We start from the raw sequence: 144179 nt of genomic DNA, 5'->3' as shown, positions 1-144179 counted from the left end.
GATATAAAGCTTAGCAAGCAAAATTTACCCGTGTAAACGACTGTGGGAAATATGTAGCTGACAGAATTCTGCTTCTGTTCCATTAATTGTTATTACAATCTAGTTGGCTCATGTAACTATTCGTTAACGATTGTATGCTATTTGCATATTAGTTCATTTTAGTATCGTGGTCAGTTCCACTTTGTTACAGTCGTCAGTTAACTTAAGGGAGAAATGTCATGTGACCCACGTGTCCGTTAAACTTTGTCCTGTGTGTATTCGTAATTTAGTTACTTGTACAGTATGTGCGAATCGGAATGGGAAATGATCCTCATTTTCTCTGGGTGAGAGTACAGACAAGTAATAACGGTACAAAAGCTACCTGGTGCGCTGCGTAAACGAACGCTTATGTGGCGTGTAGGTTGAATTATATCTAATATCATCCTAAGTGCAGTTTCTGTGCAGTGAGAACCATGTCTTTGTACTCAGTTGCCACAGGAAAGTGTTACGTCCATCAGTAGTGGATAATGTGCAAAGTAAACTATTTCATAACGCTTTCACCACAAAACCAGCAATTACGCCTATAGAAAATGCCGTTGATCTCAAGTCTTTGAGAAATTGTATATTGTGTAATTTCCAATACAAGTTCTGATCAATAAGCACGCCCAGGAAATTTCGCACAATCAGTTTTACGTACCTCTTTGCCCCCCTCCCCCCTGTGCTTTTTTCTTATTGTTGATATAACTCACCTGCTACAGGATGCTTGAACTGTGTTTTTTTTTTCGACTGACAGATCGCTTGCTAAGAACCTATCAATAATGCTAGTAAGTATTTAATTTACTGCTCTGTATTTGTTCCTGTTCTGTTGGTCTTGATTATGACACTGGATTCAGCAACAAAGAGCATTGCCATGCTTTACCAGTGAAAGGTGGAATGTCATTTACGTGTAGTAAGGATAAAAGTGGTTCCAGAACTGAAACCGGGCGAACACAGGGATTTCTCACGATACGAAAGAAGATTCATCATGAGATCTGTATAAGGTGTCAAAGACAACCTTTTTCTCCCTGGCTATATCTCCAAAACCATAAAATTTAATTTTCTCCAAGAGAATGAAACCTACGCAGTTAAAGGCCTAATAAACATCAGAAAAAAGTCTGTATACGAAATTCTGTCATTCAGATATTCTAACATATGGTCAATGAAGTGATAGATGGGGAATTCAGGTCTGCTGAACAATTTTTAAATACACTACATGTTCCAGAACTTATGAAAATGAAGGTGGTACAGCAAAGCATCAACAATTCATAATATCCATCGTACGATCTCTCTCAAAGAGGGGTTGGCAAATGGCATATTTCAGTCTGTCTAGTAAGAGGCATTACATTTATGGGTGGGTAGGATAACTGTAATAGAATACCATGCTTTAATAATTCGTTTTAAATGTTACCTGTGACTTGATAATTTTAGACTTACTTTTTCTGATTTGTCTGGAAGAATTTCAGTGTTCTCGAAACCGTTCAGCCAATGATACTGATTATGGAATATACTGCAATGTATTTTCTTTTGAGGCGGTAATATCAAATTTCTCAATGAGATTAAGAAAGGAGTTTTATGTTCGGTGACATGGACAAATTGGTAATTATCATTAATTACCTGATAAGGCTCTCTTATTTCCATTCCAACTACGGTCCACAATGTTTTGATTTTACTTTCAGAATTATTAACCTTTATTTTTAAATGTGCGAGCAGCTTCGCACAAAGGCCATAATCCTATGTTGGATTCTACCTTTACATGTGGTCAGGATTCTAGGAGGGCGTGCTGAAAAGTAAAGCCTGAAAAAACTTTTTTGTGAAGATTCTTGACTCTTTTCAAATGAAACCAACGTTATTAACACTCTACATCTTTATTTTTCATGTATACCTATTTTCAGGCCTCTGACCCTAGACGACTCCGAATTGTAGCGTCTGACTGGCCCGTGTGTAAGTTAACTATGCGGGTACATGAGAAACCAGGTGCTGTAATCGTTTCTAGCCGCAGAAAACATGCCTCCGTTAGAAATCCATGGAAGAATTAAAGCTGTGTATGGTGACGATTACATTGACTCCAGTAATGTCGGACGCTGCGTTGTTTGTGATCGTAATGAAGGAAACTATGATGGTAACCCTAACGTGACAGAGATCAAAGTGGGTGACTGCTTGGGACAACCGACGGGACACAACATAATCGGGTAAATGAAATCATCAGACAAAATCGAGGCACCCTCCGTACACACAGTTTTCTATACCGTAGTTCTGCAACGACCCGTACGTGGTCTCTTGATATGCCGCGCTTACCTCAAAGCTGTGTCTGTGTTATCCGACGAGACCCTCTGTTGAGTTCATCAACTAGATTCTGGCAGGTCTCGTCGGTTGCCGTAAGTGGTTGTTCACTCCGAGCCTTTTCACACACGTTTCCTTCATTAGGAGCACGAACAACCCACCGTCGCACATTACTGATGCCGATACCACCATCACCGCACACAGTTTTCTCCCTTATTTGGATCTCCATTAGAGGTACGTTTCCTGCGGTTATAAACTCGATTACAGCACGTTGCTTCTCACGCACCACCATGTTACACTCTACAACTCGGAGACCTCTAGCGGCAAAGGGTTGAAACCTGCTTTATCTAAAGTCGGCCAAGTAATACCCACGACATGCCATAACTAGACCGATGTTGAGAGCAGAAAAAAACTTTTCAGCACGCCGTCGTATATATAATTCTTGCTGTCAACAAAACTCTGAGCTGAACTATGGTCTTTCGCGGAAACAGACTGGAGGCTAAAAAAGAAATCAGACATAAGTTTGCGTTTTATATGATGTCACTTCTCCAATCGATAAAACATATTATTAATCTTTTTCATGGTATGCAGGTATTTAATTTTGTTATACCTCTGGTCAACAATGCCTTTTTTTTAAAATAAAAGTAGTTGTACATCGGTGTTTATTACATCTTTGCTTATCCTAACCATTATGTACTCGTACTTACTTGGGGCTTCTCCACTGTTCAGCAGATGTCATGTATTTCCATTCGCTAGTTTTCACGATCGTGGCAGACCACCTCTTTCCGATCTCTCTTCCTCGTCATATTATTTGCTCCCACACTCCATGTTACTCTCGACCGCCTACGCTTCCTCCTTCTCGGCGGCGACCATTCCAAGATTGCTTTTGACCATCTTCCTTGTTCCATTTGCTGTGCATGACCTTGCCGCTGAAAAGCTCTGTTCTCAGTTCTTTGCACGACTTGTTGTTTCATATCCATTTTCTCCTTAATTTCATCCCCACTTTGTCCTGGATATCCTGCTGCCCTCGTTCTTCCATTCAACTTTGCTGCCTGTACTCTGCTTCCCTCCCTATCCAAGATTTTACTAAGATCCCCAAACAAAATAAATAATTTAGATGGATCAAAAGACCGATTCTGATTAAGAAAAAAGACTCTTATCTGTGGAACATGGAATGTACAAGTACTTGTGTCGACTCGAATACTATTTTTCAGATGCATGACAATGTGCTGAATTACGGCAGTTGAAAAAAAAAGGAAAAGATGAAGGGGTTGAAGCCGGAGGAAGTTGGTGTCTTTTAACTGGGAGATACCTTCTGGTTGACTGCTGCCAGGGAGTCCAGGGCTTACTCCTGGACCTCACCAGCTCCCGAGTCGCCGCTTGTCTAGTGAGATCTCACTATACTGTTGTTCTATGCGGGCACACACTACGGCTGCAGACCATTGTCACTGCTACCCTTGCTGGTGCCGGCTACTTCAGCTCGTCACGTGTATTGCATTAAGGCACACCCCATTCCTACCATTATGACCATTTTCAGTGATAGCTACCGTAGCAGCAATTCAGTTATTGCAATGTCTAGCTGGAATCAACACAAACAAATACTATTCATCAAGACTTTCATGAGGTGCCTCTTATCAACGGAGAGCGTAGGTTTGTTTCCCGTTAGAAACAAAATGTTTTTTAAAGCAGAATTATACGAGCCCATTCAGTAGTGTAATCTCAGATTATCCTAGTGAGATATTTGTTCTATCGATGTGTATTAAAACGGACAGTAAAACACGAAGAATAACTGTTACTCTAGCACCAACAGCATCACCGAGCGGGGTGGCGCAATGGTTAGACACTGGACTCGCATTCGGGAGGACGACGGTTCAATCCCGCGTCCGGCCATCCTGATTTAGGTTTTCCGTGATTTCCCTAAATCACTCCAGGCAAATGCCGGGATGGTTCCTCTGAAAGGGCACGGCCGACTTCCTTCACCATCCTTCCCTAATCCGATGAGACCGATGACCACGCTGTCTGGCCTCCTTCCCCAAACCAACCAACCAACCAACCAACAGCATCTTCCTGGGCCACGCTGACGGCTATCGCCAAGCAGCGGTGCTGCTCAATCGCTGCTGGATTACTGGTTAATCTTCCTATTTTACAATCGCTGTCAATACTTATCGACAAAAGAAGTATTGCACTAGGCTAATTTGGGACTGCTCTGCTGAAAGAGTACGTCTAATTCCGTTTTAAATATACTCTTGTTTATAACAGGAAACAAATCCAATGGTCTCTGTCAACATTGGGCGTCTCGAGAAAGACCTGATGAGCAGTATTTCTTTGTGCTGACTCCAATTGTACACTGCAAAAATGAAATTGCAGATATCTGTTGAAACATCAGAGAAAATGCGCCTGAAGTCGCTTAGAAGAGATGCTGCTATATTCCATCACAATAAAGTTAAACTGTGTGAAGAATTCGTAATTAAATTCGTTTAGGATGTTCTGTTGTTCAGTGCGAAACACCTTGTTCTACATGTTCCTTTTTCATCATGTCAAGTAAATGCGTTTTCCTTTTTTTCTTTCGCGTGAAAATCAGAAAATATACACTGTTTAATGAGTGTAAATCGGGCAAATTCATGGCAAGAAAGAAGACGACAAATAGGATGAAATGTCCTTTTCATGCAAATTTTTCGTATTAAAGCAACAGTTCAAGCACATTTGTGATGGCCATAAAAAACCTCGCCGGCAGAATCTCTCCGAATTCATTCTTCCAACTCATCACGTATTTATGTTAAATTTGAGACCGGAGTTGTTCCTCCGGTTCTGTATCAAATAGTCCAATACGCATATCTTTGGTAACCGTTATTGTTCTTCTGACGACGTAAGTAAATCATACATAATGACCTTATCATGGACTTCAGCAGAATTAATCATAACCAAGTGAAGTGGCGCAGTGGCTAGGACACTGGACTCGCATTCGGGAAGACGACGGTTCAATCCCGCGTCGGGCCATCCTGATTTCCATAAATCTCTCCAGGCAAATGCCGGGATGGTTCTTTTGAAAGGGCACGGCCGACTTCCTTCCCCGTCCTGCCCAAATCCGATGAGACCGACGACCTCGCAATTTAGTCTCTTCCCCCAAAACAACCCAACTGAACCCAATTAGTCGAACTCAGCCGACTCTACGGAGATGCTCTGGGGTAAACTGCTTGCCAATGAATTTCTACCACCTACGGTTTCGTTGTTGTTTATGTACACAGAAGCTGACATTCAAGCAGCATCTGAATCCCAGGTGTCCCTACTTTTAACTATAAATGTTTAACTGTGGAAGCGATGACACTGATTACTTTATAATGGGCCTGTAAAATTTGTTGTGAGTCGTACTGATGTTGCACAAAATAAAGTTAAACCTATCCATTATTCCAGAGAAACTTATTCTCCGAGCTATCAATAAATTCTTAAAGTACGTCTGTAACATTTGACTGTTTCATCATGTTCATACTTATTCTGACTGACAATGAAACGTTTCGTAATCATAGGATTCTATCAGATACATGACGTCATCCTGTTTCAATACAAGATTTCTGCTCTCTAAAACTTACTTTGCGTCCTTCTCCACACATACATTCTTCTTGCAGAAAATAGCATGTAGGCGTTAAAAAGGGTTTTATTCTTGGTGGCTGTATGTACAGAGGTGAAAAAAGTCATGGTGTAGCGATATGTACATATATAGAGATGACAGTAGGAAAGCCTACACAATGTATAAAAGGGCAGTGCATTGGTGGAGCTCTCATTGGACTCAAGGTGATTCAGGTTTCCAGCGTGATTGTGCTCACACGACAGAAATTAGCAGACTGGTTGTTGGAGTTAGACGCATGGGGCACTCCACTTCTGAAATCTTTGGACAATCCAATATTCCGATATCCACAGACTCAAGAATGTGCCGAGAATACCAAGCTTCAGGCATTACCAAGTTTTAGGCTTTACCTCTCACCACGGACAACGCAGTGGTCGACGGCCTTCATTTACCGACAGAGAGCAAAGGAGTTTGTGTAGAGTTTCACGGCTAACAGAGATGGAACAGTATGTGAAATAACCACAGAAATCAATGTGGGACCTACGACGAACGTATCCATTAGGACAGTGCGGTAAATTTCGGCGTCAATGGGCTGTGGTAGCAGACGACCGAGACCTGTACCTTTACTAACGAACAGCATCGCCTGCAAGACTTTTCCTGGGCTCGTGTCCATAACCGTTGGACACTAAACGACTGGAAACCCATGGGCTGGTCAGATAAGTCCCGATTTCAGTTGGTGAGATCTAATGGTAGGGTTCGAATTTGGTGCAGACCCCTTGAAGCCACGGGCCCAAACTGTCAACAAGGCACCGTGCAAGCTGGTGGCGGCTCCACGATGGTCTGGGCTGTATTTACATGCAATGCACTTGGTCCTCTCGTGCAACTGAGCCGATCACTGGCTGTAAGTAGTTATGATCGCCTACTTGGAGACCATTTGCAGCCATTCGTCAATTTCATGTTCTCAAAGAATGATGCAATTTTTATGGATGGCAATGCGTAATGTCACCCGGCTTCAGTTGTCTGCGACTGGTTGTTCCAGACAACTGGAGGAAGTGATTTGCCCACCTAGAGAGATCGATATGAATCCCATTCGACATTTATGGAATATAATAGAGAGGTCAATTTGAGCCCAAAATCTCATAGTGGCAATACTTTTGCAACTATGGACGGCTACAGATTAAGTAATTCTGCAAGGGACTAACGACGACGTTACTGCACTAAGCTGGGCAAAATAAAACTCGACACGATATTAGAAATAATCCGAATAGTTTTGTCACCTTATTATATATATATATATATATATATATATATATATATATATATATATATCAATGATTCTATCTTACCAGCAAAGAGGGTAGTAAAATTCCTCGAAGGATGTGGAAGAACTCTAGGAGGGTTAATTGCTTTCTCATAACAGTGTACATTAGCTCATAATGAAGGTAGATACGCTCATCAAAGTGTGCACATGTCCAACCGTGTGAGCTGTGGATTATTCATATGTTGCTCAGAACAACGTCTGTTCTCGTTACTGCACTTCCATTTTAGTGTACCTTCATTAACTTTGTCACTTTCATTTCCTTTCAGTGTGACAGTAGGACGATAGTACAGTGATCCCAACAATTTTATAACTATTCGCAGATGGAAGTACTCTGTGTGCTTTGGACACTCTCATTGTTTTCTCCTTACGTAAGCATACCCAGTGCTAAGCGACAGTGTAAAGATTGTCTCTATGAACCACAATGGAACTTTCAGGTGGTTACAAACGAATAGTTTGTCCTCTTTTTGTTATTTCTCATTCCATTCAGCTTATTTGAAAGATATTGGGCAAGACCAACTCATCATATGAGTTTTAGTTATACTGAACTCAGGTTGATGTTGCCACTTGCTACCACAAACCTACCAGAAAACTGTTGCCTTCCTGATACGCAGAATCAGTGAAGTGTTTCATTCCAAAGACGGAAAAAGAAGCTATTAAGCATGTACTTATAATTATTGTTATGAGTGATATGAAGATTATCAATACTGATAGAGGTATTAATTAAATGAAATATAAAATGTATTGCAATTAGAGACCGATGTACATAGTTCAAGAAAAGCTTCACTTAAAGAATAAGTGAAAATTGGCGAAATACCAGTGTTAAACGCAGGTCACTTAACTGACATGATACCTCACATTTAGGAGGTGCAGATAAAGCAGATTCCGTCTTGCAAAGGCGTTGGACATTGTCCCATATTGTCACCTGACACCCAACAGAGCACATCATGAAGACAGAGGGTGTTGAATATAATGCAGGTACTGGGACACAAAGGAAACGTTACAGGACCCCCTATTTTGTCAGTATATATTAACGGTTTGTTACGTCAATTGAGCAGCACTATCAAATTGTTGGCTGTAGATAATATTTACACAAAAGTATTACCACCTCATGATCGTTAAGAAGTAGTAATCGTCTTTAAACATGGCGTAATGAAATGCATCTCACTTTAAATATGGACAAAAGAAAGACAATGTCTATAAAAAGGAGAATGTACTCAAAAAATATCAATTACAAGATCTGTGTTGAATGTATGAAAGCCACAATATTGTTGAAGTATTTTGGATACTGTTACGAAGGGAACATGTGATAATGCGAATGGGTGATAGATTAGTTCGGAAAAAGCTGAATGTTTGTAAAGGGAGCCGCTTAAGAGATGCTAATCAGCTAATAGGGCTGCTTCAAGGATCTGAGTTTCTTATAATGTTGGCAGGACTACATGCATCGAAAGCATTTCGAATAGTACAGGCTATCACGAGACATGAACGAACAACATGTGACGAAAAATCTTCGAAGTTTGTTTAGACAACTGTACATGCGAAAATTCTGATGCCCCTACTACATGTACACTAACGAAAAAAAAATCGTAGCACTAAGAAGGAATTATGCGACATAAACGAAAGTTGGTAGCCTAGCTCCTGAATCAGAAAGATTATGTCTATTCGAATTTGGCCCCAGTCACATACGAGTGGCGCTAACAGCGCACTATGAGTATGGAAATCAGGATTGCTTTGAACACACGCTGTAACGGTCGTGAACGTTAGTTACCTTTGAGAATGGACGTGGCGACTTGCTGTTATTCCAGAATGCCTTTAAGGTGACAAAGATGACATTATCAACATCTCACTGAGATTGTAGAAGGTCTTAAAATAGAGCTACGAGAATTCTGATGTTTCTTCTACGATACTGCAGAAAGGCTTAGCAGAAATGCCACTGTACATGACTGCTGGCAGTGATGGTAATGAGAATGTATGGTTTAAGAACAGCAACGTGGCACTACCAACTGTTATAAATCGGTTACTTCAACAACAAGTGCGAGCCAGACGCCCTGTAGCGTACATTCCACTGAACCCAACCACAGCCATTAGCGACTTCAGTGGTGTCAAGCGGGAGCTCGTTGGAAGGCAAAATGGAGGTCCGTTGCGTTTTCTGATAAAATCTGGGTATGCCACGGTGTCAGTGATTACTGTGTGTTGGTTAGGAGGAGGCGAGTTGAGGACCTACAAGAAACTTGTCAGCGTGCTACACACACTGGACTTACACTTGGAATTGTGGTTGAAATGGCTCTGAGCACTATGGGACTTAGCATCTGAGGTCATCAGTCCCCTAGAACTTAGAACTACTTAAACCTAACTAAACTAAGGACATCACAGACATCCATGCCCGAGGCAGGATTCGAACCCGCGTCCGTAGCGGTCGGGCGGTTCCAGACTGTAGCGCCTAGAGCCGCTCGACCACAACGGCCGGCTGGAATTGTGGTCTCGGGTGCAATTTCGTATGACAGTGAGAGCACTCTATTGCTCATTACATACACCCTGAATACAGATTTATAAGTAAATCAGGTTACTCGACCTGTTTTGCTGCCACTCATAAGCAGCATTCCAGGGGACGTTTTCCAACATGACCATGCTCGCCCACATACCGCTGCTGTAACCGAACAGGCTCTACAGAGTGACAACATGTTGCTCTGGCCTGCGCGATCGCCAGATCTGTCTTCAAATGAGCGCAAGTGGGACATCATCGGCCGACAAGTCAGCATCATTCACAACCAGCATTGACTGTCCCTGTATTGACCGACCACATGCAACAGGACATCCGGCACCTGTACAACACAATGCATGCGCGTTAGCTGCTTGCATCATCATTCTGGCACTGATACAGGTTATTAATGCACCGACATTCTACATTTCAGTTGCCTATCTCGCACTTACATTAACCTGTGGTCTTGCAATGTCAGTCACTGAAATATGTTATCTAGATTAGTGTATTCCCGAAATATCATTATTCTGGTTCAAATGGCTCTGAGCACTATGGGACTCAACTGCTGTGGTCATAAGTCCCCTAGAACTTAGAACTACTTAAACCTAACTAACCTAAGGACATCACACACATCCATGCCCGAGGCAGGATTCGAACCTGCGACCGTAGCGGTCGTGCGGTTCCAGACTGTAGCGCCTTTAACCGCTCGGCCACTCCGGCCGGCAATCATTATTCTGTTTTAATTACTTTTTGGTGTAACGAATTTTTTCCGTCAGTTTATATCACGCACGTTTCACTACAATTATGTCAGAGACAGTAGCCCTCGTACCACGGAAACATTTTCTTTCTCGAATTCACGAATAGAATAGGCCAAAAAGCCTGTAATATTTATAAGAACTGCAAAATTTTTGTTCAGTGAACATGTACAACCCTTGAATTGCACTTCTATGATACCTGAGGGGACTTAGAACGGAAAAAAAAATTTTTTCACGTTTTCGGTTCCTTATCTAACTACAAAAAATTGCAATTTTCCGAATAAAATGATACATATATCACTTATAAACCCACATGGGAAGTATTTTAATTAATTTCTTTAAATATAATCTACACCAGATGCAAATGTTAAAATATCTACGTGCTTTACTTCAGAATCTAATAAAATCGGTAATTTTTTACATAGAAGGCTGAGGATTGCTGTGTTATAAAGGTTAAATTACCTGTTTGTATTGGTAGCATTGTCAAAAATAGTATCGTATATTTTCATAGTATAAACAAGCTTCGTACGTCGAACGTTTTTTTCCAAGGAAAAGTGACGAATATATTGGCAAATCTCTCAAAAATTAGGTATGACGCCAAAACGAAGTGTTTTTAAGAAAAATGGGTATGAATGTAATATATTTCCAAATAAAGTGAAACACTGTGTTCAACATGTGGCGTGTGAAGTTACAGACAATGAAATACAGGCAAACTGGTCAGTATCTAGACAAACACCCATTAGTGCTTCGAAAATTAAAATAAAATGTTGCGCTACACAGTTTTCCCAAAACAGAAGGGACGTAAACGGTAGGTTAGGTTATATTATGATAGATTTACACATCCTAACAAGGGTGTTAGGTGAATGTGGATGTTGTAAAATATGCAGAGGGCCAGTTATTTTACATGAAGACAATGAGGAAGCAAATGGACCAGCCAGGAAACATATCATTAATTGTGCCAGTTGTAAATATAATCATTCATTTTTGAATTCTGATAAGTGTAAAGATAATTATTTTGAAGTAAATGTTAGGTGGTTTTATGGATTGAGAGCTAGTGGCAAAGACACACTGCAGCAGAAACAGTTTGTGCTGTGATAAATATGACATGCCCACTTTTAAAATCAACAAGTATGCAGGATTTATTGGAGCTGCTGTATAATCTGTTGTATATGAGTCAATGAAGGGTGCTTCAAACGGAGCTGTTGAAATAAATGATGGTTTGACTAACATACTAGTAGCTTTTGATGGCACTTGGCAGAAGCGCCGCTACAGTTCTAAGAATTCTGTTGTTACGGTGACCAGTGTGGATTCTGTAAAGGTAATACATTTCCAGATTTTAACCAAACATTGCTATACGTGTAAATCAGGAAATGAAGAAGGGCATATCTGTGACAGAAGTTATGAAAGGACAGGTAGTGGTATGAAGGCCTCTGCACTTATTGAAATTTTTGGTCGATCTGTGAACGAAAGGGGAGTGTGTTACACTTAGTTCTTAGGTGATGGAGACTCAAAAGCATATAACAGTGTCGTAGCCGCTCAGCCTTGTGGTGAAAAGGTTATCACAAAAGTGGAACGTACTGGTCATGTCCAGAAGACGATAGACACCAGGTTGAGGAAGTTGAAACAAAGTTTGAGAGACAAGTATTTTCTAATGGTTAAATCATAAGAGGTAGGCTGACAGACAAAATTATTGATGAACTACAGCAGTATTTTGGATGGCCATTAGAAATAATACTGAGAATTTGTTGAAAATGAAGCAGGCAGTATGGGCTACCTTCTTCCACAGGCTATCAACTGATGAAAAACCAGTACACCACCTCTACCCTGCTGGACCTGATTCATGGTGCAACTGCCGGAATGCCCAGTACTCAAACAGTTCATACACTCATAAGCATTTCACCCCAGCAGCAGTCATGGATATCATAAAATCTCCAGAATGAGAATTTCACTCTGCAGCGGAGTGTGCGCTGATATGAAACTTCCTGGCAGATTAAAACTGTGTGCACGACCGAGACTCGAACTCGGGACCTTTGCCTTTCGCGGGCAAGTGCTCTACCATCTGAGCTACCGAAGCACGACTCACGCCCGGTACTCACAGCTTTACTTCTGCCAGTACCTCGTCTCCTACCTTCCAAACTTTACAGAAGCTCTCCTGCAAACCTAGCAGAACTAGCACTCCTGAAGTTTCATATCAGCGCACACTCCGCTGCAGAGTGAAAATCTCATTCTGGAAACATCCCCCAGGCTGTGGCTAAGCCATGTCTCCGCAATATCCTTTCTTTCAGGAGTGCTAGTTCTGCAAGGTTCACAGGAGGGCTTGTGTAAAGTTTGGAAGGTAGGAGACAAGGTACTGGCAGAAGTACAGCTGTGTGTACCGGGCGTGAGTCGTGCTTCGGTAACTGAGATGGTAGAGCACTCGCCCGCGAAAGGCAAAGGTCCCGAGTTCGAGTCTCGGTCGGGCACACAGTTTTAATCTGCCAGGAAGTTTCATCATAAAATCTTTTTACAAACACCAACCAAATTCTAAATTACTGAAGAAGTGCCTGCATGGTCAGACTCAAAATCCCAATGAGTCGTTCAATTATCTTATATGGACTCTCTCACCAAAAAATGGTTTTGTTGGAATGAAGGCACTTCAGTGGGGGATCAGTGATGCTTTTACTGCTTTTAATGATGGCGACTTTGGTAGGTTGAAAGTGCTACTGCTTATGGGAATTAATTCTGGAGCAAACTGCATCAGAGAACTTGAACTGATAGACAAGATTAGCATTGATAAAGCTGAGTTTGCAGCACAATTCGCCACTAAGCACTCCATATAGAAGAAAAGAAAAAAAACTTGGAAAAAAGATCAAGAGGATAATATACAGTATGGTTCAGGGTGCTACTTAGTGAATAAAAATAAAAAATTAAGCATACATTAAGTGAGCTACAGTCTCCTGAAACTTTAGAAGCCGTTCCTGAAAATCTACATTTTTTGTTTCATTTATCACTAAATCTCAGAAAACACTTCGAGTAGTGTATTCAAACTTTTAGGGAGTAATAACATACATATCCTGAGTATACTAAACTAAACGAAGAACATAATGTTACGTACAATTACAATTATTTAGGATAATGACAATAAAGTACACAAAATTTTAACCGTGTAATTAAAGCATTGCATTTCCGAAAGCAGTAGCTAAAATGCAGCTATTGCAGTTCAGTGGACACAGAACGTAAAGTTTAATGTCCTGTAAAAGTTTCATGTCAATGGCGACAGTGGTTCCTGCAATACAGGGAAGCCAAGTCACTAACTTTAACTTTGTCGGGATAGGGCGTTCCAACTCCCCTTAAACCGAAAGGCCACGGAAGGCCAGAACGAGTTATTTTCGAAAAGGTGTAACGAAAAAAAAGGAAGAAAACCAGAATCATTGTATGTAGTAAAGTTGCAAAAGCAGAAAACTTATGTCTGGATTGAGAGATTTTGGAACAAGTCGTCAGCTTTAAGAATTTGGGTAGCAGATGGAAAGCGATGGTAGACCATGCCAGTAGATAGAGAAGCCAGTAGATAGAGAATTGCACAAGCAAAAACAACATTGAAGAAGAAGAAGAAGAAGAAACTATGGACATCGGGGAATATTTGTTTATAAACCATGAAATAATATGGAAAAGATTTGTTTCGAGACTTTCCCTGGGTGGCTTGGAGACATAGACTGTAGGAATGCCAAAACTAAAAATACTGCAGGCTCTTGAGTCATGGTGTTGGAAAAGAGAGCTGAATATTTGATAGGAAGAGAGAAAGATCGTTGGAGCAGCCTTCAACAACGCAGGAGAGAAACATATTTTCGGGGGACTAAGTGTTGCACCCCAGTCTGGCCTGGCGCAGCGTACGGCTCTTGCGATCGAACAGAAAATCGACGTCGTAAGGAGGGTCTAGCAAGATACCACAGTAACTAGGTGTCCTCAAGCAGTAACACGCATTCTGTATGCAAAAGCAACTATCCAGATAGATGACGTTCTAGAAGATTACAGCACTGATATGGTATCTGGAGAGGACACTGGGTTAAATGACGTCATGATTGCACAACTACTGTGGCCCGCACCTCAATTCTATAACGACTTAGTGCCAGTTTGAGAAACCCTAGCTGACCCGGCTTGTATATGTACTGACAAGTTTTAGACAAACGTTCTCAGTTACGCAGTTCGTGTGAGCCACCAATAAAGAGGGGACGTCTACGCCAGTATACTGTTCGAGATGAACCACAAGGCTGTAACCGTCAGTCTATTTTGTCAGTAACTGAAGGACGCTGCCTGTACTGTCCGAAAGCTGTCGAATTGATACCTACAGATTGTTGGGTCATGCACTGGGTGACAGCCGCTTTCCTGATAGGCTGCAGGCTATAGTCTACCCAGAAGTCACACCCTGAACCGGCAAACACTGTCGCTGTACATCGCCCTTGGAAGCATACAGTGTAACAGTCCACCGTCCCCAGTGTGAGCCTATGCCGTCGACATCATACACTCCTGGAAATTGAAATAAGAACACCGTGAATTCATTGTCCCAGGAAGGGGAAACTTTATTGACACATTCCTGGGGTCAGATACATCACATGATCACACTGACAGAACCACAGGCACATAGACACAGGCAACAGAGCATGCACAATGTCGGCACTAGTACAGTGTATATCCACCTGTCGCAGCAATGCAGGCTGCTATTCTCCCATGGAGACGATCGTAGAGATGCTGGATGTAGTCCTGTGGAACGGCTTGCCATGCCATTTCCACCTGGCGCCTCAGTTGGACCAGCGTTCGTGCTGGACGTGCAGACCGCGTGAGACGACGCTTCATCCAGTCCCAAACATGCTCAATGGGGGACAGATCCGGAGATCTTGCTGGCCAGGGTAGTTGACTTACACCTTCTAGAGCACGTTGGGTGGCACGGGATACATGCGGACGTGCATTGTCCTGTTGGAACAGCAAGTTCCCTTGCCGGTCTAGGAATGGTAGAACGATGGGTTCGATGACGGTTTGGATGTACCGTGCACTATTCAGTGTCCCCTCGACGATCACCAGTGGTGTACGGCCAGTGTAGGAGATCGCTCCCCACACCATGATGCCGGGTGTTGGCCCTGTGTGCCTCGGTCGTATGCAGTCCTGATTGTGGTGCTCACCTGCACGGCGCCAACCACGCATACGACCATCATTGGCACCAAGGCAGAAGCGACTCTCATCGCTGAAGACGACACGTCTCCATTCGTCCCTCCATTCACGCCTGTCGCGACACCACTGGAGGCGGGCTGCACGATGTTGGGGCGTGAGCGGAAGACGGCCTAACGGTGTGCGGGACCGTAGCCCAGCTTCATGGAGACGGTTGCGAATGGTCCTCGCCGATACCCCAGGAGCAACAGTGTCCCTAATTTGCTGGGAAGTGGCGGTGCGGTCCCCTACGGCACTGCGTAGGATCCTACGGTCTTGGCGTGCATCCGTGCGTCGCTGCGGTCCGGTCCCAGGTCGACGGCACGTGCACCTTCCGGCTACCACTGGCGACAACATCGATGTACTGTGGAGACCTCACGCCCCACGTGTTGAGCAATTCGACGGTACGTCCAGCCGGCCTCCCGCATGCCCACTATACGCCCTCGCTCAAAGTCCGTCAACTGCACATACGGTTCACGTCCACGCTGTCGCGGCATGCTACCAGTGTTAAAGACTGCGATGGAGCTCCGTATGCCACGGCAAACTGGCTGACACTGACGGCGGCGGTGCACAAATGCTGCGCAGCTAGCGCCATTCGACGGCCAACACCGCGGTTCCTGGTGTGTCCGCTGTGCCGTGCGTGTGATCATTGCTTGTACAGCCCTCTCGCAGTGTCCGGAGCAAGTATGGTGGGTCTGACACACGGTGTCAATGTGTTCTTTTTTCCATTTCCAGGAGTGTACATGCTCGGAGGTCGCGGTTTGACCCTGCCTTGCACAATACACGTCATGTTGAGTATTTGGGTAGGCCATTCCCCATGAAGCACATAGTGCTGCTCCTAAGCCAGCATCTATGCAACTGTCCTAATAGCAGCCTAAACGAACACGCAACACGCCCTCCTTCTGCCAAGCTACTGCAAACAGCTATACGCAACACCGGCATTGGGTGCGTATGTCACGAAGGCCGTGGATCACCTTACCTTCTAGGTATTACGGAAAAAGACTAATTCAAACAGCACTATTTCCATAATGGTCCGCTACCATTCCACTGCAGCCACGACCTAGTGAGAGGTGTACTGACATACATCCAGACCTATCAACAGCCAACGTCACCTACCACCCCGGCCTCCGTACAAGGAATCGAAGGACTAATGAGTTGCGCATCTATGCAGATATTGTCCCTTCGGTGTGGAATAAATAGGAGGAAACTTGTTCCGGAAGAATACAAGTGGAAAACTTCACTACACTAGGAAAATTAAGCAAGATCTGAAATTAACAACATTCTCGGAAGTGTGGAGACTTTTAGAAGATAGGATAAAGTAGAAGGAGAGAATAATTGCTGCAGACTGATAGCAATAAAAGAGTCACTTACCGGAATACTGTCCTGCAGATTCTATTTATAACATGCTCATTTTATAACTATTTAGTTTGTGCAATAAACGCCACATTAAATTGAAAGTCTTCCTTTTGAAACTTAACTTTCAATCTTTGCAGGAATTCCTCGAATTTGTTAAGAGTTTTGAGCTGCAATGTGCTTACGCATTAGCTTCTAAATTTGTTTTCCGTCTCAATGTAGTAATTTTTAATCTTTGTGTGTTACGTGATAAGTCATTTTGTGACTATCTTTGGTTGACATGATCTTTCTTACTCTGGCGTAAGGGCATACAGACACCGAATAGTCTCTGCACATTGCCTTGTGGAGTATATATGAAAATGAGAAAATGGGCCACACTGATGAGTGGAAGAGATTAGCGGAAATAGTTTGCAGCTGGGAACTTTGTGGAAGATATGCGTGGCATGCTCTATTTCTGCATGCTTAATTGGGCGCTGTGGAGATTGGTCAAGCGGACACGCCGCTATAAATAGGAGTAATGCTCTTAGGAGGGAGCAGCACCAACAGAAGAGGCTACTGTCAGAGCTCGGAGAGGGTCCCGCCTACGTAACTTCCTGCTTGGCCAAGTACTCGAGTACGGCACTTAAGTCTCTGCTTGCAGAGCCCTTGAGACACACATCCCGTCTGTTGTGTGTGTTCACCAGTAAACGTGCTAATTTGGTGTTAATACTGACCGTCGTGGTAACTGTAAACTACGTAAATGTGTAAAAGCACACTGGAAACAGAACAGAAGTCATCATTCAAACGATCTCAAGGCAGACAGACATTAGTGTAGTTACAGACACACATACGCTTAAGGGGTGACGTATGCGAAGCTGCAATGCTTTGAAGAAAACTTTGTAAAGTCCAAAATTTCCAAGGCAGTCCAAGACAGTGAAACTAAATATGGCACAGTTGTTACGAAATGCTATATACATACACACATAAGTTTTCGCGCTTAATGACATTACACCTTTTCAATTATAAATAACTGAAACTTTTTCAACAAGTCGAGTATAAATGTTCTTTTTTTTTTTTTGAAAAATCTGTCAGATCTAAATAATTCAGTTATGTGCGAAAAAATTTCTCATCTTTTTTTGAGGATTGTTAGATCTCTCCATACATCTGTGGAAAAAGTGCATCAAATTTTAGGGCTTTTCTCTTAAATAAATGCTGCTATCGTGTTAAATGAAAATGCCTAGGACAGAATGCTTCCCTATAGTACTGACTAGTTGCATACCAAACTTAAGTACTCTGACATAGTTCCAAACGTTGGATTAGTTCACGATTTGCATCTAGTCCTTTGAAGTTTATTCGCTTCCTAAGTTGATATTAACTTTTGAGAAAGCTTTTGGTTCAACTGCAATGAAAATCTGTAATAACAACCGGAGAGAACAAGTGATATTACTTGAACATGTGTAATTCAATACCACAGTTTTAATTGTTTTTTTAAAGGAAATTTCAAATGAAAGAGGAGTCGAGCAACGAGATATCACACAAACCAAAACAGATCTAGAATATGTTTCCAAAACTTTACACTAGGAAAATTACGAAGGAATATTTGTTAACGGATTATATCTTAACCGTCTCTTCGTTTATGTTAAGACACTGTGTCCTTTTCCCCTACAGCAGATAAGCTTGAAGAACGCACGGAAGAAGAACCTAACAGAATAAGATTGAAAAAAGGAATTGAAAATCAATTGTAAGGAAAATAAATGTGTAGTCTAATTGCCGTTACGAAAATTGTATAAAATAACAACGAAATCATAGCATGCTTTGAAATGGACCAAGGAAGGCAAAGCTAAAGACACTATTGTGCGGAAAATTCTAGGGTATATCTAACAGCTGCTGCTTCTGTTGCAACTAATTATTGTACCAAAGCACTGCAATCCTCTGGAGATAGATGGCTGTTCATTTGTCCACTTAAGCAGAAATACGAAAGCGATATAGACTGACAGAGCTTACAGTAAGTTCATATTGCTGAGTTATCCTCGATTATGCAGAACCCGCACGCCTCACGTTGGTGTAGCAAGGCGTCACGCGGTTGATCCATGACGGCTTACCTGAAACAAATGGAAACGAAAATCAGCTATAACCAAGGTTGGAATAAAACATTGCCTGTACCTACAATGTTTCATTTCCTTAGTGCTTAGAGCTACAATGGAGTTACCCACGTTTAACCCATTCTAATCATATGTCTCGGGTGGTACGCGTGAACTATCTTTGTCTTTCTTTAGTAAAAAGTGTTTATGCCCTCGTTCATCGATCATCCTTGCGATTACTGCTATGACACCACGAAGGCGATGAAAGACACTGCCCCTAGAACACAGGATTCATAAGTTATGGAGTGTAAATGCAGATGCTGGTGATACACCAATTTTGTAGGAAGGTTACATAAAACACACATACTGAGCAAGCGTAGTAGGAAGAACACATGATTAAATCTGGAAGTGATTTGGAGATGTATGATTTGGAGATGTACAGAATGCATGATTTAGTACAAAGAGGTGGCACCTAAGGTACCAACATGGCTCTAAACCGACTGGACGTCACCATATATTATTGCTTATGAAAATTCCCAACACCATTTTTGTGATATATAAGACGATAACAGTGGATGTCCAGTAGACAGCCACAGTTGCAATATTTAACAATGGTTTTATTGCTTTCGCTAAATGAGGTATGAATATAGTAATTATTCATGATGTACCATCCCGACAAGTAGATGACACAGCTTCTACTGATAATGGTTGCATACTGGTTCCAGCATTTTCGTATGTCAGCTAATATAACCCATTCTTTTAGTATGTGATGGAATAGCAGCTCATTAAACACAGGGCAGACGCTGTTAAAAATAAACATGTCAGATGTTGTATAACGTTGCCTTTTACAGATCTTGTGTCTGGTGATATAACATGGATATTGAAGCACATAGATACATTATAAATCCAAATATGAGAAATGAGATTTTTCGTGTGTTAAAGAATTACACTATAAGAAAATCATGGCAAAAGTGACAGCAAACTGTAATTGAGTAGCTATTGCATAGTTCAAAAATTGTCAATTCTAAAGCAAACGAACCAAACACGCACCTGGAAAGTTTGAAACTTGCATACCAAATCTAGTTTTGGGTCATTCAGAGTCAGCAAGTCGTAGTTTGGAAAATAGTGAACAAACATCTGAACTATAAACCAGGAATAGATCATGCCTTGAAATTATTACCGTTACTACTGGTGTTCTACATCTACATCCACGTGATTACTCTGCTATTCACAACAAAGTACCTGGCAGAGGGTTCAATGAACCACCTTCAAGCTGTCTCTACCGTTCAACTCTCGAACGGCACGCGGGAAAAACGATCACTTAAATTTTTCTGTGCGATCCCTGATTTATTTTATCGTGATGATCATTTCTCCCTATGTAGGTGGGTGCCAACAGAATGTTTTCACAGTCGGAGGAGAAAACTGGTGATTGATATTTCATGAGAAGATCCCGTCGCAACGAAAAATGCCTTTGTTTCAATTATTGCCACTCCAATTCAGATATCATGTCTGTGACACTATCTCCCCAGTTTCGTGATAATACAAAACGAGCTGCCCTTCTTTATACTTTTTCGATGTCATCCGTCAGTCCCACCTGATGCGGATCTCACACCGCACAGCAATACTCCAGAATAGGGCGGACACGTGTGGTGTAAGCAGTTTCTTTAGTAGAACTGTTGCACCTTCTAAGTGTTCTACCAATGAATCGCAGTCTTTTGTTTGCTCTACCCACAATATTATCTATGTGATCGTTCCAATTTAGGTTATTTGTAATTGTAATCCCTAAGTATTTAGTTGAATTTCGAACCAACAGATTTCTGTGACTTATTGCGTAACCTTAATTTAGCTCATTTCTTTTAGTACTCATATGAATAACTTCACACTTTTCCTTATTCAGGGTCAACTGCCACTTTCCGCACCATACAGATGTCTTATCTAAATCATTTTGTAAATCGTTTTGATCATATGATAAGTTTACAAGACGGTAAATGACAGCATCATCTGCAAACAATCTAAGACGGCTAATCAGATTGTCTCCTATGTCGTTAATAAAGGTCAGGAACAATAGAGGGCCTATAACATTTCCTTGGGGAACGCCGGATATTACTTCTGTTTTACTCGATGACTTTTCGTCTGTTACTACGAACTGTGACCTTTCTGACAGGAATCACGAAACCAGTTGCACAACTGAGGCGATATTCAATAGACACACAGTTTGGTTAGAAGAGGCATGTGAGGAACGGTGTCGAAGGCCTTCTGAAAATCTAAAAATATGGAATCAATTTGACATCCTCTGTCGATAGCACTTATTATTTCGTGAGTATAAAGAGGTAGTTGTGTTTCACAAGAACGATATTTTCTGAAACAGTGCTGACCATGTGTCAATAAATCGTTTTCTTCGAGGTACTTCTTAACGTTCGAATACAGTATACGTTCCAAAACCCTACTGCAAATCGACGTTAGTGATATAGACCTGTAATTCAGCGGATTACTCCTACTTGGGTATTAGTGTGACTTGAGCAATTTTCCAGTCTTTAGGTACGGATCTTTTTGAGAGCGCGTGGTTGTATGTAATTGCTAAATATGGAGCTATTTTATCAGCGTACTCTGAGGAGAACCTCACTGGTATACAATCTGGACCGGAGGCCTTGCCTTTATTAAATGATTTAAGCTGCTTCCTTACTCAGAGGATATCTACTTCTATGTTTCTCATCTTGGCAATTGTTCTTGATTGGAATTCAGGAATATTTACTTCGTCTTCGTTGGTGAAGGAGTTTCGGAAAACCGTGTTTAATAACTCTGCTTTAGTGGCACTGTCATCAGTGACTTCACCGTTGTTATCGCGCAATGAAGGTATTGACTGCGTCTTGCCACTGGTGTGCTGTATGTATGATCAGAACCTCCTTGGGTTTTCTGCCAGATTTCGAGACATACGATATTGCCCGTACATTTTATCCTCCAAAGTTTATTTGAAAACGAAATTTTAAGGTACTTACAATGAAATTTCGCTAGTCGCAGATGATAAATTGCAGTTTACAGCAAATTTTATATTTTTTAATTTATTGTTGTTAAATTAACAACTACCAAATTCAGTTGAAAATTATAATACCCTTTGTCTGTCGTAACAAATATACTCCTATGTGCAGCCCATGAACAGTGTGAAATTCCCTAGTTTACATGATATATCTGATTTCTGCCACTGATATATGCATATTAAACAAGCATTGAGGAATGGGAAATTTTGAATTCTGCACGCAGTAAAACTCAATTACCTTTTCAAAGAGGACCAAGCAAAAACAGAACGCAGTGTTCCGGGTCACGAGAGATTAATTGAAATACTGCATGTGTTGTCTGCAAACAAAGAAAGTGCTGGAAATATTGAGGAAGGTTCACTTTGGCAGTTAATTCGAAACGGGGAGAACTCATTTCTGAATTAAACCGGGAACATTGTACCAATATTATTGCTACCATTTCCCATTCCTTTCACATACTGGAAGAGATAAACCTCTCTGTCTGTGCCACTGTAGGTTCGAAACCGTATCTGCTTTCAATGGGTCTTAGAGATATATGACGACGACAGGTTTTGTAAATTTACCCAACAGGGTATCTCAAGAGCTATGCGCATATTTCTTTCAAGATTTCCCATTTCAGTTGCCTGAACATTTATGTTATATTTTCGTATGCACTATGCCACCCTGTTACGATCCTAGTAGTACGACTCAATCCGTTGTCTGTCCCTTATCAAGCGTGAAACTCCAAAAACTGGAACAATACTCCAGAACAATTTGTAGACCCCGCTATCGTCATCTATGTGATTTCCTTTACAGATGCCTTTTATATTTGCAGAATCCTTCACTCGAACTGCTTCACGGCCCCATTTCATATAGTTCCTTGGTTTAGTTATATGTTGTGACATGCTCTAGACGTGCACATACTAACTTTGTAAATTAGAGTTTACCGGGTTCTTTCATGATCATTCTACTGTACACACATTTCATCATGTGGAAATGTTGACTCTTTCTGCAACTCCTTACCATCGTCCAACGACGAATCCATCTTGCAGACAACGCCCTCAACGAACAGACTTACAGTGCTCTTGATCCTAGCTGAATTATAGCGTACCCTCACTACGACGCTACGTAAAATTATTAGGTTATTCTTTCAAGACAGAGCTATAAAATGTAATGCAGCAAATCGATTTTCCCTTATAGTTCTTCATCTCTTGACAATCTATTTGAATGGAGTAACACACCCTAAGTCAAAGAAATCTAAGCACCGTGAAGGAGTTATCCGAATGAGAAGCAATTCGGTACAAGTTACTTACAAGTACAGATAAACAAACGATTACAGTTTCGAAAAGACTGGAAGATTTATTAAAGAGAAAGAGGTTACAAACTGAGCAAATCAATAACACGATGGTCCACCTCTGGGCAGTAAGGAAGCATTTTTCGGCTCGGTGTTGATTATCGACTCAGTTCGAAGCTGAACTCATCACAAGACAATTCCACTCCAGTCAATGAGATTTTAGGCCGAATGTGCCCGACACTACACCAGACGGGCTTCTTAGTACACAGAAGTCGTTGGTAGTCGGTGTGAAGAGCTTTGTGAGCTCCGCCACCCTTCTGTGAACCGTCTGTTAATGGTCCTTATTGTGACTGAAGCAACAGTTGCACGTCATATCGATGATAATCATCAATATGAGGCTCCGTGCGCCTCCCAGACTATTGCTCGGTTTTCTCGTTCTGTCGTCTCTCTAGGTAAACCGTTTCCTTCCTGATGCTGCGAACATTGGCCAATAGTGGCATCACACCTATTCAGATGTGGAGTGATTCGCCGATTACTGCAATCGTCTTCTCACAGACCAACTACATGCCACTCTCAAATGCAGATTTATCCGGGTATTTATCACGCGACTGTTCAACTGAGTACTGGGAATGAATTTCGCATAAAGTCCTAATGCCTTGGTATCGACTTGAGCCTTATTTATTATCCTTGCCAGCTGCTGTGTGAAACTGCGCTGCAGCGTCGTACACCCATCCCCTGGCTGCCAAAGTTTGTGATCCTTCATTTAACGTCGATACCTGTATGAATATCAGTTTTTGATCAGTTTGCATAAATCCTTTGTGATGCGTCACTTTTTTTTGTCTTCGAGGATATGTATACACACATTTATTGAAATGATAATTTTGTTCAAATTTCTGTTAGCTTTTCTTCTGTTCCTAGACCACTCATGAAATGAGATAAATAATGGATAATTCCCATTTAGCGAATGGCTCTTACAAAACCGTACTCTGCTGAAGGATTGAATATTACCGGTTTACACCAGTGACTACCCTGTATTCAATAGCAGTTACTGAGACATACGTATTAACATTCGTTCTGAGTGGTATTTTCTGCTGAGCAACCGTTTGACAAGAAATATACAGATAAAATTCCAGAGAATGGGTCTCGTTAGTAAACAGACAACGTTACTTGTTGTGATCAGCACGTTCCCTCAGTGAAACACGTCTTCAGAGTTTCTTTGAGGAGATATCAGAAGTAAATTCGACCTACCAGTAATGGTGAGTCGGCAGCATAAAGTCACGCAATTTCGTCATTAAGAATACCCGAACATTACGTGACGCATTATCTTGGCAGGAATCGAAGTTTACATCCTGACAGGAAACACAAGGGCCTAACTGGCACTTAATTAGTCGCTTTGTGTCTTATACTTTCCATAGTGGACACTTGTAATTCGTTTCTCTTTGAGTTAAAATAATGCAGTAATGACATCTCTAAAATTGACTCGGCGTACTTTAGGAAACGCACAGCGATGTTAGTGTACGGAAGTCTGCGGCACAGAATTTCATACTTACGCTCCACGCTCCCCTCCAATGTACAATAAATGTAAAAGTAAAGTATTGCACAATATGTTTACGTGCTTTTCGTAACTCTTAGTAACGTAGAAAATAAGGGAATCTAACACTTTAACCGTTACCAAAATACAAAACAGAAAAAAAGTGTGAATCACCCAAAATTTGAGGAGCAGACGAAATAGAATTTCAAAGTATGTGCTATCATTTTAGCACTTATAAGCTCAAGTCAGAAGTATGAGCTTACTTATCAGTATGACGTAGCAAGCCCTCTGGCGTGGATGGTTGGGAAAGGGGTCATAAAACATCTATATCCTGCGACAAGCTGACCCACAGCAGTTGTAATTGCTTCTTGATACCCACGAAGTGATAATGACACTGAACAGACTTCCGAGTTTGCCCAATACGTCTTCTATCGGGACAAATCTGGGGATCTTGCTGTCCACCAGACTACCTCAATATTATACGTCCTTTTTGCGGACAAGCATCTTCCTCTTGACAGAGTACTGTCGCATGAGGCAGCACATGAGGACGCAGCATTATAATACCCCCAGCGTTCTCTCAGCAATTAACAGCATTGACCTGAAGTCACATACTACGGCTCTAAACAACATGAAGTCAGGAGTAACACCCCTGCGTTTCTCCAAAACATTGGAAGAATGGGACTTCTCTCGAGGTCACCTTCACACTCGCCGGCGATCGTCATCCTGGTTAGCCCAGAACCGCGTTTCATTGTTGACCACAACGTGTCACTGTTCATCACCAGTCTATACTTCCCGGTCAGGCACCACTACAGACGCTGTCTGTCGTGCTGTGGCGTCAAAGGCAGCCCACACAAAGGATGGTACTTCCCTAGTCAGGCTTCTGGTAGCCTCTGATCAATAATGCTAGATGACACAGTACGTATCAGAGAGTCCTTTACTTATTCTCCGACGATAGGGGCAGATTTGAAGGGGCTACAATGTGCTTGGTGCACAATACGGCGATCCTGCCTGGTGGTCATCAGACGTGGTCGATCGGAACCTCGACAACGAATATTACTGCACTCACGTTCCCGTGCAGTCCAACTTTGAGCCATCGTCACATCTGAATGCCCCACAAATCTTGATACTGCACAATTTCACCAATTGGCGAACTGGAGACGCACAATTGAGGCCCTTTCATTCTATGTCAGTTGCTGACAACGGTGTCTCACACGTATACGCAACATCTCCGTTTCCTCCACAGTGCTCAATATCTGACGATGTTCGTGTCCCTTATGTGCCCCACTAGCCAGGTAACAACAAAACTGGTAACAACAAACACGAAGAGCACTAAGGGCCGTTCGTGTCGCAGAAATTTACAACTTTAATTATTTACATACATATCGATGATGGGTGTTTCACTGTTTTTGTCAGGCAATGTATCTGCAGTTCAAAAATGGTTCAAATGGGTCTGAGCACTATGGGACTTAACATCTGAGGTCATCATTCCCCTAGAACTTAGAAATACTTAAACCTAACTAACCTACGGACATCACACAAACCCATGCCCGAGGCAGGATTCGAACCTGCGACCGTAGCAGTCGCGCGGTTCCGGACTGAAGCGTCTAGAACCGCTCGGCCACCGAGGCCGGCCTATCTGCAGTTGCTAACAGTTCTGATAGAGGATGAAAATTGCATTACATTCTATTATGGTAATTATAATAATAATTATCATCATCGTCTCCACTCTCCTTTTGTTTATAATCATCGCCATCATCATCATACTTCGTCACAGTCACCCATCATTTGATGTCCACCGTTGCCGAAGTCCTCCTTCATATTTGTCGACGATACGCCTCTACGCTGTTCCTCTATGTTCTTTTCAGTACCACCTACACAACATTCATCAGGTCTCTGCATATCTCGCATCTGTGCTGTTCCTGTATGTTTTTTCAGTGCCACCTTTATAACATTCATTAGCTCTCTGCATATGTATTGGCGTATTCCAAAGAAATTCCGTGTTGAATCTATGTTCAAGTCACTTAAGATTCATACATGGAACTTTTCATGCGAAGAAAAGACTAACGACTTGGTGCTGCGTGAATATTTCCATGGTAATTTGCCTACTGCGGGTTTGTTTTCAACTGCTGTAATGGATCATTTCCGTGCACTATTTTATACTTTTTAGTGTCTCACTTCATTTGTCTCTGCTGTTACATGAACTCTACAGATCATTGCAGCGTTATAAGCTCATCCTATTCAGAGAAGATGACGAAACAATCGTCATGAATATGTACCCGTTTATACATTTTTCAACAACTACATATGTCTTATTCCTGTGAGGGTGCTTCATTAGTTATTCCTTGTGAGATATAGATACAAATATTCAAGGAATACTCAATTAGACGCTTTTTGGAAAGCTTTCGTCATGCCTAGACTCTTTTCCCATTGTCGTCCACCTTCAATCTCATCAATAATACGTGTTTTTCGACTGCACTTTGGACGGTACAGCCGCCTTTTGTCATGTTTTCTGTTGCTGTTTTGTCGTATTTGTATGCATAGCATACATACTTTTAACTTCACTGATGCACCGATACAGCGCAGCATTCACAGTCTTGTCGACTCGAAGAAAATTGTGGAAAATCCGAAACACGTCTTGGCATAAATAGAGTTGTATTGGCAGTTTGCTGTAACAACTAACTAGTTTAATCTACAGTCTCCAAGCTCAATCACGATTATCAAGGATAAATTGCATTGTGATGGTATGTGGGGGTGGTGGTTGAGCCATGGCGGCGTTGTGCCCTCTTTGAATCCTCTGACTGACTGGTGTCCCGGTAGGGGACGTGAATGCCGCACTGATTCTCTCGGTTCATCGCTGTTGGCGATGGCGTGAAAAACGGGACCCGTGCCGCGGTTGGCGAGACGGTGTTGATACGAGGCGGCAGCAGGTACGGACTGAGAGTCCAGTCTGCTGTATTCGGAGTCGTGTGCACGACAGCATCCATTGTGGTTGATTTCTGGATTTTGGAGAGAGAGTGCATCAGCAGCGCGATTTGTGAAAAATTGTCGCCGTGTGCAGCTTGGCAGCTGTCGGCCGGAATAGTGTTTTGAATGATGGCATATGGAATACTAAGGAAGTTATGGTGCGTATTATTTGTATTGCCTTAGTGAACCTTGCCTGTGGAGTTCGAAAGATGAGGTTTTCTTGCAATTACCATAACCCATTTGAAGCCGCAAGTGTACCTTTGCTGATCTGCTTAATTATTTCCATTTATGTGCGTATAAGAAGCGTTGTACGGGCAGCTAGCCTGTTACAACCTCCGAGTTACTCTCGGGTTACATCACTGTTTACTTAGATGTGGACTAACTGAACTGGTAACTTCGTCTTTCAACAGTTCTGCCCAGTTCCTTCTGGCGGTACATATTATGCTCTCGTGTTTTGACTTTCTATTCCTTAGCTTTAAGTCATGTCTTATCTGTTGTAAGTTTTGAGCGATGTTGAATCAGCTTTTGATGTTTTAAGCTAATGTTAGTTTAAATTTGTTTTAGATGGGTTTAAATCTTGAGGGTCTGCAACGTCAATCTTAACTGTAAATGTTAAGCCTAAAGTACGTGCCAGGCGAGTAAGCTTGTATGTATTATTCTGTACTTTCGAAAGGGGTTTCGACATCTATTAGTAAAACTGCTATCTGCTATTGGCTGTCACAATTATCTTATCCTTTTACAATTACAGTTTTAAAACAGTAATTGAAATTTCTGCTTATAATTAAATTGTTTAAGGCTTATTGACTAACTTTAGAGTTAAGTTATTGTTCAGCTAACGTTACGTTACTTTAAGAGCTTTATTAAGGCTTGAAAGACCTAACCACCTTATTGCCGGAGCTCTCGGCTTTAGTGTCGCAATGTGTGTGCTTTTTGTTGACAGCCCTAGGTTCTGAGCCGAGACGTCATTGACGCAGTGCTTGCCAGCGTGTACGTACTCCTGCATTTCAGCCTGTGATTTTACCCGGAGGGCGTCTCCAGTGGCCGTTAGCTCTCGCTGTAGTTTTTATTCAAGTTGCAGCTAGTAAACAAGTTAGGTTTTCCGGATATTCTGCTTGATGGCTAGTCTTAAGTAACAGCCTTTTCGACTTTGCCCTGTCTTGTGATCTAACGTAACAAAGATAAGAATCTATTTTCTCTACTTGAGTTGACGAACATTTACTGTTCTTAAGTATTTGAACGTTCAGATTCCATTTGTAATTTACTGCTCTTGATAGTTAGCTTTGCCCAACTTGGTTGCACACTTCTTGTAATTCACTGAAAGATTATCAGATACAAATTTCTAAATTTGCCCTCTTTCCCGGGGGATTCATTCTTATTCATTGTAGCTGTGTAATTTAATTTACGAACTTTTACTTAATTCCACTGTTATACTTGTGTGGGTTTTATTTAAAGGCCTTGCGGCCGTTTAAAATCTTCGGTGACCTTAACTTGTTGTCTACAGAGTTTTTAAGAGTGGCCCCCGCCGTGGTAAGGGTGTTTTCGACATACTTATTGTGATAAACAGTAGTTATTTCGATTAGTGTTGTTTCGTTTTAAATTTGCTTTTGTTGTTTAAATTGATATTTCTTTTGTCTTAAAGATTTCTTACGTAAGAGAAATTTTCTGTTGGTTATTGTACAATAGGTCCAAGAGAAGATTGTGAATTATCGCTGTGATTGTCGCCATATTTCAAAATAAATTTGTAATTTCTTAAGGAAAACAATGTGCTCAGCCTGGGTTAGTCCTTCCCCGCCTCCTGTCCTTTGTCCGTCCTATGTTCGGATATTTCATGGGTGCCGGGTTGAGAGGCATGCACTTGGCATGACCAGAAGTAGAAGAGATAGTCTTCAGATCATAGGTTTATCACGTTCGTATCCAGACAACAATATCAAAAACTCTCCGAAATGGTTTCCATTTCAGGCTGGCAGTTGCATAAAATCGTAACTACCAGAGGGGTGAAGGAACACACTAGTTTGAGTGTGGGCCCCCCAATAACATAATAGTCAAAACAAGGGTCACACAAACACCAACTAATAACTACAGTAGTTATTCCAACAGCATACAGCTACGGCCACTCAAAGGCCACGTAAGAGTTAACACAGAATGTAATGAATAGGAAGCGTTTGTACCAATCACAGTAATCTTTTGACTTCGCAAAGCTTGCATAGCCCCCTGCAGCTTGGCACACAATAGGTTTCTGTTGATCCAAAGCTTCAGTACACTTGAAATTCGGGTAAATCAGACGACGCCTCTGAAACATATCCCGGCTGGAAAATCCGTTGATGGGTTCCAATTGTCGCTGGTTGAGATACTTACAAAACTGTGTACACACGACGCAAGTTGCCCGCCAGGCCTCTGTTCTTTGGTCACTCGACAGGAATTGAGACCGGCACCCGAAGCGGGTCACAGAGCGCCGCCACAGCAGTCGCGGCCGACGTCAACACTTCTCTGGCGGCCCGCGCAGGAACCAGTGGGCTGGTTTTCAAAGCGACCCACAGACGTGATGGAATTGAACCGTCACATGAGTGATATAATTAAAGAACTGCTGGTACAACACAGAATATACTACCCACTGAACATCTGCACAAGTACATACAGCTAGTAGCAAAATGTAAGACACATTGCTGAAAAATTTGGTTGCTTTTGTAAGAATTGACTAAACAATGTTTCACATACATAGGTTATGTAAATAATAACTGTCATGTCGATGTTCTGGCATTATCAAGGACCCTGTAAATATACAAGGACATTTTGTAAATTCACACTCATTTTGGGTTCAGAATACACAGAATATATGCTCACTGAAATCAATTAAATAGTCACATTTTCAAATCTGTAATGGTGATAATGAACAATTATGACGTAATCTCTTAGCTGAAATTACTTTGAAATCTTTCGTACTTGAATTTTGTTACTTTGTTTAATATTTTAACGTCGTATTTTACTTTCTGTGGATAATTTTCTATGTTCGTAATATCCAAGACGTAACGTTTAGAAAGTACATGAGCAGATAGGCCATTATCTTTCAATCTATGTCCTGCTTCTATGGTATTGTGTACCCCAGAAATAGTATTGGAATAGTATACACAAGTTATGGTGTACCTGGAACTGATTTTTGAATTTCCTTTTTGCGTATTTACAGTGGACCGCGACTGATATCGGTCTCGATTTCCTATTAGAGACGAAAACATTTCAACCTAGAAAAAACTTACAGATTAATTTAGTGGGTCGCTGATCGTTGTTAACATTAACTATATTTCCGAGTTTTGTACACATTTGATGCCTGATGATGGGCGCTAGTAGACTGAAACAAAAATAAATTAATGTAAACTATGACACAAGCACAGTGGCTCTTCGTAGTAAATGTGTACAGCTTTCACAAGTTTTTATTGTAATATTACCACAAAATGGCTAATTGCGAGGTACCGATTCATAAATATGCTGCGTTTAGTAATTATATGCTAGGAAAAATATTTTCACATCTTTGCCGCTTTGTAGCGATGCAATGTGACTTTGATGCAACGTCGCGAAATACCGTAAAAATAGATGATAAATTTGAACATGTGACGTCACCAGATGACGTACCATAGTAGAGTCGAAAATGTACCTTATTGTCCACATAGACGTTGCCGCTTCAGTGATCCAAAATACAGAGGGTACTTTCAAGCACGTGCGTGAAAGGATGACTGAGCGATGCAATACTTGTATTCAAGCAAACAGTGCAAATTTCGAACACCTTTTGTAAATACCATCTCTTGTAGAAGTTATAAAACTATTGTCCTCGCTGTAACCAAGCAAAATTTGTCCTAATTTTGTGTTTATTTCCTTTCGTCCCTTCCTTTTTTGTTTTCAGACTCCATCAAGTAAAGAAAAGTAACAACGCAGTGCGGAAGCTAATACTCTTTTATTTGTGACGCCATACTGTAAATTTTTGTGTACAGTGCAACAAAACTAGCAGGGACCGCGAGATCGGTAAATAAAATAGTAAATATTACCTCAAGGTAAAAACTTAACTGCCTACCGCATTGTAGAAAATACTGCATGCCAGACGCAAGACTCAAACCCTAAACCCCACGTGCTGAAGCCGAGCACATACCGAGATGAAGACTTGAGGGTGGATGATCATGTGGAGACAAACTGATAGGTTTAACCGCTGCACGTGCGGTGAGTTACTCATGTGGTGACGTCAAATGTTCTACATTTGACATCCACTATTGAGGTATTTCCCGACTTTTGCGGTCCCATGGGACTTTTATGAAATTCCTTGTCACAGCGTCGTCTACGATGCTTAGGAGGCTTTATACGTCAATGAGGATCGCCCAGCATATCGCTCCAAAGTGAGCGAAACGCGCCCTGCCGCTTGGTTTCCTTGGGGATGGAAGGACTGCGAAATCAGGTCTTGGTTACGATTCGCGACACAAATAAATTTTGAATACACTTTATTACAATCGCCAAGTTCGTTGACAATGTTAAAATTAACAGTGCAATAAAGGTGTGTCAGGTGATGTTCAAAAGAATGGGTTGAAGGTCCGACGACATCGATTAATCGGGGCGCTTCCCAGGCTAGATGGGTCAAGGAACTCAGACATCACCTCACTCTAAAATACAGACATAAAACAACCTTGAAATGCGTACAACAACAACACATCAAATTAACACTTTATACAGCATAATTGATCCCATGAATCTCTCTTGTAAAAACAAACTGAATTGTGTTTGATTGCAGTCAACCCCCAAAAAAATATTTTTACGACGCACAAACGTTCGAACGGCGTGAAATTTACACTTCTTGACGAGTTAGCAATAATTTGAGAAGGGAAATTAAATGCGCACGAAGGTCAGTAACTGTGTTAAAATTTGGGGAACGCGCATGCGTGAAAACAATAGTTCGAACACTCGCTTCAAAATATGTGCAAAAATACATAGTTAAAATTGATTGCAACTTCCAGCAGTTGTAATAAACTCAGGTGCGCTACCACTTGAAGTAGAGGCCTTGACGTGAATAACTTTAAATCAAAACTACAGACAAAATTAAAATAACAAACGCACATGCGCTCAAGAAACAATTAGAACAAATGCTTTGAATTAAATATAGGTCAATTTCTTGAACTAGGTGACCCAATACCAAACCAATTTAATCGCGATGTGCTACAAAGGAAACGCGATGCCACACGCGCTCCGTCGTATTAAGAATGCGTGGTGCCTTCGATACCTAAAGTTACAGAGCCAAGAAAGGCTGACACCTCCCGCCAGCACACACAGAAAGGGAGCGAAATTTATTCACTCTATTTCACAAGTTGCGCAGATTAAGTAATCCACATAGACTAAGTGAGGAATGCATTAGAGAAATCTTATATGAACCACAAAATTTAAAAGGGAACAGTTCCTATGAAACATAATAAATACCGAAACCAGAAATACACTTTAATAGAAGCTGAATTGCACCGCATACAAGTTTAACACTCTAAAACATACTTGACCGCTCTCAGAGAAACAAATTTATCCCAGTCAATAACACGAGGAGCAAGATACAAAACCGTCGGTTAAAATCACTCAAGAGAATGAAAGAACTGGCAACACAGTGAACTTTCTAACACCAAGACCACAGCGTGCGGACATATCAGAGTTAGTCAACGGGAAAGATCTAAAACGAGCTCACCCGTAATACGAATCCGGCAAGCTAATAGAAAACGCACGTTGACGTCGGCGTGAGAGCCACTTTCCCCATTATTATCCCATAAGACACCGGTGAATGAAAACAGGCAACATACGAGGGTGAATCAAGTGAAAACCTTAAATATTTTTTAAATATTGTTTATTGTGCAAAAGTGGTACATAGCTGTATCACTTTTCAAAATAATCTCACCTACGCTCAATGCAAGTCCTCCAGCGCTTACAAAGTGTATATATTTTTTTAGAAAAAATTCTTTTGGTAGTCTGCGCAACCACTCATGCACCGCGTGGCGTACCTCTTCATCAGAACGGAACTTCTTTCCTCCCATTGCGTCTTTGAGTGATTCAAACATATGGAACTTGGGGCAACGTCTGGTCAGTATGGTGGATGAGGAAGACACTCAAAATGCAGGTCTGTGATTGTTGCAACTGTTGTACGGGCAGTGTGGGGCGTTGCAATGTCATGTTGCAAAAGGACACCTGCTGACAGTAATCCTCGTCGTTTTGATTTGATCGTAGGCCGCAGATGATTTTGAAGAGATCTGTGTATGATGTACTGGTGACAGCGGTCTCTCTAGGCATGTAATGCACCAATGCCTTTCTCGTTCCAAAAGAGAGTCAGCATAACCTTCCCTGCTGACGGTTCTGTTCGAAACTTCTTTGGTTTTGGTGACGAGGAATGGCGCCTTTCCTTGCTCGCTCTCTTCGTTTCCGGTTGGTGGAAGTGAACCCAGGTTTCCTCCCCAATAACGATTCTTGCAAGGAAGCCGTCACCTTCTCGTCCAAAGCGCCGAAGAAGTTCTTCACAAGCATCAACACGTCGTTCTCTCATTTCAGGAGTCGGCTGCCGTGGCACTCACCTTGCAGACACTTTGTGAAACTGGAGCACATCATGCACAGTGTGGTGTGCTGACCCATGACTAATCTGTAAACATACTGCAATGTCATTCAGTGTCATTCGGCGGTTTTCCTTCACTATGGCTTCAACTGCTGCAATGTTGTGTGGAGTCACAAGTCGTTGTGCTTGACTTGGACGAGGAGCACCTTTCACTGAAGTCACACCGTTTGCGAACTTCCTATTCCATTGGTAGACTTGCTGCTGTGACAAACACGCATCACCGTACTGAACCTTCATTCGTCGATGAATTTCAATAGGTTTCACACCTTCACGACGCAAAAACCGAATAACAGAACGCTGTTCTTCCCAAATGCAAGTTGCAAGTGGGGCGGCCTTCTCCATACTGATACTGCGACGGTATGTGTGTATCTGCACTATGCTGCCACCTACAGGCCATTCTGCACGCTGCTTGGAGCACGATTACCAACGTACAGGATTACGGTGCGAAATTTCGATTTGTTATTACAAATTTAAGGTTTTCATTTGACTCACCGTCGTATGTTAATGTAGTGACTTTCAAATACCCAACGCTGGCGATTATTCTTGTGGCAAAAGTAGCGGAATTTGTAAATTTAAGCAGGTCTGCTACACAGTGACCCAGATTAGGTTTTCATGATTATGCAGAGCTAAGACCTTACAATTTTCTGTCCAGCAGTAACAGAACATTGGGTCGGCGAGGAGTACTCAGGGACTTCGAACTGGGACTACTCATTGTACTTGCGCTGAGTAACGAATCCATCCAGCACTTCTAAAGACGCTCAAGTATGATTGTGAAGTGGAAACTCAAAGGAACAGCCACAGCTAAACCCCAACCAGGAAGGCCTCGTGAACTCACGGACAAGGACAGTAGTGGATACCGGAGGGTGGTTGAAGAAAAAGTCGGCAGTGAGTATGGGTACAGCAAGTAGGGTACAATAAGTCACATGTTTCTTTAGTCAATGCAAATCGATAGCTGGTGTAAGGAACAAAAAAACTGGGCAGTGGGTGATTGTTGTGGCAATCTGATGGAAGAATGATTGGAGAACATTACCTGGTAACATACAATGCGGCATCAGCGTATGGGGTATGGAGTTGCCTTTCCTTCTTAGGCGCTGGTCCCCTTATCGTCGTTAACTAAACGCGAAACGAGGAAGGATATGAACACATTTTACAGCTCTGTGTACTGTGTACAGTCGAGGAACAGTTCAGAGACGAGGACTGTATTCGTATAAAAATGAACCTTGTTCCAGGGCAGCATCTGTCAAGGATTGGTTGGTGGATATTAACATTCCTGAAATGGAATGGTCTGCCCAGAGACCCATCCTGAACCCCGTATTAATGTCCACTAGTGGGTGTCCGGATTCTTTCGTATATACGAGGGGCAATCAATAAGTAATTCAATACACTTTTTTTTCTGAAAGCAGGTTGTTTTAGTTAGGATTCCAATACACCTCACTTTGGCTACACTTTTTGGCTACAAAACCCTATTTTTCAGCATAATCTCCATTAATGTAACGGCCGAGTTACTGGAACGGCCTTTATGCTCGCATGATATCAGTCTCCTGACCAACATCGGAGCCAACGTCTTGCTGTATGAACCAGCTCCCCGCCATCCACGTGTTGCTTCCCACGGAGTTGACCGTTCATTGGGCTAAAGAGAGGGAAGTCAAAAGGTACGAGCCCCGGCTGTAGATTGGTCGAGGAGAAAAGTCCACTGAAGTTTGGTGTGTGCAGACTTGTAGGAAGCCTTGCGTTGTGCTGCAGAACGAGAAGGTCGTATCCATTTTTTGTCGTGAGGAACACGCTGTAGTTTTTACTTCAATTCCCTGTGGTAAGCGCAACACACTTCGTAGTTGGTCTTTGCACAATGACAGAGCACATCAAATCCAATAACCTCTTTCTTCTGAGGAGATGTGGTGTGGGGCCCCTCCATCGATTGCTGTTTTATCACCGGTTCTAAGTGATAAACCCATGTCTCACCACCTCTTACGACGTTCGACAGAAAATTATCACGATCAGTCTCGTAACGCGCGAGAAATTCCGTGCAGATCATCCTTCGTTGCTCTTTAGGGCTTTATGTTAGTCGGAGAGGAACCAAGCAGACACACTCCTTTGAGTATCCTAACTGGTGCATAAGTGTGTCAGCACTACCAACTGGGATATCTAGTTGAGCAGCGAGGTGTTTATCTGTGACACGTCGATCACTTCGAATGAGAGAGTCCGTACGTTCCAAAAATGCAACATCACAGCTGCGTGCGGCCGGCCGGCTCGCAAGATTTATGATAGGTATGCGCAACTTTCTTGCGATGATGGAAGACGTCTCGTCCAACGAATCACTGTGCTTTTGTTCACTGTCAGGTCTCCGTAGATATTCAGCAAGAGCCTATGAATATCTGTGATGCTCTTGTTCAAAAATGGTTCAAATGGCTCTGAGCACTACGGGACTTAACATCTATGGTCATCAGTCCCCTAGAACTTAGAACTACTTAAACCTAACTAACCTAAGGACATCACAAACATCCATGCCCGAGGCAGGATTCGAACCTGCGACCGTAGCAGTCTCGCGGTTCCGAACTGAGCGCCTAGAACCGCTAGACCACCGCGGCCGGCGATGCTCTTGTTTACCGCCGAAAGAAACTCAGTGACAGTTCTCTGCTTGGAACGCACCTCAGAGATGCGATTTTGAAGACTATGTGTAGCGCCACCACCTGTCGTAACTTCATCAAATTTTCGGGGTAGAAGCGGGAATATTCCACAAAGTCCCACAACAAATCTCCCATTTTTTTCAACCGATACTGGCCTAGAAGAAAACGTGTTGCACTACTTACTAAATGTCACTCGTAAGGCTGGAAACTTTTGCACGTTGTTGTCGTTTGAAAGTCGAATAATCTGGGCTGCTTCAGCCGCAGACCTAGTCAAACATCAATAGTCGACGTTTCGTCTTCTCCGCTGGAATCTTCATGAGCAATTCTGGTTGTTTGAACACACAGGCTAAATAGGAATCTTTAATTGTCACTGAAAATGCCAGTTTCGGCCCTCAGATCGTGACTTGCGAACTAAGAATGTGTAATATACAAATGGTACGAGGGGCTGGGACCCGAACCCGAACCCTTGAATTTTTCAAGGTTATGCTCTTGTCGACTGTAATATACTCTCAATGTTTCAGTTTTCTCATTTGTGGTTATCTTCCTAGTACCCAAAATTAGGCTGATTCAGCTGCCCCTACATGTGGGTTTTATGCAACCCACGACACCTTCAAATACCACATGTATTATCTCGCTGACTATGTGGAAATTATTAGTCCTACAGAAAAAATGAACAGTACCTCTTGTAGTTTTTTGTTCTAGGATACTTTTACGTTAGATGCTGTAGTTTTCGAATTATCCAAAAAAAAGTTGCAACATGATCTTCAAATGCCTTTTTCTGAAATAATTCGAAAACTGTGGGCTCCAGCAAAAACCTATCCTAGTACAAAGTTTAACTACAGTAAATTTGCCACAAAAAGGACTAATGGCTTGCATGTAGCGAGAAAAAATCTGACATGTGCTTTTTGAAGACATAGCGGGTTGCATATATCCCATAGGCAAGGGCGTCTCAATCATGCGGTATGTTCTCGAATTTCGTTACAGACAGGGGAGGATGGTGTGGATAAGAAATTGGCGGAAGGAAATTTAAGGTTACGGAGGTGACAGAACTGAAGATTTTATAAGTTGTTGGATGTTGGGGCCGAAGCGTATCTCCTGTGGCAGGGGGTGCGAGCTGGCTGGAGGTCGGCCGTGGCCTGGGCCGCGGGTTATTGCCGCCGGCAGTAATTACTGAGCGCGCCTCGCGGGACCTCCGCACGTGCTCACACCACGCCCCCGCCCCGCCCCCAACCCTGTCCCCAGCCAGCAACGTCACACCCTTATTACGCCGTGGCGCCTCCACTCGTCCGCTAGTTCGGACAGGCGGGCGCCTGATCCCAACACAAGCGCAAGTCGATAACTTATTAACCTCGCCTGTCATGATGCCGCCCCCACGAAACACCGTATCGAAAATAGGCCAGTATGCACCCGCCTTTCTAGGTGGATCTACGCGGGAAGGCAAATTTTACATTGCTGCAAATATACCCGAGCAATGTTTTTGGCAGCCAGAAATACGATTATATATTGGAAGAAATTTATGGTTGCTTTTGTTGGCAAGTAACTGTGGAAACAAATCAGCCGAATGTAAGTGATTATATGGGGGACAGCAGCGTGTAGAGGTGCAAAACTCCAGTAGGTTATCGTTCACTATCATAAGTAATCTTAGCCTAAGGTATTTTTTTATAGCTTTGGTTAGTTAAGTTCGTGCTCGCATTACCTGTACATTAGATGTATTTCATACCTGTCGGTCGTTACCACATAACGATTGCTTTCTAGGTGGATCTAATCGGGGATGCGATCGGTGTCTTACCAGAGTCCCCTAAGAACCAGAAGTGGTAAACCGTCTAGAAACTGAGTGGGGATGTATAAAGATCCGCATAACCTGCGGAACGTTTTTGGTCTACCTAGTTATACTCTTGTCTGTTATTTTAAAAGTAAAAATTATTTGTAGTAAAACTGAGAATGTCAATGTTTGATTCTCGTTTTATTCGGAAATAATGGAATTATAAAATGGAAAAGAGACGTGCTGCAGTAAAAATAAACATTACAGATGTCATATAGCGCTATAAAACACAATTTCCGCAACAAAAAAGTAAAATAAAAGAAAGAAAACACAAAACAAAAATATAGCAAACATCACTAGACCACTTCATCGAATTTACATAAAACATGCTTTCGCAATTGTCAATAGTAACAGGAAACTCTTGACTTTGATCAAAATAACAACCAAATGCCTAATTATATTTTTATGCTTGTACATATGAACTGCACTTACATAAAATGTAGTTGCTTCGGTTAAATAAATGCGCTTATAAAATGCAGTTTACATTCTCTAATGACAAAAAAAACACCGGTCGCACACTGGATGACGTGCGGTCCCAATCACGCACAAAAGAAATAAACAAACAAACAAAGTAACACAGAGAAATCGTCGGCTCCCAGGTTTTCTCTGACACATTCATTTATGTTTCTTTCCTTGCAACGCTACCAATAGCACCGATAATCCAACCATACACTATGCCAGTTATGTAGTGTACCAAAACCACCGAGCTGCAGTTTTGATGGAGTGCAACTCAAGTAATGTAGTGTGATACAGCAATGATGCTACAATGTTAAGCGATGGTCCAGCCTTATGGAAGGAAGGACTGAGAAAAGAAATCATGAATCTCTGGCACAATATTAGGCCTATCCGTATGGCTTGTGAGCTTGAATGGCAGACTACAGAAATTTAAATTTCGCTTTTTAAAATTCGGGAGTGGTTGGCATATAACTGTGCCGACAGACCCTTCACATCATGGTTCAAATGGTTCAAATGGCTCTGAGCACTATGGGACTTAACATCTGTGGTGATCAGTCCCCTAGAACTTAAAACTATTTAAACCTAACTAACCTAATGACATCACACACATCCATGCCCGAGGCATCCTGCGACCGTAGCGGTCACGCGGTTCCAGACTGAAGCGCCTAGAACCGCATGGCCACACCTGCCAGCCTTCACACCATGCCACCAGTTTTACTAAAAGTGATGACCCACATAAACTGGTTGATAACGTATATTATTGGTTCTCAGAGAAGGTAAAGTTACGAGGTCTGTACGGAAAGAAAGGTCCGATCGATCGCGAAATGGAAATTACAGTGAAAATCCGATAAAGCCTTGAACAGGTTTATACAACATTTTGGACCTTAAACCGCGTCAGTTCAGGATAAAGCCTACAGATTTCGATGATTTCCAGCATCGTCTTCGCCTGGAGCAACTGACTGTCAAAACTACTGCAGCGGTTGCCTTATTAAGCACAAAGACGGGTTCTGATTGGTCGGTAGTTACGTCATGCTGCCGCAGATGGTGTCAACGTCTGCACTAGTGGTGCCACCGCTCCTGCCCTAGCGTAAACATTGCGACGAATATCTCTGGCTGTTCTCCGCATCGAGAGCTCGCTTTCATGCACCGCTAAGATTATATCCTCTGTCACGGTTTTTCTCTCACACATTCTTGTTTCTACAGCCTCCTTAATTATGGAGTCCTAGTAAGGGGAAGCCTGGGACAAAACTTTTGTTTCTTCGAATAGTATTTTGTTTGTTTGTGAGGCTCTGTTCAGCAACTGCAGATCTCTCCAGTTCTCAGTTTTTAATATGCCGTTGATGTTCTGCACACCGGTTGCAAACGGTGCAGATGGGCTGACCGATGTAAATACTTCCCCACTATTTTCGTGGATGTAGCACCGCAAAAGGGAAGGAATGCTGTCGGTGGCTCATTACGTGGAAGTTCATCATTTTTACGTTTCCTTTTCTTGTAGAACGCTGAGTTGATATCACGTGACCCACAGCCGTTCATTCGGAACACATACTCCAGATTTAATTTCGGAATGAAAGTGGTCATCAGAAATGGTTTTCTCACTGAGTTCAGCGTATTTGAAGCTGCTCTCTTATGTATTAGATGGTGAAAACTCTGGGCGCTGATATAAATCAGTGTGCGTCGGCTTGCAGTACACTGAGTGGCCAAGGCATCCATCCGAATTTTGTTGCACCCGAACATCTAAAAACGGCAGCCTTCTCTCTCGGATGCTGAACTAAATGTTTGGGTGCATGGTTTTCGTATGTTCCCGGAAGTGCTCAAAAGCTTCTATCCTGTGTGGACAGTCGAGGAACATAACGATAAAATGAGTGTGGACGAAGGCTAGCCGAATATTCACGATCCTCAAAATTTTAAATAAAGAAGTCGGCCATTGTTGGAGACAACGGAGATCCCATAGCCATTCCGTCAGTCATCTCATAAAACTTACCGCCTTACAAGAAGTAGGTTGTCAGAATAGTAGGAGGAAAATGCTCTGCCAACAGTTTTAATCTGTTCTCCACAGGAACCTTTGTAAATAGTGAGAGCAAATCCAGGCTGACTAAAGCATAGTTCTGGTGATATCCAGTTTCTTTAGTTTTCTCAGTGAACATCTGAGAGTTTATGATGTGATGTTCACAGTGGCTAACTATTGGAGTCATCAGATTAGTTAAATATTTTGCCAGTCTGTAGGTGGGAGTGCCAATGGCGTTCACATTTGGCCTCAATGGAATCCCTTCCTCCTGGACTTTAGCTAATCCGTTCAGCCTGGAAGGTCGAGGAGCTCGTGCTCTAAGATTTTTAATGACATTCTGTGGTAGACCAGAATTCTTCAAGAACTCTACTGTTTTTCTGTTCGCCCTCAGAATTCCTTGGTTTCACAGCATCCCATGTGAGTGCGGAAGCAATTACACCGATCAGTCTATCAGCACCGTTTCCGACCTCTGTGCAGAACATCAACGGCATATTAAAAATCTAGAACTGGAGAAATCTGCAGTTGCTCATCATAGCCTCACAAGCAAACTTAAAAAACTGTTCGAAGAAACAAAAGTTTTGGCGCAGGCTTTCACGTCGCAATGTTTACGCCGCGAAGGGAGCGGTGGTGCCACCAGCGCAGACCCATCTGCGACAGCATGATGTAACCACCGATCAATCAGAAGCCGTCTTTGGAATATAAGGCTACCATAACAGCGATTTTGACAGTCAGTTGCTGCTGACGAAGGCGCTTGTGGAAACTGTCGAAAGCTCGAGATTTTACCCTGAACTGACGCGTCAAGAAGTCCGAGAATGTTTTATACAACAGTGCCGTCGCGAAAGACATTGTTTGCAGAGATATGTTGGACATTGTCTGCCCATCGATCTTGTCACGTCACTCATTTTAGTTTTGAGCGCACAGTGAGGACGTAAGTACGCCTAGAGAACTGTGTCTCTGCTAAACATGACTGCCTGTTAGAGATTTCACCTGATTTCATATAGTCTACACAGCGTAACTGTCATGCACTTCCTTCTGTACGCTAATTCTCGGCCACACACTGCAGGGGCAATGGACGCGCCTACAGCGCTTTCGATGGGAAGTGTCTGATACCCATCTTACAGCCAAAACTTAGCTCCCTCCGATTTTTATCTCTGCACTTGAACCGCTAGCTACGAAGACGACATTTTTGCACAGTCTACAAGCTGTAGATCAGCTTAAAGAATTGTCAGAAATCAGAAGCGCCTGACTTCTATGACGAGGCTGTTGGGAAGTTGGAACGATACTACGACAAATGTCTCAGACGGAGCGGAGACTGTGTAAAGGAGGAGCTGGAAGAACTAGCTAACTGTTAAAAATATTTTTTTTTTAATTTTCAATGTGGCTTCCATTTCGCGAGTGATCAGATCTTACTTTCTGAAAAGCCCTCGCACTACCTTGTAGCGAGCAAACTGAAGTCAGTTATACTGGTACACGTGCGCACAACGAGCATAGAAGACAGCTTAGAGATGACGACTATATCAATTGTCAAGTGGAATTTTGAAATTCAGTAACTGCTCCAGGATTTCCATCCCATTTGAACGTTCCACCAGTTTTCACATGTCTAGCGGGCGAATGTATCATTATACCTTCTTCCCATCTCTCGGATGAAAGCCTGCTGCCACTATTAAGGCTAGCCAGTGCTTAAATTCTCAAGGTTGGAGTGTAGAAATTCCTTAATGGCCGGCCGGTGTTGCCGAGCGGTTGTGGGCGCTTCAGTCTGGAACCGCGCAACCGCTACGGTCGCAGGTTAGAATCCTGGCTCGGGCATGGATGTGTACGATGTCCTTAGGTTATTTAGGTTTAAGTAGTTTTAAGTTGTAGGGGACTGATGACCTCAGATGTTAAGTCCCATAGTGCTCAGAGCCATTTGAACCATTCCTTAACGCCCCAAGAATGAATGAAGTTTTAGTCCGGAATTCATGGCGTATTCTTTCCAGGAGATCTGTTATTTTCGAGTCAAATAATGTTCTTGTTGCCACACTTTTTTTTAGTGACGAGTAAATGAGCTTTTGTAATGTTCAGGTACTGGCTTAACCTCAAATTACTGTATTCATATCATGAAAGACAGGCAACGAAATAAGCTGGAATGAATCCATATGTACTTCCGCAATTCGTTCTTCTTAAATCTCATAACGTAAATCTATGACTATGGTTACCATGTCGTTACGATTCCTGCGCTATCAAATTCACAGTAAATTGGTGTATGATGAGCTGTTGACGTCACAGTACATTCACAGACACGCACTAACGCAATGAAAAGACTTTCAGCTGAAATAACGGATTGAGAATTAGTGGTGCCACGACCATAGGTTCAATATAATTGGTGAAATAATGAGGCAAAATCGCCACTTTCAACATTCGAACGGAGATTGTGACTATGGAAAATATCTGATCAAAATTTCTGACATTTCGCATAAAAGTTCTAAATTCACTGTTATGAGAAATATAACACCTTCCATGGTTGATGATGTATCAAATGCTTCCGATGGTTTTACAGAACATTAGCTAGGTAGGTGGTGCAGAGGTAAAGACACAATACTACAATGGGATTGGTCTGCTTTCTGCAGCTTTCAGTTTCTACTGTTTTCATTGAGACTGGGCTCTGTAGAAACGGCCGCCACTTTTGCGCAGCTGCGAGGCCAAGAGAAGATCGTTCAGAGTAAAAACGTTCTAATCTAGGGATCTAGTCTTTCGCTCCTAATGTTTAATCTATGCAAAGCATAAACAATAACGAAAATAAAAGGAAATCAATGGATTCAAAACTCATGGTGAGAGGATGTCAGTGATAAGATTCGCTAATGACGCTGCTATCCTCAGTGAATGTGAGGAAGACTGCAGGACCTATAGAACGGAAAACAGTGTACTGTGTACAATATGCGAATTAACATTATTCTGAAGAATGGTGAAAGTAATGAGTACCAATAAAAATGAGGTTAGTAATAAACTTCAAATAACAATTTTTGACCACGAAGGAGAAGTGAAGAAATTATGTTATCTTCTAAGCAAAATAATACATAGCGTAAGAAGGAAGGAGGACTCGACTAGCAGACTAGCACTGGAATTCCCGGTGAAAACATGTCTACTAGCATCAAATATCGGCCTTAATTTGAGGAAGACATTTCGAACGTACTGTCTGGAGTACAGCATCATATGCGAGTGAATTATGGACTGATTTGAGATGTTGTGTTACAGAAGGATGTGGTAAATCAGACGGAATGAAGAGAGAAAGAATGAGGAAGTTCTCTACAGAATCATTGGAGAAAGGAACGTGTGATAAAAACTTACAAAGAGGAACAACTAGAAAATAAGGCATCTGTTACGCCATCGGTAAATAACTTTCAGATTGCTAGAGGCTGTTGTAGAAGGCAGACACTGTAGACGAAGACAGAGACTGGAATATATTAAGCTTATAAAGCGAGAATGTATGCTGCTAATGCTTCACTGGGGTTGGCACAACAGAGGAATACATGGTAGTCGCTTCAAACCATTCAGAAGACATATCACTCGGAAAAAATATATGTTAACGACATACGAATGCATGCTGAAATACTATACTTCCGAACTTTTAATGTTAAAACTCTTCTTGTCAACATATTTGCAGCCCTCTGCTGCTAGAAGGCTCCGAACAGCAGCATGTAACTTGGCGGTGTGTAACGTAGCTATGTCGGTGTGTGCTAAACAGTGTGCTATAACTGAGTTTGGAGTTAGAAACGTTCGTGCACCCAAGGAGCACCTTCTCCTTCAGCTTGACAATGCCGACCACATATGAGCGCTGCGACATCTGCAACTATCCGAGGCTTCGGGTTGACTGTCATCGTCCATTCTCGTTCAATCCTGGTTTGACCCCATCCGATTTTTATCTGTTTCCAAAAAGTGAAGAACACTTTCGAGAACTTCACTTTGATAGTGATGAATGGGTGAAAGTTGAGGTGACGCTGCGGTTGCGTCAAGAAAGTCAAAAGAACTCTGCAGGGATGATACTAGCAAACTGATCTAAAGCTGGAAGGAATACGTATGTTCGTCACCATATGTTGCGAGATACATGAAGAAATAAGACGGCGGATGTGTTAATAAAGTTTGATTTATTAAAAAAGCTTGAAGAACTTTCACTTGAAGTAGTCGGAGGCATTACTTTTTGTACGGACACGTATTTGCTAGCCATATTATACAATGGATTAATAACGCGAAACCTAAGTCGCAAAAATGAACAAAGGAGCAAGTGGAGAAGTTCGCAATTCCTACGTGTAGTCATATTTCACCATGTACGCACAGTGCAGTGAACAAACAGCAAGGAATGCAACTACCTGTAAGTCTGAAGGAGTAGATATTGTAAAATCAGTATTACACTTCTAGATGAGGAATATGACGTTAATGACGTTGGACACGCAGTCTCATTCTACCTATTACGTGAATCCAAGTAATGATGCGAATATTGGGGGGTATAAAGGTTTTGATTGATCCGGGAAGCGTGGATGGAGAGCCAAAATGGTTAAGGCGACCGCTCGCGATAAGCGGGGTCTTCAGGTTCGAGTCTCATTTCGCCATAAATTTTCATGCATCACTATTATGTATAGGCTATATCTATACCTAACGCATCTGATACGAAAGGATTCTGAATCAACGAGTAATTTCGTAATAGAAATTACTTAGATTAGATTGGCGTTTGGTGCATACTTTCAGGGCTTGTTTATTTTTTGACCAGCCTATATTTACAAAACGACTCTCGTTAATGCTCCATCACTGTCCACGTGTCAAAATATGCTGGAAAAACATCACACTAAGGTCTTCATTGCCATGGAGATTTCTGACAGGGCTGGCTCTACCTACGACATCTGAGAGAAGCGGCAACATCTGGTCGCCATATTTAAAGCGTTGTTTGCGTCGCCGGCAAACAAGCGTTCTCACAAACCGAAGCGCCCGTTCGGACGTTGGCTGCAAATCCGCGTGGCGCCCGCGGCCACTGAACCGCCACGTCGCGCCTCGCCGTACCTCTGGATGGACGTGCTGGAAATTACACGGACTCTCGCCAAGTCTGGCGCTGTTATTATTCCGGAGGCAAATGTTTTCCTTTGTCGAATGGAAACGTTTCAGCGGCGTCGTGCCGGAAGGTGTGCGCGCGCCACCTCTATCTGTTCCTCGCCGTCTCTCTCTCTCTCTCTCTCTCTCTCTCTCCCTCTCTCCCCCTGCCTATCTGTTGCTTTTATAGCTCCCGCGCGCCACCGTTCGTCGCTCCAGTGCGTCCATCCTGCCGCGATTCTTGTTTTCGCAGGCGGAAGTGGCCACTCCTCTGCAGCACTGTGTCGGTGCTCGAAGCACTTCGAAGCACTCAGCGTCACGAGAAACTCGCCACCCCGTTCCCCCTCCGTGGCGAGATTTGTTGGATCTCTCTTGCAGATTAATTTTTTCGCTAATGTCGGAACAGAGGTTCAGTTCACCCACAGACTACGTAACGGAAGCGGTGCATACACTCTCATCTAGCCCATGGCGTCTCAATTCCTCGTCGGGGACTCCTTTTGTACAGATGAAATTCTTTCCGACCTCACTCACTGTTATAAACGCAGTTAGCAATAATAGCACTTACAGCCAACCGATATACTTACTATTCCAAGGCGTATTTATCTTCACGATCACAATCCTAGCGATTCGCTCTGCTGACTACTGATCCTTACGCTCCAATGAAGTTTAAGAAAAAATATTCGAACTCGGCAATTATTACGTTTGTATCTGCAACATTTGTTTGTAATTCTTCCAATCTTTTATTCATATAGTAACTATATCATTCTGTCAGTTTACGGGTACATGTTGTCGTCTGTACTTCAGCAGTAGTTGGCACCACAGTGCACCAACGAACTCTTACAAACCGTTTAATGCTAGGACAACTCCGAGCAAGACGCCATGTAACATGTATTCCACTGACCTCAAATCAACGCCATTGATGACTTCAGTCGTGTCTTGCGACAGCTGACTGGAAGACATACGAGAAGTCTACTGCTTTATCTGATTAAATTTCCTCGGTAACAGTGATGAGCGTGTGTTGGTTAGAAAGAAGCCAGTTGAGGGGCCGAAATGAATTTTTCTGCGTGCTAGATACGCTATAACTCCACCCTAGGGTCGATTTCGTATGAGAGCAGGAGCAACCTCGTGGTTATCTCACGTGCTCTGACTGCAAATCTGCACGTCAGTCTAGACGTGTTTTGCTACCATTCATGAGCAGCATTCAAGGGAATGATTTCCAACAGGATAACGCTCGCACACGTACCGCTGTTGTAACCTGACATGTTGCCTTGGCCTGTCTCCAACGCCGTACATATAGGACACCATCGTACCAAAAACTCCAGTGTGATTTGCAAATGGCATTAGCCATGCCTGCATATATGAATGATAAAACACTCGACAGTGGTGTAATATTCTGCGTTGTAGAATATTCATAATGTATGGAATTTCCTTCATAAAGTATAAATTAATGTAAAATATTCAACAATATTTATCCCAAAAGGCAGAGAATGCTGTCCAGTATCTATATATTTATACAAATTTTCCTACCTACAACTATAGTTTATTAAGTTTCCTACCACGTTTTCCTGTCTGTAAGCGAAGGCTAATCTCAGGTAAACTACTACTGCAGGGATTTTGATGCCAGTTTCACTAACAGATTCACCAAAAAGTTTATCTATATAATTAACTGTCGCTGCGCAAGACCAGCTGACAGACGGTAGATACGAGAAACAAGTGCCATAAGCCGAGTTCCCAGTAGAAGAAGAGTCAATATAAACGAACACGTGTCTGATCCCTATGTACTCCACCGTATCTAAAGAAAACAAGGTCGAAGTTCTCGAGATAATATACTGTAGATGTCTTCCAGTGGGAAATGGTCTAAGACGAAATGGTGACACAGTGGCTAGCGTTGCGGCCTTTCATGTTTGAACCCTGTGTTCGAAGCCGCTGTACTGTTTTAACTTTCTATTTTTCCATTTGTCTACTTATGCCCATAGAAAGTTACTATACGAACGTCGCTTATTAGGTTAGGCGATTCAAAGGCGTTGTAATAGTAGTAAAATTGCTACTGGATTTCACATTGTCATACATTCACTATATAACATAAGTGTGTATGTTATTTTCAGGGGTTACAGTCTTTTTTAAATTCTCATATTCTTATGTTTCATTCTTAATTCAATACTTATATTAAATCCTATATTTATTCTTCACGAAGATTTGATGCGTTCTCACGGATGATACCGATCGTAGAAACATTCGAAAAATTGGAATTCCGAACACCACGAATACCATGCGAAGGCAGCTTTGCAACAGCGGCATTTCTTCGAATGTATCTCGCTAGGGAAAGATAGGTCGTTAGCATTGCTGCGGATTTTTAATCATGTGAATCCATGGCAGAGGGGGCGTGGAAGTTCTTCTCTTGGTTTTAAGAGGCAGTAAAAGGCCAAACAGCGACTTGTTGTGAGGTGGCAGGTGACATATGAAAACAGTCAGAAGGCACTTGGATAGCTGCAACTGTAGACGCTGCAGCATGGAACCTGCACTAACGTAGAATGATCTCTCACTATGTGAATCCAGAAAGATCCATTGTCAACAATGTACGTTTGACAGAGTATATAAGAACTTACACCATATGCATTGGACAGAATCGTCATCGAATAGCCTTAGTTGTTTGCACGCGAGTTGAAACTTCATCTATTTCGTTTCTGACTACGTAATGTAGGAACGGGTCGTTTCTGGAATATGAATCCGTATCAGAACTTTGTCATAGAATATATACACTTATGAGCCCAAACACCATGACCAGCTGCTTAAAAGCGGGTAGTTCACCTTTGAAATGCAATGTAGCACCTATTCGGTGTGACTTCCACTCCAGAAGTCTGTAGCAGCTTTCATGAGGGATGTGGAACCATACAGGTCACTCGATTCTTGTACATTAGGAGTCGGCAGTTTTGGTGTGGGGTATACACCACATAGCTTCCTACATGTATTCCATTAGCCGAATTTGATGAGAAGACATAAAACCACTGCAGCACGATTCCGGTTCGTGAAACGGACAGTTATTTTGCTCTTGTATGCCATCGCCGTTGAAGAAGGGATACAAGTGAACCACATTAATGTTCAAGTAGTCCACAGCTCTCACGTTCACTTCGGTTACTAACACAAATACCATGGAATCCCATATGGTTGTTCCCCCATAGTATGATACTAACCTTCCCTCTCCTCCGCAACGACCCGCAGCCGTGGCACCTGCGTTTTCGAGCAGCTGTTCTACTGGATGATACCGTATATGGCCACAATCAGTGAGTTGGTGAAAAAGGAGCATGATTCATCCGAGCAATAGCCATATTTTAATTGATCTTCAGTTCAATGTAGCTGATACCGTATCCACTACAGGCGTAATTGACGATGTCGCTCGGTCAGCATGGGAATACATAAGGACTAGAATACGTAGAGATCGTCTAGTGCTTAGCCCTCATACAATGTGCGCCCAACACGATGCTCCAAAACATTTGCACCTGCGTTGTGCTTAGTCGAAACATCTGCTACCGACCGCCGCCTATCCTCATTTACAAAGTGGGCACGCCACCAAACTCCATATTTTGAGATCCTACGCCTCGTCACCCTCTCGTGGTTTCATCATTCTTCAACCACGTTTCAGTGTTGCTCACGACAGTAGCAAGCAAACAGCCAACCTCGTTCGCTAGTGCCGAGGACTTCTGAACCGTGAATTTACTTTCAAAACCTTTTTCTTAAGAATTTACTTTTTATTTACTAGCGATTCATCAAGAACATTAACACATTTCATCACACTATTTGAGCATGGAAGTAGTTGCCAAAGGGTAACTGATGAAACAAATTAAAGTTTTTTTTTTAATAAATGGAAATTTTATTCCTAAAAGCCCTCTCTCCTTTTTTTAAAAACAGATTTAAAATTATAATCAGAAAGCACCCTCTAAATATCAAGTTACAATTTATTCAGAGGCAGAAATAACTTTTTTTTAATACTATGAGCTTTCGGGCTGAGAACCTTGCCGCTCCCTTTTAACACGGCCGTAGGCACGACCGCTCACAACAACCTCTGAAAGACTACACTGGTGCAAATCTGCAACACACCAGATTACTTTAAACTAAAAATTTTAACGACTCACACAAACACATAAACTATGCACCCCGTAAGAGGAATGGAAATGGTACAAAACACCCACATTAAAAACTATTTGCCACCGAAAGTGCAACTTGTTTTTAAAAGAATTCTTACGGTGGAAGGGTGGCATCATTATGTACTAAAATGACCATTTAAATAAACTCCATGAAATGCAGTTTTACATAAAATGCACCAACATGCTCTACATTACACATATACCACCTCGCAAGATGATATGCCAGATGAAAACATATTTCAGGAATTCGGCCTTTACACCTTGAACAACAAATTCGTTAACACCGAATCTGACAAACATTACAGAGGCAGCTATTAACGTATGGCAGATTGACAGGAGGATTACTGAACAACCCGAACCACAGATTCCTCTAACCCGCCCCAACTCCACAAGGGAAAACGGACCAACCAATTCATAAATAAGCACCTTGCCGCGGGTGGGCAAACGTAGAAGAATGGTGGTGGGACGACCCCAAAACAAAGCGGCTGGTGACCTCACCTAGAAAACAAGTAGAATTTAACAATTAAACAACATATCTCCAATCACTTAACTTCTAATAAACTGCGATTTCTGGCGAAGACCTGGCGCATCACCCCCAACGCTCTCCCGAACCGTGCGCTGCCAGCCGCTTCAACGGACGCAGGAAGGGACGCCGATCTCCCGTCTCACGGCATCGCAGCTAGCCCCGGCCAGCCCGATGTTGTGGTTTGACTCCTGTTGCTCTCGTGTCGACCGCGAAGCCACTACCCCTTTCTACACGGCGCGGCCCACTGGACTCACGTGGGGACCTCACATGCGCCGACGCTCAATGCGGACAAGTCATCTTGTGTCTCAGTGCGCGACCGGCCATCCGACCGATCCAACCGCCAATGACCGATGCCCGAGCAACTCCAGCAGACTGGCGGCATAACGCGCAGACTCAGATGCAGGAACTCAGCCCCGACCGGGCGACCACTAGCTGAGTTCTGTTACTGGCGGAGTGGCAAGACTCTCATTTTCTGGCTTTAAAGTTTGATCCAAACGACAGACATACTAGCACTCCGACGACAGACAGACACTCACTGCCGCACAAATGCGAACGAGAGACAGACCAGCAACTGGTGACGCGAGACTGACCCAGCCTCACTCCGACTGTCCACTGCCGAGCTGATAGCGCCCCTTAAATGCACATGAACAGGCAACCTTTCCCCTTTCCCACCAGAAGGAGACACCAAAGCTGCGATTGCCACAGCAGCGGGACCGCCAGAAACGGAGGGCGACTGCTTCACAGAACGCGCTGCGTCGCGCTCTTCAAAACAACAATTTTTATCACGGCTCAACTTCGTTCCCAGATGCCGAGCATTAACAAACTTTGCTTTGTCAGAGTTTTTTATGTTAGTGGTCTTAATTTCGATTGTTATCTTCGCCGTTCGTTTCTGCTACGCTTACATACGCTGCGCAAAAAAATTAAAGCATATATTTCCTCGAGACTCCTTAACTGTCTCCAAGTCTGACATTAATTTTAAATATGACTGAAAGGTGCCTACAACGCCATCTGTAATATAGCAAAACGACGCTACCCTCCGATGTCCCTTCAAACAGAGAGGTGTCAACACATGTGGCCTTCTTTTCGCATGTGTCACACCTTGTTGTTTGAAGCGTCGCGGAACCACGCGGCTGCTATGGTCGCAGGTTCGAATCCTGCCTCGGTCATGGATATGTGTGGTGTCCTTAGGTTAGTTAGGTTCAAGTAGTTCGAAGTCTAGGCGACTGATGACCTCAGGTGGTAAGTCCCATAGTGCTCAGAGCCATTTTAACCATTTGAAGCGTCGCCGAGTAAGAGGGTGACGTCATAGGGCGGCGTGAAAATTTGGAAATTTGTAGTAAGTTCCTATGGGACCAAACTGCTGAGGTCATCGGTCCATAAGCTTACACACTACTTAATCTAACTTAAACTAACTTACGCTAACGACAGCACACACACCCATTGCCGAGGGGGGACTCGAACCTCCGACGCGGGGAGCCGCGTGAACCGTGGCAAGGCACCCAAGACCACGCGCCTACTTCACGAGCTGTGGTTTTGCAACATTACAGAGGAACGTCGTAGGCACCTTTCAGTTAAATTTAAAATTTATGCTACCAAATGTGAACAATGACATAGTGATTCTTTAATGCTGCTGCGTAGTCTAGTAACCTCACAGCGTCAGCTGCCCGTTTCGCCACTAGGCGGCGTTCAATCTCGCAATGGGCAGTGCTCGTAATATTTTGGTTCATTAGTGTCTAACGGTAATTATGAAATATCCTGCATGTATGCTACGAAATAAGAATGAAAGTATCTGAATGAGCTCTGCTGACTCTTACGAGACACGAATATCATGTTACCAACCCTGAAGATAAAGTGTTTTGATAGAAGAAACTGTATTTTAAACATATTATTGTAAGAGAATTAGTAGACATAAGACTGCATGAATATAAAGTCCTCCAGAAACCCACGTGTAGCAAGGTAACAGGGGAGTAGTAGTGTTGTACAAGTTTCTAAAAAGAAACTGCAACGACTCACATTTTTTGAAGGAAATATTAAGTTCACTGCAACTAATTTTCGATTGAGATCCATCGCCAGGCGGCAGCAGGGATTTTTCGCAGAAATTTCGCATTTTTTCCCTTGTTTACTGTGCAAGGGCACTGTTGTTCTTTATGTTCACTTGTTGTTGTTGTGATCTTCAGTCCTGAGACTGGTTTGATGCAGCTCTCCATGCTACTCTATCCTGTACAAGCTTCTTCATTTCCCAGTACCTACTGCAGCCTACATCCCTCTGAATCTGCTTAGTGGTTCAAATGGCTCTGAGCACGATGGGACTTAACATCTGTGGTCATCAGTCCCCTAGAACTTAGAACTACTTAAACCTAACTAACCTAAGGACCTCACACACATCCATGCCCGAGGCAGGATTCGAACCTGCGACCGTAGCTGTCGCGCTGTTCCGGACTGTGCGCCTAGAACCGCTAGACCACCGCGGCCGGCAATCTGCTTAGTGTCTTCACCTCTTGGTCTCCCTCTAAGATTTTTACCCTCCACGCTGCCCTCCATTACTAAATTGGTGATCCCTCGACGCCTCAGAACATGCCCTACCAACCGGTCCCTTCTTCTTGTCAAGTTGTGCCCCAAACTCCTCTTCTCCTCAATTCTATTCAATACCTCCTCATTAGTTATGTGATCTACCCATCTAATCTTCAGCATTCCTCTGTAGCACCACATTTCGAAAGCTTCTATTCTCTTCTTGTCCTACTTACTGTGAAATAAATAATTCACAAAGACGTATGACTGGTATTGGATTTTCTTCAATGATATTTATGCATATAGTTCCCGTATTATCATACCGCCACGAATAAAATAAAAGTGGTAGAGTGTGCAAAAAATTACTTGGCCCCTAGCTGTCCAATCGGTAGTGGTGCGGGTTCCCATACAGATGGGCATTGCGTAGAAGGAGGGGAGCGAAAGAAGCTGGTGTAGATGTACGGCTGAAGCTTTCGTACAAACGCCATTTTCCCAGAAACTGTAAGCTATAGCTAGCAAGTCTGTAAAAGCTCGTGTTAAAAGTTTATGTCAGAACTACCAACAATTCGATAAGTCAACTGTTTGTATTAAGAACACAATGGATTATAGGATTACCTGAGATTGCAACAGAAGGAACGATTTTTTTCTGACTTGTAACATTGTTTCCTTACTTTCTTGCCATGTTAAAATTAGTAACTTTTGCCAAAACACAGTCGGGATAACACATTCGCACTTCACTAACATGCTGATGCAGTTGTAATCGCTACAGATTTCTGAAACAGTCAGTTATTAAACATACAGATGAGGTCACGACAGGTCAATAGCTTCTGAAAAGCTCGTGCCTGGTACAAAAATAAACGTCTAATTTCTTCGCTTCTGCTGTTGTACACCCACACTAATTCTCATTTCAACAGCTATCGATCCCCCTAAACGACAACACGAGCGGGCTCATGGCGCACATTGTACACATGCTACCTAGGTATACATGTATAAACAAAATCACAGGTTTACCTTAGTTCAACAATGACAAAATAAACTTACACGATATGAACTAAATCGCTGATACACTACTAGCCACTAAAATTGCTAAACCACGAAGATGACGTGCTACAGACGCGAAATTTAACCGACAGGAAGAAGATGCTGTGATATACAAATGATAAGCTTTTCAGAGCATTCACACAAGTTCAAAATGGTTCAAATGGCTCTGAGCACTATGGGACTTAACATCTGTGGTTATCAGTCCCCTAGAACTTAGAACTACTTAAACCTAACTAACCTAAGGACATCACACACATCCATGCCCGAGGCAGGATTCGAACCTGCGACCATAGCAGTCGCGCGGCTCCGGACTGCGCGCCTAGAACTGCAAGACCACCGCGGCCGGCCGCATTCACACAAGGTTGGCGCCGGTGGCGACACCCACAACGTGCTCACATGAGAAAAGTTTCCAACCGATTTATCATATACAAACACCAGTTGACCGGCGTTGCCTGATGAAACATTGTTGTGATGCCTCGTGCAAGGAGGAGAAATGCGTACCATCACGTTTCCGACTTTGATAAAGGTCGGACTGTAGTCAATCGCGATTGCGGTTTATCGTATCGCGACATTGCTGCTCGCGTTGCTCGAGATCCAGTGACTGTTAGCAGAATATGGAATCGTTGGGTTCAGGAAGGTAATACGGAACGCCGTGCTGGATCCCAACGGCCACGTATCACTAGCAGTCGAGATGACAGACATCTTATCCGCATAGCTGTAACGGATCGTGCAGCTACGTCTCGATCCCCAGATGATCCCCAGATGGGGACGTTTGTAAGACAACAATCATCTACACGAATAGTTCGACGACGTTTGCAGCAGCATGGACTATCAGCTCGGAGACCATGGCTGCGGTTACCCTTGACGCTGCATAACAGACAGGAGCGCCTGCGATGGTGTACTCAACGACGAACCTGGGTGCACGAATGGCAAAACGTCATTTTTTCGGTTGAATCCAGGTTGTGTTTACAGCATCATGATGGTAGCATCAATGTTTGGCGACATCGCGGTGAACTCACATTGGAAGCGTGTATTCGTCATCGCCATACTTGCGTATCACCCGGTGTGATAGTATGGGGGGTCATTGGTTACACGTCTCGGTCATCTCTTGTCCGCATTGACGACACTTTGAACAGTGGACGTTACGTTTCAGATGTGTTACGATCCGTGGATCTACGCTTCATTCGATCCCTGCGAAACCCTACATTTGAGCAAGATAATGCACGAGCGCATGTTGCAGGTCCTGTACGGGCCTTTCTGGATACAGAAAATGTTCGACTGCTGCCCTGGCCAGCACATTCTCCAGATCTCTCACCAATTGAATACGTTTTGTCAATGGTGGCCGAGCAACTGGCTCGTCACAATGCGCCAGTCACTACTCTTGATGAACCATGGTATCGTGTTGAAGCTGCATGTGCAGCTGTACCTGTACACGCCATCCAAGCTCTGTTTGACGCAATGCTCAGGCGTATCACGGCCGTTATTACGGCCAGAGGTGGTTGTTCTGGGTACTGATTTCTCAGTATCTATGCACCCAAATTGCGTGAAATTGTAATCACATGTCAGTTCTTGTAAAATATATTTGTCCAATGAATACCCGTTTCTCTTCTGCATTTCTTCTTGGTGTAGCAACTTTAATGGCCAGTAGTGTAAATAAAACACCTGTAAAATTATCTTTTCCTTATACCACTCTGTTGTCGCATACAAGTTGTTCCCCACAGTAAAGTCGCACTCGAAGTATTAAGGAGTGCCGCGTTGGGCTGCCGTGCGGTCAAAGGCGCTACGTCATGGTCCGTGCAACTCCCCCGTCGGAGGCTCGAGTCCTCCCTCGGACATGAGTGTGTGTGTGTGTGTGTGTGTGTGTGTGTTGTCCATAGAGTAAGTTTAAGTTAGATTAAGTAGTGTATAGGCTCAGGGGCCGATGACTTCAGCAGTTTGGTCCAATAAGACCTTGCCACAAATTTCCAGTTTCCATTAAGCCTACCACATATCTGATTACTAATTATCGTGTAGATAAGAACCTTTTTGTTGGATTGGGCAGCTTGCTCGGAATCTGGCTCATTTTCTTACAAAGATCGTAGTTTGTCTCATCTAACTAACTTTTTTGTTTTATATTACTGTTGTTCGCTTGGACGTATGACAACACAACTTATTACGGTGTTAGCTGAAGCAATAATGAATGAATATGTATGGTCTCGCAATTGTAAAGCAACACTAGAACGGTACAATACAATGTTATTTGTGATAGGAGCAATTAACACATAAGCTCGGGCATTCGTGTGATAAATACTCACTTCATTGACAAATTCTACAATTCTGCGCATACAGCAAGAAAGTTGTCTGTTATTCATAAAGCAAAATACTCACCACTTTACCTGCTGTTATTGCCAAAAACTCGTTTCGATATCTCGAATTTTTTTTGACATACGAGACATGTAATAAGTATTTCATTTTGATTCTGTCACATGTACATGCAAGCGTAATGAGTGTAGTAAATACAATCCAGATACAGATAGATATAGATCTCAGGTTTGAAGAAAAATTCAATTTATTAGCTACATTTATAATGTAGAAATGTATAACATAATACATACCAAATGGAAACTCATAGCAACCTCTATTTCTCATTGGAAACAATAAGAATTTCGTACGATACTTTACTTAACGGCGAAATATCGAAGAAACTATCACCATTAACGATACGATAGCCAGTTCAACATGAACTAACAAACAAGGCTCTGAGATGGGAGAGAATAATTGTTTTTCCTAGCTAGTTTCTTTAAAATGGTTTGTGAAATTTTGCGGAACTGAAAATGTGTTCATACTTCCAGTTCCGCAGTGTGGCTCTTACAATGCCTAACTGCGCAGAGGCTCTTTTGTTCACCCACAGGCGAAACAAACATAATTTGACAATCTGTATAGTTCAAGTGTATGGACAAATAGAGATCGAATAACAAAGAATTATTTGCACATTTCAACCTGAACACCAGAATATTTTCAGACGTCTCCAACGTTTTTTACGTTTTACATTTATCGATCTTCATTGTGGTCAATGTCCTACGTAAATAACTTCTTTTTACACATTACATTTTGAGAGAAGTTTTACAAATGAACACATACATGATTGTTTCCATTTCTTAGAATATGTGTCTGCAGCTCGTGGTCTAGTGGCTAGCGTTGTTGCCTCTGGATCACGGGGTCCCGGGTTCGATTCCCGGGCGGGTTGGGGATTTTCTCCGCCCGCGGACTGGGTGTTTGTGTTTATCTCATCATTCTATCATCATCATCATCACCATCATTCGTGACAGTGGCTAGATTGGATTGTGAAAAACTTAGACTGTGTAGAAATTAGGACTTTATACGGGCGCTGACGACGGCGCAGTTGAGCGCCCCACATACCAAATACAATCACCACCTTAGATTACGTAATACATACTAAAGACCTCATTAACTACTGCTGGACGACCTTTCCAGCAATGTGTGTTCTTCTGCAAGCTACTAGCTGTAAATGGCCACGCGCTGCCATGGCACAGTCTGGTTGAATGGAAACCAAAGATGAGAAAGGGCACGTATCTGACATGTACGGGAACTGGACATATCTTCTTATCTGCTCCACCCCTCTCTTTGTCAGTCAGCTCCTTCTTTCCCTTCTCTTTGGTATCGCATCCTCCCCCTTTCTCAGCTCTGCTGCCCCCCCCCCCCCCCCTCACCACTCTGCCTATCACCTCTTTTCCGCATTTGTCCATTTGCTCTCAGACTTTCAAAGTAACACATCCAACACATCCACACAATCCCGAAAAATGCAAGAGCAGACACCTGCAAGAACTATCACACAGTCAGCTTAAGAGCTGATATAGCCAAGTTCCCGACGTGAATAGTATATATAACAGTAGAAAAGGAAATGGAGGATCTGTTAAACAACGATCAGATTGGCTTTAGGAAAGGCACCAGAGATGCAGTACTCGGCCTGCGGTTGATAATGGAAGCTAGCCTGAAGATAAATCAAGACATATTCATACTGGCATCTGTCGACCTGGAAAAAGCATCTGATAATGTCAACAGGTGCAAGATCTTCGAAGTTCTGAGAAAAATAAGGACACACTTCAGGAAAAGTCGAGTGTTAGACAATATGTACAAGAATCAAGAAGGAACAACAAGAGTTGTATACCACGAATGCAACATGTATAAAAATAAAGAGGGAACAATAAGAGTTGTATGCCAGGAATAAAGTGCTCTGATTAAAAAGTGTGTAAGACAGAAATGAATTTAGCTACCTTGGCCAATAAAATAACCCCTACGGACGGAGCAAAGAAGACATACAAAGCAAACAACAACACTGGCAAAAAATGCATTACTGACCAGGAGAAATCTGATAGCATCAAACATAGGTCTTAATATGTGGAAGAAATTTCTGAGAATGTACGTTTGGAGCACAGTATTCTATGGTAGTGAAAAATGGACTCCAGGAAAACCGGAACAGAAGGGAATCGAATTATTTGAGATGTGGTGCTACAGAAGAACGGTGAGGAGTTTCTAAGCAGAATCGGTGAGCAAAACACTGACAAGAAGAAAGGACAGAGTTATGGGACATTTGTTAAGATATCAGGGAATACACTCCTGGAAATTGAAATAAGAACACCGTGAATTCATTGTCCCAGGAAGGGGAAACTTTATTGACACATTCCTGGGGTCAGATACATCACATGATCACACTGACAGAACCACAGGCACATAGACACAGGCAACAGAGCATGCACAATGTCGGCACTAGTACAGTGTATATCCACCTTTCGCAGCAATGCAGGCTGCTATTCTCCCATGGAGACGATCGTAGAGATGCTGGATGTAGTCCTGTGGAACGGCTTGCCATGCCATTTCCACCTGGCGCCTCAGTTGGACCAGCGTTCGTGCTGGACGTGCAGACCGCGTGAGACGACGCTTCATCCAGTCCCAAACATGCTCAATGGGGGACAGATCCGGAGATCTTGCTGGCCAGGGTAGTTGACTTACATCTTCTAGAGCACGTTGGGTGGCACGGGATACATGCGGACGTGCATTGTCCTGTTGGAACAGCAAGTTCCCTTGCTGGTCTAGGAATGGTAGAACGATGGGTTCGATGACGGTTTGGATGTACCGTGCACTATTCAGTGTCCCCTCGACGATCACCAGTGGTGTACGGCCAGTGTAGGAGATCGCTCCCCACACCATGATGCCGGGTGTAGGCCCTGTGTGCCTCGGTCGTATGCAGTCCTGATTGTGGCGCTCACCTGCAAGGCGCCAAACACGCATACGACCATCATTGGCACCAAGGCAGAAGCGACTCTCATCGCTGAAGACGACACGTCTCCATTCGTCCCTCCATTCACGCCTGTCGCGACACCACTGGAGGCGGGCTGCACGATGTTGGGGCGTGAGCGGAAGACGGCCTAACGGTGTGCGGCACCGTAGCCCAGCTTCATGGAGACGGTTGCGAATGGTCCTCGCCGATACCCCAGGAGCAACAGTGTCCCTAATTTGCTGGGAAGTGGCGGTGCGGTCCCCTACGGCACTGCGTAGGATCCTACGGTCTTGGCGTGCATCCGTGCGTCGCTGCGGTCCGGTCCCAGGTCGACGGGCACGTGCACCTTCCGACGACCACTGGCGACAACATCTATGTACTGTGGAAACCTCACGCCCCACGTGTTGAACAATTCGGCGGTACGTCCACCCGGCCTCCCGCATGCCCACTATACGCCCTCGCTCAAAGTCCGTCAACTGCACATACGGTTCACGTCCACGCTGTCGCGGCATGCTACCAGTGTTAAAGACTGCGATGGAGCTCCGTATGCCACGGCAAACTGGCTGACACTGACGGCGGCGGTGCACAAATGCTGCGCAGCTAGCGCCATTCGACGGCCAACACCGCGGTTCCTGGTGTGTCCGCTGTGCCGTGCGTGTGATCATTGCTTGTACAGCCCTCTCGCAGTGTCCGGAGCAAGTATGGTGGGTCTGACACACCGGTGTCAATGTGTTCTTTTTTCCATTTCCAGGAGTGTAATTTCTGTGGTACTAGAGGGAACTGTAGACGTTAAAAGCTCTTGAGGAACACAGATATTGGAATACATACAGCAAATAATTGAGGACATAGGTTCCAATGTCTGCTCTGAGATGAAGAGATTAGTAAAAGTGATGAATTCGTGGATAGCCGCATTAAACCAGTCAGAAGACTGATGACTCAAAGAAAAAGATAAGCTAGAAATGCACCTATCCTGTTTCCTGTGGAAACCGTATGTGAAGAAGAAAACAAGACAGTACATAGTTGTATATACACATTAGGTTTAAAACATGTATAATGGGAAAGAATATTTATGGGAGAAACAATTTGTCTGTATGTTTAAATGCTACGCTATAGTAGTTTAAACTGCCTCCAACAAAGGAAACAAAACTGCGCATATTAACAGCAGAGAATTTTCTTTCTCGCAGTTGATTTAAGCAGGAAACCCGCACTTCGTTATTTAAAAAATATGTATGTACTACATGTCCATCCGCATGTTTAATAGAGTCTACAATTTGAAGTACATCGGTCAATAAATGGCTGACAAAGTTTTACATATTTCATAGTTATTCGTAGAATACAAAATTATATTATAATACCGGTATATAATTATATTATAATATATAATATACTGTTAGAAAGAATTTTTAAAAAGATTAGAAATTATTTACATTAAAAAAGACATAGCCTACTGTCTGTCTGGTTGTACGTTAGAGTATCGCGTAAAATTATAAGAAAGTCTGCCAGGAACGTTTGATAGACTTTCGGTAACAGTGTTTTCCCTATATTTTATATGTACATGTATAATATCAAACATTACAAGTATTTAGAAAGGCGTTTAAAACACACATATATTAACATGCAATGCTGTGTTAAACTTTCAAAGTAATCGAGCTATAACTTTACGACTTTTGCGAGTACAAACATAGACAGTCTGAATCTTTATACGAAGATTAGTAATTTATCCATTAGAACAACCCATTACAACTACTCGCTTCGCAATACTACAGAAAAAAACAATAATAATAACTAAAAAGATAGAGAGAAGTTAGATAAAACTTCTGATTTTTCACAATTAGCGATTAATCAGAGCTGATGATGATTATTAAGCGACAAAAACTAGTAATCACTTGACACAATTTGCAATTGAGACTGTTAAACTTTTTGTTTTCCTTTTGTAAGGTACAAATACTTATTTAATAGCAAATGATAATCAACCTAGGTTGTGTGAGACATTATAGAATTTACTAGCTTCTGGAATTATTCATGCCTAGTGCCTTTACATATGAAGTGAACGAGAGAACTACCGACAGCATGTTCGGATTCCTTAACAGCTCAAAGCTGGGAAAAGTCAATGTTTGCGATCTCGCTGATGTTGTCCGCGCCCTCTGCGCCAAACTCCGGAGAAACACCCGATCTGGCCTCCAGGGAAGCAACTCGTCTTTCCCACCTCAGCGCCGTAGTCTCCACGGGAACCCTCCAAGTTTTATCGCCCGCCATATCTCTAATGTGATTTCCAGCCGCAGCCGATGTTCTTCTGATTCTCTCGTTCCCAAAGCAAGTTATCTGCAGGGGAACATGGCACGGACGCTTCTCAGTCAACGTCACACATCTACACATCTTCTGGTGATCGATTTCCCTCAAAACACATACTTCACATCCCCTAAGAATGCCTCTCCTCTTCGAGTATTACTCATTTAGTAAACACCACCACTCTCGATGATCTAAATAATCGAATTCCCATGTACAAAAGCAAAAAACATCCTACTACAAATGATTTAATGCATTATATATTTGGCGCTTAGCATGTAAGCGAGAAAAAGTATAAAATAATGTTTTAACTTATGGCCAAAGTTTACTATAAGTCGCTAAGCGCTCTCATTATCAAGCACTGGATGAGCATATGCTGGGAAAATTGTACTGCGTTTTAGCCAAAAGCCAATTTTACAGATATCTCTGTGTTCGTGACGGAATTTCTCTTGAACTATGTGTCGTACTGTTATACAATTTCTGGCGGTACCTTCAGTGGCGCCTGTGGATACTGTCCTCAAAATGTGTTGCGAATAGAGTTAGCAGTAATTAACTAATTAAAACGTCGTGTATGGTAATGACGTTTTTTACTGTATGAACAACAAAAATGAAGAAAGCAGTAACCTTTTGTCCTTTTAATCAAATGAAACTATGGTTCCAGAGACCTTTTCAAGTCTCAAACATCTATGAAGTATATATGCAGATTAAAGCGCCGAATGAAAATTCGTAGCAAGGCCGGGTTCGAATCCCAGCCTTAGTACAAATTTTCATTCGTCGCTTTAGTCTGAATATATTCATTTTTTCTTTCGTCATTTTGTGGTGTGTCAGCGACATAAACTTCGAGATGTTTCGCAAGTACTCTGTGAACATTCGCTAATTTTTGAAAAATAAGAAAGACGAAGACTGGGAGATGTGATCACAGTGAAATATGGTACACTAATTAGGGACATGACACTGCGAAAACGATCAGCATTAAAGACTAGTAAATGCACTGTGACTGTGAAAATTCTGCAGGAATCAAAGAGCTTCTGAATATGTTGCTGGGGAATACTCTGCTACGCGGTTTGTAGGGGCGTCGACAAAGCATTAACTGAGGCAGCAAGAGGACCTGAACGAACAAGCTGTCGACCGACCATATACCCAGACATGATCGATGAGCGACATCTCAGGTGAACGAACAGGCCAGGGAAGCACTATAGCCGTCGTTCTTCAAAGAAGGCTTGCATGTTCGTCCCCACGTGCGATTGGGCATTGTGCATGCGGAACGGCCTGCAGGAGGAACAGTACTTCAGGCGGGAAAACCTCCCTCATGTAGCAGTAGCTGTTCAGGTTACACTCCAGACGTAGGAGGCGACATCGCGTATTATAGGCAGTAGTGCCCCAAACTATCGCACTTGGTGTTTGTCCGCTATGCCGCGCAACAATACAGTCTGCCCCAATGCGTTCACCGCGGTAGTGTCAAACGCGTATGCGGCCATCACTGTAGGACACGTTGAAGAAGGACTTAGCGAAAGCTCTGCAGTTTGTCACTCATCACGCCAGTGTTGACGCTGTCGTGCCCATTGCAGTCTGTAGCATTGGTGGGATCTGGTCAATGGTAGTTAACGCAAGCATGCGTGCCGCCAGTCCAGTTCGCAGAAGATGGCGTCAGACCATCACATAGACATGTCCACACCCGTTAAATGCTTCAAAGTCGCAGCAACACTGTGGACGAAACTGGTCTATCTGTTGCGGACAAGACGGTCGTCTCGAGCTGTGGTCACACTGTGTTGTCCAGTACCCTGTCGAAACTGTGTACGGTACTCTTTTCTCCGCTGTTCCACATATGCCTCACTGTTGAAGCAATATGCTTGTACGAGCCGCAATGCCACGGAACGACAGACCCGACTCCCGGAGACGAATCATTCATCCCCGCTGGAACGCATTCACGTACCGGTATTCGACCCTGTGATGTCGGCAGGGTATAGTGACACTTGTGGCTTTTCGAGCTTTCCCCGCGGATGTGTTCTAAATAGTCTGCACGGGTTTGCCGCTGAATGACGCTGTGTAAATTCCACAATATTTCCTCGGAGCAACTGTCCGATTTTTTCGGGTGGTTGAATCTTGCTGGTGGCTGGGTACGACAGACTGTATCCGCACGTCGTCACCCCTGTATAAATAACATGCGAAGAATGCGCAGGTGCGGAAATCACTCCTGCGTGATGATTTGCAAGATAGATAGATGGCGCCATACTCAAACGCCCTCTGCCGAAAATCTCAGAGCCCCCCCCCCTCCCCCTGCCCTTGTGCTGTACGCTATTTTTACTGTGCGGCCATACGTTACTCACTAAAAAACCATATTAGACCAATGTTAGGACGGGTCTGTTACCGAAAAATATTGATTTTCTGGTCGTGATTTAATAGCAGCCAATGCAGGGTTCCAGGATGAGCTCAGTTGAAATTCCGCATCGTTGTTGATGAGATTATCCACTGTATATGTATTGCTTCCTTGCTGATACAGTCCAAAAAAGATGATGCCGGGGATAAAGCTTCCGTCTTTTCATAAATCATGCGATGTCTTGTATTCAGACAGTGTTCTGCAATTGCCGACTTCTCCGGTTGGCGTTAGGCGTGTATGACACTGATGTTCATCGTATCGATCTTGTATTGTGCGTCATGTCTGCCCAGTATATGCCGCCCCACACTGACAAGGAATCTTATACACACTACGTTTCTTCGGGCCAAGGTAACCCTAAACCGAACTCGACAGGTTCATCAGTTTTGCAGATGGTCGAAAAACACGCTTAATGTCATACCTTCCGAGGACTCTTCCGATTCTTGACGAGATGGCACCAAAATACGGCAAGATGGTCGAAGTTGTGGATGTCATCGTATCTTCATTCTCCTCGATGGACTGAACTCACTCGGGCCTGAATGCGTTACGTATCCGTCTCTCGGCATAACTGTTTCGTCGTAAAACTGTCTTCAAATGTTTTACCTCACTTGACGGGCTTTCAGCATCGTATATCACACTCGCTCTATGATCTAACGTACGTTATGTACAGGGTATGGTGGCCTGCAAATATAGATCGTTATGCGTTGGCTTGAGGTAAATGCTTTTTCCCAAGGTTCCATCTACTTTTCTTCGCACCAAAACGTCAAGTAAAAGTAGAGTGTCATCTTTTTACACTTCCATTTTCAAGTTTGCATTCGGATGGAGCGAATTTATATGCTGAAGAAACTTAGGTAGAGTATGAAGTCCATGTGGCAACACCACAAAAGTATCATCCACATACCGCAGAATGCAAGAGGGTTTGAGAGTATCTGACTGTAGTGCTTTCTCTTCAGAGTCCTTCATAAAATAATTGGCCACCACAGCAGACAGAAGTCTTCCCATGGTGACATCGTCCACTTGTTCAAACTATTGGTCACGAAATAAGAAGCATGTTGAAGTAAGTACGTATTTCAATAATACCACTATGTCCTCTTCAAACATGTTGCTAATGAGCTATAAAGAGTCCTGGAAGGGCACCTTTGTAAATAAAGACATACGACCAATACTAAGGCATATGACGATTAAGTGTTTGCCGGCGACCTAAGAAATCCTCAGAATTTCGAATACGATGGTCGCACTTGCCTTCGAGAAGTCCCAATAGTAACGTCAGGTATATGACAATAAAATAAGTAGGTGCTCCTATGTCACTTAACAATGGGACGGAGAGGCATTCTTATGGATCTTGGGTAGGCCATAGAGTCTAGGAGGAACAGCAGCATGTTGACGCAAATCCTTGGTGCCATTTCACTGGAATAGAGCTCTCCCTGATGAGCTCCATAGTCGTTCTCTGGATCCTACCCGACGGATCACATAACCAAGTGCCACTATAGTGGCATTCGGCTACACGTTTCAACTTCGTATGGCAGCACCGCACTGGCGGAAAGTTGTGTAAACAGATCTTCCGGTCACACAATAAGGGGCTTTTTGTGCCTATGTGCACTCCACCTCTCCCCCATTTTAAACCTCTCATTATGGTTCTGAAGTTCTACACGTTCTCCTACCATGTCGTGTTGCAGATTATTGCTTCTGAGTGTTTTACTTTTAACGAACATTGGTATAATCCGGGTAATTAGAGCGCCGTGAGCGATGCTGCCTCAAGACATATTCAAAGTTTCCAACTATAATATTTCTCTTATTATGTTAAATGTCTAACGTAGGATTCTACCTCTTGTATTGAATTGTATTGTATTATATGGAACTGGGGAGCTAAAAACGAAGGAGAGGCTTCGTCCCAGCCGAAGCCCTTAGTGGTTCACAACCCCACAACAGGCTACAGTAGTCCACTCATCCCACCGCCGTCACACACTGAACCCAGGGTTATTCTGCGGTTCGGCCCTTAGTGAACGTCTCACACCACACGAGTGTAACCCCAATGTTTTCGTGGTAGAGTAATTACGGTGTACGCGTAAGTGGAGAAAGTGTTTGCGCTGCAATCGCCGACATAGTGCAGTAGAGGCGGAGTAAGGGGAACGTGCCCCTCATTCGCCGAGGTAGATGGAAAACCGCCTTAAAAACCATCCACAGGTTGGCCGGCACACCGGACCTCGACACTAATCGACCGCGCTGATTCGTGAGGGGGATCAGCACTCCATCCGCCCGGAATGCAGTGAGATAGAACGCACAGCTAACCCGGCGGGCATTCTACCTCTTAATTAGTACACTACTGGCGATAAAACTTGCTACACCAAGAAGTAATGCAGATGATAAACGGGTATTCATTGGATAAATATACTAGAACTGACATGTGATTACATTTTCTCGCAATTTGGGTGCGTGATCCTGAGACATCAGTACCCAAAACAACCACCTCTGGCCGTAATAACGGCCTTGATACGCCTGGGCAATGAGTCAAACAGAGCTTGGATGGCGGGTACAAGTACAGCTGCCCATGCAGCTTCAACACGATGCCACAGTTCATCAAAAGTAGTGACTGGCGTATTGTGACGAGCCAGTTGCTCGGCCACCACTGACCAGACGTTTTCAATTGGTGAGTGATATGGAGAATGTACTGACCAGGGCAGCAGTCTAACATTTCCTGTATCCAGAAAGGCCCGTACAGGACCTGCAACTTGCGGTCGTGCATTATCCCCCTGAAATGTAGGGATACGCGGGGATCGAATGAAGGGTGGAGCCACGGGTCGTAACACATCTGAAATGTAACGTCCACTGTTCAACGTGCGGTCGATGCGAACAAGAGGTGACCGAGACGTGTAACCAATGGCACCCCATACCGTCACGCCGGGTGATGGGTCTGTATGGCGATGACGAATACACGCTTACTATGTGCGTTCAGCGCGATGTCACCAAACACGGATGCGACCATCATGATACTGTAAACATAACCTAATTCATCCCAAAAAATGACGTTTTGCCATTCGTGCACCTAGGTTCGTCGTTGAGCACTCCATCGCAGGCGCTCTTGTCTGTGAAGCAACGTTAAGAGTAACCGCAGCCATGGTCTCCGAGCTGATAGTCCATGCTGCTGCAAACGCCGTCGAACTGTTCCTGCAGATGGTTGTTCTCTTTCAAACGTCCCCATCTGTTGACTCAGGGATCGAGACGTGGCTGCACGATCCGTTACAGCCATGCGGATAAGATGCCTGTCTTCTCGACTGTTAGTGATACGAGGCCGTTGGGATCCTGCACGGTGTTCCGTATTACCCTCTTGAACCCACCGATTCAATTTCTGGTAGCAGTCATTGGATCTCGACCAAGGCGAGCAGCAATGTCGTGATACGATAAACCTCAATCGCGATAGGCTACAATCCGACCTTTATCAAAGTCGGAATCGTGACGGTAGGCATTACCCGTCCTTACACGAGACATCACAACAACGTTTCACCAGGCTGTTTGTGTACGAGACATTTGTTGGAAACTTTCCTAATGTCAGCACGTTGTAGGTGGCACCACCGGTGCCAACCTTGTGTGAATGCTCCGAAAAGCTAATCATTTGCATGTCACAGCATCTTCTTCCTGTTGGTTAAATTTCGCGTCTGTAGCACGTCATCGTCGTGGTGTAGCTATTTTAATGGCCAGCAGTGTAGAATAGCACTGCAATTCAAATTTTTAAATTTGGTCCGTAATTACATGAAATATTGAAAATCAGATTTTTGATGCATCTGAAAGTCGTTATGTAGGCGACTTGGTGGAACTAAGTTACGTGCAACGTGAATCGCGTTAATAGTCTAGTAATATAGTTGTTCGTGACAAAATTACCTAGTAATATGGCACCGTGGCTCTCATTTAGGAGGACTGAGGTTTAAATCTCCGGCCGGCTATCCCCACTTAGTTCTCCCGTAGGTTCTCTAAGTCGCTTAAGGTGAATTGACAAGGTGGCTCCTTCGAAAGTACACGGTCCACATCTGTACCTGTCTTTCCCCAGTTCTTCTTCTTCCACATTACCATTTGCAACAGCACATGTACAATCAGAAACACTTTTTTCTGCAAAAATCTTCAAAATTTAGCGCCAAAACAACTTCATTACACTTTCGAGCATGAATACAAATCAACAGACATTTTGTTTCCATGTTGGAACACTCCATTATCCCTGAGACATTTAATTTATGTAAAAACGGTGCTGGATCGCTTGAGAGACTTGTAAAATACTGAAGCTGAATACTGGCCACTTTCACTTAAGTCCTAAAATCCGCAAAATCAGCACGCACTTAAAAGAAAATAAATTACACTTTTGAAAATACGTGTATCAACAGTTACTTTTCTTTAGCAACTCATCTCACGCGAAAGTTAATACGCGGAATTACTATAGAAGCTCTAAATATAAATAAACACTGGTCAGTCAGATAAAAACACAGATAATATTCACTATTTGGTAGAATCTTGTGAGAAACGCACTAAACTAAGGACGGTGTGCTAACACAGACTGCTCGTGCTGCTGCTGCTGCTGCTCACCACTCTCACCTAGGTGGCAGGACCTAGACTGAATTCACTGTTGCTATTACTATGCAGCGACGCAGCTGCTTTGAAGCTGTTCGAAGGAGAGTCAAAGAGAAGACTTTCACTTCACATTCGCAATACTCCAGAAAACTCCTGGCCAATAGAACAGTACGAGGTACGTTCCCTACGGACAATATGTCACGGAGCTCTTTGTTGATAAACGCTGCTACCTTCAAGTGGCATTACAGTGGTGCTCCATCCTGTTCAAAACTGTACAGAAAGTCAGATCTTCAATATATGCAGGTGCATGATTCCAGAAGCTGTCGTTTCCATAAAGAAGGGCCACAAATATATTCCCAAAAATGCCACAAAACACATTAAACACTCATGCTCATCTATGGAAAGAGGCTGCTGTTTCCTCCAAAGTGTTCACTTTTCCTCTTTAATAGTGATACGCTCTGATTCGTCGCAATACTGTCTGGAGGCACTAAAATATTGATGGCCGATGTGGTACGGAACATACAGAGAAACCAGATACATTTCGCTGGTACTAAATTGTAGACTAAGTGATTAAAACCATCCGGACACCTGGTTGAAAATCACAAGTTCGTGGATTCCTTCGTCGGTAATCCTGGAATTAAACGTGGTGTTGGTCCACCCTTAGCCATGATGACAACTTCCACTCTCGCAGGCATACGTTCAATCAGATGCTGGAAGGTTTCTTGTGGAACAGCAGCCCAATCTTCTCACGGAGTGCTGAACTGAGGAAAGGTATCGATGTCGGTCGGTGAGACCTGGCACGTAGTCGGCGTTCCAAAACATCCCAAAGTTGTTCTATAGGATTCAGATCAAGACTCTGTGTAGGCCAGTCTATTACAGGGATGTTGGTGTTGTCTACCCACTCCGCCATAGGCCATGCATTATGAATAGGTGCTCGAGCGTGTTGAAAGATGCAATCGCCATCCCAGAATTGCTCTTCAACAGTGGGAGGCAAGAAGCTGCTTAAAACATCAATGTACGCCTGTGCTGCGATAGTGCCACGCAAAACAACAAGGCGTGCAAGCCTCCTTCCATGAAAAACACGACCACACAATAACACCACCGCCTCCGAATATTACTGTTGTCACTACACACGCTGGCAGATGACGTTCACCGGGCATTCGCCATACCCACAGTCTGCCATCAGATCGCCACATTGTGTGCCGTGATTCGTCACTCCACAAAATTTTTTTCCACTGTTCAATCGTCCAATGTTTACGCTCCTTACACCAAGCCAGGTGTCGTTTGGCATTTTACCGGCGTGATGTGTGGCCGCTCGATCATCAAATCCAAGTTATCTCACCTCCCGCATAACTGTCATAGTACTTGCAGTGGATCCTGATGCTGTTTGGAATTCCTATGTGATGGTCTGGATAGATGTCTGCCTATTACGCATTATGACCTTCTTCCACTGTCAGCGGTCTCTGTCAGTCAACAAGCGGCCTGTACGCTTTTGTGCTGTACGTGCCCTTCACGTTTCCACTTCACTATCAGATCGGAAATAGTGGGTCTATGGATGTTCAGGAGTGTGGAAATCTCGCGTACAGACGTATGACACAAGTGACACCCATTCACCTTACCACGTTCGAAGTCCGTGATTTCCGTGGAGCGCCCCATTCTGCTCTCTCACGAAGTCTAATGACTACTGAGGTCGCTGATATGGAGTACCTGGCAGTAGGTGGCAGCACAATGCACAAAATATGAAAAACGTATGTTTTTGGTGGTGTCCGGATACTTTTCATCACATACTGTATGTGTGTCCATCTTAGACTAGAACGAAGGCAAATAATGATGACTGGTAATCACGGTAGAGGTATCGAAAAATCGGTATTAGTGCAACCAACACTAACATAGCTTTCGGTAGTAGCAGCATTTATTGAATAAACAAATCGTGGTAGCATTAGAACTTCTCATTTGTAATTTCAGCAGTTGCATTGTTTGTTACTGTCGGAGAATTATATTGTGTTGTAATAGTAGTAATAGCATTAGATAGAATGATAACTGTAAATTAATGAAGATGAAATAACGAAAGCTGTGGCTCTCTTCCTATTATGCTAAAGGATAACCCGACTATGGGTGGACAAAGATGCCATAGGAAAACAGTAAGTGGCCATGTAAATGTTTGAATGATAGTGATAAAAATAAAGACAAGGGAAAATAGTATCGTACACATCGTAAACTTAATTAAATAATAAGAACTGGAAAAAAGGATAGGAAAATAAACAGATTGTCATGAAAATTCACGTACATGCTAATACTGTATGTTACGGTCCTTTGTTGTAATCAAGAATGTGGACTATGACAGATAATTAATTAAATAAGGTAAAGAAGTCTTCTGTAGGTCGTAGCCGAACACTAAAGCTGGAAGAAAACGTTTAAACTTCATCTCCTCGCCCAACACTTATTCGTAAGACTCTACACCCTGCTCTTTTTCACTATCGTGAAAGGTTTTCAGCAGTTCAACCCTGTACGGTTTGTAACACAAAAACGCACCAGCAAAGGGTAAACGTGGCCAGGCACGATGAGTAGACTTCAACGGACTACGAGCAATTCCGTATTGAATGCGTTCTACTTCTTGAACGAGCACGTGGGAAAGAACTATAGATTTTACCTTACATCCACATCCAGAGTCTTGAAACAGCTGGTGCCACCGTAATATGGTTTGTCTTGTAGGAGGTGCAGTGTCGCTGAATAGCACGCCACGCAATTGTAACTGATGCTGTGTTATTGCGACCTCGAATTTACGCACATTGGGTAATGAACGGGCCAACGAATAATCCGCACAAAGTACATGTGTACTGGCAAAATAATGAAACACCAATTTACAACTGTTGTCAAGATAAGTTTTAACTTCCAGTTCAACTATTATAATGCATTCCAAGTTTCTTTCTCCATTTATGTATTAGATACAGTGTTTTTAGTTCGAAATAAATGTTTTGAAACACCCTGCACTTTTGTTTTTTCATTTATATTCTGTATGCGGCTGCTCCTTTGGACGAGAGACTATATGACTGAGTGACTTCCACTGAAAAAGTGGCTTGTTAACAACCACGTTAGGCTCTCAGATCTCGCGTTCTGTGCCGTGTTAAAGCAACCACTGTGTTTGCTAGGAGTCCGCAGTAACGAAGTGAAATGTGTCCGAGGCATAAGTCCCCGCAAGACGTTATCGCCCTGTAGAGTAATCCCGGATAAACCAATTCAAGTGGCTCTGAAGATATACCGCCAGTTTATTCACTTCCATGATGCTAAGGGTTTCTGTGGGCTCTTGGTTGATACGTGTGCATTGTACGCATAATGTTCCCTGTTGTAACTAAATTAAACATCTGAGCTCCGAGGCTGGATACGGTTCATACTGGTGTTAAAGTATCAATTCCAGAAATATATAAATACCTCCATGAACTTTGTGTCAGGCTTGGAAGTCAACACTGCATAATATCTTCCACGTAACAGCAATCAAACAAACAAAAAATTGATACAAGTTGGACAGAGAAATGTACGCTATCTGCTGAAAAGGATCTGGAAACCCCTGCGACTTGCGGAATTGTCCATCAGAGAGTAATAGAAGTGTACCCGCCGCAGTAAAAGTAGGCGGGGATTACTATGTTTACAGTAAAGAAGCAGTAAGAACACAGTGGCTCAATAAAGAAACCTCAGTTACTTCGAATGTGGACTTGTCGTTGGATGTCATCCACGGAAGAGATCCATCAGGGACATGTCAACCCTTCAACAGCTGCTCAAGGTGACTGTTGGTGATGTGATTGTGAACTGAATCGCGAAGGAACAATCATAGCTAATCCAAAAACACACATACTTTAGGTAATGACGAACAAGGGCAGTCGATCTTCGTTGAGAGTGGTTAAAAAATTGCAAGAAATCAGCGGAAGGAAGCCCACGTGAGTTCTAAAGCGCTACCAGCAGGACAGCTGGCACAATATGTGTAGAGCGTTAAATAATGGTGTTCAACGGACGAGCATCTCATCATAAGCCACACATATCTGCGGTCAGTGCTCTGTGACACTCAAGATGGTTCAAACAGCGACGCTACTGGGTAGCGGGTGACTGGAAACGAGTGATATGGAGTGGTGAACCACGCTACATACCCTAGCAATCCCAAGGAAGGGTTTGGGTTTGTTGAATGCCTGGAGAATGTTACATGCTATCTTGGAGGAGGTGGTGTTCGGGTGTCTTACGTATCTGGGGTGTTTTCCCATTAACCTGCGTAAGAAAACGGTAGTGTGGAAGGACATGAACATATTTTGATGCAATTTACACTGCGTAATATAAGGGAACAGTCCGGAGACAATGTTGAGGGTACGATTTGTCGAAAAGAATATTCCTGAAATGGTTAGCCTGACCAGAGTCCCGACTTGAACCCAATGAATCATCTCCATGGTGAGACAGAACATCGATTTCACTCGACTCCCCAGCGTCTAACATCACTACTTTCTCTGACTTACGCTTCGGAGACATTCAGGTCCCCAGGCATCATGAAACGTTCATTGATCAGAGGTAACTGCGAAGAAACTTTTGTAACAAGAAATATTTTAACTGTTCTACAATAGAAAGAAACAAAAAAAGCTGTTCAGGAAAAGAGAGGAATGCAGCAAATATACACTACTGGCCATTAAAATTGCTACACCACGAAGATGGTGTGCTACAGACGCGAAATTTAACCGACAGGAAGGAGATGCTGTAATATGCAAATCATTAGCTTTTCAGAGCATTCACACAACGTGCTGACATCAAGAAAGTTTCCAACCGATTTCTCATACACAAACAGCAGTTGACCGGCGTTACCTGGTGAAACGTTGTTGTGATGCCTCGTGTAAGGAGAAGAAATGCGTACCATCACGTTTCCGACTTTGATAAAGGTCGGATCGTAGCCTATCGCGATTGCGGTTTATAGTATCGCGACACTGCTGCTCGCGTTGGTCGAGAACCAATGACTGTTAGCTGAATATGGAATCTGTGGGTTCAAGAGGGTGATACGGAACGCCATGCTGGATCCCAACGGCCTCGTATCACTAGCAGTCGAATGAAAGGCATCTTATCCGCATGGCTGTAACAGATCGTGCGGCCACATGTCGATCCCTGAGTCAATAGATGGGGACGTTTGCAAGACAACAACCATCTGCACGAACAGTTCGACGACGTTTGCAGCAGCATGTACTATCAGCTCGGAGACCATGGCTGCGGCTACCCTTGACGCTGCATCACACACAGGAGCGCTTGCAATGGTGTACTCAACGACGAATCTGAGTGCACGAATGGCGAAACGTCATTTTGTCGGATGAATCCAGGTTCTGTTTACAGCATCATGATGGTCGCATCCGTGTTTGGCGACTTCTCGGTGAACACACATTACAAGCGTGTATTGGTCTTCGCCATACTGGTGTATCACCCGGCGTGATGGTATTGGGTGCCATTGGTTACACGTCTCGGTCACCTCTTGTTCGCATTGACGGCACTTTGAACAGTGGACGTTACACTTCAGATGTGTTACGTCCTGTGGCTCTACCCTTCATTCGATCCCTGCGAAACCCTACATTTCAGCAGGATAATGCACGACCGCATGTTGCAGGTCCTGTATGGGCCTTTCAGGATACAGAAAATGTTCGACTGCTGCCCTGGCCAGCACATTCTCCAATTCTCTCACCAATTGAAAACGTCTGGTCAATGGTGGCCGAGGAACTGGCTCGTCACAATACGCCAGTCACTACTTTTGATGAACTTTGGTATCGTGTTGAAGCTGCATGGGCAGCTGTACTTGTACCCGCCATCCAAGCTCTGTTTGACTCATTGCCCAGGCGTATCAAGGCCGTTATTACGGCTAGAGGTGGTTAATCTGGGTACTGATTTCTCAGGATGTATGCACCCAAACTGCGTGAAAATGTAATCACATGTCAGTTCTAGTATAATATAGTTGTCCAATGAATACCCGTTTATCATCTGCATTTCTTCTTGTTGTAGCAATTTTAATGTCCAGTAGTGTTAGTTTCTGAGAATGAAACAAACAGGAAGTGCAGGGAAGGTGAAAAAATGTGCAGCAGTCAAAACAGACTTGGTGGTCTGAAGGACACATTTAGCATATAGAAAAGTCAATCTGCAGTGAAATTAAAAGCAAAGGTGTCATAAATGGGAGTGCAGGAGGAGTACCTCTGTTTCACGTTGAGCCAAGAGCGGGTAAGAAGAATACACCCAAGGTTTCTACGAGTGGGAGGAGATGTATTCTCACGTGATGGAAGGAGAAACGGGAGGTGCTTTGGAAGGCAAAGAGGATCCGCTCACCATCTGACACATCGTTTGACAGGTAAGTGCGAAACTTGCTTAGGGCCTCAAGCATTAGAGGGTTGGGTTGTTTTGGGGAAGGAGACCAGACAGGGAGGTCATGGTTTTCATCGGATTAGGGAAGGACGGGGAAGGAAGTCGGCCATGCCATTTGAGAGGAACCATCCCTGAATTTTCCTGGAGCGATTTAGGGAAATCACAGAAAACCTAAATCAGGATGGCCGGACGCGGGATTGAACCGTCGTCCTCCCAAATGCGAGTCCAGTGTCTAACTACTGCGCCACCTCGCTCGGTCAAGCATTAGAATTGTTGACAATTATAACATCCAGAAAAATGGAAAGGAAAATGGAAGATGGCTCAGGTGACGACCAGTTTAGCTTGTAGGGAAGTAATTGCACCATCGAGGCAGTTTTGATGTCGCGCTTGATAATGGAAGCAAGATTTAATTAAAGCTGAGTGACGTTCATAGACTTTATCAAACCACAAAAAGCGTTCAACAGTGCAATGTGCTGTAAGATGTTCGAAAACCTCAGTGAACTAGAAGTAAGGTCTAAGTAAATATTAGTAACATACAATACAGCTTACGTACAAGGGTCGAGAGGGAACAACGACTGGAAGACCACTAGCGGAGCGCTTGATTTAATAAAGGTGTAAGACAGGGATACAGCCTTTAGCAGCTGCTGCCATCAGTCTTGTGACTAGTAGTGGAAGCGATGTGCGTGCCTGCGTCGAGTTACAATGGCTGTATTGGCGGAGTGGGCAAACTGTCACTAACGGAGGGATAGATCTGAGTCTGTCACTACATGGAGACGAACAAGCGAGATCTGGGCAGAGCCGAGAGCGATGTCCTCGACAGGCTGCTGTCAGCCTGACGTCACCACAGTCTGCGTGACGCGTGGCCGCTGCTGAGGATACAGCAGCATAGTGGAGCAGTAGGTGTCTTTTCCCGGCCGCAAGGACAGCGATCCCATTAGAGGTGTAGAATGAAGGTCTTTCGTCTCAAGAGGAGCACTACCTGAGTGCTTTTGGAGCTGACGGTTTCATGCTGTTGCTGACTGATACAGTGCACTGACTGCTTTACGAGTGGGGCGTTAGGTGTATTTGCTAGTGACAACGTTCCACACGGAACTCGATGGTTGTCGTCTGACAAGTTGTGGTTGTCATTTATGGCACAGATGTGTGTGTGTGTGTGTGTGTATAGTGACCGAGAGCGGGTCATTTTGTTTACACGCTGTGAGCGTGATTAACTATATCCTAAAGTAATTGGTTAAACAACACCGTGAGCGAGACTCAGCTGTGGACATACTTTCGCTGAGAACTCACTTTGTTACTTGTTATACAAGGATAATCAATTATTTGTGTTATTGGCTAATTTTCTGTTAAGGCACATGCGTAGATAGATAGGTTTCTGTGTGTAGCTTGTATTGGTAGCTATCTGGTGACCGTTGTAGTGTGTTATGACCCTAGTTAAGTCTAAAAGTTGTTATCTTATGCTTTAATGCTGAAACCGTTTGTCATATTATCGCACGTAACAGCAGAGGACCAACCATTATAAATTTTTAATGTTGTTGACCAGTTAAGTATATTAGGATACAGGTTGTATTTCATTCTTTTATTTAATAGAAACATCGTAAATTGATAGTGTGGAACCCTACTTAAGGATCTTCAAAAGCTGCAGAATATTTTGATTTTCTGAGGTGTTTTTCTATTCTGCTGGTGTTAAATGAAATAATTGAGTCCTACTTCTGTACGACTCCACCAATCCAAACCCTACTCCATCTAAAACTTAACACTACAAGGTACTAATCAAGAATTTCAGATACTGCCATCGTCATCTTCAGTGACACCTAGACAAAATATAACCAACATTGGCGACAAAAAGCTTTCAGTTCTAATATTGTCCATCACTACACAGTGTTTTGTTTATTCATTACCGACTAGCATGTTTTGGTTGGGAAATCTCCAAGGTACGAGTAGACACACCTGCAAAACCTGCAAGACAGCCTTCCCTCAAAAAATTAATGCTACACAGAACGGCCGATTCTTGTGGTTTGCTACAGAGTTCACTAGCTGAACGGATCAACGTTTCACGTTACTCATCGCGTGGATCAAGTAGCACAGAACTTATTTCTGCTAAGCATCGGAATATAAACCGTGCTACGTTGCTTAACCGGCGCGATGTGTTCGAGAGAGTTCCTGCAGATTCCCAGCGAGAGTCGGAGTTCCAGTTGCTGACGCCTTACCGCTCCAGTTTCAACACATCTCACCTGTCCGAAGAAGAATGTGACGCTCTCCGATGACTCATGGCACCGCCACGGTACTGACTGGACTAAGCCACAAAGCAGGTCTTTCACAGGCTAGGCGAACTGTAAAACGATCTCATGAAGTTCACGAAGTTGAGCGTGTGTCATTGAGTAAATGTGTGTACAGAAAGCATGTCCAGACAGGCTGTAATATATTTATTTATATTTATTGGCAGTGCTCTTAGCCAGTTTAGATGTTAGTTAATTTCATAAGCATAAATTTCACATCACATCTGGCTAAATAACCAGTACATACGTACAGGCACACATCGCTTTCATGTCAATGTTGGCATAAGTATACTCCAATAGTGCACACGCGCACAGAGAAATCAGTGTGTGCCTTTACATACGTACTGGCTATTTAGTCAAATGTGATACAAGAGACTTGTGAAAAGTACTTTGTAATGACTAACAGTCGAAATCAGCTAATAGGATGGACAACAAATGTATTACCGACCGCTTGGACCATGTTTTCTTTCTCAAAACATATTGAGCCTGTGGAGCTCCGCAATAACAAAAGTCTAGGAATAAAAATGTGTTCTAAAATACAATTGTAGTTATTTTAGTAGTTGTGCGTATAAATATGCTTGCCTGGTGGCTAACTGAGAATAGTACCCCTGTTCACACTAAAAACACGAGCATCTCGGTGTTGATTGGCAACATGCACGTTGGCGAAGAACGTAACTAAATTTCCTACTACGTGATTGGAATTTTACTCTCTCCTTCGTGCACAGTGGCACGCTCCCTTCGAGAAGTGTTAGTGTGTTACGTGTATCTCTTGACTGTAGGAGACTATGCGTACAGTGTTGTGTCACGTTCGTTTCATACGATGCACAGAGAATGGAGAAGATGAAACCCACTGCCAGAAGGAAACCTATTCCTCTAGAATAGCGCCAACAAGGTCACCGGGCTTAATGTCCGACGGACGGATCACTATCAAGAATGTCACCTGCCATAACTTCATGAGAGACTCAGGATAAGTTTGGGTAATGACCTTTAGACCTCCACTTCTCCTCCACTTACTGGTCAAACACTACCAGTGGAAATTCCTTGCACAACCAGGATTCTAACCTTTTTTGTCTGAATAATTTAGTACAGGTCAAAATTTATTTATTTTCCATGACCAGTTTCAGCCAGCAGACCATCTTCATCTCTAAAAATGTTTCGCAGAACTGTTTCACGTCGTCAACTGAATTTGAATATCCGGATCACTCTTGTATCTCCAGGACAGTATAATTCCGTCTTCTAACAATGCCTTCTATGGTTGAGCTAGTCTCCTCTCTATGTCTCACTAGCTGACAAACCAGGCAATGTCCAGGTATTCATATTGCCAGTTTTCTTTCAGAAACGCAAACAATAAGGAAACCGTGATTGTAGCAAAGTATCGAGAAAATTCCATTTCCATGTATTCGTGAAAAAACTTCTCAAATTATAAAACAGTCGTAGAAAGAAATATGCATAATGTACAGAGTTATAAGTACAGTGTTCGAAGTAACAAACAGGATCCCGGACAGCTTTTGCACCCTGGGTGCAGGTGCTTCGCATGTCTACAATTCGAGTTCGTAAACACCGCTGTGGACACGCCTCTTCATAGCTCTATAGACTGGTACCGTTTTCGCCTACAATCGTTTGGGCTTATTGTTGAAAGATGTCAAAAGCGCTGCCAGGTGTCAGGGACCTCCTTAAGTCGACTCGACTGTAGGAGTCTATTAGTAGTAAATAATAATGAACTAAAACTTCATGCATGATACGGCATTTTTCATGTATCTTCAGTGTCTACGAAGTGATATCTCTTGGACTACGTGTCCTACGGTGGTATATTTCAGCACCGTATGTGGATACTGTTAGCTAAATTTCTTATGAATAGAATAAGTAGAAGAGAAGTAATAAATTTAAACGTCATGCACGATGCGTCAGTTTTTCCAGCATCTCACTGTTTAAGTCATATCTCCTGATCTATGTGTCGTGCCGGGATATAAATCTATAGGTACATTCAGACAGTTGTCTGCAAAATATGTTGCTAATAGAGTTAGTAGAAAATAAATAATAAATTAAGAACTCATGCAAAATGCAGCAGTTTTTCACACATCTGATTGTTTATGACGTAATTTCTTCTGAACTGTGGTAGGTAAATGGTTCTTACCCCCAAAGTGACTTGTCTTTCAGTAAGGGATATGTGCACCAATTTTGGTTTAAATCAGTTCAGTGGTTTAGGAGCGTATGTGGAACACACACACATACACAATATATATATATATATATATATATATATATATATATATATATATATATATATATATATTTAAATACATACGTACATCAGTTTCTGTAGTATGTATCGATTCCCTACGTCTCGCACGTGGTATTTTACTTCCGAGATAGCAAAACTCCTTCGCTTGGTCTACTTCGTCCTCCCCAAAGTTGATGTTAATTTATCACCAATTTCAACTCTGCTACTCCTCAATACATTCGTCTGTTTGCCCTGAACCTGTAGCGTTTGCTGTTTACTGTCATTCCGTTCTACCACACTTTCACTGAAGATAGCAGTGTCATCAGCGAATCTAATCAATAATATCTTTACACTTACAATAATATCCAACACTTAATTCTAGTACCACTCCTCAACCATTCTCTCATATACACTCCTGGAAATGGAAAAAAGAACACATTGACACCGGTGTGTCAGACCCACCATACTTGCTCCGGACACTGCGAGAGGGCTGTACAAGCAATGATCACACGCACGGCACAGCGGACACACCAGGAACCGCGGTGTTGGCCGTCAAATGGCGCTAGCTGCGCAGCATTTGTGCACCGCCTCCGTCAGTGTCAGCCAGTTTGCCGTGGCATACGGAGCTCCATCGCAGTCTTTAACACTGGTAGCATGCCGCGACAACGTGGACGTGAACCGTATGTGCAGTTGACGGACTTTGAGCGAGGGCGTATAGTGGGCATGCGGGAGGCCGGGTGGACGTACCGCCGAATTGCTCAACACGTGGGGCGTGAGGTCTCCACAGTACATCGATGTTGTCGCCAGTGGTCGGCGGAAGGTGCACGTGCCCGTCGACCTGGGACCGGACCGCAGCGACGCACGGATGCACGCCAAGACCGTAGGATCCTACACAGTGCCGTAGGGGACCGCACCGCCCCTTCCCAGCAAATTAGGGACACTGTTGCTCCTGGGGTATCGGCGAGGACCATTCGCAACCGTCTCCATGAAGCTGGGCTACGGTCCCGCACACCGTTAGGCCGTCTTCCGCTCACGCCCCAACATCGTGCAGCCCGCCTCCAGTGGTGTCGCGACAGGCGTGAATGGAGGGACGAATGGAGACGTGTCGTCTTCAGCGATGAGAGTCGCTTCTGCCTTGGTGCCAATGATGGTCGTATGCGTGTTTGGCGCCGTGCAGGTGAGCGCCACAATCAGGACTGCATACGACCGAGGCACACAGGGCCAACACCCGGCATCATGGTGTGGGGAGCGATCTCCTACACTGGCCGTACACCACTGGTGATCGTCGAGGGGACACTGAATAGTGCACGGTACATCCAAACCGTCATCGAACCCATCGTTCTACCATTCCTAGACCGGCAAGGGAACTTGCTGTTCCAACAGGACAATGCACGTCCGCATGTATCCCGTGCCACCCAACGTGCTCTAGAAGGTGTAAGTCAACTACCCTGGCCAGCAAGATCTCCGGATCTGTCCCCCATTGAGCATGTTTGGGACTGGATGAAGCGTCGTCTCACGCGGTCTGCACGTCCAGCACGAACGCTGGTCCAACTGAGGCGCCAGGTGGAAATGGCATGGCAAGCCGTTCCACAGGACTACATCCAGCATCTCTACGATCGTCTCCATGGGAGAATAGCAGCTTGCATTGCTGCGAAAGGTGGATATACACTGTACTAGTGCCGACATTGTGCATGCTCTGTTGCCTGTGTCTATGTGCCTGTGGTTCTGTCAGTGTGATCATGTGATGTATCTGACCCCAGGAATGTGTCAATAAAGTTTCCCCTTCCTGGGACAATGAATTCACGGTGTTCTTATTTCAATTTCCAGGAGTGTACATAATTTCTCGTTTTAGGTATCCATTCAACAATCGGGCTAAGGATAATGTCACTGTCTAATCCGAGCACTTCGTTGTTGACGTTCTGTTCTTATTTCTCCCTCTGGGTGCTTGTATATATTACACGTTTTTCTGTTCAGCTGCCGGCCGGTGTGGCCGAGTGGTTCTAGGCGCTACAGTCTGGAACCGCGAGACCGCTACGGTCGCAGGTTCGAATACTGCCTCGGGCATGGATGTGTGTGATGTCCTTAGGTTAGTTAGGTTAAAGTAGTTCTAAGTTCTAGGGGATTGATGACCTCAGAAGCTAAGTCCCATAGTGCTCAGAGCCAGTTGAACCATTTTTTCTCTTCAGCTTACATCTACTTTCCTGAGAATTACGAACATATTGCACCTTTAGACTTCGTCGGACGTTTTTCCTAGGCCGTCAGATCCGAAAAAGCGGTTGTGTATTTATGCAAAGGGATGAATGAATTTTTTTGTCAAGGCCAGCATTCGGACCCAGGTCTCCTGCTCAGTAGGCTGATGTGCTACTCCCAACTCCATCCTACCCCAGTGACTTTAAATCATTTTACGGACTACCCTAGCACGCCCTCCCACTCAATCCAAATTCCCATTCACGCCAGTGCCCGCATCTCGTGGTCGTGCGGTAGCGTTCTCGCTTCCCACGCCCGGGTTCCCGGGTTCGATTCCCGGCGGGGTCAGGGATTTTCTCTGCCTCGTGATGGCTGGGTGTTATGTGACGTCCTTAGGTTAGTTAGGTTTAAGTAGTTCTAAGTTCTAGGGGACTGATGACCATAGATGTTAAGTCCCATAGTGCTCAGAGCCATTTGAACCATTTTTTGAACCCATTCACGCCTCAGCCCACTTGGTGGGCAGCGTACCCGGTTTTGTATACGAGCCTTGGTACAAATTTTCTTTCTTCGCTTCAGGCTGCATACATACTGTTGTGGACTGGCAAGACAGCCAATCCACTAGGAGGAAGCCGAAAAGCACGCGTTTAAGCTCACGCAGGCTGGCGTGAGGTCTGGAACAGGACAGGTAAATGAGACTAACAAAAATAGTACGTAGCTTCTGGAATACTTAACTTTAATCCATAATTGGTGAACATCGCTCTTGACGGTACATGTTTTACAGTATCAATAGTAACAGGTAATGGCGCCTTGCTAGGTCGTAGCAAATACGTAGCTGAAGGCTATGCTAACTATCGTCTCGGCAAATGAGAGCGTATTTTGTCAGTGAACCATCGCTAGCAAAGTCGGCTGTACAACTGGGGCGAGCGCTAGGAAGTCTCTCTAGACCTGCCGTGTGGCTGCGCTCGGTCTGCAATCACTGATAGTGGCGACACGCGGGTCCGACGTATACTAACGGACCGCGGCCGATTTAAAGGCTACCACCTAGCAAGTGTGGTGTCTGGCGGTGACACCACACATACAACACAAATATTTGACACCTGGAAATGTCTCTGGAACCTGCAGTTTCATTTGACTAAAAATTCTTCTTCAGTCGCTTCAGCAGACAGCTGCTCTCCCTTGCAGAGGCCTCCGATGTACTCTTTCCATGTACCCAATATTCCACTATAGGAATATAAAGAATGCACTGGTCATCTGGCTTTTATCTGTCTCTGTCTCCGTCTCTCATATACACATTCAGACACACAAACACACACAAACACCAGAACAGAGAAAGAGAGAGCGAAAGATGTGTGTAGTATCAGTAGTAGCAATACGCTCACTCGGCAGCTTATGACTATGGCGCTGTACCGTCGTAGGAATATTAGACCGCGCTTCTGTTGTCGAGTCTAGCAGCTACAGGCTATATTGGTGGTAATATCAACGGCACCAGCGACCGAGCTCGCTCGTGAGATTCGAATATTCAGCGGTGAAAGGCTGGAGATGATTGGGTGGGCAGAATCCGTGCCGGGCAAGGACTGAGTCAAGTGGAGGGGCGGCCGCAGAGGCGAAGTCAGCACGCGCGTGGGGGACACCAATAACGCAGCAACGACGGCACCTCCCGGTCGGCGCTTCTTGCAGCAGCCTGCTGCCTGCTGGTCGGCGGCAGTGCAGGGCGCCCAGCACGTATTACGCCGACTGGAGCACTACAAGAAACACGGTACACCACACAGTTGCAGCAGAATGTGAGGCATCCAGTACAGGCAGTTACGTGTAAGGGAACTTCTCGAAAGATGCTTCACGTATGTACACTCTTGTGCCAACTGATATACGCTGGTGGCGTTGTTGGTATATGACGTGGTATCGAAATTACATTAGTGGGGGAGAGACTAATGGGGGCTCTAATGTTTTGGTTAATAAAATGCATATATATCATCTGCTGTTTAATTTAAAAACCTACACTCTACCAGTTTCAGTCGGGGCTATGTTCACGTATGGTGAAAACAGTGAAATCATATTTCTTGTTTCTTTTTGGGTGGTATGACCTCAAAGTGAGAATGCATAATCGGTAGTCAGTTGCAGCATGCAATGGTACGACCTTCCTCATTAAGATATCTGCATCGTGAGATCAGTAGTACAGATTGATATAGCGTGACTATCTCTTGTAATACACGATCAAACCCATGCTTGTGTCGTACGCAACTTGCTTCCGAAAATATTAATCACTGTAATCAGTTTCTTGGTTCTTGCAAAGTAATTGTGAACAAACCACATTATATGGGGACCAGAAAGTTAAATCAGTCTTCTGTTTCAGTTCAGTTCGCTGTCGCAGTAATATTGTTGATCCTTGTTGCCGTCGCTGCCAGCTCTCACTTTTTCACTTCCACGTCTTAATATGCCGCATTTCGGGGTGGCCGAGCGGTTCTAGGCGCTACAGTCTGGAACCGCGCGACCGTTACGGTCACAGGTTCGAATCGTGCCTCGGGCATGGATGTGCGTGATGTCCTTAGGTTAGTTAGGTTTAAGTAGTTCTAAGTTCTAGGGGACTGATGACCTTAGAAGTTAAGTCCCATAGTGCTCAGAGCCATATGAATGACTTTTTTATGCCGCATTCGGGACACAACGTAATACCTTTTCGTAAGTCCGCTTGCTGAACTTAAGGGAATCAGAAAAATAAATAAATGACTTTGCTAAAACGAACTGATAGAAAATATGTAGAAATCTCAGACTTGTTTGCTCCAGATCGGGTAGCTTATCCATACATGAAAAACAACGCCATAATGTGGCTTTTCGGAAATTATGTCAGCTATATTCTTAGCAACAAAGGATATGACAGTCTACCGGATTTCCAAAAGTATCTCGAAAAAGAGTAATTTCACAGACTCTCATTAAAAGATCACGAAGTACAATGTGGAAATATTCTAAACATCCATTTCCAAAGGTCGGGTGTGAGAAATATGTAGCTGCTCCATTTATTGTTGTGGAACATGTAGGCTGTGGAGGGCGAAGTACGATGGGGACATCGTGGGCCCCGAGGCCGCTACGTTAGCCGTGAAGGTCTCAACGAAACTCTGGAATGTCATCACTCACACGCTGGTCAGATGATACTGCAAGTAATTACGAACCAAAATGACAAAGTACTCAAAAAAGAACTAAAACTAAAAATAATGACTCCTAGAATGTAGGTGGACTGTAGAGGTTCTGTAAGCAGCATAGGTCGCCGGCTCGAATCCGGTCCAAACGAGAAGTTTCTATAGCCGTAGCTCGGAAGGAAAATTGTCAGACAAACTGGCGGCTGTTCTTTGCGCGGAACGGGAATTCTTCAGCGGACTGAATCACCTGAGGGACGGTCATCATTGCAAGGAGCCTTCACGTGCCATGACACGATTACAATTATTCATAGAGGCAAAATGTGCAGTATATGAATTATTGAATATTAATACTGTAATCGATTATATTCTGACCATCACACAGTTTATATGTACGTTTTGCACTACTGAAAGTTTTGTAATACGTGGCATTATTTTGCACTCTGTGGTGAAAAATAAACCAACATTTGGAAAAAAAAGAAATAAAAAAACGTGGTAACGTGTTTGCCTACCAAGCAGCGGGCACTGGTTCGATTCCCATCTGGGTTGGAGATTTTCTGTGTAGTGTTGTCCTCAACATCATTTCATCATCACTGACACGCAATTGGCCCGATGTGACATCACCTCAAATAAGATTTACACCTCGACGGCTGAACTTCCTCGAATGGGGCCTCATGGGCATCAATGCCACCCTATAATTTCATTCTTACCTTATCATATCTTGAGTTAATCTCAAATTATCTCTAGGTATAACCGAAGAAATAACATACTTCCTCTTCTAATTTTAGGTACGAGGGTTGGAACTTTAATAGTGGCAACTACTTATTTACAGCTCGTACAAAATACATACGTGTTTCGAAGTTTTACTGACCTTCAAAGTAGTTACCAGCATTGTGTATAACCCGTTGGCAGCGATGTGGCAGTCGTAGGATACTCTCAGCAGTGCCAGCTGTGTTGACAATTCCAGCGGCGACGTCTGTTGCAAGACGAATTTGTAGCGGTTTTGAAGCGAATGCAGTGAAGTGTTTTCCTCTGTTTATAAATCGAGTTGAACTCACGAGGGCTTAAGTCAGGGGAGTGCAGTAGATGGTAAGCACTTAGCAGCCCCATCAGTCAATTAAATCAGTAACAGCGTGCACGGTACGTGCTTCAACATTGTCCTGCAAAATGATGGTCAGGTCCTGCAGAAAGTGTCATCACTTCCGCCTCTAAGGTAGTCGTAGGTTGTGTTCTAAAAATGAACAGCATAGAGACAGTTTCTGCAGGACCTCACCATCATTTTGCAGGACAATGCTGAATCACGTACAGGGCAAGCTGTTACTGATTTCTTTGACTCATGGGGCTGCTAAGTGCTTACCACCTACTGCACTCCCCTGACTTAAGCCCTCGTGAGTACAAAGCGATTTCTAAACTGAAGGAAACACTTTACGGCTTTCGTTTCATAACTGCTACAAATTCGTCGGTAATAGACCGTGCCGCTCGAATTATCAACACAACTGGCACTGCTAAGAGTATCCTACGACTTCCACATCGCTGCCAACGGGTTATACACAATGCTGGTGACTACTTTGAAGGTCATTAAAACTTCGAAACACGTATTTATTTTGTAATCTACATCTACATCTACATCTATACTCCGCGAGCCACCTTACGGTGTGTGGCGGAGGGTACTTATTGTACCACTATCTGATCCCCCCTTCCCTGTTCCATTCACGAATTGTGCGTGGGAAGAACGACTGCTTGTAAGTCTCCGTATTTGCTCTAATTTGTAAATAAATAGTTCCCACTATTAAAGTTCCAACCATCGTTTTGAGGTGAATTTCAATTCTTAGTTGCAGTGTTGAACTTCACATAGTATATTAACATATATTCCAAAAATTAACTATTCATATCAAGATATTTAAGTATATGCGTAATTCAAGCTTAATTCACCAAAGTGTTTACAGGTACGGTACTCGTACTTCTTACAAGGGAACCTCCCCATCGCACCCCCTTCAGATTTAGTTATAAGTTGGCACAGTGGATAGGCCTTGAAAAACTGAACACAGATCAATCGAGAAAACAGGAAGAATTTGTGTGGAACTATGAAAAAAATAAGCAAAATATACAAACTGAGTAATCCATGCGCAAGATAGGCAACATCAAGGACAGTGTGAGCTCAGGAGCACCGGGGTCCCGTGGTATGCGTAAGCAGCTGCGGAACGAGAGGTTCTTGGTTCAAGTCTTCCCTAGAGTGAAAAGTTTACTTTCTTTATTTTCGCAAATTTATTATCTGTCCGTTCGTTCATTGACGTCTTTGTTCACTGTAGTAAGTTTAGTGTCTGTGTTTTGCGACCGCACCGCAAAACCGTGCGATTAGTAGACGAAAGGACGTGCCTCTCCAATGGGAACCGAAAACATTTTATCGCAAGGTCATAGGTCAACCGATTCCTCCACAGGAAAAAACGTCTGATATATTCTATACGACACTGGTGACGGCATGTGCGTCACACGACAGGAATATGTTGTCGACCCACCTAACTTGTACACTTGACGAATGGGTAAAAAGATTCTTCTACCTTGCCCGATTTAGGTTTTCGTGTGGGTGTTATAATCACTCCCAAAGAAGTGTGTAGGTGTAGCGTCCCCATACTACGGCGCAGTTACCTCGCATCGGACGGACAGACAATAATTGTCTGAAATTTCACGCGAGGGAAGACTTGAACCCTGACGGACGGACGGACAGATAATAATTGTCTGAAAATAAAAATTTAAACTTTTTCACGCGAGGCAAGATTTGAACCAAGGACCTCTCGTTCCGCAGCTGTTTACGCTAACCACGGGACCACGGCGCTCCTGAGCTCACACTGTCCTTGATGTTGCCTATCTTGCGCATGGATTACGCAGTTTGTATATTTTGCTTATTTTTATCATAGTTCCACACAACTTCTTCCTGTTTTCTCGATTGATCAGTGTTCAGTTTTTCAAGGCCTATCCACTGTGCCAACTTATAACTAAATCTGAGGGGGGTGCGATTGGGAGGTTCCCTTGTTAGTAGTCCAAGTCAATTCACACAGAATCAGTCAGCCTTACCGCCGTTTGCTAAAACCAGAGGGGTTGTGTTGCCAACTTGCCATGTAACTAAACTTGAGAAAACTTTATTTACTGCTTTTAAACACACGCGACTTTTCACCCAAGTAGCCAAGCTTGAGGTTAATTACATTCTTCCAGAAAATTCAGACAGATATTCAATCCACACACTTCTAAAAATTGTGCAAATGGCTCTGAGCACTATGGGACTTAACATCTGAGATCACCAGTCCCCTAGAACTTAGAACTACTTAAACCTAACTAACCTAATGACATCACACACATCCATGCCTGAGGCAGGATTCGAACCTGCGACCGTTGCGATCGTGCGGTTCCAGACTGAAGCGCCTAGAACCGCTCCGCCACACGGGCCGGCCAGTCCTAAAAAGCAAAACTCAGAATCAGCAGCTAAGTTTTGAAACACTTCTCAACATTTTATTTCATCGTCTTGTACAAGTTATAGTTATGTAATATCATACACCGTATTGGTGCAGCGTATATGTAATTCGAATTTACAGTTCCGACGCGTGATATAGACTCATACAGACTGAGTCAATACGAAGCACAGTTACATAATTTATTATTTCATTTTTTATTTCTCAAAAATCGGCGCAACAACAATTTGACGCTTCCGGCAATCTTCTTTCTCTCTGTGGCTGTCGACCATGAGGTAAACATCTCCAGTGGCTGTAATGACCGATTAGTAGGCCAAAGAATGCCACTTTCGCAAACTCCTTTCTGTGTCGCTCATGGAACAAAAAAATCGTTTGCAGTTCACTGGCAGAGGATATAACAAATAACAACAAAACATATTAGCTAAAATATTCAGACTGTTAGCGAACCATATATCGTTGTCGCTGGCAATGGAGGTGATCACCTCACGAAACATACAGGAAGTGCTGTATTTGACTACTGATTGTGGATTCTCATTATGACAGATTTTATGTTGTATCAGCCTAGAAGGAATATCAAATAAGCTCTTATGTCATCTGTTTTCACCTTACGCCCTCGTGAAGCTGGTCCATGACCGAAACAAATACACACACAAGTTCTTAAAATTAACAGCTGGTGCTTAAAAATGAATTGTCTGAACGAATTGATAATCATTACTGTTACGATATGGGCAAATAATGGAGATAATCCACTGTTTTGACAAAGCGCAGGTGTTGTGGCCTGCCGGCCGAGAACGAGCGTTTTGCGAACGGCGAAGGTAATCGCCCGATCGCGTGCTACAGCAGTGAGAATCTACGGAAAGCGATTGAGGACTGTGAACGATGAGCAGGCGACGAGGTGTTGGACATTCACGCTTGCTCACTCAACGTGGATGGCGCCTGCTCTCTGTAAAGTAGATCAGGCGGCAGTCTCTGGCAAATCTGACGACAGAGTGTGCGGACACAATCGTTTCGAGGCACGGTGTTCAATGCAAATTATTGAACACGGCGCTCCGCAGCAGACTATCCATACGTGTTCCCATTCTGACCCTACGCCACCGTCAGTTAGCATTTCAGTGCCACGTGACAATCCAGAGTGGCCTGTGTCTCAAATGAAACGTGTTGCCTGGTGACAAAAGTCACATAAATCTTGTTACACTAGGTTGATAGTCGTGTTGGTATACACTGCCATCCAGGCGAACAGTTGTTTGAAACCATGCATCACGTCAGAACACAGGTCAATGAGGGTAGTACTGTGCTGTGGGAGACGCTCATCTGAGCTTTCATGGACTCTACAGTAGTAATCGATATCATCATGACGGCTATGGCTTACATGATTGTCATTGTGGGCTATCTTGCATCCTCTCATGTTTGGTGCCTTCCGCCAACATCGAAGGCATCTTCCCGGAGTATAACTATCCATACAAAGTCAGAATCGTGCTACACTGGTCTGCGGGAAGCGATATTGTTGCTGACGGCTTGGAGACAGAATTCTCCTGATATGAACACGATGGAACACGTCTGGGATATTATAGAGCGCCAATTCCGTACCAACAAACCACAGACTCGTAATTTACGTGAACTGCATGACCTGTGCGTGCCGTCTACCTCTGAGAAGCATTCAAAGAATCGTCGAATCCATTACCAAGGAGAATACGTGCTGTATTCCGTTCCAAATCTGGATCAACACGTTCTTAAAAAGATAATCATAACTTTTGCTCATCATTTTTTGTTTCTGCTTCACAAGTGTCAATAATATCTCAGAGATCTTAACCAACTACGACGGTCGTTTATGCAGACCAACGGTGAAAAGAAATATCGAAGAAATACTTTTTTTCAGTCATCAGCGTCAGACATTACGTACTCTTCATCGTCGGAGCTTCAGCAGCGACGCCATCTGTTACCTAGTGGCTCCACACTGCTGTTACATGGCCTCTTGATGTCGAGTGCGTGCAGTCTCACTGAACCTCAACAATGAAACTCTCAGATTATGCAGATTTCCACATACATGCCCGGAAACGTATTTGCAACAGACTTTCTAATTTTTCCGCACTAACAGAACTGCTTTCTTTAGTCAGTGACGATATCTCATTCCCGAATTGTCATACTCACCAGTCTTTAAACACCAACTCCGCCTGACATGGACCACCACTCCGTTTGCCTTTAAAAGGACCACTGATTCACACACTGCGATACCTCCTAATATCGTGTCGGACCTCATTTTGCACGACAATGTGCAGCAATGTGACTTTGCTTGGGCTCAACAAGTCGTTGGAAGTCCCCTGCAGAAACAGTGAGCCATGCTGCCTCCACAATTGCGAAAGCATTGCCAGTACAGTATTTTCTGCACGAGCTGACCTCTTGATCATGTCCCATAATATTCACTAGGATTGAGGGCAGGCGATCTGGGTGACCTAACAATTCGCTCAGGTTGTCTAGAATGTTCTTCAAACCAATCGCGAACAGTTGTCATGTGGTGGCTTTGTTATTCACAAAATTCCATTGTTGTTTGGGAATGTGTAGACAAACAAAACCATTTCCAGTCAATGATCGGTTCAGTCGGACCAGAGGGCGGAGTCCATTCCTCGTAAACACAATCCATACCGTTCTGGAGCCATCACAAGCTTGATCAATGGCTTTAGACAACTTGTGTCCATGGCTTCTTGAGGTATGCACCACACTCGGACGATACCATCTGCTCTTACCATCTCAGCAGGCCATGGTTTTCTAGTGTTGCTAGTCTGTTAGCACTGACAACTTTTCACAAATGGCGCGGCTCTCGGTCGTTGGTGAGAGGTAATGCCTGAAATGTGGTACACTCGGCACACATTTGATACTATGGATCATGGAATACTGAATTCCCTAACGATTTTCGAAATGGAATGTCCTATACGTCTAGCTTTACCTACCACTCCTGATTCAAAGTATGTTAATTCCCGTCGTGCTACCATAATCACGCCGGAAAGCTTTTCACATAAATCACCTGGGTACAAATGACAGTTCCGTCCGCACAATGCCTTTATTTACCTCGTGCGAGCGGCGCTGCTGCCACCTTTATCTATGCATACCGCTGTCCCATGATTTTCGTCACCTCAGAGTGTGTGTGCATGAAATATACTAGTAAAACATTAGAGACTGAAATTAAGTACAAACATCAGGAAATTACGCAACGGAGTGTATAAAACTATTAAAACTATCTTCAAATCAATAATTAAATTAAATACGTGGAATTCTGTAGATTAGCCAGGAAATAAAAGTTGGTTCAAATGGCTCTGAGCACTATGGGACTTAACAGCTGAGGTCATCAGTCCCCTAGAACTTAGAACTACTTAAACCTAACTAACCTGAGGACATCACACACATCCATGACCGAGGCAGGATTCGACCCGGCGACCATAGTGGTCACGCAGTTCCAGACTGAAGCGCCTAGAACCGCTCGGCCACTCCGGCCGGCGGAAATAAAAGTATTTCGGGCTATAAAATTCTCTCACATCTAAGATAACAGGCAGGCATCTCTTTTCTGGATGACTTACCAATTTATCTGACCCAAAACCCATGAAGTAGAGTCTTCATACTTGCTAACAAAGACAACACTGCAACATAAGGCGTTCAAGAAGCATATATAGTCTGAAATTTTCTGATAATTATCGACAGCCATCTCACAGACAAATGGTGACGTGGGGTAATAAAAGCAACTAAAATGTAGAACCGAAATCTTTCAACATGATCACCACAATTTTGAACGTAGCTAATACAAAAGTTTCAAGTGTAAAAGATAACCATCCAAGAGATGCGAGTAGACAACAAAACCAGAAAAGTAGGGTGCCAGTGACAAATGAAAGAAACTAGGGACTAACAACATTTTTCTAACCTGGGAGGGAGTACGACAGACAATCGTATCGACATGAGCGATGTTTGATATTTATGGACAACCGGTGAATCCACAGAAGGATCTTCATGTGACCTCTCGCTAATCACGTTACTAAAAGTCAGGATTTGTTTCGAATAACATAATTGTAGTCAAAAACATGCTGAAGAAATCGTTTTCACGGGAGACTACGACACGATAGGTCGAGCACTCAGTCTCTATAGTTCGATGATTGAGAAACAGTATTATCTGTAGAAGATGTGCACACATTCGGGAAGGAGTTGCACCGTGAACTTTGATGGTCATTTGGTGTCGTGAGACTACGAAACCCATTTCGAAGCTAAACTCTGCCGCACTACATGACAGACACGATAACATCCTGTGACCAAGAAAGGATATTAATATTACTATTTGTGTGTGCAACGAAAGCATCAGCACAACCATGAAACTTCTAATCTATGTACTAAACAGTTTCGTTTTCGTCTTCTTCTGCCAGACAGTGCCACAGTTTCGTCGGAGAGTCGTGTGTGCGAACAAGCTACAATGAAATGATGAAAGTGAATCATCTGATAATAAACGCGTAATTCTCATAAACTGGACAGAAGTCAGGGGTTACAGTTATTTGTATATTTCTACTGAGGTTGCGCTCTACCAAAACTACGATTTGGTAGTTTTGATACAGTACATAAATGGCTTAGTAAATGTCACTTTTACCAGTAGTGTTGGTAGGGAAATAAACTTAACTGAATGTGTAAGAGAGCAACTGGGAGCCAATTACTTGTCTTTGATATTTTGTTCGTATCTTTGTTTTGCGCGTAATTAGAGCGTCAGATCATTCAGTGTTAGCCCACTGTGAATTTTATATCCTTACCGCACATAAACGGCATTTTATAAGTAATAAACGTTAGTTGATCGCCTACCAGCTGCGCTTTTATGTTATCAGAGCAATTGATTTTGATGCAAAGTACAGTTCACATGAAAATACACACTCATATATATATATATATATATATATATATATATATATATATATATATATAATTATTTTGTGTTTTGTAATCATGACCAAAGGCTAGAGGTTCTTGTTATTACTAATTAATGCGGAAGTTGTTTATGTAACAAGAACAAGTTTTCGACGAAGTACCGAAGCGATGTTTGATATATTTTTGTTTTGCGTTTTTCTCATCTTTATTTCGAGGAGGCTACATTTCTGCCACTATGTCCGTTTTGTTTCCTTGATTTTTACTGCAGCATCTCTCTGTTTCGTTCTGCATATCACCAGTTATTGAATAAAACCTAAGTTAAACATTGACCATTTCAGTTTTGCTGCAAATACTGATTTGTACGTAACAGACAGATAGCTATCTATAACAAAAATGTTCCTTAGATTACGTGGCCCTTTATATATCCTCAGTTTCCAGACGGTTCATCGATTCCAGTAGCTAGGGGAATTTAGTAAGACACTGATCGTGTCCATAGCGCCCGGAAAGTATGAAAAACATCTAATGTACAGGTAACGCGGGTGCGATCGTAAGTGACCAAAGCTCTTACCGTGCTTATGACAGTCCACGATAGCCTATGGTAGCTCTACAACTCTAATTTCTAGCCATATAACAGCCAAGGTAAGAGCCGACGTTAAAGACCCTAAAAAACGCAACGACTATATATTCTCAAGAAGGGAAATCAGTGCTCGAAGCGCACCACTATTTTAGTAGAAACAACGAACTGTGAATGAATCTGGTTATTTTCTGGCGTCCCCACAAGATGCGATAAATAATTAGTCACTGTGTGAAAGTGAGTCAGGTCTTTATCATTATGTTCGTCAGTGTTTTCTTTCATTTATAACACTGCCACAGCCATTGACGCACGGTGCTGAAGACTATTGCGACGGGCTGTCCGTTGTGAACTTTGTTCGCGCCGTAGTGGCCACATTTCATCGGTGCTATGGTGAAGTACGGTGTTGTACCGTATAGCGATGCTCAGATGTTTGTTATTGTCCCGATGGCGACCGGCAGCGAGCCGTGTATATTGCCCCTACAGCAGTCAGTTGATTGCCGGGAGCGTGGCCCATGTAATGACTTCCGCGCATTCACTGGAATGTGTGTGAATTCGGTCTCTTCCTCTCTCTCTCTAACACACACATACACACACACACACACACACACACACACACACACACAGAGAGAGAGAGAGAGAGAGAGAGAGAGAGAGAGAGAGAGAGAGAGAGCGACTGACTTTGTGATGGCCTTTGTAAATTGCATTGTGTTAATGAAATCCGTTTATTGAATAATTTATTTCTCCATTCACATAAAATTGGTTTGTCGAGTGTTCGTCTCAATTTTTTGGATCATATTACGCTTGACTATTATATACAGGGTGAGTCACCTAACATTACCGCTGGATATATTTCGTAAACCACATCAAATACTGACGAATCGATTCCACAGACCGAACGTAAGGAGAGGGGCTAGTGTATTTGGTTAATAAAAACCATAAAAAAATGCACGGAAGTATGTTTTTTAACACAAACCTACGTTTTTTTTTAAAATGGAACCCCGTTAGTTTTGTTAGCACATCTGAACATATAAACAAATACGTAATCAGGGCCGTTTGTTGCATTGTAAAATGTTAATTACATCCTTAGGTATTGTAACCTAAAGTTGACGCTTGAGTACCACTCCTCCGCTGTTCGATCGTGTGTATCGGAGAGCACCGAATTACGTAGGGATCCAAAGGGAACGGTGATGGACCTTAGGTACAGAAGAGACTGGAACAGCACATTACGTCCACATGCTAACACCTTTTTATTGGTTTGGTCTTTTTCACTGACGCAAATGTACATTACCATGAGGGGTGAGGTACACGTACACACGTGGTTTCCGTTTTCAATTACGGAGTGGAATAGAGTGTGTTCCGACATGTCAGGCCAATAGATGTTCAATGTGGTGGCCATCATTTGCTGCACACAACTGCAATCTCTGGCGTAATGAATGTCGTACACGCCGCAGTACATCTGGTGTAATCTTCCAGTGTTAGGTATTTCATTTAGTCAGTCTGCGTCTGTAAATTTACAGGGCATTTATGTAGAAGCTTTTTCAACAGTTATTATTTTAAAATTTGTTTTGAAATTTTAATATAATGTTTAGACTGTCAGTTTTGTGCGTTGGAACTGCAGGACGCGTACTGTGACGTAATGCATTGTAGTACTGCGCAGTACAGAATTTCACAGGACAGCTTATTTAATATACAGTTTTAGGTTTTCTAGTTATGTTTGATAAAAGTTAATTACAATACGATTATACAGTTTCAGTAGGATTTGGAGAGTTTTTATCTGATAGCATGCATTCACGTAGTAACACCACTTTATTGTTTCGGTTCAGCCGGCCGGTGTGGCCGAGCGGTTCTAAGCTTCAGTCTGGAACACGGTCGCAGGTTAGGATCTTGCTTCGGGCATGGATGTGTGTGACGTCCTTAGGTTAGTTAGGTTTAAATAGTTCTAAGTCTAGGAGACTGATGACCTCAGATGTTAAGTCCCATAGTGCTCAGAGCCATTTGAACCATTTTGTTTCGGTTCACAATGAAGACACACACACGACGTTAAGAATAGAAAACCAGTTCAGTTTGCTGTAATACAACAACACTAAAGAACTAAACATTAAAAGGTAAAACAGTTACACTTGGCTAACAATGTATCTAGGATGAGAGGTTTTACGAATCTTCTGTGATTTTCGTATTCACAAGATGGTGTTGTCTCGATAGTGAAGTTATAACAAAAACTTTGTACAACAACTTGCGCAAGAGTTGCTTTAATGGATGATACTAATGCAAGAATTTTGAATATTTTTGTTTATATATTATTATTTGTATTCTCACGACTTGCGCTATTTTCGAGAATAATTTTTGAGGTTATTCGCGTGTCATTTACGAAAAGTAATTGCGCAAACTGAAGTCATTGGAATGCAGGCTTTGATATCTTCAAGATTTCCTTTAGTAACCCATTGCAGACAAAATTTTTCTTTTTTGAACCGTATGTCACTGAAAATTTTAAATTTTTGTGTGAGACAGTTATTGTATTGTATTTAATTTTTGATACAAATCAGCACTATGAGCAGCAACATTATATCCAGTCGTAGTGCGAGAGAAATGATGAAGTTCAAAACGAGGATTAAGCAGCAAGTGCAATTAATTTGTAGAACTTTTATCACAAATTAGTGACACTGAAAACGCCGAAAACATTACAGACATACATATTTAAACTACACACTCAAAAAAAAAGTTTCCAATCACCCCGGTTCCCAAAACTTCTGAAGATTGATTTTGACTGTGGATATTGTATCACAGACACAGTTCCTTTCACTGTTCAGAGATGTCACTAAACCCACGCAAAGATGTAAAGAACCATGCATGAACAGCGCCTATTAGACGGAGGGGGTCCGACAGCCGATCATTTCCAGCCGTTCCACCAGGACGTAGGTACACGGCTAATGTTGTCTGTAGTTCAACCATACCATTATTGTCGAAAATACGCAAGTCGTGAGAATACAAATAATAATATATAAACAAAAATATTCAAAATTCTGGCACTATTATCATCCATTAAAGCAACTCTTGCGCAAGTTGTTGTACAAAGTGGTTGTTATAACTTCACTATCGAGACAACACCGTCGGGTGGCTTGCGTAGTATGGATGTAGATGTAGATGTAGACGGTCATTACCGTCGTCCGATTGCGTCCGCATTGTTACTTTGTGCCATGGAAGTGTCCAGGCGTCTCGGAATGAACTAAAGCGATGTTGCTCTGACATGGAGGAAATACAGAGAGACAGGAACTGTCGATGACATGCCTCTCTCAGGCCGCCCAAGGGCTACTACTGCAATGAATGACCGCTACCTTAGGATTATGGTTCAAATGGCTCTGAGCACTATGGGACTTAACAACTGTGGTCATCAGTCCCCTAGAACTTAGAACTACTTAAACCTAACTAACCTAATCAGGTCACACACATCCCTGCCGGAGGCAGGATTCGAACCTGCGACCGTAGCGGTCACGCGGTTCCAGACTGCAGCGCCTATAACCGCTCGCCCACAACGGCCGGCGTTACAACATGCAATGTCCACACATGAGCAATAAAAAGAGCGGGAATGATGTTTATGTTGATCTCCATTCCAGTTGTCTGTACAGGTTCCGGAACTCTCGGAACCGAGGTGATGCAAATCTTTTTTTTTTTTTTTATGCGTAATTCATTATCAAATCTAAGTGTTGGACATTACGTTGCTAGTGGAAGTTTAGGTACTGAGGAAGTATTATGGGGGATAAAACACCACAACGTAGTGAAATTTCACAGCAAACTCAGGTAGCAGCGTTAGATTCCGACCTTTCTTTGTGCCAAATATAACCAGGTCGCCTTTTCTTGTAATTAATATCGTACAAGGTAAAGTCTATCTTATAGAACTGTTACTAAGGTGGACGAAAGTATTAATGAAGATAAATGAAATAAGAAGAGAATACTAGCAAACATTGAAAGTCACAAGAAGTTAGTAATGATTTCCAGCAAGTAATACACAATTTTGAGAGTAGGCCCCATAACACTGTTTCTAATTTAGATATAGACGCAGTTAGTACGAAACACGTTCAGAAAGATATAAAAAAATGATAGGATTTCAGATATTAAAAAACTACTCAGGGACGAAAAGCTATGTTTAAGCAATTACAAACAGTTTAGAGCCGAGCGCTCTGATCACTCAAATAAAAAACAAAGTAAGCATGGGGATACTACAATTCGAAAAAATTGAAGAACAAATCGAAGTTCAAGAACTGAGTACCAAAGTGACAGGTTGGTCGACCAGCGCAGACAGTGATTCCGACAAAACTTCACTGGTTCATTTTTCGGAAGCAGGAGAATAGCCAGTTTTTCAAAACTGTTTATTGATGCTCAAAGAAAAATGAACCAACAACAGAAACGACATGTAAATGTGGTCTGCGATCACTTCACATAATTGAAAAATACAGAAAAATTGCTCGAGGTGGTGATGCTAGTGATCTTGTTCACTCTCATGCAGATAATTTAGATGAGCATTGAAACTTATGGCGTGTAGGTAAACATTCTCGGAAACAGATACTGGACAGCCACGATGGCGCAACAGAGAACATTCGAAATGGAACTTCCTCGCAGATTAAAACTGTGTGCCGGACCGAGACTGGAACTCGGGACCTTTGCCTTTTGCGGGCAAGTGCTCTACCATCTGAGCTACCCAAGCACGACTCACGCCCCGTCCTCACAGCTCTAATTCTGCCAATATCTCGCCTCCTACCTTCCAAGCTTTACAGAAGCTCTCCTGCGAAAATTTCATTCTAAAAACATCCCCTAGGCTGTGGCTAAGCCATGTCTCCGTAATATTCTTTCTTTCAGGAGTGCTATTTCTGCAAGGTTCGCAGGAGAGCTTCTGTAAAGTTTGGAAGGTAGGAGACGAGGTACTGGCAGAAGTAAAGCTGTGGGGATGGGGCCTGAGTCGTGCTTGGGTAGCTCAGATGGTAGAGCATTTGCCCGCGAAAGGCAAAGGTCCCGAGTTCGAGTCTCAGTCCAGCACACAGTTATAATCTGCCAGGAAGTTTCATATCAGTGAACACTCCGCTGCAGAGCGAAAATCTCATTCTGAGAACATTCGAGTACACCGAAGAATGAAAATTTCTGTTACAAGCATTTTCTGACGAAACGTAGCTATATTCCTGCACCAAATTGATTAATATTTGATGGAATTTTCTCGGTGTTCTTAAAAAAAGTGATTGGCAGAGTACTTCATTAAAAATTAGGATAATGTTGAGTATTTAAATAGTTTTTAGAGTACTGGAGAGTATTTTTGAGACTTCAAGAGTGATTTTTACCGTTTTTTTATGTTCGTTTTTACAACGTTCTCGAATGTCCTCAACTAAATGTTCACAGAAAGCTATTGAGAATGTAAACGACGCGGGATAGGTCTTCTTCAGTTTGTTTCTGGTAAACAAGCTTCGTTGCCATTTGGACAAGCTATTCTCTTTGTATGGACATTGTGTTCCAAATAAATTTTGGCTTCAGCATTGTGAGTGTGAAAGATAGAAATTAAGGTACTGTGACGTTCTCGGAAAATAAACGTGTAATGTGTGTAACGCAATCTGCGCGTGAATTGGCCCAGTCCACTATACAATTCCTTCTAGTTGTGTTGGTGTATTGTTTTGAGGGTGGGTTAGTTTCTTGCTGAGGTATGAACCTTAACCGCCCTGCTAAATCGCTCGATCGTTATCCCTTAGAAAATTCTCAGTGAATAGTTTCAGATGGATATGCCATACCTTAAGTGAACTCTCTCTCTTTCTCTCCGATCTGAGGCCATTACCAAAGGTAGTGACGTTCAGTGGCGGGTTGTAAGTATACATTCTGGGTGTACACAATATTTTAAACTATGAGAGTGCGAAATTAATAGCATCTGCTGAGTAACTGTTATGCTTATCAACACATTCAACAACTTCAGCGGCTGTCAGTAATAGCCGGCCGAAGTGGCCGTGCGGTTCTAGGCGCTGCAGTCTGGAACCGCGAGGCCGCTACGGTCGCAGGTTCGAATCCTGCCTCGGGCATGGATGTGTGTGATATCCTTAGGTTAGTTAGGTTTAACAAGTTCTAAGATATAGGGGAGTAACGACCTCAGAAGTTGAGTCCCATAGTGCTCAGAGCCATTTGAACCATTTGTCAGTAATAGAAATAGTAATAATAATAAGGAAGAACTGTTTTTGTGAAATTTTGTTGTTTTGTACATAATTAAGTAGATTTTACGGCAAGAACGAAATAATGCTTAAGCTTTCACCACTCTCCATTTCACATTTCTGTGTAAGTGGGGAGTTTGCCCTTTTTTCTGACAAATGTACAAAGTTCCGAATACATGTATTAGCTAACGAAACTTCTGGGCTGAAAATCAGGCATTCTTACTTTTCACTTACACAACTTACACTTATTATACACTTTTTTGTTAAATGCTTGCTTGTTGCCACGCTTACTTGATTTCGTCACTTGCTCAGACAACAGACCTCATCTGGGAGGCGCGAGTTCCTTTGCAGCTAACTTTTCCTGTTAATTTTCTTTTCTGTGTGTGCTTAAAACGGATATAGTAGAGTTCATATTGACACTGCACGGGAAAGCCGATTCTTGCACAGTAAACAACCCACTCCAACTGCCGTTTGCTGAAATGATTGAATTTAAGTAGTAATATCAACCAACAAGCCCACTTGACTAGAATGCAAATGAGAAGCTGAGAGCCATAAGCACGCCGTCTTCGACCCCACATTTGAGCATCAGAGAAACCAGTGGGACAGCTTTTCGTGAACGGTCATATATACGTAGAAAGTAGGCCTACAATACAGATAAACCTGACTCATCATAAGATCAACAACTGTCAGAATCATGGAAAAAAAGCTACAGTCACATAATGGACGATGAAGTGCTTTATGGTTCTCAACGTCTCAAATGGATTACTGTACGATAAAACCCAAAACTTATATACTCCATTTCATTCAGAATACCACCAAAATAAGTTTTTGTATAACTGTAACATATACTGATGTCCGATTGAATTTTACTATATAGTGAGTGAATGGCATATTTATGGAATGTGCTACCGCCTAGTGGGATTTATGCCAAGCACACTGGGTTAAAAGTTTGCTGCAGTGTGCTACCACCTGGTGGCATTGACATAAGCTTGTAGTTGAGTGGCAAGGGCTAGCAGTGCACGCCGTGAACAGTCCACATTGTTTATCAAATCTGTATGTGTTTGAAACTTCCTGGCAGATTAAAACTGTGTGCCGCACCGAGACTCGAACTCGGGACCTTTGCCTTTCGCGTTCAGGTGCTCTACCATCTGAGCTGCCCAAGCACGACTCACGCCCCGTCCTTGCCCGCGAAAGGCAAAGGTCCCGAGTCTCGGTCCAGCACACAGTTTTACTCTGCCAGAAAGTTTCATATCAGCGCACACTCCGCTATAGAGTGAAACTCTCATTTTGGAAGCATCCCCCAGGCTGTGGCCAAGCCGTGTCCCCGCAATATCCATTCTTCGAGGAATGTTAGTTCTGCAAGGTCTGCAGGAGAGCTTCTGTGAAGTTTGGAAGGTAGGAGACGAGGTACTGGCGGAATTACAGCTGTGAGGGCGGGTCGTTAGTCGTGCTTGGGTAGCTCAGTTGGTGGAGCACTTGCCCGCGAAAGGCAAAGGTCCCGAGTTCGAGTCTCGGTCCGGCACACAGTTTTAATCTGCCCGGATGTTTCATATCAACGCACACTCCGCTACAGAGTGAAAATCTTAATTTGTATGTATTTGGTCCGCAAGGCAATTAAGTCTCGGCAGTTGCACATGCGCAGAAGCTCCTTAAACGTGCACAACCGAAGGTGTACTCACGACTCTGATGCCAAGTTTCACCGAGTCCAGAGGGGCTACTTTTCATAGCACGGTACATTTAATGGCGTGTATTTCAGATTATCGCATCTGCATTACATTTAACACGATTCAAAGAAAAATAACCAATAAATCTGCAAGGTGTCGAAATTTAGGGTGTTCATGTGCTCTTACACGACAGCCGCCACTGGTGACGTTATTAGCGTGATGTCTGCTGTGGGTGACAAATTATTGTGTCCGGCTTGCTAGTCCTCTCCAGGACCTCACTCAGAGCTACGCAGGTAACTGTGCCGTAGCGAGAGCGACGCTGCTGAAAATCGCTGAGGGTGAAAGGATGCGATAAAGCGGGCGTGCAGTGTGCAGCAGCGTGTTTGATACAGTCTGCAAAGGCCGTCCATCAAGGGACATCAACAATAGCAGCGCAATGCATTTTAAACACCTGTCGAATTTTGTTGCGCGGCAATTAGAGCGTCGCTGTTTAGAATACGGTATATCGACAGCGCGTGCCGGGCCGGCTGACGGCCCGTGTCTGCGCCCGCCGTCCAACAGTCGCTTGTCACGCGCGTCACTGCCGCATCACTGCACAGCACAGCACTGCGAAGGACAGGACAGGACAGAGCTTTTGCCAGCAGAGAGAACGGCGAGAGATAAAACACGATGAACAGGGGCGCGCTTTTATCGGCTCATGGAAAAATGGTGTTAAAGTGGAGTATTAAACAGGAACAGTTCGTTCAAAAATGTTTCAAATGGCTCTGAGCACTATGGGACTTAACATCTTAGGTCATCAGTCCCCTAGAACTTAGAACTACATAAACCTAACTAACCTAATGACATGACACACATTCATTCCCGAGGCAGGATTCGAACCTGGGACCTTAGCGGTCGCGCGGTTCCAGACCGCAGCGCCTACAACCGCTCGACCACTTCGGCCGGCGAACAGTTTGTGATTACTAATATTCTCATAAGAAAAGGTGTCTGCTAGAAATAGGCATAAAATACGAGGGTTGCTCAGAAAGTAATGATCGATCGGTCGTGAAATGGAAAATACAGTCAAAATCCGATGAAGCTTTGCACAGATGCATTGGGCACTGTGTCTAGTACGCCCGTCGATCGCACCATGTCGCTCTTTTCAGTTCTGAGCTCACAGTGAGAACGTAAAGATGGCTAGAAATTAGCGTCTCTCGCCAAGTAAGAGGGCCTGGCGAAAGAATTCACTTGAAGCTATGCAATTCACATAACATAACTGTCATGCCGTTCGTTCTACACGACAATTCTCGGCCGCACTCTGCAGGGGTAATGAAGATGCTCCTGCGGCGTTTTGGATGGGAAGTGTTTGATCATGCACAATGAAGCCCGTAAATGGCTACCCCTGAGGTTCATCTCTGTTCAAATGAACAGCTGGCTATGCAGACAATATTTTGACGCAGACAACGAGCTGCAGTCCAGAGTAAAAACTGTCGAAAAGCCCTGGCGGCTGTCTTCCACAACGACGGAGTTGAAAAGTTTGTACAGTGCTACGACAGATGTCTAAGTCTGAGCGGCGACTGTGTAGAGAAGTAGCTGGAAGGTGCACCTAAACGTTTCAGATAAAACAGTTTTGATTTTCACTGTGCCGCGCGGGATTAGCAGAGCGGTCTGAGGCGCTGCGGTCATGGTCTCTGCGGCTGGTCCCGGCGGAGGTTCGAATCCTCCCTCGGGCATGGGTGTGTGTGTTTTCCCTTAGGATAATTTAGGTCAAGTAGTGAGTAAACTTAGGGACTGATGACCTTAGCAGTTAAGTCCCATAAGATTTCACACACATTTGAACATTTTTGATTTTCACTGTGGTTTCCATTTCGCGACCTATCGCTCCTTACTTTCCGAATAGACCTCTTATGTACTACAAATAAACCCTATAATATAGTTAGATTTTTAAAAGTAATTGTTCATACAGAAATATAAAACAACAAAACACAGTTCAACTCTCAACTTTCCATCAGTACCGATGAAAGCAGAACTTCAGGGTATCGAAGCAACAAGGATATCGGCAAATATCTACAAGTCGAACGACGACTACTGTTTTTTACTACATGTTCATTAGTCGAAATTATTTTATGTACCGTGATACTTGTCCTTCCAACGACATACGCAACGGCATTGGAGAGACTATTAGGGAATGAATGTAACGCTTGTTAAAGTTACCACTTGGACGTTTAGGCAGGAACTAAAAAGCGAAGAAATTCGCTAACTGTGAGGACGAGCCTTTTAGCATAGCGTACTTTCTTTGATTGATGATATAAATGTCTTGGAATCATGTCTGAACCTATGACATGTCCCTCTAGTATGTAAAGAATTCTGTATCATTTTTGTGAACACGGCGCCAGGTCCGTCAGCAAAGGAAGTGTTTGGGGAAAATCGTGGTACAGGGAATTTCGAAGAGGCGTCGATCACTTAAGAGGGCCGGTTATGCTCCCAACCATGGCGGGCTGTGACACAAACTGAAAGACGGCTTCTAACTGCTGTTTGAGAGTATATAATAACTTACAGTCAAATCTTAATGCAAATCTTAATACATCTGTGATCTTAGAAAAACGAACTACACCCAGTGAGACAACAATATTCCAGTATTCTTAAAACTATTGAAGTTAATGATTCACAGCAAATAAACATTTTCTCAACGAACCTATTGAATACCAGCTTCTAAACGCTAAATGCGATTTCAACAAACGTTACCTCAGATGATAGCAGTGCAAAATGGCTATCATCCCTGAAAGCTAGATTTTTTAAAAAATTGGTTCAAATGGCTCTGAGCACTATGGGACTTAACTACTGAGGTCATCAGTCCCCTAGAACTTAGAGCTAATTAAACCTAACTAACCTAAGGACATCACACACATCCATGCCCGAGGCAGGATTCGAACCTGCGACCGTAGCGGTCACGCGGTTCCAAACTGACGCGCTTAGAACCGCACGGCCACACTGGCCGGCTTAAAAAATTGAATTACGACGTCTTTTATATCTGTTTCGTTAGGGAAATGTTTGTCAGAACACAGTATCCGCTACAATTACACATAAAATGAATACAGCGTGAGTACCTCATATTTTTTCGTACAGCTTACTATTTTACCAGTAACTTTATTTAAAATGTTGATAGCAAGCGCTATTACAAAACGGTGCTAACTTACAAGTGGCCATTTGCACTTATTAGCAGACACCACAATTAAATAGGGAACCGAAAGACACTTCTCCAAGCAGCCTTAAATAATTGTTTAAAAAGTATATGAGGACAATCTGTAGTCATTTATTGTGGGCACACTTGCACAAGAAGGCTGGTATATTTATTTATAGACAAATCTTTATTTATAATCGTTGAGTATGGTCTGAGTGTGGCCTAATGTTTATAACATTTCTTTTATTTAAATATTGTTATAATATTAGTTTAGTGCATGCAGGAAAGAAGATGAGTCAAATCATGTCTGTAGCATATAAGAACTATGTATTTTTCATTGGCATGGCCTTTAGCCAGTGGAAAAGCAGACAGCAGCTGAACACTCTGGGAGTTGAGTGGAGACTGTGACTTTTAGAGTGAAGAGCTCAAGGGAGCGATTGTGGAGTTATGGAACAAGACACATCTGTCTAGAGTAACATGTGCGATTCAGTTGTATAGGTGACTCATTGGCTCTGAGCACTATGGGACTTGATATCTGAGGTCATCAGTCCCCTAGAACTTAGAACTAATTAAACCTAACTAACCTAAGGACACTACACACATCCATGTCCAAGGCAGGATTCAAACCTGTGATCGTAGCAGTCGTGCGTTTCCGGACTGAAGCGCCTAGAACCGCTTGGCCACCACGGCCGGCCATAGGTGGCATTCTGGGCGATGAAATGAGAATAGAAAGAGCATGAGTTGCTATTCTTCATACTGCACATGTTACTTTCTGAATCACATTGTTGAACTCTGAACTTGAGCTTGTGAAAATTTCTTGTACTGTGATCATAAAATGCACTCGGCTTTCCTGAGTCTTTGATGATTATTACGTTTTGGGATTCTTGCTACCATTATTGTATCGCTCTCAACCTAACTTTACTTCATTTGATGAGGAAATTTTCTATATGCACTTTAACTAAATGTCGTACGACCACTTTCCATTTATTTGAGATGTACTTTCTTGAATAAACATTTTTCACCATAATTCTCTGTCGTCTACATCAATTACAGACATTAGAACAGGGCCCATTTTATTGAATTAATCATTTAATTTTTATTTTGCATTTCGGTGCATTTAATTAATTCTGAATTCTAACCAATGCATAGAGTATTTGACTACAGGATCACCACTACAGGTTATTATTTGCAGTGAGTCAGCCGCGGCCCATGCAAACAAACTTGTGGGGCTGGTCTTTAGGACTGCATCGAGTTATTCTTTATAGCACAGCCCAAGTACCAAAAGTAGGTAACCACAGGCAAGGACGCAATAGGTTTGCTCGTATGGGACGCGGTTTAAGCAACACAGCTCCAGTTACCGTTAGGTACTGCCGTACAGCTTCTTCATAGCACGCCTAGTTTTCGTAGGCAGTGGTTCCACTGCACTTCAGTTAAATCCTCCAACAAACAGCTGACCACGAATTTCTTCTCCTGATAACACTTGTTTCCGTCGAGAGTAGTGTAAACATGACGTTCCTATACCTTGGACGGTGCACGTTTCCTTGCAAAGTTGTATAAATTTCTGGCTGGCGGGACATTCAACGGCCTGAACAACAATAAAAATAACTGCATTCAAGATACTTAAGGAAAGAAATTTCCGACTTTCGCTGCGTTTGGGCATTGAGATAACTCAAAGGCGACAGACAAAAGTATGTGCCAGCTAGGGATTCAAACCAGGATTTCCCCCCTTACGTGAGTGGTAACGTAAATCGTTCGGCTATCCGAGCACGTTCCCCGTCCAAACCAAATTCCCATATGCCGCACTCTAAAGAACAGTGTCACCTGTGCCTCACTTCTCTTCGCAGTCAGTCCTACTGTATTTTTGTGAGTGGTCGGACATTATTGTACATCTGCACTGAAAGATCAAAAGGCTGCTGGGAGCATGTATTATATAGGTATGTTGTCTGTTCTTTCGGACACGCAAGTCCAAAAGAAAAGACACCGAACCTGACTAATATATTCAATGTACTCCTAGTTTTACTCTGTGATTCCCTTAGACCTGTAGAAGTTACGTCAATGGATCTGCAGTCCGAAAGCAAAATATAAAGTTAAAAAAAAAGTTTGTTGCTGCCTGAATGTCTTTTGTTGAAAAGTTGGAAAAATGTACTGCTGCATGTTTCATGAGCCTCTGGTCACTGTTTATCTTGCTGGAACCCTACTACAGTTATCTTTAGATGGCCAAAGATAATATGAAGTTAAATTGTTAGGCCATACATGTACAAATATCTGTATCGTTCATTTAGTTAACTTATAATATTTTATCGTGTTGATAATACAGTCTGTCGCATTCAGCACGTTTGGAAGTGATTCATTTTAAGGAAGGCTAAATAAAGGAAAGGGAGCAGTTTATAAATATATTTGTGCAGATATATTTTAATTAAGGCGTGTGAACGCTGGACATATTTAAAGCAAGACAGAATGAAAGAAAGACCTTGAATGTAAATAGTGAGAAAAACATTCTCGCTTGAAAGAATGACCAAGTAAAGCAGCAAATCGAGGAGAAAGGATGTGGACACCATAGAAAAAGGAATTGACCACTTAACTGAAAATATCGTCTTTTTGAAAAACTTCTGTGAAACAGATACTTATATATCGACTTTAAATTATAAATATAAATAGGGTGCTTCAGCTGCCCCTACGTATGGATATTATGCAAGCTGCAACGGCTTCAAAAAGCAAGGGCGAGATTTTCATATTTTGGCTCGTTACGCACAAACTATTACTCGAACAGAAAAAATGAATATTATTCTTTGTCGGATATATATGTCGTCATATTTTGTCTTCTCTGGAGGCTACGGTTCTCGGGTTATTCAAGAAAAACGCGTTTGAATGTCGCGTCTGTACGTTTTTGCTGAATAATTGAAAAACTACGACCTGTAGTGAAAACATATCAGTACAAAATTTAAATACAGCATGCTTCTTTCGATAAAGGTCATGTTAATTTTTTCTGTAAAACCAATAGTGCGCACATAGCGAGCGAGAGAATATAAAAATTTTTGTGTGGTACTTAAAGGCACTGCGGTTTGCCTAAAACCCATAGGTATGGACAGCTGATCACCCTGTATATATGTAACATCGTTTACTTATCGACGAAATCACACATAGCCATCAGCTTCAACTGTCACCAGAAACTGCCTTTGTGTGCTGAATGTTGCGGAGCAATCGACGCCGACACTGTACTGTGGTGATAAAAGTTTAGTCAACTCAGTTTTGACGTCCCATGTTCAACACGTAATAATTTCTAACAGCACAGCTAAGATGGCAGTGTGATCTGCATATATTCTAGAGTAATTTTGTTGTTGCGTATACACTATCTAACGATCGATACTTTTAAGCGTCTTTCGGAATGTGTTACTCTTTCATTTGTACAACCGATTGGGGCTCAGTATAGCTTCCTATTACTTCAATGACGCCTTCGATGCCTGTTGGTCACAACAGATATCGCAACTGAAAACAGTAACTAGAAATTAAATAAAAACACCACTCCAACAGTGTTTAGAATTAACTGTATCAAACACAATCAGTCGACGATAATGGCGAAAGTCTCTTAGTTCACGTCTACTAGAAGCTTTCTTAAACTGATGATGAATGGTATCTAGTCTAACAAATTTATGTCATACTTCGGAATAAATATTTTTCTATTGCAAAGCTCGCAGTTTCGTATTAGTATATGATATCGTCCAGTGTATGAGGGCCAGCTGTTTCAGCATTTTCAAAGGGTCCTTGAAATGATGCAGCAGAGTTCCCTGAAGATCAGTGTTCAATGTTGTTTGCAGCAAGTGCTAAACATGCCGCGAATTTATTGCCACGTGCTGAGTGGCTGGACACAAAAACTGGCAGTGTACACAGGTCTCGTGGGGGAGCTGTGTAAACAGACGCAAGAGTGACTGTGTGTCGCGCTCGGCTGAAGCTAGTTTTGTCTAACAGTAAACACCGTGGACTAAATCCGGCGTCGCTTCACGGGGACAATTTGGCCTGTTCGACGCGGTGCGGTAAACGAAGGCGGCAGATGACGTCTGGCAAACGTCACGGCTGGACCAACGGCCGCCACGTTACCACGGCAAACTCCATTTGGCCTCTCGAATCGTAGTGCTTGCGCATTCTTAACGTGCCTAGTGTGTTCCGCAGATGGATGTCTTCTAAACTTGGGTCAGGCGCAATTAAAGTTTTTTTTTGTACACATTATTGTATTTCCTACTTTCTCCCGTTTGTGTGCGCAGTCCCCTGCAATAAGTGTTACTAATTCATGTAGTAAGGTGAAAGAACTACGACACTGGAACTCATTGTTCAACCGCTGCCACAATTGTAAATCGACGTCGCCATAGTCGACCATAACTTGTTTATAAACTTACGATGCTCTATGTTCAGTTTCCTCATATATCTTACGTGACCGTCAAGTCCAACATACGCGTGAACTTTACATCCGGTTTCAGCACGTTCTATACAAGGAGAAGGATGTGGTACCAGAATGAAATTGTCAACTGCGCAGTCAAAATTTCATTCTGGAAGCATCCTCCAGGCTAAACCATGCCTCGGCAATATCCTTTCTTGTAGGAGTGCTACTCTTGAAAGTTTCGGAGAAGAGATTCTGTGTAGTTTGGAATATAGGAGACGAACTAGTGGCCGAAGTACGGCTGAGAGGGCAGGTCCTGAGTCGTGCCTGGATAGCTCTGTCGGTAGAAAAATGGTTCAAATGGCTCTGAGCACTGTGGGACTCAACTGCTGAGGTCATTAGTCACCTAGAACTTAGAACTAGTTAAACCTAACTAACCTAAGGACATCACACACATCCATGCCCGAGGCAGGATTCGAACCTGTGACCGTAGCGGTCTCGCGGTTCCAGACTGCAGCGCCTAGAACCGCACGGCCACTTCGGCCGGCTTCTGTCGGTAGAGCACATGCCTCCGAAAGGGAAGGTCTCGAGTTCGAGTCTAGATCTGACACACACTTTTAGTCTGCCAGGAAGTCTCATATCAGCGCACACTCCACTGCAGAGTGAAGACTTTTTTCTGGAAGCTGTGGCTAAACCATGCCTCCAGTGGATCGTTTTTTCCAGAAGTGCTACTCCTGCAAGGTCCGCAGGAGAGCTTCTGTGAAGTTTGGAAAGCAGGAGATGAAGTACTGGCGGAAATAAAGTCGTGAGAACGGCTGCTGAGTCGTGCTTGGGTAGCTCAGTAGGTAGAACGCCTGCGAAAGGCAAAACTCCCGAATTCGACTCTCGATCCAACCCATAGTTTGCCAAGAAGTTTCAAGGATGTTGGTAGTTTGGCGAAGCTTGCGTATTCGTGTTGCAACTACTGTCTTCGAATACAGTAACAGTCATAGAGATATACAGGCGGCTTTACTTATGATTTTCTGCAAGTTCCTTCGAGATATAAAATGGGTCAGTACAAAGAATGTTACACACCAGTTGTCGAATGTGTGATATATTTACACATTTATCACAACAAGGTTCGGGACTACGTTACCCCTTTTTTCCACCTAGTTTGATGCATCCTGCACTAATTCCTCTCCTGTGCCAACCTTTTGATCTCAGAGAAGCACTTGCAACCTACGTCCTGAAATATTTGCTGTATGTATTCCAATCTCTGTCTTCCTCTACAATTTTTAACCTCAACAGTCCATCTAGTACCAGAGATATAATTCCTAGGTGTCTTAACAAATGTCCTACCGTCCTATCTCTTCTTCTTGCCATTGTTTTCTATATATTCTTATCCTCGTAGATTGTCCAGAAAACTTTCGCTTTCCTTACCTTATCAGTCCACCTAATTTTCGACATTCATCTGTAGCACCACATCTCGAATGCTTTGATTCCTTCTTTTCCGATTTCGCACACTCCTTGTTTCACTACCATACAATGCTGTGCTCCAAACATACAGTATCAGAAGTTTACTCCTCAAATTAAGACCTAAATTTGATATTAGTCTACTTCTCTTGGCCATAAATGCCCTTTCCGCCATTGCTTGTCTGCCTGTTATGTCTGAGCCGTAACTCCCGCAGATATCCTCGGTTCACGCCGGTTTATCTGCGAGAGTGTAGAGGTTTGCAGGCAACCCCTGAGTTTGGTTGGGTGGAGGGGTAAAGAGAGGGCTTGGTGGCTCGCGAAAGGGGGAGTCGGTACCGGAAACTGGGCAGTGAGGTACGTGGAGGTTAATGTGGCAGCAGGGCTGTGTGGGACAACCTGGCGTGACGTCTTCCTGATAGCAGAACTGGTGATGGGGTCATGAAGCAGACGTAGTTGCAGCCAGTAGTCAGTTTGGTATCCCACTGTTTTCTGGGGCGTCTCCATACACTCTTTGCTGGCCATCGGGGCGCGTTTCGAAGCGGGTCTCATCACTGAAAGTTCTACTCCAGTCAATGAGATTCCAGGGAGAATGTGTCCGTCACTATTGCAAACGGTATTGTTGGTGTACAATGATTGTCGGCCAAAGAGCTCCGTGAGGGCAGCCCCCGTTCTGTGAGCCGCCTATTAATAGTCCTTATGGTCACTGGAGCACCAGTTGCAAATCGCGTTGATGACAATGATGAATCCGGAGCCTCTCAACCGACTTTTCGGTCTTCACGTTCAGTCGTCCCTCTAGATCGACCAATTCCTTCTTGACGCTGTGTTCAGTCATCGTTCACCCATTCTGTCAACATCATCGAATAGTTGCATTGCTTCTATTCAAGTGTTTGAGCTACTCCATGCGTTTTCTTTGAGCCCAACTACACGGCCTCACTCAAACGCAATATTGCCCGTGCGTCTGTGTGCGAGACATAGTTACTCTCCAGATGAGTACATGGAATAAAATTCGCCAATACTTTATGTCATGGTATCAATGACTCCCCTGTCTACTGTTCTTTCCAGCTGTGTCGTAAAATCGTTCTGCCGCGTCACGAATTTATCCATCGACCGCTGGAGTTTGCAGTTTTGCATCTTCCGTCGATACCTGTATGAATATCAATTTGTCACCAATCTGCATAGCTCCTTCCTTGTGTGTTTTTTTCTTATTTTGTCTTAGAGTTTGTTTACCGTAAGGGTTATAGGAAACTTTATAGGAACGATGTTCAGAATGTGCGCTACAGGATTTGCGTTCTTAGTAGTATTACTCTCATGACTTTTCGTAGTTGCCGGTACTCATATGGCGACGTAGCGCTCAAACACAAGCGTTACAGTCCATTACATGACATTTACAGACAGTTAACTTGAGTCTGGACAGGATGAGCAGAACTTTTCTTCTAAATCAATTCTATTAAAACAATAGCCCTAATGTTGGTGTCATGAGCGAGTATCGACGCACTGCCCTTGAAGTCACTCGCTTACTCCGTTACAAATTCGGAGAAAACCGAATCACTTGCCGATCGTTTCAAACTGTGTGGCCACCACGATCGAACTCGTGTGGTTTTTGGCTGTGGGGTTACTTGAAGGACTGGGTTTGTCAATGTGTCAGTAACACGAGTTTGAGGTTGAAGATGAGCATATCGAAGGAGATAGTCAATATTTCACCTCAGATGTTTCGGGCAGCACAAGAATAATTTCTAGTGCGGTTCCAGGCTTCCATGGAAGCAGGTGGTCGTCACATTGAGGCACGTTTGTAACCTGCAACGCAAACATGGAGTGCAATTAAAAAATGCTACCCTCCCATGTGGAAATTAAAATGGGTTTCTTCCAATCTATATTCGATTTTACTCTTCCTTGCAAATATTTGCACAAAGTTTCATTGTCCTAAGATCATTCGTTTTCTATGGGGGCCCTCCCAAGAAGCAAAAGGTTAATTACCACCCTGTATTTAGACGATATTAAACATTTTTACCTGGAAATACTCAATACTTGTGATATCCTATGTTTCAGGTAGTACCCCTGTCTCGGTGAACTGTATTTTGTGTAGAGTGTAGAGTGTACGCAGCGTATTTTAATTAAGCATTATAAAATTTCAGCGAACTGAATGAACAGTGAAATTGGTTCGCATTTTAATACGCTTTATGTTATTGCCCTAGAATTAAATCAAATGTATAATTAATATTTATGCTATTAAATTACATCTGGTTTTGCGATGAGCCAGTTTCTTCTTCAGTTTTCTCGTACACGCACCGTCAGACAGGTCAGCGAACCGAACTGGTGTTGTACTGCTTTCAGCTTGACGAAAGGCGAAAGCCAATTTCTGTCAAAGAAGAGCTAATGCGTGGGGCTCGCACTGTTTTTAGCAACAAACATATCCTGTCTACGACTTGTTTTTAATCTGGAAAAACAGATGTTTGTTCCAGTCGCTGCTGCGGCAACTTACCTCATGTATGTCGCGTAAATTGTTGATGAATTTGTACAGAAAATATCTGTGTTATATTTGGAAAACGTCAGTATGAATTTACGAACGAACGCCTTATAAACAGTAGATGAGCGATGTCAGAAAAGATAGTCTCTAATTGCATGAAAGAAAGTAGGACTAACTGTTCAATGGACTTTGTGACACACAAACACAATTGGTTAGAAGATCAGGGATTAGCGTCTCGTTATAGGTGAGGGCTGAAGGGTCTTTGAATATATGAGCGGAAACGTATGGAACTAGTAACATTGATCTTATAAAATAAACTGTTTTCAGAGGCGACTGGAGATTGCCGACATCAATTTTTATTTTTTAGGCTTCAGTTGTTTAAAACGGTATAGCATGGCGTGCCCGGTGAGTGGTAAACGAGTGAGGTCGCTTTCAATCAAAATTTCACAGTTTTATTTGACACAAACAATCTATAAAAGGTACACGGTGGTAGACTGAGGACATTATATTATTCACTTTAGCGAAGGAAAATTATTACCAGATTCTCTACTACGTTTCAAAGGGTGGATAATAAAAGATCTGATAGGATGACACCAAAACCAATATTTAAAGCGCTACTGATAAAAGCATTAACTTTATACCATAATTTACTTCAAACCGCAATTATTTAAGCTTACAATACAACATCAAAATCTTTTTTTACAGGAGCACCAATAGTTGGATTGGAAGACGACAAAACACCAATTTATTAGAAATGACTGTAGAGATTCCAATCATTTGCTGCAGCATTATTATTTGAAATACTCTCACATCGCTTTGCACACACACACACACACACACACACACACACACACACACACACACACACACACACACACGAAGAGTTGGCCAACTGTCATTCAGTCAAGATGGTGTGCTCAGTAATGAAACAAAGCAGTAGGCTCTGCCAGAAACATCGACTCTTAAACAATGTTTTTAATAGTGTATTTGAATAAGACAGTATACCTTCTTAGGCAATTTATAACACTTAAAACAGTTGATAATCACAACTTGAAGCCGGAATCCTGATTGTGTAAGTGTAAATGTAACACTGTAAATAAACAACAGTCTAATGGCGGTACTGACTTTAAAGGAATATATTATGACTGTGGCCCCGCATTATGAAAAAATTATACATCCCAAAGGTGCTCTACAGGATTGAGGTCAGGACTCTGTACAGGCCAGTCCATCACAGGAATGTTATTGTGGTATAACCACTTCACCACATGCCATTTATTATGAACAGAACCTGGTGCTCGTTAGTGTCAAAAGATGCAATCGCCATCCGCGAATTACTCTTCAACAGTGGAAAGCAAGAAGGTGCCAACGTCAGTGTAGGCTTGTTCTGTGATAGTGCCACGCAAAACAACTAGAGTTGCAAGCTCCTTCCATGAAAAACACGACCACACCTTAACACCACCGCCTCCGAATTTTACTATTGGCACTACACACCCTGGTAGATGACGTTCACCGGGCATTCGTCATACGCATTCGCTGCCATCGGATCGCCACATTGTGTACCGTGATTCTTCATTCCACACATCGTTTTTCCACTGCTCAATCGTCCAATGTTTCCGCTCCTTACACTGAGACGTCGTTTGGTATATACCGGCGTGATTTGTGGTTTATGAGCAGACGCTCGACCATGAAATCAAAGTTTGCTCACCTCCCGCCTAACTGTCATAGTACTTGCAGTGTAATTCCTGTGTGATGGTCTGTATAGATGACTGCCTATTACTCATTACGACCCTCTTCAACCGTCGGCGGTCTCTGTCAGTCAACAAACGAGGTCGGCCTGTACGCTTTTGTGCAGTACGTGTCCCTTCACGTTTCCACTTCACTATCACATCGGAAACAGTGGATCTAGTGATGTTTAGGAGTGTGGAAATCTCGTATACAGACGTATGACACAAGTGACACCCAATCACCTGACCACGTTCGAAGTCCGTGAGTTCAGCGGAGCGTCACGTTCTGCTCTCTTACGATGTCTAATGGCTGCTGAGGTAGCTGATATGGAGTACCTGGCAGTAGATGGCAGCACTGTGCACCTAATATGAGAAAAATATGAAACATCCTGGCAGATTAAAACTGTGTGCCAGACCGAGACTCGAACTCGCGACCCGGGTCCCGAGTTCGAGTCTCGGTCCAGCACACAGTTTTAATCTGCCAGGAAGTTTCATATCAGCGTGCACTCCGCTCTAGAGTGAAAATTTCATTCTAGAAACATGAGAAAAATATGTTTTTGGGGGTGTCCGGATACTTTTGATCACATAGTGTAACAGGAAAATATTTAACCCTAAACTGAATGCTGGAAGATATGGGATTCCCTTATTAGATGATTTCCTCTATAGCTGTATGGGTGATACGTAGTAGGAGATGTGTACAGCTACACTCATGATTTTGGGTGTATCAGTTATACGATCTCAGGTACGGAACTGTGATAGAGATTTGAGCCTTGAAGAAGGCTAATCGAATGTGGGGTTCAGAACGTGTAATTATTCAGTCGTTTGCCTGCAGCATCTACCCAAACTGTGTCTGTGATCACCCGCAGAATCAGACGATGTCACCTGACTGCCAATAACCATTTCAAAAGGTGTGGAATCTCGCAGGTTCACCACAACGCAGACTTGTCAGCTCTATAGACTTTAGGGATACGGATTGTCTAAATTCTTACTTTCTGATAACAGCTAACGGGAAATACACCATTGTCCAAAATTAATGCAACGAGCGGAAATTTTGCAAGGTTGAATTTACGTTGCCACAAAAGTGTATAAACAGGTGATAGTAAATTAGAATCAATGTAAAGAATACGGAAAGTAAACAACTGCAACTTTCATACGGTAGAGAAAAATGTTCTTCGTTTTTTCCAACTAAACTGATTTGTACACACATTCCGACCATTGGTTAATGTGCTTAGTATGGTGTATGGCAGCCACTGGCAGCAATACAGGCCTAACAACGACTGGGCGTGCTGTGAATGACGTCATCAGTCTCATGTTGAAGCAATAATGCCCATTCTTCCTGCAGAGCTGCTCGTAGAGAGGAGAGTGTTTGCTGGATGCTGACGTGATGCAAGCCGGCCCCAGCATACTCTATGAGATTCATATCGGGAGAGTGAGCAGGCCACGCCCTGCGTGCAATTTCTTCCGTTTCCAATAAACCATAACCACCAGTGCTCTATGAGGTCGATCTTTATCGTCCATCAATACGAAGTCTGGGCCCTCAGCACTTCGCAATAACCGCGCATGAGGTGCCAAGATCTCGTCACGATTCTTGACAGCAGTTAAACATTGCCAGTTCACCAGTACAATTTCAGGAAGAGGTGTTCGATTGGTCAACATAACCCCTGCTCACACCATTACGGATCCTCCTCGATATCGGTCTCTTTCCACAATGTTTTGGTCCCAAGGTCGTGCTCCACGTTCCATCCAGATGTGAATCCATCGAGAATCTCTCCCGGACTACATCGGGACTCGTCTGTGAAAACAACATTGGCTCATTGCTCGACTGTTCAGGTGGCATGTTGATTACTGCACTCCATAGGTTCTCTTCTGTGAAGAAGCGTCAGAGGTAGTCATACAGTAGGTCTTCTGCGCGCCGTTTGCCTTTACACGTCCAGTGGATGCTGCGAGCTCACATGCCAGTTACCATGCAATAATAAGGCGTACCGCCTTACAGCCCTTGCATCCAAATAACTATCCTCTCATCTGAAGTCACACGTGGTCGGTACTGCCCTGGTCTTGGGTATACAGTTTCGGTCTCCATAAACTATCACCACATCTGAGAAACAGCAGAACGATTCACATCGAGCCGGATCAGTTTGCAACTGCCCTTATTCCTTTGTTTCTATGGTCCTCCACCGCAAAGAGTCTGGTAGTATTTTCTGTGCCATACTGCACCGTCTGTGACTGTACACATAGACTGTGGATGCAGAGCTACCCGGCCAACACTACCTCATTACGTAGGTGCCCTTATGTCATCGTTGGTATGGCTGTCCGTTGACCGAAATGCCATCTTCCGTGCAGAACACGATCGTTGACAGGTTGTATGATTACATCGTGAATGAGACACATCACGGGGAAATAGCGGCTTGTTGCTTCAATATTCGGAAACCGGTGTAGTTATGATGTATAACAGCCTTAAACCACATTTTAAAGATGCACATCATGTATCCCACGGCACTCGTTACATCAACATTTAACTGTTCCCATTGTTATTTATCACAGTACATATTACACTGTGATTAGTAGCACATATTGATAGAATGAAGACTTTCGCGACCGGAAGACATCACTACTGGTAAGCCTTTGGGTGTATAAGGCTGTCGTCGATGAAACTCTTCTGCTCCTAACGTTTCGTCCAGAACTGCGCTGGACATCTTCAGAAGGGTTGCTCCTCCGTTGAATCGGCAAGACTCAACGGCAACGCCTCTGAAGATATCCATCGCAGTTCTGGACGAAACGTTAGGAACAGAAGAGTTTCGTGCACCACGACCTTGTACTCCGAACGGTTTACCGTTAGCAGTAGCACATGTTATCAGTCGAATTATAATAGCCTTAAATCACGTTTTTCATTCATTAATTTCTAACACGACAAGATTTACCATGTTACACATAGATACATCGAAAGCTCTAGGCCGATCAGGTGTGAAATTTTTAGGCTTTTCAAATTCAGATGATTCAAATGGCTCTGAGCACTATGGGACATAACATCTGAGGTCATCAGTTCCCTAGAACTTGGAACTACTTAAATCTAACTAACCCAAGGACATCACACACATCCATGCCCTTGGCAGGATTCGAACATGCGACCGTAGCGATCGCACGGTTCCGGACTACAGCGCCTAGAACCGCTCAGCCACCGCAGCCGGCCGCTGTATGAGACTAGTTGCAAATGCTGCGCAGTTGCGAAGCTCGCCTGTAATTAGAAGTAATCTCGGGGTATTCAGAGGGGCAGTACGCTTTCATCTGCAGGGACGTCAATTGCGGTCCGAGAAACAGGATGAAGGCTGCAGTAATGACAAACTATACGCTCAGGCCAGTCGGCGGCAGTTGATTCTTTCTCCTGGTACTCTGATCATTTCTCTCTCTTTCTCTCTCTCTCTCTTCTCTCTCTCTCTCTCTCTCTCTCACTCACTCTCCCTCCCTCCCTCTATCCTCCTCCCTCCCTCCGTCCCTCCCTCCCTCCCTCACTCCTTCTCTCTCTCCCCCCTCCCTCTCTCCTTTCTCCCCCCCCCCTCTCTCTCTCTCTCTATGGTGGAGTGTGTCTCAGATTCTGTTAATCACTTAACGGCCATTACTGTTACATAGATGCAAAATTCCCTTGCTAGCGATTTTTCCAATAGGCAGAAAAAACAGACTGTTAATGAAATGCTGTTACAAACGACCGGTACCTGCCCCTAGCACGAAAAGACAAATTACATGGGGAATGCCTCTGAAATAAAGTATTCTGTACAATATTCTTACGACTGGTTTCATACCGTCGCAAGTACACTCCCGGAAATGGAAAAAAGAACACATTGACACCGGTGTGTCAGACCCACCATACTTGCTCCGGACACTGCGAGAGGGCTGTACAAGCAATGATCACACGCACGGCACAGCGGACACACCAGGAACCCCGGTGTTGGCCGTCGAATGGCGCTAGCTGCGCAGCATTTGTGCACCGCCGCCGTCAGTGTCAGCCAGTTTGCCGTGGCATACGGAGCTCCATCGCAGTCTTTAACACTGGTAGCATGCCGCGACAGCGTGGACGTGAACCGTATGTGCAGTTGACGTACTTTGAGCGAGGGCGTATAGTGGGCATGCGGGAGGCCGGGTGGACGTACCGCCGAATTGCTCAACACGTGGGGCGTGAGGTCTCCACAGTACATCGATGTTGTCGCCAGTGGTCGGCGGAAGGTGCACGTGCCCGTCGACCTGGAACCGGACCGCAGCGACGCACGGATGCACGCCAAGACCGTAGGATCCTACGCAGTGCCGTAGGGGACCGCACCGCCACTTCCCAGCAAATTAGGGACACTGTTGCTCCTGGGGTATCGGCGAGGACCATTCGCAACCGTCTCCATGAAGCTGGGCTACGGTCCCGCACACCGTTAGGCCGTCTTCCGCTCACGCCCCAACATCGTGCAGCCCGCCTCCAGTGGTGCCGCGACAGGCGTGAATGGAGGGACGAATGGAGACGTGTCGTCGTCAGCGATGAGAGTCGCTTCTGCCTTGGTGCCAATGATGGTCGTATGCGTGTTTGGCGCCGTGCAGGTGAGCGCCACAATCAGGACTGCATACGACCGAGGCACACAGGGCCAACACCCGGCATCATGGTGTGGGGAGCGATCTCCTACACTGGCCGTACACCACTGGTGATCGTCGAGGGGACACTGAATAGTGCACGGTACATCCAAACCGTCATCGAACCCATCGTTCTACCATTCCTAGACCGGCAAGGGAACTTGCTGTTCCAACAGGACAATGCACGTCCGCATGTATCCCGTGCCACCCAACGTGCTCTAGAAGGTGTAAGTCAACTACCCTGGCCAGCAAGATCTCCGGATCTGTCCCCCATTGAGCATGTTTGGGACTGGATGAAGCGTCGTCTCACGCGGTCTGCACGTCCAGCACGAACGCTGGTCCAACTGAGGCGCCAGGTGGAAATGGCATGGCAAGCCGTTCCACAGGACTACATCCAGCATCTCTACGATCGTCTCCATGGGAGAATAGCAGCCTGCATTGCTGCGAAAGGTGGATATACACTGTACTAGTGCCGACATTGTGCATGCTCTGTTGCCTGTGTCTATGTGCCTGTGGTTCTGTCAGTGTGATCATGTGATGTATCTGACCCCAGGAATGTGTCAATAAAGTTTCCCCTTCCTGGGACAATGAATTCACGGTGTTCTTATTTCAATTTCCAGGAGTGTATTTTCCTGATCTTTTATGTTTACACTAAACCAAGGTCCTTGATATCTTCTGTTACATACTTTTGTCTAGGCCTCAAAATTTGATCCTCTACTGCTTCGTCAGTTGCAAACTTAACTGTCTCCAGAAACATTTTGAATTGTTCCACACACGTATTAGCTCTTCTTGTAACATTTTTCAGTAGATTCATTTTCTCTCTTGTTCATTGTAGCGTATCATTCTTCCGTTACTTATCTGTTTATTTAAATTCAAATTACCCTCAACAACAAGTAAATTTTTTACAGTTTAAGCTTTTCCAGGTCCCATAATCTCAGCGTAGCCCTTCGAAATGGAAGTATAGTTTTTCCTGGATTTTATACCCAATACTTTTCCTGGCCGGATCACGGATCTTCACCTGGTTGGGAATGTTATCGGAAGAGGGTCACCTAACGCTCCTCCTGTGGCCACCAAATTTGAAACCCCTAATTTTTTTAAGGAATGATCTTTTTTCTTGAATTATAGCAACAGCATAACACATATTGTCTGTTGATTTAATAGTTAGAATACCATCATTCTCGATGTGTAACAGCTGTACGAACGATTCTTGGTTCAAATGGCTCTGAGCACTATGGGACTTAACATCTGAGGTCATCAGTCCCCTAGAACTCAGAACTACTTAAACCTAACTAACCTAAGGACATCACACACATCCATGCCCGAGGCAGGATTCGAACCTGCGACCTTAGCAGTCGTGCAGTTCCAGACTGAAGCGCCTAGAACCGCGTGGCCACCGCGGTCGGCCGAACGATTCTTATCGCCATCAAAATCGTTCACTAGGCAGTTACCGTTTTTTTTCAAGCAGTGACCGAGGTGGTACAATAATTTTAACGAGTGCTGGAAAGTAATGCCTGCAAATTCTAGATATGAAAATGATTAATCTTTTTAAACAAAACAAACGTTTTTAACATTCTAAATATTTATTCTTCATGTCGGCCGCTAGAAGTGCAGCGACCTTGGCGCAGTGGACACACCGGTTCCCGTGAGATCACCCAAGGTAAGCGCTGTCGGGCGTGGTCGGCACTTGGATGGGTGACCGTCCAGCCGCAATGCGCTGTTACCATTTTTCGGGGTGCACTCAGCCTCGTGATGCCAATTGAGGAGCTACTCGACCGAATAGTAGCGGCTCCGGTCAAATAAAACCATCATAACGACAGGTGCTGACCACACGCCCCTCTTATCCTCATCCTCAACTGGGAATGATACGGCGGTCGGATGGTCCAGATGGACCACTTGTGGCCTGAAAACGGAGTGCTTGCTTCTCTGCTGCTAGAAGGCTCAGGATTGTAGCTTTTAAAATGGCGGTGTCCAACGTAAGTCCCTAAGTCAGTGCGAGGGGAAACTGTGTGCTGTAATCGAGTTTCAAATTCGAAGAATTCGTCCGCACTTGAAGCACGCTCTCCTACAACACCGAAATTCCAAACACCACACCAGCGCTGCGACATCTGCAACAATAGGATGCTTTGGGTTCGCCATCATCGATCAGCCTTCACGAATACGCGACTTGACCTCATCCCATTTCTGTCTGTTTCCAAAACTTAAAGAACGCCACCTTGATATTGATGAAGCGGTGCAAGCAGAGGTGAGGTTGTGGCTCCGTCGACAAAGTCAAGCATTCTATAGTGACGGTATAACAAAACTGGACTTTATTTGAGAGAAATTTGTTCGTCGTCAGGGTGATATTTAGACTCGAAGACTGAAAGTGTAGAACGTGAATAAAGTTTGTTTAATTCAATAATTGTTAAGAGTTTTCACTTAAATATTCGGAAACATTACTTGTCAGCACATCCTCATACTTCCTGGCGTTTCGTTCAGAAGAATGTGGGTCGTCGAGGATCAGTTTTTCAATGGTTTCTGTAAATAGCTTAGTGTGTCGGTATTGTTATGTAGTAAAGGAGATGGGCGAATTCCTTTGGAACCCTTATCAAGTTCTTGGCTCCACCTCAAATAAGCTCATTGTAGACTGGACATCTGGACTTAAACAGTAAACTCAAACATTTCTATAATTACCCAAGAAAAATATATCTACCTCAGGAGAAGATAATTCAGCATGAAAAGACGGTTGTGTCATATGAGGCTGAGTCCTTCGGCCTTCACTTTTTTCTCTTTTTATAAACAGTATCTCATTTTTGCAATATGCCAGTATATAACGGCCAAATGCACTACCTGAAAACATGAGCGATCACTTTTGCTCAGTATCAGTATGGGGACAAAATCTGGGTCTGTAATCCCCACGAATTCATATTTAATTACTAGATCGTCTCAAAAGTTAGTCATAAAACACGTTGTTCAGGTCGTAACTGCTACACTCAAGGAAGGTAACCACTTGCCCCGAAAACAGTAAAATAGCTCGGGTAAATCCGGGATGAACATCTAAATTTGACAGAAAAAACCAACACTTTCGTAATCGCAATTAAAAAATATGGATACACGCCCAAATTTGTACTTCCGGCGTACTAATTGCTCCCAACGTTCTCTATGAACTGGTCTATAGTCTTCTTATATTCTATCGTTTTCCGCGATTACTGTGTAACCGCTGCCGAAACACCTATTTCTGCCGGTCTTAGATGCTAAACACTCATTCAAATAGATATTTCGGTCTTCTTATTTCCGTAAAATTGGAAATTGAAGACGTTTAGCTGGGTGAACATGGGATTACGGCAGCGAATTCCGAGTATTTACAGGTACATTAGTGATTTAATTGAGAGTCATAATGAAATTATATAATCATAATGAATGTTTCATGTTGTTAATTTCTCTGAAAATGATGAGTGGAAATACACACACACATACACACACACACACACACACACACACACACACACACAATTTGGAACGAGACGCTTTTCCACATTTTTGAAGAGTGATTAAATAAGTGGTCATTTTTTTCAGTCCTATTTAAAGCTGGTAAGTGGTAACCTTTTATGAGTATCGGAGGTAGAACCTCGACATTGTGTTTTATGATTAACTAGCGAGACGATGGCGACGACATCGATATTGTTGTCCAGCAAAAATTTTGACAGGTAGTCTCACTTTGCCCTGCTAATGCTTTCGATATTCAGTTGAAGCAGTCTGATAGTTGGTCCAATGTTTCTTGTTAATGAACTCTGAAAAGAACTCTTTCTGTTATTTAGTTGATATGTCATTGCCAGGAGATACTATGGATAGTCTGGCTGCCTATAATCACTGTTGCTCAATTAGCACCACCCAGGAGACACGTGTAGGGTATTTTAAGGTTGTGTGTGAATATCTACTTATGTTTATGTAATTTAATTTCATCATATGTCTGTATTATCCATACGCTAAACAAATAAATAAATCCGAGACGATTTAGTTATCATATAGGAATTCATCGGCATCACAGACCGTAGTTTTGTATTGATTCGGAACAAAAGTGGTCGTTCGTGTTCTTACGGCTTGCTCCCAGAACAGCTGAATATCAGAATATGAATGTTATATAGTGGCATATAACAAAAATGAGGTATCATTAATATAGATTGGTTCAAATGGCTGGGAGCGCTATGGGACTTAACATCTGAGGTCATCAGTCCCATAGAACTTTGAACTACTTAAACCTAGTGAACCTAAGGACATCACACACACCCATGCCCGAGGCAGGATTTGAACCTGCGACCGCTGAACCTGCGACCGCAGCGGCGCGCAGTTCCAGACTGAATCGCCTAGAAGCGATCGGCCACACCGGCCGGCATTAATATAGAGAAAAGTGAAATGTGAAGGACTCAGCTTTATGAGACTCCTTAGAACCCATTTTTCATGATGACTTCTGTGACCCAAAGACATATTGTTGTTCTGTAAATATTGAACTCTATGAGTTAACTGTTTTAGAAATTCGAAATGACAGCACCAAACAAGACGATCGAGTGATGGCGTACATCTTTCCCTGCCACGACTAGCGTAGTATCTTTCTTGTCTCATGTGCAAATATCCTCATGCTTCACTCAGTCTCCCTTCGCCTGATTTTCATCAGATTCTTGTTCTGTTCGCACGAGTGAAAACTTAAGCAGTTGATAACTCGCTCTATCTGATCGTCATTAACTGACTATCGTATCTATTGCCCCCTGTGTTCTCCATTAACGTGCCTTCATCTCGTGATTTTTTTGCTTCTATGCTCCAGTTTCGACCTGATGTTATCGTCTCATGGTTATCTTCTTTGTTTATCCACATTCTCTCTTCTATTGACTTGAACGCCTCTACTGACTTGACAGTCTGCATCTATGTGTGGCCACTTCACGTGGTTGCAGCATTGTATTTTGTTCCCAACCGACCGGATATTTGTATTTCTCTATTAGCACTTCCTCTTAAAATGTGCTGGCAGTCGTCATAAAGCAGTCTTTTAAGCCTTGAGTCTAGGGTAAGGATATTTTTAAAAATGCGTCCTATAATCGAGCAGAATAGCATCTAAGGTACTTTCTGATCACAATGAAATTTTAAGGAAACTGGAAAATGGCACGAAAACGTCCTCACGCATAAAAGAATAAAATTTCATTTGCTACTGGCAGCGTAAATTAATGCTCAGTTTTCTTATGAGTCACTTTTGAAGTGAGAGAGATGCTAAGATTTGTCAGGAGAGTATCATAGACGACGAAAGAAATTTATGGTACAATTTCCCTGAAAGAAGGAATTGGCTGATATGAGGCATCATAATGGGTCAAGGAATTGTCAGTTTTGTATGTTAGGGACTGGTGAGGATTGGAAACTGTAATGGGAGACAGAGACTTGACCACCGCTAGTGAATCGAATGGCTCTGAGCACTATGGGACTTAACTGCTGTGGTCATCAGTCCCCTAGTACGTAGAACTACTTGAACCTAACTAAGCACGTTACACACATCCATGCCCGAGGCAGGATTCGAACCTGCGACCGTAGCGGTCGCACGGTTCCAGACTGTAGCGCATAGAACCGCTCGGCTGGCCACCGCAGGTGGATTAACTGTACGAAGATTATAGTACTTATGCAGAGGTGGAGAGGTTAGCACAAGATAGATTACAAAAGGAACGGTGCATCAAACACTAGTTTACAAACATTTATCATTAGTCTGTAATGTCACGAGCGCGAATAATGTCCAACATCCCATTAATGACCAGAAACAAATATTTGAGACGTAAAAATTTACTTCAAGGTGGGAGGTTTCCCGAAATTACCCCACTGCCACCCGTTGTTGGCTGATGTGTTCTGAAAAAGCATCTGGCCACTCTCGCAGGGGTGGTCTTTAAAGATGATAGCGCGCTGTCAGAGTTTGCTGCGGCGCAATGTCAACACGAGCAATGGCCCAGGCTTGCTATAACACAAAGCCGCCGCCGACGAAGGTAAACACATTTTCCTGGAAAGCGATCTCGTCGCCTGAGCATCTTTCTCTAAACTCAATATTTTCACTTCTACATGCAAAGTGATTCCGTTACACAAGGTAAATTTAGCCCGTGGTCATACCAGACTAGAGACGAGTGAAATAACACGAATTAAACCGGAATCAACATATAGACGAGCTGACGTAACTTAATTTGTGAGATATAATTTCTTTTAATTACGTTCATTTATGTGGGATTTTCTTTCTGCTCATTTTCTGTGAGAGAAATGACGTCGGCTCTATTATTATTTCTTTTCGAAACGTTGGTTTAATTACGCCTCATTATTCCCGGATTATTCTCTGACATTTCTAAACAGAAGTTCTCGAAATTAACGCGAAAGGAGTAATCTGAAACTGTAATCAGAGATATTATAAAGTGGAGGGTGCAACAACGTTTCAGAATGGGTCAGTTGCTTTTTATTATAAGCGTCACAAATGTGCTACTGAAGGTGGGATCATTCAAAACTTTTTCTATTGGTAGGTGACACATTTGCCGTTATCAGAGGCGAGGGGTCTAATGTAAATGATTTAGTAAGTGGGGTAGTGGATAACATTAGCTCGTGGGTTACAAAAAGTCTTACATCTTAACAGCAAAACAAAGGGTATTCAGTTTCTGTAAGACTGAATTATCACTGTCGCAAGATGATCAAATAAACAGTGGATCAGAATCTTTTCAAATTTTCAAGACCGAAAGTAGATGAAAAGCTACGTTGGAAATATTGCTTTCAACAGTGCTATGTCTTGCTACGCTCATTATAATTACTAATCTCGTCTCTCTCTGGGCATAAATCACGGGGGTTATACACTTCGCACACTTTCACTCTTTTAAATCAAGTGTTGTATTTTGATGGAACGTTGTGAATTCATAAAATATTTCCTTAGTCCAGAAAACGGCATCAACGAAAGGGTGGTCCCGCGGCGACATGTACTTATAAAATTTTTCGCTAGCTTCCAGCAGCATCAAGTGATTAAATGTCACGAGCCTTTGGCTGAATGCTTCTCGGCCATTGTCAAGTGGTCAAGTTGCGACTGTCATCTAGTTATTGCTCCCGGGCATATACAGCCACACTACGTTCTGTGACGTCATTGGTGTTTATATTAGCAACACATACGTCAATGTTTTCGCAGCGTGTCTTTAGAGGGACGTCGGCGGCAATCACAGAAATGTCTTGCCAAAGTCAAGGACCACTCAGCCAAATTTTCGTGGACGTTTAACCACTTAACACAGCTATAAGTTCGGGAAAATTTTATCAGAAAATGTAGTCGGAAGGACATCTACATTATTTCGCGTACTTCATCCGGAGCATGGTTCGTGCTCCTGTCAGTTCTAATTCCTCTCATCTCTGTAGATAAGCTATCCCACGAGAGTTGCGGTTAATAACAGATATATTGAAGAGGACTCATTTCTTCTTGGTGGGCACTAGAGCCTGAACAAATTTGAAGAAATACACCATTTACATCAGTTTGTTTGGTTAAAAATAGTTTTTTACTTAGCACTAGCGACCAAACTCGATCCCTAACTCATTTTTAAAGTCGCACAAATGAATGTGGACACATCCTCTTCGTAAGTGTACATCAAACGTCACGTGCTTGTACAGTTACACTGGCCATGGTCGTCAACGGAAACAGCTTCGGGCCCAGCAGTGTGCCCTACAGTTTAATGACAAAGAAACTGTCCCATTGATTCAGTGACCACTAACCGTTTAGTGGTGCAGGAGAAGAAGAGCGTGGCCGGCCGGAGTGGCCGAGTGCTTCTAGTCGCTTCACTCTGGAACCCCGAGACCGCTACGGTCGCAGGTTCGAATCCTACCTCGGGCATGGATGTGTGTGATGTCCTTAGGTTAGTTAGGTTTAAGTAGTTATAAGTTCTAGGGAATTGATGACCACAGATATTAAGTCCCATAGCGCTCAGAGCCAAGAAGAGCGTAACCTCAGCAGACTTAACCTCCATCGAATAAATGGTGCAAATGGCTCTGAGCACTATGGGACTAAACTTCTGAGGTCATCAGTCCCCTAGAACTTAGAACTATTTAAACCTAACTAACCTAAGGACATCTAGCGGTTCTGGCGCTGCAGTCCGGAACCGCGGGACTGTTACGGTCGCAGGTTCGAATCCTGCCTCGGGCATGGGTGTGTGTGATGTCCTTAGTTAGGTTTAAGTAGTTCTAAGTTCTAGGGGACTTATGACCTAAGATGTTGAGTCCCATAGTGCTCAGAGCCATTTGAACCTAAGGACATCACACACCTCCATGCCCGAGGCAGGATTCGAACCTGCGACCGTAGCGGTCGTGTGGTTGCTGACTGTAGCGCCCAGAACCGCTAGGTCACTCCGGCCGGCTTCCATCGAATAACCTAGTGATATTATTATAATGGGTTATCCAGCAGCAAAACATCTCTAATGCCAATTCTGCATTTAGAAGACAAATATGTGAAAGGTGACTAGTCCACTGGAGTTCTCTTTCTTTCACGTAAATGATCACAGTTATGGACCTGTGCGGATTATCCACAGTCAGCAATTCACTGAGGTGTATGTAACATTAACAAAATCAAAATGGTTCAAATGGCTCTGAGCACTATGGGACTTAACTGCTGTGGTCATCAGAACTTAGAACTACTTAAACCTAACTAACCTAAGGACATCACACACATCCATGCCCGAGGCAGGATTCGAACCTGCGACCGTAGCGGTCGCGCGGTTCCAGACTGTAGCGCCTTTAACCGCTCGGCCACTCCGGCCGGCTAACATTAACAGTGAGTAAGTGAGGTGTAATATTGCATGCAGCGTTTTGAAGTGAGGAATCTGTGCTAAGGTTGGAAGCGAGTGTTCCTCATGGGCAGCTAAGTTTGTTGCTGAGCACTGCAGCCGCCACCACCATAGACAGCGGAACAGCCACTTTATTCCTGACAATTTAGAGACTGCAGGGACTGCCTCATGTACAATGGGGCTACGGGCGAGGTGTCATGGTCACCGCTTCCCCCTCCGGTTGAAACGGTGGTGTACGGGCATTAGCAGCAGTGGGTCTGTCTGTGTCCTGCAGTGATGCATGTTTATCTGGACACAGGTCAGTGCTGTGCAAAGGACGGCACCTGAGCTTTGTGGCTTCCTTGCAGTATCATGTTGGCCCATGGATCTCGTAATTGATACCTGCAATGAATAGAGGGTGTCTCAGCTTTCGCAGGTATTCTTGACAATGTTTCTTCTACGTGCATTCCTGCGCTGTGTCGGGTATTGAAAGAAAACATTTCGCTACGCCAGCTGTAATGGGTCAGCGTGGCTTGACGTTCGCCGCAATGGCGTTCCAAGAGCTGCTGCATTTTTTAAAAGACATGTTGGCTCCCATACTAATGTTCCCACGTGAATAGTGAACTTTGTCTTGATTGGTGAGCTGACTGTGATGTCGAAGCGTGTCTCAGAAGGCACCTGTTCAGTGCAGCAGTAGAGACAGCATCGATGAAAAAATACCATCCCCATGTGTTGGGGAGGTGGCCATGAGAGAAGTTGACTAACCAATGAAAGAGTAACTTTCTACGAAATGGAACGTCGGCGGTTTGAATGAGTATGGAAACCAGATAATCTCAAAAAGACAATGCTAAGGCTGGATCTAGAGGTGTCGGTGAAGTGAATTGGAGAGAAAAACAAGGACTTCTGGTCAGACGAATATAGGGTAATGTCAACAGCAGCGGGAAATAGTATAACTGGAGAAGGATACATCATAAATATGAAGGTACGGTAGAAAGTGTTGTGTGAACAGGTCAGTGATAGGTTGTTCTCATAAGAATCGACATCAAACCAATGCCGACAACTATAGTTTATGTATATATGCCGACGGTGCAAGCAGAATATGAAGAGACAGAGAAAGAATATATCGAACGCTTAATTCATTTCTTAAGGGTAGCAGAAAATCTCATTGTCATGCGGTATTTGAATGCAGTTGTAAGGGAAGGAGTGGAAGAAAGGATTATGGGGGAATATAAGGTTGGTAGTGGAAAATGAAGAGGAGAAAACCTAATTGCGTTTTGCAATGAATTTCAGCTAGTAACAGCTGATACTCTGTTCAAGAATCAGAAGACAAGGGGGTATGCTTGGAAAAGGCCAAAGGACACGGGATGAGTCCATATAGATTACATCATGGTCAGGCAGAGGTTCTGAAATCAGATACTGGATTGTAAGGCGTACCACGGAGCAAATGTAGACGCAGGTCAAAGTATAATAATGATCAAGACTGAAGTTTAAGCTACTTGTCAGAAAAAATTAATACACATAAAAGTACTAATGAATAAAGATGTACGTGAGAATTTCCATCAAACAATAGATACAGTGATAATGCATAGCTTTGCAGGCTGTTCAGTTGAAGAGGATTGGTCATCTCTAAAAATGGCAATCACAGAAGTAGAAACGAACACATTGGTACAAAGTAGGTAACTGGGAAGAAACCATAGGTAACACAAGAAATACTTCAGTTGATTGGCGAAAAAAGGAGGTACAAAAGTGTTCAGGGAAATTTAGGAATACAGAAATAGAGTCCACGTAAATTATATAAATAGTTAGGGTAAGGTATCTGAGCCGAAATACCTACATGAAAATTAAAAGGGAATGATTGTCGGAAGGACAGACGCAGCATGTAGGAAAGTCAAAACAACTTTCGGTGAGATTAAAAATAACAGCGATAACATTAATAGAGCGAGTTGGTGGAAAGAGTACACAGAAGCCCTCTATGAGAGGGAGGACCTGTCTGATAACGTGATGGAAGAATGAACAGGATAGGGAAGATACAGAGGATGAAGTGTCAGAATCAGAATTTGAAAGAGCTTTGGTCGACTTAAGGTCAAATAAGGCAGAAATGATAGATAGCATTCCATCGGAACTTCTGAGATCCTTGGAAGAAGTGGCAACAAAGTGACAATTCACGTTCTTACGTGGAATGTTTGAGACTGGAGATAGACTATCGGATTTTTGGGAAAATTTCATCCACACAATTCCCAAGATTGCAAGAGCCGACAACCGAGAGAATTAACGAACAGTAAGCTTAACAGGTCATACATTCACTTTGCTGACAGAAACAATGTACAGAAAGAAAAGTAACCTGAGCATCCGATCGATGACGACCAGTTTGGCTTTAGGAAAGGTAAAGGGACCAGAGAGACATTTCCGAGGTTGCAGTTGATGATGGAAACGAGACTGAAGAAAAATCAACACATGTTCATAGGATTTATCGACCTGGAGAAAGCTCTCGACGATGTAAAATGGTACAAGGTATTCGAAATTCTGATAAAAATAAGAGTAAGCTATATGGAAAGACGGGTAATTTACAATATGTACAAGAATCAAGAAGCAACAATAATATTGGAAGACCACGAACGAAGTACTCGGATTAAAAAAAAATGTAAAGCAAGAATGTAGTCTTGTGCCCCAACTGTTCAATCCATGCATCGAAGAAGTAATGACTGAGATAAAAGAAGGGTTCGTGAGCGGGTTAAAATTCAAGGTAAATGGGTATCACTGATAACATTCACTAACGACATTGCTATCCTTGTTGAAAGGAAGAAGAACTGCAGGATCTGTTGAATGGAATGAATCCTCTAATGAATGCAGAATATGAATTGAGAGTAAATCGAAGAAAGACGAAAGTAATGAGAAAGAGCAGTAAAGAAAACTGCGAGGAACGTAACATTAGAGATGGTAGTTACGAATCAGAAGAATTTAAGTAAGTGTGTTATCTAAGGAGCACAGTAATCCGTGATGTACTGAGCAAGCAGGACATAAAAAGGCAACTATCACCGGCAGGAATGGAATTGTTGGCCAAGTGATGTCTACTAGTACCAACCATAGGCCTCAATTTGAGGAAGAAGTTTCAGAGACTACGTTTGTAACACAGCATTATGCAGGTTCTCTGCAGAATTCCAGAGGAAAATACTGAGAAGAAGGAGGGACAAGATGATAGGACATCTGACACAAGGCTATAACTCCCTTCAACTAGAGGTACTGTAGAAGCTGAAAACTATATCAGAGACTGCAATACATCTAGCGAATAATTGAGGACATAGGCTGCAATTGTTATTGCTGATATAAAAGTAGCCACAGAAGAGGAATTCGTGGTGGGCTCCATCAGACCACTCAGACTGAGGACTCAATAAGAAGAAGTCGCAGGATCGAGAACAGACGCAGGAAGAGAAATTAAGAGAAAGACAGAGATAGAGGACAGTTGCGATCAGATTTTATGCTCTAGAGACCGTGTACGGGGGCATGATGCGCAGAGTAAAAGGTGTAAAACTGTCCTCTAAGAACCGTGGCGTAGTTGACTTCATTTTACAGTCTGTAGTCATCTTTTTCGACGATTTCTGGCGCTATTTTTGGGGCTTTGATTACTAGAGAAACTCTGGTGCGGCTAGTTAAAAGACTGACAAATGGGACCGTACGAACTCCTCCTCACTGATTTGATTCATACCGACAGGCTGTGTAGAGCGCGACTAGGACATCTCCGTACATATATAACAAGATGCAACTCTCAATAGTTCCCGAGAAAATCCAGTTTCAACATTTTACGAGTTCTTACGTACTTTGCGTGGTCGTTAGTAACCAAAGGATTCCGCAGCCAAGCGAGGAAGTGCTTAGTCTCTTATGGGTGAAGACTTTGGATCGATTCTCGCTTCCGGTGCTGTCAATCCCGCTTAATTCTCACAAGAGAGAAGTTGTATGATGACCGACAACCGCTTCCGAAAGTAACACAGGTACGTTTTCCAGTAGACACATGGAAAATAAACCATTTACTTGCAAATATTTGACGCTTATTAGTAGAGTTGTATATCGTAATAATTATGTTTCCCATGTTTCTATGATCATTGTCATCCTGATTCGTACACTACTCCATAGGTACTCATTATATTTGTCACATATATAGGTAAAATAAATACAAACAAAATGGCTATACATCGATTGAAAGTTCCCGTGTATTTACTTTTTCCAGTCTCATTACGAATACATTTTTCTCCTTTTTCCAGGATAAAGATCATGAAGATAATAAAAGAATCATTCCGTATTGATAGATTGCCCACTCATAAAAGTTACGTGAGAAGAGAGAAAAAGAAATGCAGGCAGAGACACTCAATCCATGGACCTTGCACTTGAGAGTAACCTCTCAATATGCGCGGCTCCGGACTTTTTGATTATTAACGACCCCACAAAACACACAACTTGCTATTAAAATTGCTACACCACGAAGATGGGTTCGGGAGGATAATACGGAACGCCGTGCTGGATTCCCGTACCACTAGCAGTCGAGATGACAGGGATCTTATCCGCATGGGTGTAACGGATCGTGCAGCCACGTCTCGATCCCTGAGTCAACAGATTGGGAGATTTGCAAGACAACAACCATCTGCACTAACAGTTCGACGACGTTACCAGCAGCATGGACTATCAGCTCGGAGACCATGGCTGCGGCTACCCTTGACGCTGCATCACAGACAGGAGCGCCTGCGATGGTGTACTCAACGACGAACCTGGGTGCACGAATGGCAAAACGTCATTTTTTCGGATGAATACAGGTTCTGTTTACAGCATCATGATGGTCGCATCCGTGTTTGGAAACATCGCGGTGAACTCACATTGGATGCGAGTATTCGTCATCGCCGTACTGGTGTATCACCCGGCGTGATGGTATGTGGTGCCATTGGTTACACGTCTCCGTCACCTCTTGTTCGCATTGACGGCACTTTGAACAGTGGAGGTTACATTTCAGATGTGTTACTACCCGTAGCTCTACCCTTCATTCGATACCTGCGAAATCCTACATTTCAGCAGGATAATGCACGACCGCATGTTGCAGCTCCTGTACGGGCCTTTCTGGATACAGAAAATGTTCGACTGCTGCCCTGGTCAGTACATTCTCCATATCTCTCACCAATTGAAAACGTCTGGTCAATGGTGGCCGAACAACTGGCTCGTCACAATACGCCAGTCACTACTCTTGATGAACTGTGTTATCATGTTGAAGCTGCATGGGCAGCTGTACCTGTACACGCTATGCAAGCTATGTTTGACTCAATGCCCAGGCGTATCAAGGCCGTTATTACGGCCAGAGGTGGTTGTTCTGGGTACTGTTTTCTCAGGATCTACGCACCCAATTGCATGAAAATGTAATCACATGTCAGTTCTAATATAATATATTTCTCCATGGATACCCGTTTATCATCTGCATTTGCTCTTGCTGTAGCAATTTTAATGGCCAGTAGTGTATGTAAGTACGTGTAACATTTGAAAGCTCGATTTTCTTGAAAACGTTTGAGAGCTGTTAACATATGTTGAAGTCGTAGTCGTGCCCCACACATCCTGTCAATACGAATCTAATCGACGAGGGAAGCGTGGTGGCGCTAGTGGAGACCAGTGTCTCGGAGGGACACTCTGAGTGGAGGCGCGACCAGAGAGTGAACACTCTTTGCCTCTGAGAGAGGAGGTGCAGCCACCGTTGGAGCTGTGTGTTGTGGAGACTAGCAGCTGTACGTACGTGCCGGTGCTGGGCTCTTCAAGGCAATACCGAGTACATTGTGTCTCCGTGTCTGTACTCGGCTTGTGTCATCGTGGCTTTGTTCGAAGTGTAGATGGTGGTTCTCGGAAAATTTAACTTCTGTTTGTGCCCTGCTGAAGGCAGCGTTCAAGGTCAAGCCAATTCCGACAGTGGCTGTAACGCGGCCAGCATTGGATGGGCCTCTATGTATGCTGGCGTCAATGGGAATAGAAGTTCCACATTAACTGTAGTGAGAGTTTGATTTTTAGTAAGCTGTTTCTCTGTTCTAAATATACGTGTTGTAGTAAATGTGTGTGAGGATCGCCATCATGGTTATCATACACAGATTTTTCTCAGTTACATGATTGTTCTGACGTTCAACATAACAACATGACCGGAAGACCTTTAATGAATTTTTAAAGAGGGCGGTGTATCAGGCGACTTAGGTGCTATTTCACAATATTTAAATTTTCTAGTTGTTACTGTTGGTCTGTTTTGTGAATTAACCTGATTTAATATTGGTAGTAAACTGTGGTGTCAGCCGTTGGTTGTTACTACCGTGTTATTTGTAGCTGCTCTAGCTATTCGGTGTAACCGCTGATTAAAGGACGGTTAACTCCACGAGGTACTTCTAGCTATTTAAATGATCATTCTGCTTAATTCTTGACTCATTTCCTTATTAATTAACAAGCAACCTTGGTGACTAAAGATCTCTGCTGAAATGAAATGAAGTATGCTTCAGATGATAAAGCTAAGCGCTGATGGCTTTAGTTACTAAAGACGTAAACGCTAATTTAGGTTTCCTAGTTTTTGTCAGTGCTTAAAAGATTTTGTATTGAAGGATCTATTGCAATGTGCTGTACTATGAAATTGATTTCAAGCCCAATTGCCAGCCATAGTGATGGAATGTGCAAGTGATGTGAGCAGGGAATTCTTTCTAGCGTTAGTGTTGTCTTGTAAACGACCTCATTTTGGATACAAGGTGCTTTACATCCATGTCTGTCAAAGGGGTTAGCCTAGTTTTGAGATTTCATTGCCTATCTTTCAGGTGGTTTTATTCTTAGGATTTTTTTTATTTCTCAGTGTATATATTTTTTTAAAATTTATGTAAAGATTTACTTAAGGAATTTTAAAGCTATAAAGGCTTTTGATATTTCGATTCATTGTGGGGTTTGACTTAAACTTAGAATGGGTCTTTAAACTGTCATGGTTTTTTAATAACAGCGAATGAATGCTTTCAAAATTTACATTAAATTTATGAAGTGTAGGATTTAAATTCATGGTCTTTAAGTTTAGTAAAATAAATAGTTTTATTAAAATTGTAGCTATACGCTTCTTGTCCCAATACTTTTCTACTCCACAATCTTACAACTGCCTGTTTGGTCCAGATTTATTAAAATTTGTCTGCTTAAAACTTAGTTAAAACATATGCTGAAGATAAGGCACCAGACTGTATACAGGCTAGCCATTGACTATCACAACCAGTGGATACTGGATTTAGAATGAAAACCTTTGAACAGTTTGTCATTGAGACGAAGTAGCATCTTGTTTTGACTGTTCAACACCTTAATCTCTATTTACCTCTTCAAGATGACAAAAGATATATGCCTTCCGGTAATGTAAATGTAGTGAGCAGAGAACACTGACATATCAAGAATGATGACTGTATATAATGTAAATACTTGATTGCGTTTTGTTGCAAGAAATGTAAATAATGTTAATAATTGATAAACTGAAGACTGTATATACCGTAAACGCCTGTTTGGTTTTTATTATAATAACGTAAATACATAAAAACCCTAATATGAATATTATAAGAATGTAAGTAAAATAAATATATGAAAAATATTGTATGTCATAAACATTATATGAGAAAACAATTTTTTTTTGTAATAACTGATACTCGTAACACATTTTTTGTGTTTGAGTTTCCGTTTGTCCTACTTCTATAGTATATTTCAGGTTGCATGACACCGCTATGAGACGCAATGGCCATTTGGGGATGAACTTTAATAACTTTTCTGAGATCTTGACACTTTTCTTTATTATTTACAAAATCACCTTACGCGTTTCGACATTTCATCATTTTCTAAGGCTATAAACTACTACACAAAACTGGTATCAAAAGGTATCTTATATTCCGCCAGTGATTAGGAATGTAGTATAATGAGTAGAATATGGTTTTCCAGCTTACTATTGTCATTAGATACAGCGTATTTCGCCAACATTCACAATCACGAGTCAAGTGGAAACTACTACAAGGAGATAAATTGGAATCCAGTTGGACTAAACCGTTAGGTGGCGCTGAATATGTGATACATGCTGCAGTTGCTTAATTACAACTACATTTCCATTGTCACTTCATGTAAAACAATTTCATCAGTAAAAAATTCTTGGAAATCACTGTATGATGTTTCACAGAAAGGTATTTCTTTACTAACAGTGTGTAACCTGTCATTTGAGTGGTCCAAAGAAATATGTTGAAGAGCACACTGAGTGGCGTTGGCCTGCATGAGACCAACAATCTGCTAGCAAACAACTTAGAATAAAAAAAATAAAAAAGATCTTACTACATATTAATTAGTGGTATCAGTAGAAGATCATAAATATCAAATTGTAGGTATTCATAATACCAGGTGAGGCACGTAGCATTCACTTATGAGGTGGCCCCCTATGCGTTGCTATTCAGTTTCTCTCACTGGCAAATGCATGCGTACAGGAAATTCAAACCATTTTAGAATGCACAATCTTGGGACCCCATATATCAATTCCACTTATAGTATATGGCAACCATTCCAGATGGCCTTATGTAATTGAAACTCCTTAACCCCCAAACATGTTTAACTGAAGCACCATCCAAAATACAATCATATAGAAACCAGTGCAATATTACTGCTGATGGCACACTGGCAGATGTGCCTTTTACTTATGGTAAAAGTCAAAATATTTTCTCCCGAAATCAAAGAAACCTCTTACAGAAGGAGGTATAACCATATAACAAGCCATAAGTTGTAATTATGTTCATGACAATTGAAAAATTACGACAGCCAAAAATTGCAGAGATTAGTAGAGGTTGAGAAAAGAATAGGGTTAGAATTTGCACACTTAAACTAATGTATATGAGATCTTCCGTGTTTCTGTGGCCATAAAACTGTTTTCTGTGGATAACAAGCATTGCAAAATGCTGTGGTGCAATTAAAGAATAGGCGCGGGGACTACGTAAACAAGACTAATCTTGAAAAAAACTTTAAAACTATCCACGACAGATCTACAATAGCTGTACCTTAACGCTTATGTTACATGAAGTTTTCATTTTATGAAACATTTGTGCTTACAGGATTACAATTTTAAAGGGTTTTTCAGTTTTCAAGATTAATCTTGTTTACCCCTTCTTTAACTGCGTCATGGGAAATTACCACGTTTGTTATTTGCAGAAACCAGTTTTACGGTCATACAAGCACAGAATATCTTTTGTATCCTATTTCAAATGTTCCAACCTATTTCCTTTCATTAATTCTTCACTTGTCATACGTGCAATTACAGCTTATGATTTGCTATATGATTATATCTATTTCTGTAAAGTCTTATTTGATTCTTGGAGAGAAAGACTGTGGCATGTAACATAATTAAAAGAGAACAAATTATGTAAGGTAGCACAGTTGCTAATGTATCTTTAGCAGTACACTGATTTTCACAAAATTGTATTTATAGTGCTATATATAAACTGATGTTTTGGGGTTGAGAAGTTTCAGTTAGATAAGACAGTCTGGGATGCTTGCAGCATACTACTTGTAACGTCGATAGCTACGATGACACAACGTGGGTGCACGCTCTCGTAAGTTGGCACTACGAGAGAACACTAACTACGACGACCACAGCGCCCTCTGGCCCCGCTGTGGAGCTCAGGGAGTGCCGTCTTGAGTTCAGCCCATTTCATCAAGAGCGGACGGCCTGGAAATATCGATTCTACTATCGAGTGGGGCAGCTTGCTATTGAGACTTTGTATTAGTTACGTTCAATTAAAGCTTGGACAGCGACTAGTATTTGTTAGTTTTGAGATTATACAGAAGAGTCAACATAATTTCACAAGATTAGACATGGACTACGGCTTCACACCTACGTGCTCATCCTAGCCAAAGTTATGTATGCATCTGATATCTACTTGTATCTTTGACTCTATTAAAAATGCTAAAGTTACCTGCAGTACCGAAGTGCTTCACCTCTCCTGCTCCTACTCGCTTCCTTCACTTGGTTCAAATGACTCTGAGCACTATGGGACTTAACTTCTAAGGTTATCAGTCCCCTAGAACTTAGAACTACTTAAACCTAAATAACCTAAGGGCATCACATACATCCATGCCCGAGGCAGGATTCGAACCTGCGACCGTAGCGGTCGCGCAGTTCCAGACTGTAGCGCCTAGAAACGCTCGGCCACTCCGGCCGGCGCTTTCTTCACTCTCGGCTTATATTACAGAAGCAGTTCACAGGAGCAGATCCACGCACCGGCTACCCAGGCGGGATACAAAACTACTGGTGGAGTTGATGTATGGGCTTCAAAGATTGTGCCTTCTCAGTTGTTTGAATTGCCTGTATAAATGCTTTTGATCCCACTGGCGGAAACAGCAATGCATGGATGCCACCTGTTTCGTATAAGTGAATCCTACATACCCCAGATGATATATCTAGATTTGTAATTTCTTATAAAATAGTATTTATTAACTTTTATTGTTACTAATAATTCATACACTGTAAGTCACCAGAGAAGAAATTCATACTATTCGGAAAAAAAACTGAGAACACACAGACTGTTTGGAAATGAAGTCTGACACTTGTATTCGAGGAACCATCGACCTACAAGAAAAAACACAATTTTCTTTAAATGAGATGAACGTAGCAGTCTTGCATATGCGGATGACTTAGTTGTGATGGCAGATTCGATTGAAAGTTTGCAAAGTAATATTTCAGAGCTAGATTAGAAATGTAAGGACTATGGTATGAAGATTAGCATCTCCAAAACGAAAGTAATGTCAGTGGGAAAGAAATATAAACGGATTGAGTGCCAAATAGGAGGAACAAAGGTAGAACAGGTGGACGGTTTCAAGTACTTAGGATGCATATTCTCACAGGATGGCAACATAGTGAAAGAACTGGAAGCGAGATGTAGCAAAGCTAATGCAGTGAGCGCTCAGCTACGATCTACTCTCTTCTGCAAGAAGGAAGTCAGTACCAAGACTAAGTTATCTGTGCACCGTTCAATCTTTCGACCAACTTTGTTGTATGGGAGCGAAAGCTGGGTGGATTCAGGTTACCTTATCAACAAGGTTGAGGTTACGGATATGAAAGTAGCTAGGATGATTGCAAATACTAGTAGATGGGAACAATGGGAGGAGGGTGTCCACAATGAGGAAATCAAAGAAAAACTGGGAATGAACTTTGTAGATGTAGCAGTCAGGGCGAACAGGCTTAGATGGTGGGGTCATGTTACACGCATGGGAGAAGCAAGGTTACCCAAGAGACTCATGGATTCAGCAGTAGAGGGTAGGAGGAGTCGGGGCAGACTGAGGAGAAGGCACTTGGATTCGGTTAAGAATGATTTTGAAGTAATAGGTTTAACATCAGAAGAGCCACCAATTTTAGCACTGAATAGGGGATCATGGAGGAACTGTATAAGGGGGGCTATGCTCCAGACTGAACGCTGAAAGGCATAATCAGTCTTAAATGATGATGATGATGATGATGATGATGATGATGATGATGAGATGAACATTTTCCATTTAGCTGGCCAGCTACAGCCTAACAGCTCGAGATATCCAAACACATCACAGTGGCATATATAAATATAATGTAAGAAAAATATTCGACGGTGTTCCTGTTGCTTCACATATCCATATATCTGAAGCAAAACGTAATATTCAGTCGCAATTGGAAAATCAGTTCAGTCGTCTGTGGAAACATTACGAAGTATCGTTTACCACTCGATCTTTTAAGTCATCGTAGATTTGATTGCATACTACTGACTCTTTCTTAAGTACTGTTTGCAAGACTGCAGGGTTTATCCTGATTGCAAAATTCAGTTAATTATGAGTGAAATAAGAATGTTGACAGTCACAACGTTGTAATGGCTACACCCGATGTGGTTAAGGGAGGCACAAACGTCAGTAGCTTTTCAGTAACCTAAAAATAGAGTTGTAATGATATTTCGAAATGTTATTTACAGACTGAAGTAACAAATGAAACTTTTTACCAGGGCCAGGATCCGAACCCAAGCCTCCTGTTCGCTAGGCAGGTGTCTAACCACTACACCACCTGACACGGTGACTTTGTACAACTGCACGGATACAGCTGCACGATGTACCCTAGCAGGCTTCGCTCTCCCAGCCTGTATATTAACATCATAAAAGTTTCAGTTATGAAAATCTCTCTGGAACCATACTTTTTTATCTGATTAAAGCACTTATGCCTTGGTTTCAGGCAGGATCCCAATTTCGTTCGATGGAGGTGCTATTCCTACACAGCTGGAGAGCCTCTATTTGAGTTTAAGGGAAATTCGAATTGGGCTGAGGCGTGAATACGAAATTTCATTGAGAAGAGAGACGTGCTAGGGTAGTTTGTGCAGTTCTGCAAAGTTAGTGTGCCAGGGTGGCATTGTGGTTAGCGGATACGCCTAATGATCAAGAGACCTAGCTTCGAATCCGGGCCTTGGCAGGAATTTTCATTCGTCGCTTCAGTCTGCATATGTGTACCAACGATGTATAAGACTTGAAAAGTTATGTGGAGAAATATGCAGTAGTTTGATATGATAGCTCGAAAAGTTTTCCCAAGGTCGTTACACTGACTTCTGAATTAAAAATTTGGCGCGAAACGATATATATGTGAAAGTACAGCTTAAATAACCCACGATTTCTTCATTAATACATGTACCGGCCCTGTAGATAAACTAAGCTTGCAACCTGTACGATGTAATACGATGTGTGAAGAAACGAGAAAAGAGTCATTGGCTGCGGTTTTAAAACTTAATACGAAGAAAAGCGCTCGCTCTTGAAATCAGTGGTAACTAATTTTTAATTCTTTCACCACACGGTGATTGTGTAATCGTTTTGGAACCATCGTACTGCAACTTAGCTAACAAGTAATATTCATTCTGATTGTCAGCAACCTTTCGCTTTGCACCCCTTATTAATACGTGTATCGGATAGGAAATTAATATTGTTTTCATTTATAATCACTTTCATACTCAATTAACGGCTCGATCAGCCACTGATGCGTAACGAACCTCGTTACCCGCAGCCCGAGGTGTGCCGCCTCTAACTGGACAATAATTCTCCGTCGCGACTGCAGCTTTAATTATGGAACAAGACAAGAGACTCATTAGTCTGCGTCCCATTATTCCTGACAACGTCGATAGCCTTTTGTATTGCCCCGCTGTCTCTTTCGCTCATCCGCCGCGCATCAGCGCCATTCGCAGCAAGTGGGTGAAAATTCCACTCGCGCTGGCTCTTTCCAAGTGAAATAGTCACGAGAATAGAGCTTTGCCACTCACGCTACTAGATTCAGCAAGTCGAGAGCCCTTCTTCTACAAATCCTTAACCACTCTGGGTGCGTCATACAGCTCACTGAGGTTTTATTTATCACGTAATTTGCCGATCATCACTATAATTTTTCCTGCAGTTCTTTTATCATTCCTATCGTCTTCTTTTCCTATGGCATTATTTCACCGACTTACAGCACGCATTTCCTTTCGCGTAAAGACAACTAAGAAAATCAATTTTGAAAAATAGTCAAATGTTTTGTGGAATGAATTTTCTAAAAGTAGAAAATAAAATAGATTAGAGAAACATTTGGTGCGGCTCCGAATGACGCCCGAATCCATGTACAGCAGACGAGACAGCCTCCTCTGCATAATCTACGAGACCAATATCCTCTAGTGTGCTTTAAAGTTTCAAGATTCTAACGAGGACAAATTTCGCTCAATGGGAGAGAGGTGTACATAAGGGAACACATGTCTCAGCTTATCAGTAGATACTCGACCTTTTCTGAGAAAACGACGGGCAAAGTTTTCGAGCAATTTTTTAGGGTTCTTTCTTCCTTTTACCTCGCGATATTCTCAGACGAAATGGTGGCACATTGGTTTGTGATGGTTCTTCTTAACTTTACCACCGTCTTCTAAACCGTAATATTACTTTCTTTTTCGTTTACATACCCGTGTCTATAGAAGATTACTATACGAAAATTTTCAGGTGTGTATTGGTATAATGTATTATTCGTAACTATTTGAATGCCTCATGAATGAATTAAAAGAAAAATGAAAAGAATTACTTGAATTTGCTTTCGGTGAAATTCCGGTTGCATATCTTGATTCATAATGAACTGCAAGAGCCAGTTTTCGGAAAAGTGGTAAGTTATGCATGGTTTGCCATGAAATTATTGCCAACGCGTGAAATCTTAGCCAATGTTAACGAAGTTTCTTTGTCGAGGGAGATTCTTCAGAGGAAATATCTGTGTGAAAAACCTTCCTTCGCACGATGCTCGTAGTGTTCGGAATATCTGTGCTTCCAGGGGATCCGAGGAAATCACCCGTGGGAAAGCACCAAATCTTCCTGAAGAATAAACACATGAATGAATTATAAGAATTAATACAGGAATTGATATGAGAATGACATATCAGAATATGAGAATTTAAAAAGATTGTAACCCCTCACATAGCATTATCTGATCAAAAGTATCCGGACACTTGGCTGAAAATGACTTACAAGCTCGTGGCGCCCTCCACCTGCAATTCTGGAATTCAGTATGGTGTTGGCACACCCTTTGCCTTGATGACAGCTTCCACTCTCGCAGGCATACGTTTAAACAGATGGTAGAAGATTTCTTGGGGAATGGCAGACCATTCTTCACCAAGTGCGGCACTGAGGAGAAGTCGGTGTTCCAAAACATCCCACAGGTGTTCTATAGGATACAGTTCAGGAAGTTGTGTAGGCCAGTCCCTTACAGGGATTTTGTTGTCGTGTAACCAATCCCCCACAGGCCGTGCATTATGCACAGGTGCTCGATCGAATTGAAAGATGCAATCACCATCCCCGAACTGTTCTTCAACAGTTGGAACCAATAAGGTGGTTAAAACATCAATGTAGGCGTATGATGTCATAGGGCCACGCAAAACAACAAGGGGTGCATGCACCCTCCATGAAAAACGCTACCACACCATAACACCACCGCCTCCGAATTTAACTGTTGGCATTACACATGCTGGCAGATGACGTTCACTTGGATTCACCATACCCACACCCCTCCATGGAATCTCCACATTGTGTACCTTGATTCGTCACTCCACACAACTTATTTCCACTGTTCAAGCGCCCAATGTTTGCACTACGGCATCGTGTATCATTTACCGGCGTGATGTGTGGGTTATGAGCAGCCGCCTAACTGTCATAGTACTTGCAGTGGATCCTGATGCGGTCTGGAATTCCTGTGTGATGGTCTGGACAGATGTCTACCTATTACACATTACGACCCTCTTCAACTGTCGGTGGTCTCCGTTAATCAACAAATGAGGTTGGCCTCAACGCTTTTGTGCTGTACGTGTCCGTTCACGTTCCCACTTCGCTATCACATCGGAAACAGTTGACCCAGAGGTGTTTAGGAATGCGGAAATCTCGCGTACAGACGTATGACACAAGTGACACCCAATCACCTGACCACGTTCAAAGTCCGTGAGGTCCGCGAGCACCCCATCCTGCTCTCTCACGATGTCTAATCACTACTGAGGTCGCTGATATAGAGTACCTGGCAGTAGGTGGCAGCGCAATGCACCTAATACGAAAAACGTGTGTTTTGAGTGGTGTCCGGATACTTTTG

This window comes from Schistocerca cancellata, chromosome 2 (assembly GCF_023864275.1).
Source record: "Schistocerca cancellata isolate TAMUIC-IGC-003103 chromosome 2, iqSchCanc2.1, whole genome shotgun sequence".
In the NCBI taxonomy this organism is placed as follows: Eukaryota; Metazoa; Arthropoda; class Insecta; order Orthoptera; family Acrididae; genus Schistocerca; species Schistocerca cancellata.
Note: the sequence above shows the minus strand (reverse complement) of the source record.